At 40.8% G+C, this 144,179-nt stretch overlaps 2 protein-coding genes across 3 annotated transcripts; both read right to left on the bottom strand.

Annotated features, from left to right (window-relative positions):
* Positions 1–45,770: 45,770 nt before the first annotated feature.
* On the bottom strand, positions 45,771–112,377 carry RAB28 (RAB28, member RAS oncogene family). Of its 2 annotated transcripts, none has more exons than XM_009954484.1 (7): positions 112,300–112,377; positions 104,876–104,972; positions 99,512–99,600; positions 90,669–90,798; positions 56,141–56,244; positions 53,185–53,262; positions 45,771–45,863 (listed from the first exon to the last, which is right to left on the bottom strand). In XM_009954484.1, the coding sequence occupies exons 1-7, from the start codon at positions 112,375–112,377 to the stop codon at positions 45,771–45,773; spliced, it is 669 nt and encodes a 222-aa protein (XP_009952786.1). The 2 variants fall into 2 exon arrangements, with proteins under 2 accessions (XP_009952786.1, XP_086320594.1); XM_086464468.1 differs by lacking the exon at positions 45,771–45,863 and adding an exon at positions 46,797–46,892.
* A 26,705-nt stretch (positions 112,378–139,082) lies between these two features.
* NKX3-2 (NK3 homeobox 2) lies at positions 139,083–140,427 on the bottom strand. The gene is made up of 2 exons (XM_086464549.1): positions 140,019–140,427; positions 139,083–139,558 (listed from the first exon to the last, which is right to left on the bottom strand). The coding sequence occupies exons 1-2, from the start codon at positions 140,425–140,427 to the stop codon at positions 139,083–139,085; spliced, it is 885 nt and encodes a 294-aa protein (XP_086320675.1).
* Between the last annotated feature and the right edge of the window lie 3,752 nt (positions 140,428–144,179).

Here is a 144,179-nt window from a genome sequence, read left to right as displayed (position 1 = left end):
CCACTAATAACAAACAGATGTACTTAATGCTACTGAATGTAAATATTATTCTAACACACTTTTGCCTAGTTTTCCATGAGGCCCTATTTTGAACCGTACATGCTTGTGAATCCCCTTGCCCAAGGGTTCTGCAGGTGGCCTATCTCACAGTGCCATTAGAAAGTTAATTACCTACCAGGGAAGTTTAAACAAGTTGTTCCAAAAGCAGTGGAACTAATAAAGCCTGGTTTCCTACGGATTTGTGGCTTGCATCATCCTCCCCTCCGTACTGTGACAGCCCAAGCCCCTTTTCCATACTCCTTTGATAAATTCCCCTTCCTACAATCCACCCTGCCCCCCACCCCTCCCATATCCATCAGCTTCAGGTCAAGCAAGAGGCAGCACACACCGTGCTAGTTTCCAAACACTGTGTGTGCCGGTTGCTTGGCCAGGATACGTGTGCTGAAACTTTTCCTTCCATAAGTGTACTAATATCTTTCCTAGCTCTACTATTCTCACAATAAACAAGAACTTCGTAACTTTGAGAAAACAGTGGCACTTAAATTCAGTTAAAATTGGCAATGAGTTTAGAATTTTCTTTGGGAAAAAAATCTCTAATCATACTCAGTGAATGATTTTATCAGATACATTCATTTAGAAATTAGTCTAAAACATTCACTTTTCTCAGGAGATCTGTGTATATTTTCCCGTTTCTAACTAGTAACAAATCTTTGAGACCATTCCAATCCCTGTCTTCTTCATCTCAAAGGTAATTGGGGCTACAGAAATATAAAAGCATACCTTCCAAAATCTATCAACTATCATATAGCAGTAAAATTAAAATGAGAATTTTAATTTTTCGCTGCAACAGAGAATGAGTCTGAACCACTCTCAGATACTTGAACTCTTCAAGGACCGAAGTGGTTTACTTCCTTTAGATAAGCTTGTCCCACAGCTCTCATAGCATCTTTCCTTCACTAAGCAATGGCTTGAAAGTGTAATTTTCTTGGATTTTTCACTCAGTCCTCCTTAGGACTGTGAATGCCATAGGTCTGTAAGCTATGCAATGCAGGTTTCCTAGCCCCTCACTCACAGAGAGATTAGACTTTTACAAGAGACCTTTCTTAACAGCAAAAAATAATAAATGTAAAATAGCATCTGTGAGTCTGGCCCAACTCATCTACAGATATTTTTCTATCACCCAGTAACTATAATATGCATGCATATTACTATCCCTGAGCTCTCTGGGCCAGTTTTGATTAATCTTTCCCCAAGACACAGCGCCTTCCAAGCCATGAAACATTTAGCTTGATTTTGTCTGCACTTTTCCATGTCAGCAGTTTTTCTGCCCCACTGCATGATGACAAGAGCAGCATGCAACGTTTGTTGACTGCCAAGTGTTACACTAACTGTCACACAAGTAGAAAAGGCAGTGGAAACAGACTTGCTTTGTTTAAGGATGTGCAGTAATTTCATAGGCATATCCCTGCTCTCTAGCTCCATCTATAGAAATACCAAACCTCCCTTCCCAAAATAACCCCCAAGATTCCCCACAGAGTACAGGAACATTTGAGGCAAAATTGCTTTACCACAGGGTAGTATGATACAGCCTACAAAATCTTAAGTGGTGACTTCACGCTTACAACACCCTACTGTAATACCCATTTCTGTAGGCTGATTCCATCTGAAGAGCCTGACCCTGTGATATCAGAAATTCCCTATGACATACTTGACACCCCCAGCACACTTGCATCGCTCTCTTTATTAAACACACAACTGCTAACGCTCCTTCCAATGTCCATGAGCTCTGTATCAGCCTTGCCCTTTGAATCTCTCCCTTGGTTGTCCCTATTTTGATGCCTTGCTGACTCTGCAGCAAAGCTACACCCTTTTTTAGTGGACAGTATGTTAACTACTTTTTCATTACAATAGTCATTAAAGATCTATCATGAGTCAAGCCTTCAGTCGGGACATTGTTTATTCTGCATGAGAGCTTCAATGGAACTTGTTCCAACTGTACGCATTCATCTTACAGATGATGAGAGATGTAGGGAGAATTTTGTTTTGACCTTCCCAAAATAAACACTTTCAAGAAAAGAGATACAAAGTAAACAGTAAAAAGGCTGTAAAATATTAAGAGAAAACTTGGAATGCCTAAGAAGATTACATAGTGTCTTCCCATTTAATGAGTTTAATTTTTCAAACACCTCTTTAAATTATCAAATAAACATCTATTTCAATAATAACTTAGAAATTTAAAACCAGAATGATGAAATTAGTAGAGAGAAATATTAAATGAAAAGGCAGTTAAGGTTCTAATTGATTTTAAAATTGGTCTTAGCTGAAATCTCCAGTAGGATATTGTACAGAAACACATAGGCAGCAGCAAAGTAAACTAACTCAACAGCAAAGGGGTTGTCACTGCTCAGGGTCTAGAAGGAGAGGTCCTGGGGTGGGCTGCATGCCCCAGCCAAGGACACCATTACATGCTACAGTGTCCTGCTCTTCCCCCTGCTCAGGCAGTTCATCTGGTTTTGCCCCCACCAGCTTGTGATCCCGCAAGGAAAAAGAGTGAAAGTGGTTTTCCTTGCAGGTTTCCCCTTCCCCTGTCCCTTCCTGCTTCTTCAAGAAACAAAGGGACGTCTAGGAGAGGAGGAGGTGGGAAGAGAAATGAATGCCTAGTTGTTCTCTGCAAGGGCAGGGATGAAGAAATAAACAACTCCCTTTACTTACAGGAGGGGGTGAAAGGAAAGCAGAGGCAGTCTGGATGAGCTAGATTTTCCTGGCTCCAGCAAACCCCTCCTGGAGTAATATGTTGAGCCACCTCATACCCTTCACTCCTTTATCTGAAATGCACTGTCCACTTATAAGCAGCTGTTTGCCTACCCTTGCAGTCCTGCCCCTAGCTGCTTCTTGTAGGTAAAAGAACAGAGGAACCAAGAAGCCCAAGGCACAGGCAGAGACTAAGCAGAGGAGGAAAAAGCCACAGGAGTCACAAGGACCTGGAAACTCCAGTGCCATCCAGGAAAGAGATGGGAATAGCTTACGTTGTTTACAGAGAGGTGTCCTAGCTGTAAAGTTGCCAACTTTCCTTTTGACCTGCCACAGAGTTACTTATGTGGCTAAAACACAGCAGGCTGGTAAGCTGCACAGAGACTAAGGAAAGTAAAAATAACATTTCTATTTACTGCATCAGACTTGAGACTTGAATAGCAGAGCATCAAACCAGCAACACATAGGGCAGACTGGAGTAGTTTCTGCAGACACATAAATTGTTTGAATATGTTTAATCCAAAACACATTACCAATTTTGAGAGGAAGCTAATAGGGGCAAATTATGCGTGTTCTTGAAGGCTTACATTTTGAACACACAATTTCATACGCACAGAATATTCAGAACTCTAAATCTTTGCTTATCTTAAAGTAACTGAAAACCATAGGTTAGACAGCATCTACTCTAGAGCTCTGCTCTTTCAGGAAATATAAAAAACTTCCAATGTGTTTTACCTCCTGCACTCAGTATGACTTAATACTACCTTTTCAACTCTCCCATATTGTCAGAAAGACTACATACAGCCACTTACTTCTTTATGCTCCCCAGTAACTATGCAAGGTAACAACATGAGATCACAACCAATCTCAGTATTTTATAGAACCCCCCTCCAAAATTATGGAACATACTATGACTAGCTGAAACTTCTGGGAAACATTACTCTAATATGCAACCACCAGATGACTGTGCAACAGATTTATAACTGCATTAGGAGGGTAATTTGAAATCTGGAAATAAAAATTGTGATATATGATGATATTTGAGTTGTCTCGGAAGACAGCTTCCTCTTCCACTGGAGATACATCACAGGGGAAGGATTTATGGAATTCACTTTTCATTCAACCCTAGTTTTCCTTAAAGCAATCCAGAGAAAGTAATCCACAAACTCCAGGTCAGACCTGAAAAGACAGCAGCCCAATGGTAAATAGAGGGAACACAAACTGAACAGGGACAACATACAGGTATGAGTGTTGTGAGCAGTCTGCGTGGGCAGGGCACTGCCTGACCCACCTGCTCTCAGGTCACCTTGGCTTCATGAGTATCTCCAGAACCAGGCTGCTACACATAACTCATTAGGGACCTCCAAACTAGGAATCCCACATCCAAGTCTCAAGGAGGGACCAAACAGCAGCCTGGTAGGCAAATGGAAAATCTCTTCTCTCAGTCACCTTCTGCAAACCCATTCTTTGGCACCCTTATTCAGTGGCTTCTGGCACCTGCCTTGAATTTGAAAATTTCTCTTCCAAAAAGCGGAGCCCAGAAGTCAAGCACAGACAATGCACAGCAACACTGAATCACCTGTTTACTTTGCTTATCAGTAGACAGAAAACTTTGTTGTCCAGCTCCATTTTTTCAGACACAAATTAAGCATCAAGGACCCCAGGACACACCAATCTGCAACAAGGTTAGGTCTAAAAGCCACTGAGACTTTTAAAAACATGTTTTAAGTTCCTATATATCCGAGTTGACTTCTGTAAATTGTTTCCGTCAAACCATTTTGGAGGCAAGCACGCGTCAGAGGACCAAGCTGCATGAATTTGCATCAGTTGTGTGTCACTCTCTCTGCAGAGGCAGTATAAGGTAAACCCTCATTCTGTTAGAGACTCACAGATTTCAAATCCCTCCTACTCTATCCATTATCACTGCTAGTTTTGTTACAGCATTGCCAGAGATCCCAGTGTGGACTGAGGACCTCTGTTTAACATTAGGATCCCACACAGAAGATTCCCATTGGTTGGCCAAGATTTACAAGACAGCGCTTTGACCCAACTCAGCCTAATATAATCCACCGCACAGCAAATGTTCAGACTTTATTACTGGGCCCCTAGACTTTCATCAAAATGTTGGTGTGTTTCAACTAACAAGAGTCCATGCTAAGATCATCAATGATGTACTTTCCAGAAGAAAATTGCTTGGGAGTCATTTTGCAGTCTGGGGCCAGGATGAGTCAACTTGCAGTAGTAAAAAAGAAAAGCTTAAATGTAGCTCCACTAGAGCTGGCCAGTGACTGAAAGCTTGAACATTCACAGACAAAATCCTGGCCCTGTTAGAGGCAATGAGCAAAGTCTCACTGATTTCAGTGAGGTCTGGATTTCTCCCAGAGGTACTCAGAAAAACAGTCAAAAAATCACCCTAGAGGCAGAGCCAAGCATTCACGTTCCTGCTTCTGTAAAGAACTAAAATTCTCTCAACCCCCAGTACATGAAAACCACTCCCATATCTAATGTAATTGCTTTTATCTTCAAAAGCATGGCAACTGGTCCAGAAAAAGGATCAAGAGTCTTGTTAAATGTTAAACAAGTTACACTTTTCTGTCTCTCCCCTACGTTTCCTCCTGTTTATTTTAAAAGGGAGTTTTTTAATCCAAGAACCTAATTCCCATCCTGCAATGTTTCAAGTGAGTGAGTTATGGGCATTACTGGGCTGATAAAATACTTACAGGATTTCTGAATTAGCTTTACACTTTCTAAAATCATCAATTCTTAAAATGAAGCAAGAGGAACATCCGGTGGAAATGTGTTTTATCAAAAGGAAAAAGAGTGCACCTATATTTAGTCCCATTCAATACAGATAGTCTCAAAGCAAGACTGTAAGTAAAAGTCTTAGACAACACTATATAAACACATTATTTGAGCTACATTCTGGATCTGATTAATTATAACAGGAGATCAAATGTTAACAGCTTAAGAATCTTCACTCCCATCTACACATATGGAGTACTTTAAAAAGTACCATAATTTCAGAGTAATAAATAAGAGCTCTCACCTAAATTATACATTATCTTTTGGTTGCTTTAAAGGTGAATGCACAATATAGAGTTTTTATTGCAGGCTTATTTGATAAAAGTTGCCCATATTTGGCCTATGAGAGAACCAGAGAGGAAAATCGTCCTTTGTAAGAACATTTAATTCACATTCCTGTTCTGTTTTCTGTACAGCAGTTTTGCTTATGACAGGTATGCATTCCTGCACTACTTACAATGTGTTTTTATACAAAAAAGACATTCATATTCATTCTTAGCTGAGAACATGTCTTGCATTGCTGTGAGTGTTACAGTAATCCTCAGTTTCTTAAGAGAATAACGCAGGCCAACTTTCTCAGTATTCAAAGTCCAAATTCAATTTGTATCTTTACCATTTTGCTTCCAGTTATTTTCTCAAATACTGGAAAACATCCACAATGCTCTATGTCTTAAAAAAATATATTGAATGTTTATTGTCTGATAACAATTACAGCAATTTTCAGTATAATCAGAACTGCCACATCCTGTAGTCACCAATTTAAGAGAAAGGGAAAAACCATCTCCAGTCCAAACCATAACACAGATAGTCCAAGCTCATTCCAGATGAGAGAGAGCAAACACAAGAATGTGATCCCAAGCTACCAATACAGACTTTTATATGCCACATATCACCTTATAAAATTCAATAATGGAAGTGAATCCTCTATTAGAGGTTTCAGATATTTTCCTTTTTCCTTCTCTTTTCCAAAAGCAGATATACTGGGCCAGGGTTTCATTTTGAATTAATAGTTAAAGTCATCAACCTTAGGATGGGAGACTTACAAGGAAAGAAGCCCAGTATTTTTGAGAAATTACCGCTGTAAACCAGGGCTGAAATCTACTTCCATGAGTTTTCATGGTGCACAATCAGACTCTTGGGAGAAACACTTTTTGCTTAATACTTACGAGTCTGGCCTCACCAGTAACATACCCCCATTGCAAGGGCTCAGTAATACCCAGACCCTGAATTTGGGTGACTTCAGACTATGAAACATGGAGGGAGGAGGTGAAGAGACACACAACATTGTTCTTATTCTTGCTCCAGGGCCACATTTGAACCAGAAGTAGACAGGACTTATATCAGGTGTCACCATGGTATTCTGTTGACTCCAATGATATGTTATCTTTATTTTGCCACTGTATACACCCTCCATTTACAAATGGGCACCAGAAACCAAACTATGGTCTTAGGTATTCTGATAGCTGTAACAAAAAACAAAGGATATTCTGGAATTCAAAATGTCCATTCACCTGTAATTCCTGTCATGTCTCTATCCCATTCACAGCGGGTAATTCAAAGAAAAAGTTTAACTCTTTCATTTACTTTTCTTCAGGAAGCAACAAATATGTACAAAGTCAGGAGCTCTAAGCACAAATAAAACAGAACCTCTCTAAATAGTCATTGATCTTCTAAAAGTGCTCCACATTGACAACAAAATGACTAGCCAGTCTAAAATAGGATGAAAAGCCATGACATTGGAAATGTTAATAAACAAATAATAGCATACATGTCAATTGAACGGTTCATAGTGTTTGCTGTTTGGCCTGTTAAATATCTGGATTTTTTCCCCTCACAACTCAACTAACATTTCAAAACAAACCTACTTTGCATTAGAAGCAAAATAAAAAATCCCCTTTCTTTTGGAAAATGGTTAAACAGGGAAAAAAAGGGTTGTCTATTTGAATTGCACTACTCAAAGTAACCTTATTCTTTAGATAAGCTCATTTGCTTTCCATTCTATTCTATTGTTTTCCAACAATACATTTATAATCAGAATATATTTAACGAGCTGTAATTGTCATTTCCAGAACTCATAAGAGAAGAAGCTAGGTATTTGATTGGTGTCAGATCTCAACAGAGCAATGGCTTGCTTCAACCAACTGTTGCTCCTGAAATAAGCCTCAAGGCATCAGCCCTGCACTGTGCTCTCTCCCTCGTCTCTATCCTCCCCGAAACCATCCCATTGCACACTGACATCCGTCCCCCACAACATCCTTCTCTCTAATTGGTGAGATACAGATTTGACGAGTGGATTGTTTGGTGGATGAGGAATTGACTGGATGGTCACATCCAGAGGGTAGCAGTCAACGGCTCGAAGTCCAGATGGAGATCGATGATGAGTAGTGTCCCTCAGGGCTCTATACTGAGACCAGCGCTCTTTAATACCTTCATCAGTGACATAGACAGCGGGACTACATGCACCCTCAGCAAGTTTGAAGATAACACTAAGCCCAGTGGTGCGGTTAACACTCCTGAGGGACAGGATGCCATCCAGAGGGACCTGGACAAGCTTGAGAAGTGGGCCTGTGTGAGCCTCATCAAGTACAACAAGACCAAGTGTAAGCTTCTGCACCTGGGTCAGGGCAACCCCTGGTATTAAAACAGGCTGGAGGATGAAGGGATTGAGAGCAGCCCTGCTGAGAAGGACTTGAGGGTGTGAGTGGATGAAAAGCTGGACATGAGACAGCAATGTGCACTGGCAGCCCAGAAAGCTAACTGTATCCTGGGCTGCATCAAAAGCAGCGTGGCCAGCAGGTCGAGGGAGGTGACTCTCCCCCGCTACTCTGCTCTGGTAAGACCCCACCTGCAGTGCTGTGTTCAGCTCTGGAGTCCTCAGCACAAGACAGACATGGACTTGCGCAAGTGTGTCCAGAGGAGGGCCATGAAGATGATCAGGGGGCTGGAGCACCTCCCTTACGAGAACAGGCTGAGAGACTTGGGGCTGTTCAGCCTGGAGAAGAGAAGGCTCCAGGGAGATCTTATGGTGGCCTTTCAGTACTTAAAGGGGACCTATAAGAAAGATGGGGGCAATCTTTTTAGCAGGGCCTGCTGTAATAGAAGTAATGGCTTTAGACTAAAAGAGGTCAGACTTAGGCTAGATAGAAGGAAGAAATTTTTTACAATGAGGGTGGTGAAACACTGGAACAGGTTGCCCAGAGAGGTGGTAGAAGTCCCATCCCTGGAAACCTTCAAGGTCAAGCTGGACGGGGCTCTGAGCAACCTGATCTGGCTAAAGATGTCCCTGCTCACTGCAGGGGGATTGGACTAGATGACCTCTAAAAGTCTCTTCTAACCCAAACTATTCTATGATTCTATGATCACAAGACAGTTACCTCATCTGAAACATGACCTTTTGTTTCAGCACCTCCATTATCTTCTTTTCTTGCCGAAATTTACATTTCTCACCAATTTCCCTTGCATCCATGGGCATGACTCATGTTTTCTTTAGACATTAAACTCATGTTTGCACATGAACACGCAGTCCAGGGAAACCTTTGGAAAGAAAGGCAGAAGATGTGGTAAAACTCAAGAGTTTGGGGGGGCTCTTGCATGCTTTGTCTTGCTGCTAGGGAAAACAATTTGCTGTAGGTCTGATGAGACACCATATTATTCTTTGTCCTTGGCAAGCTAAGAGCATATAAATATTTCCGTAGAATATAATTTCTTTCTAGATTATGTCTGATATTTAAAATATAGATCACATGGTTCGGATAGTTTGTGTAGAAGACAGGTACAAAATGCTACAATGATAACAGCAGTATTAACTACTTGAAAAACTATCAGTAATTTTTTCTACATTAATTTTAATATTTTTCAGTACTGTGTCATAATGGCACAACTCTGAATCACCACTGCAAAACAGCAAGTGGATACTCCTGTGGATAACCACTTTTCAGATTTCAACTGAATGTTTTCCATAAGAAAAAGACCAGGCAATAAACCCTCCAAAATGTTAGGTAATGTTTCTAAAAACACCTTTGTTTCTAAGGAGCTTAAACATGTAACTTCTGAACTTGCGCTTAAGCAATTATGAAAAATGTTAATGCATATATGAAGAAAAGTGTTAGAATCTCACACTTGCAAGAATAAAAAAGTAGGAAGGGAGTAAAAATGTCTCTTTTTTTCTCTTTCATTCAGAGAATTGCAAAGTCACCAGTTGCAAAAGTACTTAAACTATCTGGTATAGGTCTTGTGTAATATGTCCACTCTCCTAAACTTAGCTCGGGATTAACAAGTAACGCTAGTCAGAGCAAGGGTGAAATATGGAGACTATCTTATTGGGAGATGAATGGAGAGTATAAGCTTACAGAAACAGGTCTGGACTTTTTGCTTATATAAGGGATGAACCAAAAAAAAGCTGTAGCTCTAGGTTAAAGGCACATACTTATGAAACAGGTGCCACCTTCCTCCTTTTCACCTGGTATCAGAGTATTTCTAACATACGATGTTTTTGTCTGCTGCTGGTTTTCACTGCCATGACACTGAAGTGGCTTGAAGGAGGATGGAGCCCTAACTCATTAACCTGATGCAGAAACCTCTGGAAAAAAAAAACAGCCCTCCAGCTGACTGCGTACATGATTCACAGCTAACAGCCCCCTGTTTTTTTCTTCCTTCTCCATATTCCTAAGAAAGAGAGCATATCCACTTTGCAGCTAAGCCCAGAAAAAAATTATAATCTCTTTGGCCTCCTTGAAAGCAGGATAAGGAAAGGAGTCTTTTAGCATCAAAAGTTCGTAAGTCCTTTCAAAAAGACAATTTTGCTTAGAAGCCGTAAGTAGCGGCACTCCCTCCACTGTGCAGTCTGTCCAGGCCTGGTGTGCCTAGAACCTAGACACCTGAGTACATGGCTGGTGCACAGTCTAGGACAGCTTTGGAGTGCTGGACTCAAAGGCTGGAAGCTCTTGTTCTGCCAGCTGCTGCACAGCCTCATCCTAGAAGGACATAGGCAAAGCAGGATCCCATCCACTGTCAGCAGAAATGGGCTCAGCCCTGTTCATTTCAGCTACAGCACATCATAAGTGGATCCCACGCACTATGTGCAGGTGACCAAGTGCCTCTGAATGCAGGACCTGCTGCAACCAGAAAGAAGTGCTCTGTAATTGGAAATGATGTCCCATGTGTTAGAACTCAACAATGCTGGGTACAAGGACCAATTGGATTAGGGGAGATGGCGAGTCTTCGTCATGGAGCGCTTGCTGCTGTTCAGTGATTTCTTGCAGGCCATATGTCAGCAGCAGTTGACAGGACCAAGCTCCTGGATGTAAGCAGGCTCAGGAGGAAGGGTGAATTCACTTTCTACATGCAAACAGATGTAGCCCATCGCCATAAGCACCTAGCAACATACAGGTACACTAGATGCCATTGAGTCATAGGGCACCAAACGCAACTTTAATAACTGGGTTTTTTTTCAATTTCTGAGGCACAAATAATGGTGTCTATGAGTCCCACTGGCCTAATCAGGCCTACTGACCATTGCTTGGCCTGTGCTAGCCCAGGAAATTACTTTGTCTTCTTTAGGATAAAGTTCTTCACTGAGAGGGTGATGAAGCACTGGAACAAGCTCACCAGGGAAGAGGTCAAGGCCCCAAGACAGTAAATGTTTATGAAGTGTTTGGGCAATGCTCTTAGACATATGGTTTAATTTTTAAGTTGCCCTGTGTGGAGACAGGATTTGGACTCGATGATCCTTGGGGTCACTTCCAACTCAGGATATTCTTAACTCAAGGAGCTGGGCCTGGGTGGCTTCATAGTTATAGAAGAGATCTCATTCATTGCTCTAGTCCAGTAAATGAGCTTCACATATCATAAATGATCCTTTCACAGCAGAGATGATTGACACAATTTCCGCAAGGTCTGTAATTTTTAAAGGCTGCTTTTGAAGGGAACAAACTGCTGAGAAGTAGAATCAGCTGGGGCAGTTGTGTCTCAATATAAATATTTTGCTATTATATATGGACTGTCATTAACTTTTATATGAATGAAAGTTTCACAAATGGAGGTTCCCCCTCCTTCAAAAAATAAAAATAAACAACTATCGGTGAGCCAGTGTAAAATTCACATTGCAAGGAACAGAGTTCAGTGTGTTAAAAACCATTAATCATGCTAAGGTCAACCAGTGCTTTACATATTTCCTCCCCAAACTCTGTCTTGTGGGTGATCTGTATCCTAACAGGTTTTGTATTGCTGAGTTGTAAAGCGTTCCTGATGAATTGTTTTTGGCACTCAGTCCAAAGCCTTGAAAGCCCGAGTCCTTGAAAATAAAAAGCAGAGCCTTCCTTTAACATTAGTGTTGGACACAACACTGGAACAAAGTCTGTATTGTATGCATAACAGGGGAAGAGCCTGTGGCCTGTGCATAGGTTTGTCTGTGACATCAGGAGAGTCAGGAGGCTATCAGCAGTGTTATAAAGCAAAGACATTAGAGAAATGAGAGCACATTTGAAGGGAAGGCTATTAACATTAAATTTATTCCTCCTTCACTCTGCTACAGCAACTGCGGGAGTTGTTACTACACCTCTAAATCCCACTGTCAGACCCAGTCCATCCTCCCTGCTGTCCTGTTACTCTCCCTGCCTTTCTTTAACCTCTCACTCTCATTAGTTTCCTCACACTTTTGACAGAAACATGCTTTAATCTCCTACACTGTGTGAAGAAGAAAGGCACAAAAATCCCTCTGGCTTCCATCTTTTTATCCCGCCTTTTTAACAGTTGCAATGAAGAGTCATACTGAATTCTTCCCCACTGACCTCATCCTACGCTCAGTCCAGTCTGGCTTCTCTCTCGAAATTACGTCCTTCCAGAAACATTTAAGCACATCTCCTACCTGAATCCAGATGTTCTTGCTCCACCTTCACTGTCCCTCAAATTTCATCTGCTTTTATGAACTCTTTGTCATGCTTCTCCTCCTAACATCCAGCCTTCCTTTGCTTTTCACCTTTTCATCAGGCAGTCAACATGCTATCCAACATCTCTCCTTCCTTTTCTTTCTCACTTTCAACAAAGGATCCGAAGACTGCATCTCTGCCTGTGCCTTTTCTTTTTCAGCTTCCATACCTGTTTTTATCTGTCACTTTTATCTCCACTTTCTCTCCAGTCTACAGCCCCATTGCCTTCAGCTGTCCAAAAATGCTTCTTGGATGGCTTTCCTCTGTGTGGGGAACCATAAGTTTAGCATAATCTATTATCTTTAGCAAGTGTCCATGTCCTCCGCTTGTTTGTAGGAGTAACTTTCACTGAGGCCAGGTTATGTATCTGATGTACGTGTCTAAAGTATTCCTCTTGCTTTCTTCTTACATCCTCAACATATTATTTGGTTTTTAATTCGTCAAGACTTTCTTCAAGTGTCCATCACTTCATGTCTTTGTTTTCTTGTCTTTGCTGTTTCGACTAATTTTCTGCCATTCGTCAAAGGGCTTCTGGTCAACACTTTACCTCAACTTCTCTCCTAGAGTTGGTGCAGTCTTCAGCATGAAAACAGCTCAGTTATGTATAAATTCTGCATTCTGCCAAATTGAACTTCAAGAGTTTTGTAGAGCAAAGAGGTATATGCAGGAAAATACTCTGTCTCCCAGCTAGAAATAAACATGTTTCAGAGAGATCAGCCAGAAAAAAAAAAAAAATGTTGCAAAAAACAATCACACCTCTTTCAGGAAACACAAGAATGCAACTAGACTCACATTTGCAATCCAGACAAAATTCTTGCTGTGTATGAAAGAGGCTAACTCATCAACATTCAAAATAAGTAATATTACATTCTGTAAGTAAGCAACACTCCTAGACTGCACAGAAGGACACAGACCGATTATTTTTTTTCTTTCCGTTCTTATTCTCTTATATCAAATTATCATCCGAGAACTGCTATAGTATTTTTAGGCAATAAGTAAAAAAAGCGATATGTAATTCAGTCATATGAAGCTGTTGTATGGTACGCCATACTGTTATACCTCGTCTACATGTACTTATACTCTGTCATGATTTATTTTGTCCATCATAAGACCACTCAAGTCTTCTTATATTACCCAAAATCAATAACATAAAAGGACAACTCTTCTATTCGCAGACAAATAAAACTGCTTTTCAACTCATAAGCCCTTTCAGGTCTAAAATTTATAGTACTATAGTGCCTCATGGCTGAGGGTCTATGTGGGTTTAACTATGTAGACTAATTTTTCATAAAGCTTGCAACTTGAATTAAAAGATCATTTCTCTGTTTGCTTTCACTACAGTCAATAGGAAACTATTCCTGGATTTCAGCAGAAGCTGGATCAGACACCTATTTTCTGTGATAACCCACTTAATTAATCATTGTTATCTACTATTTATTCTTCACCACTTGACTAGGTTTGTGATTAAAACACAGCTAAACTAAACAACTCAAGGAAAGTTAAAAGACATTAAAAATCACGGCTGCTTTAATGCAATGAGATAAGATGTGGTAAATAACTATTTTTAACATAAGACAAATATTGTCTGCATAAGAATTAAATTGTAATGAAGGAAATTTAATAAAATTCTGCAGAGTCTTGATTCTAACAGTGTTTTGTTTAAATACAAAGAATAGTCATTTTAAAAACCAACTCTGGATTGTTCATAGTAATTACAATTTCACCTATGATTGTGAAAAATAGTATTAACATAGGGCTGTGAGGATCATCTCCTTCATTCATATGATTTATTTCACTTAGTTATTCCACTTTTAGTTTTGTTATTCGTCCATGTCATGTCTTATACTTTTTTGCCATTAAACGCTCAGAAAGAATTTTCTATTTCATGTTTATAAATAACTTAGCACAACAGGACCTCAGTCCTGGTTGTGAGATTCAGAAATAATTCAACTTCTAATTATAGTGACTTCATCATTATTCATGGCCGGCCACAAGAACAGTCCCATTTAACTCTGAGTTAAATAAAACTGTAAACAGCATTGCTGTCAACCTCTTGGTTTTGTGATAGAACAAAATCTGACATTGCTGTCAGCCTCTTGTTTTTGTGGATTAAACGAATGCTTTAAGCATCATAATTTTCTCTCCTGTGTACAAGAGAACATGTTTTTATATAGCCTCTCATGTCAATAAACTGAATGTACCATTTAATTCTTCATGGAAACCGATGATCGATGTTCCACCTCAAAATTGCTAAGAAGCACTATGTTAGCCTCTAACCTCAGCTGCCCCAGTATCTGCTGGGGGTAAGTGGATGAAGCAAAAAATTTCTTGGTCCTTCAAGCTTGCCAATGGTCTGATTTAGAGCAGCCCACGTCACATCTGGCTAGCTGTGACCCCAGAGGGCTGCCTGCCAGCTGGGATTTGCCAGAACATCGTGTGCTTTGGACATTCCCCTGTTCCCACAGTAACGTTCTTGTCAGGGGCTGCAGGGAATGTGCTAAGCAATGAGAATACCCAGCTGAGGAGACGCGGCAATTTTCCAGTCATCTACAGTGCAGAATAAAGGAGCTCAGACTGACACACTCCAAAGCTGTTTGCGAGAGCAAACCCTCTTATTCCAGGACTGAAAGACCACACCACACTACACCAGTCCTGGCTCTGAAGGAGAGAAGGGGAAATGTTACCTATGAAGGCATTTCTATTTTAATTAATAGAATAGCTAAGATAAGCAGTGCTAAGGTGTGACTATATTTGGGTGGAGGGCACTAAGGTAAATCCAGATAACAAGACTTTGTGCTTATAGGGCACCGCTCTGTCTTGAAGCAGTACTATCCATCTTGTGCACAATTTTACGTGTGTATTTATCACTCTCCATCAGTGGAACATCATGTTTATAAATTCAGTGTATATAAATAAATGAGATTTTTTGTGATAATGAAATATTTTTGCACTTCACTTCTCTTTGCAAGGTAAAACACCTACTTGGGACAGGCCTGAACCAATACCCAACAGTGTGTTGAATTATGTTTTTCTCAAAAATAACGTCCTTTGAATGAGACTTAAAAGCAAGGCTCTAACTGCCAAGAGCACTTAAAAATCCCAATTGGTTTTAAACGAGGACCTAATCCACTACCTCAGATCATTATCTTCTGCTTGTTCACTTCCTGTCCCAAACCACTACCCAGGATTGCTCAACAGCATTGGGCGGTTATTGAATTCCTCTGCCATCGATCATGGTGCTCCAGTGCTGTGCTTCTGAAGCCGTGAATAGTTTTGCAAATCCCTGATGAAATGCATAAAGCACTTCGGGGGAAGGTTGATAAATGAAAACTCCATAGAACGTTTTTGTTTAGCACAAGAGCTTAATGGAGCGTGATCGTGGTGGGTGGTGTGCACCTTCAGTGGGGGGCGAGGGGGGGACCAGAAAACAATCTCACTGAGAAAAAAGAGGAGACAGAGACAGTAAACACAAAGCCATGGACTTTTTAAGAGATGATTTCTTAAACAAGAATATTCCAATATGCAGCACACATATTTTCTATTACTTTGAAATTGCATCTGCTTTTTATAAGAGTAGGGCGATTATTATATAAGAAAAGCCTATTTGCCTGAGTATGTGGTTACACATTTTCTACTGACTTCACAAATTGTTCAAATTTCAGTATTTGTTGGCTTCATTATAAACCAGTGTTATTATTGGCAGCTACTATAAGGTATTAAAAAGACTTTTTTTATTGTTACTATAGTGTGGCATTAAGGATCAGAAACTCATCTGAAATAAGTTAAAGCTGAAAGGACATGAGTCAATTAACTTCGTATTTCAATTTAAAATCTTACTAAAATAAATTGTATTTACTCACCAGGTCAAGGAAACAACAGATCCCCCAGATGTGTGATGTCTTCTAAGATCTCATCAATTAGAGGTCTCCAGTTCAAACAAAATCCTGTCTGATCACTCTGCTCAGTTGAAGAGCCTCACTTTGACTGGCCTTTGTGTTTTGGTTCACCTCCTACCCAAGGCACTTTCTGGACTCATTTATGGTTGATTTTTCCCCCATACTTTAATATTTTTTGCTGGTTTTGGTCTCATACTAAATGTAAACAAGTTTTCCACCACACTCACCCGTGAACATAAAGCACTAAGGAGGAATCATGAATACATAAGCTGAAGAGTTGGCACAGGTCAAGCCAACAATAAAAAGCCCGATTTTTGATAATTTGCCCACTGTTGGGTGAGATGTTTCAGTGTCACACTTCTGTCAGCGTGACACACTGATAGAGAGGAACCAAGAGATTTCAACAAATTGCTCGTCTAAGCCTTCATGGTACCCAGCACCAGGCAATCCTGTGACACGAACAGCGGCTCTTTTGTAGCATCAGAGAGGGAACACGTTGCTTTAGGTATTGTTTTCAAGGGAAACAGGCTTGGAAGGACCCTTCAGGTCATCAGATCCAGCCCTGGCTCTCACAAGCAGAAATTCAAGCAATTGTTCTTTTATAACTCGCCTCAAATAACCTGTGGCTTGCTTTGTTTTCATGGGTTTTGTTTCTCCTATTCATTTTATTAGAAGACTGTTTCAGAAATTCACTGCTCTGAGGGGTGGGAACCTTCTCATTTCCAGCTTGACTGCATTTTTATGACCAATCTATATCTGCCAGTTGTTCGTGTCACTGCAGTTCTTAGCTTTTAATTTCTCTTTCAGTGAAAACCCCAAAGGAAAGCAGAATTTTTTTCTCAGTGAAGCCCCTATTAAGTCATTAGTCCTCTCACTAACTGTAGCTAATTCAGTGCATCAGCATCATGGACAGAGGCAGGGGGCTGATTTTCAGGAGAGTAATCTTCCAGCTAGACTTCCGCCTGGAATCCTCATGGAAGCCAAAGGGCTGCCTGTTTTGCCACGTGTGTGTGACCAAACCTAAAATAAACCAAAATTAGTAACAATGGCGCCCTTCAAATGTCAGGTCATCCACATACAGACTCACATGCATCATTTTGAGGAAACTAGAAAATCACATAAAACTCCGTTACCAAAGGAGATAGGTTAATTATCTGTTCATTGCTTATGTTTTTACCCAGATTCATCAGTAAATTGAAACACAAAAAATTCAGTTTATAAAATCTACAATTACAGACCCAGGTAAATTGTTTTCCTTCACAATTCTAAACTACAAGCGTACAAGCACGCGAAGTTTTACAGCAGCAAACCTGTGCCTACATTCATCCTGGTAAACTGAGACCGCAGAGTGTACCCATATGTATTAACACGTAGGAACATTTCAGGCTGAAAAGAATAAACACATATGTAAATGTTATGCAAGCTGTTGAGTTTAAAGGCAGTACAAAAACGTCAATTATTTTTCTGTCTCCTAAACTGAAGTGCTCAAAGAACACAAGAATTATTCGTAATCCTCCCTAAGTACGTACAGGGGCTCCCTAACTTTTCAGTGAGACATCAAATGCAACGGCTGAACTATTTCACTTCATAGGGTCACATTGAGTGCTAAAGTCAGCAAGAGCCACCTTGCACCCCTGAGGGCAGAACTCATCTTGTTGGGTCTGCTCTCAGATACAAGATGTTCAGCAAAATCAGGTTTAAGGTCAGACGTGGTGGGACAAAAGGACTGAAAACGAAGCCAACAAGACCTGAAAAATGGAGTGTTCACCTCAATTTATGGCAGCACTACATACAGAGTATTAGAAAGCATATGTCCAGTTTGCTAAGTATTACTGGGGGAGAGGGAAAAGGGAGTAAAAGTGTATGGCTTTCCACAGTATTACTAGCCTGGGTGATCTTCCCGTATCTACTGGTTTCACTAGTTTTGAGACAGCATCTGTAATACTGTTATTTACAGCAGTGCCAAACTCTCAGTAAGTTGTCACAACATCAGATCTGTTCTTGGGTTAGGGCACAAGATACTCGCTGAGCCCGCTCTTCATAAACCCCAGACAAAAGATTATCACTTTCCCATCAGTAACACACTGCGGTTGTTCAAATGACAGGTTATTTTGACACCTACTGGCCAACTCAGAGTACAGCATTGTTAAATTTCCAGGTTGAGACAGTGCCAAGAGTAGGCAGATGTTTAAGCCAGCCACAGTAAAGTAAAAACCCTTTTTCTTTCTTTCTTTCTTCCCCCCCCCCCCCCCCCCTACTAGAAGCCTGTGCATGGTTGGAAACTGGAAAGGCAGGACAGACTGCTGAAGAACCCAGGCTAGTCTGAATTATAGTATGACTTTAAAATAATTTGAGGGAATACGGACAGGGAGAGGAGAGGAGGAAGAGGAATATGGAGACTGGGAATCAGGATGCTGCTTGGAGGGTGTAACGTTTATATTTGTAAGCACTGATGTGCTTAATGGCTCTAAAATAGTTCTTAGGCATTGATGCATGAAATCCATTGCCAGCTCCAGGTGTTGAAAAAGGACTTGACTGATAAGAAAAGACTGGTCAAAATTGAGAGCACTAGCAATGATATAAACAACTGCCATTTGTGGGGAAAAAAGGATTAATCATTACTGGAAGATAATCAGAACACCATTGCCCCTAAATACCGTTACAGGATTATAGTGTCAGGGTCCATACAGAGAGAAGGATGCTGTTATATTGCAAGTTGGCTAAAATATATCATGAAAGTAAAATCTATAGGTGGCGGATGAAAAGATTAATGAACCTTATGAGATTTTGGCACTAGAAGTCAAAAAGTATGGTTATCGTCAACGCTCCTGCCAGGCTGATGTAGGTACAGAATCAGTAGGTGCAGACACAAAATGATGATCCTGCCCAACTAGTTTGGTTTACAAAATGGAGAAATTATTAAGGTCCAGAAACAATAATTTTTTTGAGAGAACCGAGTGCATTCATTTAGGTCTTGCACCTGGATCTTCCGATCTTCTTTCCAAGAGCTTCCACACTCCACGTTTCCCTGGTTCTGCACCTGAACAGAAGAGGAGTCCTGCAATGCAAGGCAAAGCAAAGTTCAGGGAAAAGCTCAGCCAAAAGCAGAACAAATTTTCCAGTCTTCAGCTGTTTCCAACATGTCCTTTGGATTTAGCCACACAGTATACAGCATAAGCAACAAGTTGTAACAAAATTTTTGCAAGTAAGGAATACAAGAAACATATTTATTGCAGCAAAACAAGCAAGCAAGCAAGCAAAACCTACTTGCAATTTTTTTTTTTTTTTTTTAAAAATAGCACTAGAGTTGCCACATCATGTTATGCAATGAGGAGGAGTGAGAAATAGGCAAAAGAAATAGATTCTAAATAAGTGCTGAAAGCTGATAATATCCCACCTTAGCCAGTCAGACTTGGACATGCAGCAACTGCTCAGTTGGAACATTGAAGAAATAAAGAAAAATTTATGAGAAAAGATGGACAAATTTTCCCAAGCTGAAAAGTTTGTGAAATATTTTCCTGGTGAACACTGGTAGTAAGAGGGATCAAAGTTTTCAAAATTTTTCTTTCTTTCCTCTTTAAATCTTTTTTGTTATGTTAGGGGCAATTTATTTTTTTTAACTGTGCCATTAAATGAAAACCTGTTCTTCATGGATAAGGAAACTTTTCCAAACCCAACACAGTGACTGGCCCATAGAGTACAGAAAGTGCTGATATTTTCATTAAAATTTCTGCCCTTCCTAGTCCTGTTTCTTTATCTCTCTCAACATCCGTATTTGTTTCTCCATAGAGAAGCACTCTATTACCTTTTTTGTTTTATATTTTCACTGGGTTTTTTTCCCTGCCCCTTAACCACAATCTTGAAATGAAATATGAATGTAGTAATGTTCAAGCTTGACCTGAACCTTGAAAGCGATGATATCTGAATGGGTTTCAAGTTAGATAAAATGAGTTCTCCCTTCTTTGATTCAATTGCTCGGGAAAAGATGTCAACCTTTTTACAGAGATGTAGGGACTGACTTACATTTTCAAACAGCACAGAATGTTTTCACAAGCAATGTGTGCAGTATTCGGGATACTGAGTCATTGCAGAAGGAGTTTGTACCCTACTGCAGAGAAATTGTCCAGCGTTGAGAGGGCTCGTGCAGAGCTCATACTTCATCTAGGACTCTTGGAGAATGTAGCCATTTTTTAAGCAATCAGTCTACCAGCTAGTATCACCCCTGCATGGTGGTTATAAAAAAAAAGCGAAGCTGCAGACAAAATATGAGTACAATTTTTCCAGTTTGGCCTGATCTGTCAAAATGTGTCTCTTCAGGCTGTGCATACCACTGAGACAGGGAATATCTTTTTGCTTTCCTCTGAGAAGAACATAGTCTCCAGTCTCCAGTAATGTAAAGCATTGTGGTGAGACTGATATAAGCATAAATATGCATACAAGAGGAATTACACCGTGAGGATTTAGCCTGCACATGTAAGCAACAGCAATCATCGGCATCTGCAAAGTGAGAGTTGTTGACTGCAGTTCCTGACATGTTGTTAAACCCATTTTTGTTTGTATATGAATTAGCTGCAGGAATAACAAATGCTGGACATGGACATCAGTGTGTTAAGTGTAGCCTGACCCTGAGCAGAAGAACGACCCCTGAGACAGAAACATTGTGATTCTGGTATCAGAGAAGAAGGTACAGACAAATGCAGAGAAGCAGACGGGAAGTGTGAAGAAAACTGAACCAGTCATCTTGAAGGGCAGCAGTCTCAGCTTGCCAGGTACCTCCTACTCTTTTTGTAGGCTTTGTGGAAAAACAGAATTTTAAGAAGTGATACTTAAAATTCATCTGCATGTAAAGCTAGTGTCAGTCTCTTCTACCCAATAAAACAAGTAGAAAAATTCTTGAGTTCTTGCCCTCCAGCAAATTCAACTAAAGAACTAGAGGCAGCATCCACTGCATCTAAAATGTTAGCAGTGCAGAATCAAGGTTCTTGAAACTTTATACCATCAAATGATGAAGCTAAAAGTCCCTGGTAGCTATTGAGCCTGAGGTCAGATATTCCACAGCTGCACTCCAAACACAAAAACAATGTTTATCTTAAGCCTCCCATGATACTTCAGATGCCTTAAGCAAAATTCTCCTCTTTCACATGCACACTGGGTTTCATCTCTGTTGCTGTTTGCTCTCCTCCTGTTGGCAGAGCTGGTGGGATTCCCACTTGAGCACAGCAGGCAGAATAGCAGAGCTGAGATGTCTGTGACTCCTGAGGGGAAGAAGTTGGATTTTAACAAGGCTGCCCAGGAAGACCAGAATGGATGTTATCATTGAAGCATTCACCTCCCTCCAGCATCAAAAATGCAAGTAGTACTGTTCCAGTTATACACACGGAAGAACAAGAAAATCTTGTGAACACCTTTCATAGTTTGATTGTGCTACCTCACCAAGATTTTATCTGCTCATTTTATCATTAAAGAACAAACAAACAAACAACACATTTCTGTTGGATAAGGAAAGAAACTGTCCTGTGTCTTTCACTATATCTCAGGTATGTGTTAAGAACAGCACCCAAAAGCACTTAAAAATGGGTAAGGCTTTAGAAAAAGCCTTTACTTCCAGGCATGAAAGCTACATGCAGGTACTGAAGAGAACAAGCATAGGAATGACAGGGCCAGTGTAACACTAGCCTCAGTGTTGCATGCTACTTGCTCTACAGCTGTAGTTTGTATGAGTAGAAAGAAGCCATGTGTTGAGAGAGAGGAGAGAGAGGGAGGCAGTAGTTGGCCAAACTAAGACAACTTTGCAGCTGTATGGATTATGGATATGTATGGGTGAAACAAAGGAAACCCCAGAGCCCATTTTTCCTTCCACTAACTATATGGCCTCTGAACTCTGATCATCTGCTCCCCCTACAGCTATAGTTCTCCTGGCTTATTTGAGGATTCCATTTCAAATTATACATGTGCAAACCCAGTCTAAAATCCCATGTTACCACTGGTTTGATCACTACTGTCTGAACCATAATTCTAAAATACAGTGAGTGTAATGCAGTTATGTTTCTTGTCTGCTATTTGTAGTATAATAAGATACAGAAGCCAGGAACCCACTGTATCAAGTACAGGGATATGTTTGCACAGTGCAATTCTTCCTCCATGAGTTTACAATTTAAGTATACAAGGGTTGAACTATGTTAACACTACTGCTACTTCCTTTCTTTTTCTAGGCTCTGCAAGACCTAAACATCAAGTTGACTGTGTATGTTATAAATATTTTCTAAATATTATTTACCCAAGAGGCAGGATAACAGCTTTGAAAGTATAAGTACAATGTAGAAACACTTAAAACACACCCAACTTTCCCATGCCTCTCCCTTGCAATCCATTTAACATAAACACCCACTACTGTTTTTTCTTACCACCTTTATGTTAAGCATTTCCAACAAAAAACAGAGCTTGTCGTTACCTTCAAAGTACCACTTAACAATCGCCTCATTCCTTTGCCCAGATAGCAGTATCTTCTAGCTGCCCTATTTCTCACTGTGGCTTTTTTCCACACTACCATAAAGTTAATGGAACTTCCAACTAGACAGGGCAGAATCCCGTTAAAAATACTTCTGTCCCAAACTAATTCCTCGTTGCTACATGTAATTGCTAGCAGGTTTCTGTACTATGATAAATTGCCTTTTTTTGTCTCATAGTATACCAAAGATGGCAGGTCCTGTAGGGCTATAGCTCTGAAATGACTAGTCCAATGGACAGCTTGACACATTTCATAAAAGAGAAACAAAACTAGAGTTTATGATAAATATGATGCCACCTTCACTTCTGAATTAATTCCATCATCTTCTGTCTAAAAATATAACTTGAAAATGAATCCTTCCAGTGGGTTTCCCAGTGCATATTCTCTTTCCACCTTTAAGTGCTAAACTCAGTGAGCAAGGGACTGTTTCCATTTTGTGCCTCACACAGAATTGAGCAGTTCTGTAATCTGTGATGAATACGTGAAAGTGAACAAGGGAACGTACCACCTGAAGTTTCCTTTGCAGACCACTGAGTAAATTTGTACTGAGACATCAAATATGAATTTCTGTAGAATAGACAGGAATAGTTTCTCCTTTGTGACCGACTAACAGACCTTTTGTGACTTAACCTTTTTCTTTCAGGAATCATATTTAGACTGAAGGTTTAAGTCATTGATTAAAGTTGCATAAATTTATGATCTTGATGGAGATTCTTACTTGTTTTAGAAATTTATCTTTTCTTCCCCTATTAGAGAAACTATTACAGTCACAAATTTTTTAGAAGTCGTTACAATAAAAGAATACCTCAGAATCATCTGTCTGTCACATGCACATTGCTCAGGAAAACCTTCCACATTTTAACCAGTGGCAGGTTTACCCTTACTGCCATCAGTGGTTTCATCTCAATATACAGAATTTTAAATAATTCTTTCTGGTGATTAAAGAGATCCAGAAATTTATTTAATGGACATTTAATTGCTGAAGAGGCTACAATTTTAAAGCTATTCGTCATGCTTTAAGTAGTTTATTACATGTAACTAGCCCATTTAAACTCAAGGTGCTTTGATTTCACTATTATTAATATTTGTCCAAAGTTACTACTAATGATGGATACTAGTGTGAAACGATCCCTTTTCCTTTATATGTCCGGCCTGCAACCACCCAAGCTGTGAGCCTGCTGCAGATGCACCAGAGAATCCATCTTAAAGTTACAGTCATGTCTAGATTTTCCTCTTTGCTTTATAACTTATCAAAACAGCTGTAGGAGTTTGCAGGGAAACGAGCAGTTTTATATTATTGTGTATTCTAAATAGCTGACTACTCAGCCAAAACAAACTTTGGCCTTCTAGTAGCTTTAAGGCAGTATTGGCACATGTAAAACAAAACATATGACAATACATACCACGATGAGTGCCAGATGTTCATGGGAGAAAACACACAGCTGTTGGGCTTAGATCACCTGAACTCTTTTAAAAGCCAAAGACACCAGTCACCTTTGTTGAGCTGTCAGATTAGCAGACGGACTGCAAAGACTGGAAGCAGGGAAGGGTCGTCTCAGTTACACTGAAGAATGCCAATTTATGCTTCATCAGCCAGCTGTCATGTACAATTCCTTATGATAGACAGAACTAAAAATAACTAATTTGTCTTAAATGTACTGTTAGGCACACTGAAATAATCTAGTTAGAGTTACTCTTCTATTAGAAGCTGAGTGTTTCCCAAGTTTACTGTAAAAACCCAATTGACTCCAATTCTGTTCTTCTATCCAGAAATAGAGTTGAGCAGTTCAGCAAGACTAAATTTCACCATGCCATGAATTACAAGCAAGTGAACAGCAAAACCCTGAATTCTATACAATAATAAAATCATAGCTAGGAATTATGGTTATACTGCTTATGCAACCATAAGATAAATATTGGATGATACATATCCCTGATATGGAGTTTCAATAAAGATTAACTTTGCTCAAAAGATGAAGACAGATTATGACAAATCATTAAAACATTAAAGGTGGAGTTACCACAGTGCTGAAATAAACTCTGGCAAAACTAGCCCCTAAAAAAGCACTTCCCCTAAAAGGATATAGCTATAGGATTTTAAGTCATTTTGTGAAAACCAATTGTAAGACTAAACACCATATTCCACTCCCAGTGCTGAATTACAGTAAAAGCAATAAATATTTTCCTCAGTTTTCTGAGCATCCAAACAGCAGGATCATGTTTTCTTCTAGAAGGATGCAGGACTTACTGTGTTTGGATCAGTTATCTCAAATTCTGCTAGTATACAGTCAAAAACATAAGAATACTACTTTTAAATCACAATACCCAACTGAATAATCTACCGTTAATCTGGTTTTGTTGAACTCTTATGCTGTGCACGTATCCAGCTGAAGATACCTAACAATCTGTTGTGTTTGCACACTCTGTTTCAGCTCTTTCTCTGAAATTCAGTTGGGCCACATTCCACAGGGGGGTTTGTCTGCTCATATCCAAACTTATATGCTAATTCCACTAAAATTCAGAGATTAAATACTTCTAGATCCTTAGAAATCACTAGGTTCTGCTGAGCGCTCACAACTGCTCAAGACAATAGTTTTGTTTTCACTTTCTACAGACACCCAACAGAAACACCCAGATTTTGAATTAGCCATGTTTATGGTGAATCTAGAATTTTACAGCTAAAAATCTTAAAGGCATTTTTTCAATACAAGTTTATTGGGGGGGAAGCCAAAATAACCAACTTCAGAAGACAGAGAATATAGAATGGATATCTTTATTTTTCCTGTGTCTCATACAGCTGTAAAAGCATGGCAACAGAATAAATGAGCACAGCCACAATGTGCAGGCACACACTGCAGTACCGTAAGTAGCCTCACTGCAATTACTGAAACAATTCACATCCACGTATGAAGAAGTTAGGACAGTTATCATTGTACATTTTATTCTCTTCCCTTCTCACTATTCAACAGAATCACCTTTTATTCTCTCTTGACTACATTTATATATAAAATAAAACTCCTTTTGGCAAGATGTTCTTGCACATAGCAAGTAAATGTAAAGATGTGCTTCTGACTAGCACAAAGAAACAAAGTTTGAACAAAAGCATTCCTAACTCCTACCCATTGTACTACTTACGATGTGATAGCAGATCTGGGATATTTTCTCTTACTGAAGGCAAAAGTAAAATTCACACAGTGCTAGCTCATGAAAGACTTGGCTCCTTCAAGAGCCCACACGTTCAGTTCCTTGTTCTCAGTCCCCACACACCTACTACACTCCTATGCTTTAACACATCCATGCTGCACCCCCCCAGTACAACTCTGTAAATGGCAAAATTACACACATGCGTTTTTAGTCTTTGTGAATCTTACTTAAGAGGACTTACTCTGTCCTCACTTGGAACCAATATGCTCTAATATTTGTCTGATAAGCAAATTATGTCATGGTAGAAAACTCAGGATTTATTAAACATTTGCTGAGAAGCTTATATCAGTCTTTATGGAAAAACTTTATGCAAAGAGTCTGAGGCCCATCTGCTTTCCATAGGGTATGAGAGCCTATGAGATTCCTATAGTTTCGTATTCTGCTATTAGTTAAGGACTTTATTGCTTCCTAAATAAATACAGTAATTCAATCCACAAACTCACCACTGTATAACATATTTAGTACCACAGGTCTACATTACCCATCTAAACACATGATTACCAAAAACAGGTGAACAATTTTTTATTCAAAGCACTGTGCTTCTATACGCACTTAGAGAAACATAGAGAAAAAAGAAACTATCGTAATGAAATGTAACAAATATCTTAAATATTTTCGTTGCTGTAAAATCTCATGGGTGGTTTCATGGAAACACCTCCTTTTTATTAAGTCTAATAAATTCAATGTTTCCTTAAGGTGTTGCCTCAACTGAAGATTTTAATTCCTATAACAGCACAAACTTTTATTCATACATCTGGTTAGAATTCCTTTTCTTTGACAAATTTAATCAGTGTAATTATCTCTTTGACAGACACATAGTTAGACAACTAAAAACCTCAACAAGATGTAATTTACATACTTCAATTAATCTTTCTAAAACTTTGTACAATCTAACAGATGAATCAAACTCTATGTGAGTATTTGACCAAAGGCTATAAATCAATAGTGACATGTTTTCTTTCAGGCAGTAGCTTGAGAAATTAATATTGTTTCACAAACTTAGACAAAGGAGTTGTAAATCTTACACTTACAATAACTCCCTTCCTCATAAAACTATCTACTACACAGAGAATATTAATGATGTAGCATTCTTAACCATGACAAAGAAAGGATAAGTTTAAAATACATCTTATTCTTGTTAAATTCATTTTCTTTTATTCATGTAAAGAACTTCATAGCCCTGCACTACTGTAAATTAAATCACATTAACACGGACGAGAAAATAGTGAAATTCCCCAAAAGGCAGACATGACAGTCAACAATATCACAGCACACTGTCAAAGCAGAGACACTTTCCTGATTTCATATTTTCCATTAAAAAAAAAAAAAGTGCAAAAATCCGTGATATGAAAACAAAATCTGACCCAGGGGTGTGGTATTATTCTGGGAAAGGCTCCAACAGATTATTTGTGCTGTACAGGAGAGAGGACTATGTCACTACTGACCCTTCTGTTACAGATGGTGCCATGCTACTGCCTGCCCATGGAGGCAGCACCTGGCAGCCCTGGCCAGGGAGTCTGTGTTACTCTATGGTCTCTCGAGTGTTGATAGAACGATACCGGGGCTCGGCACGCCTACAGTTGGCTACCTGAAGACAGCTCTGGGTGTATCGGCTGAAAGTCTCTCAGTTTAGATCAGCCTGGACCTCCCAAGCTGCCCTCTGAAGGAAAAGTAAACTCACTGCTTCACACACACACACCCCGCCCCCAGTAACCAAAATACGCAGTAGCTGAAGTGCGATGGTCCGCAGCAGGTTGCTGTGCTACCACTGTCTTACCCTCAGCAGCACTTCATGCCCACTTGGTTCAAGCAGAGACTTTCAGAGCTGCAGCACCCACAGGAGCTCCCTGCCGTGGAGCTCCCTGTAGGCACGAGACACCTGACAAACTGCTGGTCTCACCAAGGAAGGGGGTCCTGTTGTAGCAGAGCTCCTGCAAGCCTCATAGAGATGGCCAGAGCTGCTGCCTTGTACAGAGATATTGCTGATCAGCTGAGTAATGGCATCTTCCTATAGACCAGCTTAAACGGCTTCAGCAAAAGGAAAGAATAGAACTTTCATCTCTCCCCTGCTATGAGAATGAGTGCCATGTCCAAATGGAATGCCTAATCCGTTCACTATTTAGGCAGTCTTTAAAATAAAACCTTATTCACTAGCAGAACATGATACCATGCTGATGTCACAGTATGCTTTAATATTAGGGACCTCTGAGTGACAAGTAATGCTTCTTTCTCTTTAAAACACCATGAGTGAGAAGCCATAGGAGAAAGTTTGTCTGGCATAAAAACATAGTCTCTTGGTTGTGACCTTCATCATTCTGCATTCTGAGAAGTAACAGGAACTTTGAGGACCATTAAGGAGCTGGCAACATGCAGAGCACTCTAGATTGTGCAGTGTAGAATTAGGTGGGAACAAGAATTTCATTTAAATCTTCCATTTGTTAAATATATCTTTCCAGCTGTCTCTGAGTCAGCAGCATCCCCCTCACGGCCGACACAAAGCTCAAGAGGAAACAGAACTGCTCCAAAACATTTTCAAACTTAACATATCAAGCCAATATTTAAAAACATCTGAGGTTGCCTCTGCTCTAAAAGGCGAGGGGTGGAGGGGGTGGATTCCTTTCTGAACCATGAGTGTACTTCAAAGGTACAGTCTTTTCACTTCAATGTGAAAAGCAGACCTAGTGCTCTAAAGCTGCAAAGCCCTAACGCCCTTGATGTCTTAAAGATTATTTAAAATCAAGTCAAATCAAAATTAATACCAGATGGGGAGGGGCAAGGAGGCCAGAGAAAGTGAAAAAAAATTAACATTCTGTTTTATCTGCAGTTATTTTTGGCATTTCATATTGGTACTTTAATTTTTTTACCCTTCAGTCTGCTATGACTAACTAATTCCAAGCTTAACTGGTAGTGACTATTGGCAATTTTGCTCTCTTGTCAGATAATCACCACAGTTAATTTTTCCAGATCTTTTATTTAATAGTCCTAGGCAAATACATCAAAATTGATTTGCAAATACTATTCCCTTGCTGATTATTTCTTCTGCTGATTCATTGCACTGGTATTTGCACCCTCCTTGTTTGCTTAGGCCTTGGATCCTGCTAGTGCTTAAGTTCACAACTTACTGCTCACAGGGAGCCAGCCAGTAGGACTATGCATGGATCGAAAGCTATCATCTCATGCAAACCATGGATACATGCAGTCAAGCTTTGCATTTATAGGAAAAAAAGCTCTTATTTCACAGCATGGAAATAACCATTACAAATCCTTAAGCAACTTGGAAACAGAGAACAAAATAACACATTTTTCAGTCTTAAGCTTTCCATAAGGAAACAAAAAGAATAACGTGCAAAACCAGTGAATGATCCTATGGCATGAATAACTTGCAGCAACTGGTATAAGAAAAAAACCCACAAACTAAAATGAATCTACACAGACTACTGATTGAACATTAAGAACATGAATGCATTTCCAACACAATCCATTAGTGGTAACTCGGAATAATCTTGAGAGATATATTTTAAGAAGCTGAAAAGGTCCCTTTTTACAATGTTGCTAGTTCAATCTAACCGAAAATCCAACTAAAATGTAAGATAATTTGCTTTAAGTCTACTAAACATCACAGGGCAGCCTTGGCTCCACCACAGGATATTTATTTATACATGTATATTATATTCAAAAAAGCCATATGGAGGAAGATTAAGGCTCCAAAGCCAAACACTGAAATGTTAGCAAAAAGCCGGACTCCAGGTTGCATGTTCCACTGTAGAGCTGCCTGCTCGTGCGTATACATTTTGACACAGTCTCCCATTACACAACCACTTACTCTTTTCCCTCCCCCAAATATTGCACGTTTACTCCCTCCATCACCCAGAAAGGTGGGGCACATTCTGTTATTTACTGCATGAAAGCCTTGCTGTGAGGGCAAGATTAATTTCCTCAGTGGTGAATGTGGTGTTGCACATCCCCATAGTAACCGAGAGCTTCAACCTCGCACTTATTTTCACAACATCCCTGTCTCCATCCTCCGTCACTCCGCTTGGTCCCAATCCCTTTGGCAGGCTGTTGCCTTCCACAGTTTCACGCCCCAGTCACCCAATTCCTCATGTAATCTTGGTCTCAGCCACACCTAGAGAATGAGGTTTCCATGCAAGTCATAACTCCAGCAAAAAAAAAAAAATGAAAAAGGTGCGGTTTAATCCTGACTTCCTTGAACCCCTTCTGATGAAGCTCTTCTCCAACTCTTGCAGACCCACTTGAGAGGAGAAACATCAGCCCAAACAGCCAAAGTTTAGCAAAGTTTTTACAAACTGAATGCAGAGAATTGGAAGGGATAATGTAATGTGGTAAATCTTTGCAGAAGTTGCGGCAGCTCTGACGATAGTTTTTATAGAAGCAGACACCAGCTTCTGGGAAAAAGGAATCTGAACTGAGAAAAAAAAAAAAAGCACATGGGCTTAAAAACACCCCCTGGAATAAAGAGGAGTACTCACTTGCACAGGCCACTTTGAAGGTTAGGGGTGCTTCATTTTGCACCAGTTTAAGGGCCAGTTTCCAGCAAAACGTGCCAATGAAAGAAGGGTAATTTTAGGGAAAGCGGGCCGTTAATAGTTGTAGTGAAAAGTGTGGGTTATGTGTATTTTCTAATCCAAAAAGCAAATTATATTACACATTAATTTTTGCTATCTTTGCAGATTACAGGGTTTTTTTAAATAACATTAATATGAAATTACACTTCAAGACTGTCGGGAGCAGGGCTTTAAGCTTAAAACACAATGTTAATACTTCTTGTCTCTACAGTAACTGGAAAAAATATTCTTGGAAATTTACTCCCATTAACACACACCTTGGTGGTCAAATCAACACACTCCTGCATGTCAAGGAACAACCTGTGTTGATGAGCTGGTCACTCACAAGCACAAAACCAGATTCCCTTTATACAGGCTGTGTTTCTCTGCATCCCTTGCTGCAGGTTCTCCTCAACCTGACAAACATAGCTGGATCACAGGACACAATCTAGATAATCCAGACAAATCAGCCAGGGGGTCTTGCCTTGGGTCAAATACATCTCTTCTGCAGTGCCTCTGAGCACAGGTTACACCATCTCCTAAGAGGAAACCATGGAGTGGTGTGGAGAATACTATGCTAAATTAAATCTTTACTGTCCTAAAACCTAGCAGTCTGTTGGTCTCTGAACAGATGCCTCTCAAACAGAGTCCCCAGAAGTTACTGTAAACCTCAGAGTCTGAAGAAAAATCTGGCACTACTTCTGCATCCTAGAGTTCACGGTCTGAGTGCAGACACTCAGGACCAAGACTGGCAGCCTTCAATCCAAATGCTTGAGCCTGGAGGCCTGTCTGCACTCCTTTGGTCACCGTTGTCCCCTTGAAGCTCCCCTTCTCAGGGCAGCAGTACAGCTGAGCACCTCGTAAGCACTCACATGAGCAGCAGCAAAGCAGTTTCATTTATGCAGACCAAACAGCGTAGAGGTACTGGCCTTCCACTGTGCGATATCAGCTCTGGTAGCAAACCTCTGTTAGAGGTGTGAGGCAAAATTATCTTTTTCTTTTATCAAATAATTTGTACAAGAATCACCCATGCAATATCAGCTTCTAAAGCTCCCGTAGCAACTAGGAGCACTCCATCTTCACAGGGAGCCTCCCCACCTCTTAACGTCAGAGAGCAAGGCAGATAAATTTTTCCTACTTGCAACTTTAAGACCAAGTAAAATGTCTCAAGTTAAAATAAATTTTAGCAGCACACTCACAAAAAAAATAATGGGCTTCGGTTTATTTCAGCTTTATCAAATCCCAGTGACTTTTTAGAACATTTATTCAGCTGGTCTGGATAAAAAGTAAGATCTAAGATATTTTGAAGTATCATCAGATGTAAGACTCTCTCATAAATTACAAATTGAAAGGTCAATGACTCCATGAATGTAAATGGTAACCAATTAACAACCAAAGGCAAGAGTCCAACTATTATGAAATCCATCTCCCGACTCTGTTAAGTAGGAAATAAAGTACTGTGTAGATGCATAGATAAACAGTTAGTCCTTTATGTGTCTATTATTTATTAAAATTTAGCAAATGTTTTGAAGGCCACACCAGCTTAGTGTAGAAACAACCTTGAATCAAGGAGCCTCTGGTGTTTTTGCCATAATTACTTGTGCTGATCATGGTTTTAACACTTTCTAAAATCAGCACTCTTCAGGTGAGGGCCATAAAGCCTCCTTGTTATGCTGCCAGCTATCTCCTCAGGTTGTGAAGAATTGATCTGAAGAAAAAGAAGCCTTGTGATCTCACCACACAACAGGTACAGATTTCCTGAGGTGTTGCTGCATGTCTACAACAGAAGAGGAAGTTCAGGTCTCCTGGCCCTGATCTGAGGTCTCCATCCATGGAAGCTGGCTCTTTTTTTAAATGCCTGGTCATAGCATTTAACCAGAATTGGGTATCTGCCTAGATGTCACTGTTTAGCGATGAAGTAGAAATTTTTCAGTCAATAACACAGAAGTTCCTGTAGAGTTAATGCATTCTCTGATCCTAGCAGTGATGGCTCAGGCAAACCTCAGCCTGGAGAAGAGAAGACTGAGAGGGGACCTTATCACCACTTACAACTATCTAAAGGGCAGATGTCAAGAGGACGGGGCCAGGCTCTTCTCAGTCGTGCCCAGTGAGAGGACAAGGGGCAACGGGCACAAACCGGAGCACGGGAAGTTCCGCCTGAACATGAGGAGGAACATCTTTACATTGAGGGTGGCAGAGCACTGGAACAGGCTGCCCAGAGAGGCTGTGGAGTCTCCTTCTCTGAGACATTCAAAACCTGCCTGGATACGTTCATGTGTGACCTGCTCTACGTGAACCTGCTTTAGCAGAGGGGTTGGACTAGATGATCTCCGGAGGTCTCTTCCAACCCCTACCACCCTGTGATTCTGTAATTCCATCAAATGTGCAAGTCATGTCCCCAGCTCTTGCCTCCTACTTGGAAGATGTCGCAACACCACCATGCAGCTTCTTCACATTGAACATACATTGTGGACATTACCATCTATAATACATACAAGTGTACCATTCTGAATAGCAGGAATTGGAAGACAGACTCCCTTTGGTCTCTGGGAATCCAGAAGGCCTCATTTGGCCTCCACCTTGAGTAGTGGAAACAGAAAGGCAGCTCAGCCTTTACCAGTCAGATGAGTAATTTTAATGAGCCAAATCATTATCACCAAGCATCACAGATCTTGCAGAAGAGTGGGCTGTTGCCTTTGTCAAAATCCAACATACAGAGCTTCTCATTTCCACCTCTAAAGGTGCACCTGTACCTCACTTTACCCTTACCTTTCCACATTCGGCTCCTGACTCCTACTTACAGCTCTTTGGGGCAAGGCCATTATTTATTTCTGCGTTTGAACAGCATCAAGCTTCAGGAATTCCAGATCACAGTCAGGCGTTTAGCACTTTTTGATAAAGACAACAAATAAATATTATTCCATGCTTCCCCTAGCAAACAAGTAAAAAACCCCAAGCCACACAGGGGAGAGAAATGCTTAGATTTGAATGATTTGACTAAATATATATCATTTACATGGCATAAGTATTTACATATGTAACATACTTATACTGCAAATACAAATTAACAGGCAATGCCGAGGGATTGTAGCTTCCATACAAGGGGGCAACTTCAAGTTTGATGCATGTAGAAACAATTACACTAGAGTCAATTGCAGCTGTGTGCTAAACACACACTTTTCTCACACAGAGAAGTTTTTGACCCAGGAGCAAAACTACACAAAAAAAGCTTCTAATCAGTATCGAGCCATCTTTGCCATTAAGTTACACTCCCTTCCTCAAGTCACTTAATTCACCATCAGATGGAAGAAGAGAAAAGCCAGGTACCTTCAAAACAGCAACTGCTCCTTTTGTGAAAAAAAATGCCAGAAAACCCAGGGAAGAATGTAAAGTATTTCTTTGCAACAGATTTCAGAGAGGCTGAAAGGGCACCCCTGTACATTTCCTCTCTCTTTCCTCTGCTGTTCAAGAAACCACTATAGAGGTACAGAAAAGGGGACAGGTCATTTTATACTTAAGGTAATAATCTTTCTTCATTTAATTTAAAAAAATATAAAAAACCCACTACCAACAACAAAAAAAAACACCACCAAACAATTTTATAGAGAAAGAAGTTAGATCAAATTTCAAGACTTGGGGTAACCCTAGCCCTGCAATCAGATGCTCATGTATTCAGTGTCTCCTTTTTTAGGCATCTCTGAAATATCCACTATATGGAAAAGAGTCATGTCTATCTTTTTGGTGCCAGATGTTTTTGATGAGGTAGCTAGCTTGGCAAAAAAAAAAAAAATAAAAGGAAGTTCTTGAAAATCATTATTATCTGCTGTCGTTTTGCCATTAATAGCAACATGCAAGGAAAACAATGTGAATTCAATATCTGGGAGCCCAGGGAAGGATATGTTTGCAGACTGACTTTCTGCAGGTGGAATTGATGTCAAGAGGAGGTCAGATAGTGGTGAGAAGGATGAGAAGAAGGTCACTGTTCTTTACAACTTTTGCACAGCCTGAGTAGTGCAGGTCATAGAGAGCTATATATTTTCCCAGTTCTGTGATTCCATGAGAAGTTGTCTTCACCTAAACCCTGACCAGTGGTGCTTCTGTGCCCCAGCTCACTGTCTTTAAGCTGTGCCAGGCCAAACCGATCCTGTCTTCTAATAAAAACTGATTCTCTTGTGCTCCGCCTTCACCTTTTTTAAGATGGATCATTTTCCCAGTCCAGATTATAACACGGCCATGTAAATAATTGTGCTGCCTTAGTAACAGTGGAGTGGAGAGAGGGTTTGACAACTCGTAGGTTGATACTACAGGGAACATCCAAGTGCTTTGATGAAATGACGAGAGCTGGTTTGTGTACCTACTCTCCAGTCACCTTCTCATTTCTCTGCTTCCCACTGCAGCTCTTATTGCACCATGTAATTAAGAGTAGAGGGTGAGCTCTGGGCAGGCATGTCACTTCTGCAGCACAGCAGTGCAAACAACAACATTCCAGTGCTCTGCAGCGCTCCTTGGACCTGCTTAATTTACTGTGTCAATGTAGTCAACACAACCTAGAGACAGCTATATTTAATATATACCATTAATAATTGTAGGTATGTCCAAGTTTTTGCTACGTGATCTAATACATGCTTCTAGCAGCATTGAAACATTTGGCTTAAAACAGTAAACAGAAAAAGGCGAGGAGAGAATCAAGCATCTACCTAAAACTTTGCTAACACCAACTACCAAGACATATATATGTGCAAAAGTAGATGCAGGCTTATATACATATTCATATATGCACAGACATTTGTGTGCATGAGCAACACAGTGTCCTACTAAAGAACACAGCAACAGTAGAATCAGTTATGCTCAGATTGGTTGCTGTTGAGGATGACTGCAGTTGACAAGTCTACAACAGAAACCACTGCTCTAATGAGCTGAACATTTAAAGAAAAAAATATAAAAAGGTGGTTTTGGTAACTTCCTGGGTTTTACTGGAATAATTAGGGAAAGGGATAGACCAGTAAAAAGACCAGTCTTTTTTTCATTACTTCAGAAGAATCCCAAGACTGACTTACGTGACCAGTCAGTCAGGCAAAGCACTCATCCACAACCAGAATACCTCAATGATCACTTGCATTAACCTTCAGCTCTCATTTGTGTGTCTTCTAAACAGAAATGGACAACACTTTTTAATGTTTATGGCTTGTATGATGTAAACAGTCAGCTAACCTTGCTGGTTATAACTTTTATAAACTTGAATCTATTTGTTACCCAAAATACACCTGGTCCAGGTCCGCCCCATGTATTTGCCTGTAAGAGGGACACCGTCAGACTGCTCAGTTGCACAATGGAAGCATTAACAAGAATTCTAGATAATATTGCTTGATGCCTCTCATGTCTGAACAAGGTATCAGTCAAAACTACAATTCTGCCACAGTGTGCAGGAACAGGACATTCCCACAAGCGTCCATGGCGGTCCTGCTGGGTGGAGCATTATGGTCACCCTGCAAAGAGTCCCCAGACACAGGCAGCTTAAGTGGTTTGTACAAAGGCACACAGGAAGCATTTTTACCTCCTCCAACTTGGAGCCAGAGATTCTGCCAATTTCTGTTGAAAACATCCATCTGCAATGTCCAGTTCCAAATAGTCTTAGCGACATTATCATTTTAATTTCTTGGTGAATAGGTGTCAAATAGACTAGTAAGGTCCTGTAAACAGGGATGGGGCTGACAACACCAAAAAAAAAGCAACAAAAAATCCACCAATATTCAGCCCAGCACTTCCACCATGCTGGGGTGGGGTGGAAGAATAGAGAAACAATCACAAAGATCAGAATTACCACCAGCTACTTATACCATCTTTTTTTTAATAGATATTGCAGCATCCTACTGGACGTTACTCAGAGCTGGCTGATGAGGTCGGTGCCTGCACAAGGATCTGGATTCAAACTTTCTCAAAGCTGAGTCAGATTCAGCGGTCATGATCAGAATACCTTTTATATTGGAGAATTCACTTCTTTATTGCAGAAAATCTTTAATGTCTGACAAACCTCCCATGGTAACAGATCTCTGGTTCTGTAAAATTCCAAAAAGAAATATAGGTAAGCTGCAAAATGCACTTTGCACACGTAAACTGATCTCTGACAAGCACCTTTACCCTCCTTCTTTCTTTCCAGCTAAGTTCCCTGCTGATGATTCAAACCAGGTACAGAACAGCTTTGATTAAGTTCATGCCCAGAAACTATTAATGATGCTTCTAAGAACTTAGCTTGCATGCAGCCCTCTGCAACCCGACAGGAAAGTTATTTTTCATATGCTGAATGACAAAGAGGATTTTTACCTGTAGCAGGTCATTGTTAATGATTTAGGGATCTTCATGGACCCTACAGTTGCCATAGTGGACCATATTTCTGTTGGCAGCATAAACGTTTTGCCAGAATAGGCAAATCCATGGTTGCAGATATCTGTGCCATGATTTAGCAGATTTATGCCTTTTATACTGGTTTCCAGTTAGTTGTCAGAAAATGCTAAAGTTGTATTTACTTGTTCAGACAAATATCTCAAAGCACACTTAGCATGCGGTACCACTATCTCCTCAGATAAACAACAGACATTGGAATCAACATTCTTTTACTGTTTTGGGGTGAGGTTTGGCCCCATCCTTGCTACTCCAGCCTAGGAAACTGGAAACACTAAGAATCTGGTTCAGAAAACCTGAACTATTGTTCGCAAAAGGCACAAAATGTGCCCTGAGAGAGAAACATCTACTGAATTACAGAGGTTCATATGCACAGAGGGCAGTAATAATTATGAGTAGTCACTTCAAAGTGTCTGGATACAAAAGAAGTTATAGGACTTCATCATATAATAAAATGCAGAGCCAACAGCCCAATTCTTGTGCTGATCCTGTCTAGCGTTCCTCTACCTTTCTAGATGGCCACTCCACAGATCACTGTAGTTCTTACACAATGCAGCAGACCCTCCACGGACCCTGGCCACAGCCTTCTTCCATATGCATAATTTATAGCTGCTGTGGAGGTGAGCACGTGTGACAAATCCACCTTTACTTCGAAATTGTTGCATTTTCCTTGAGTCTGTTTTGTCTCTGGAGGGCACGGATTTCCCACTCCAAAGTACCAACCACAGAGTTTTCCCCCTACGTTTATTTTAATGCAACTCTATTAACAGGACTAAACTATAGGAACTCAAATACATCCTTGTGCAGCACATATACCTAATGTTGACTGCTATTGTTGCTATCTGTGTAATACAACAGCACAGGTGTCGTGTAAATACCTGTATAACAGCTGCAAGGAACTGGATTTGCTCTGCACATAGAATGGGAATGTTCACCTGGTATTTCCAGCCTTCCACAACCTGGGTAGGGTCCAGCCTGAACCAGCATGGTTGGTGAGTCTGCACTGCAACAAGCTTCTCAACCAAAGAGAAAAAGACCATGCCCACACCCTGGACAATACAGAAACATCCAACCTGTTGTCACAACTAAACAACTACAGCAAACTTACACACGCCTAAAAAAAAAAAATAATAATTTTTAAAAAGTAAGCTTGCATCTTAGCCAAAAGATAATGGAAGAAATTTAACTTCTGGTGACATATGTACAAACCAAATTAATTGTATCTCAATCAATTAACTTGCACTTCTGTGACTGCAAAATCTGTCTGAACCTTCTCCAAGCATGCTCAGCTGTGCTTAAGCATCAGCCCTGGCTCTCAGCTCACTCCCTGCTGCAGGGGACCTGGCTGCCCACCAGTTGCTCTTGACAGAGGAGAGTGGAAAGCCATCTAAGCAACTCAGCTGTTGAACGTATGGAGACATGGCTTTCAAAGGTTGGCCATTTAATCAGAAAGATTAGCAGAACCATAGTGAAAAAAAAAGAGAGGGAGCACTCTCTTAAGACTTCCTTATTCTCAAGCTTAACTGGCACAAATACAAACCATTCTTTCAATTTGAGAATGTGTAACCTGTTGAGTACAGGCTTATTTGCATCCCTGAATTTCTGGGTGATAAAACCAGGACAGTGGTTCACCTCAAAGACTTCCATTTCCTTTCTTACATCAGTGTGTGGTTCCTGGGGGATATGATTAGCTTTCTTGTAGTTTATGCTAGGTTGTGAGCTCACTTGCTGTTATAAATGGGTTGTCTGTATAATTGTTACCAATTACATGCAAATTGCCACTAAATGGCACAGACAGCCCATTTGTGCCAAATGTTGGTTTACACTTTGCTCTCTTTCCAAGACAGTGGGGAGATAAAAAGGCAATTGGATTGATGAGTGGGATGTCAAAATTTCTCTCCAGTTTCCATTATGCAGTTAAACATTGCCTCACCATTCTTTGACAAACACTGGAATATATCCAGAAATCACACTTCATTTTTTCCAAGATGGTGATCAAATACCTCCCCAAATCTGAGCATGAAGTACTGGCTCTTGTTTATCCTCCACGTCAGATCTGCAATTCAGACACTACAAATGGGAGCCTGATATGTTTTCCTACACTATCAGTCAGTATTCAGTTTGCAATGAGACTTGTCAAGCGTCTCCAGACTCTTTTCTTTGTTTCTGATTCATTATGGATCTGAAGAGTATTTGTTCAAAAACAGCAACTCGCCCAATGTCAAGTAAATGCTCTGATCACACAACTGAATCACATTTCAACCTTTTTTTTTTTTCCCCCAACTTCTATACCATTCATGCTAGGCAACAGTATCAGAAAAACAACTGAATACATGAGAAATGCCTTTTTTTCATTTTTTCTCTTTAACTTGGGAGTGGCTTTAGTTTACACTCTTCACAATGGGTAGAAAATTTAAGAAACAACACTGAAATTCCTGAAAGAACTTTAGCCTCAAAGGCATTTATTTCAATGGAGCCAGAATTTGTGTGTCAGCAAAGTATGACAGAATGTATTTAGCTTCAAGTGTGTACTTAAATTGTGAAGACTTCAAGGGAACTTAAATACACGCTTAATTTTGAGCATATGCTTAAGTGCTTTTGGTGAATAGTATTGAACCACAGCATTCACCTCTTTGTAAAGGGGAGAATGCTTTCCAAAGCAACATTTACTTCTCAGGGCACGGTGTGTGTCTTTTAAATCCTCCTTTGATGTTTTGTGGTCTACTTTGTTTTTAAAAGCTCACCAGAAATCAAAAAGGATTAATAGGTCATGATCCTGCAAGCTACCTGGTATGGATCAGCCCAGGAAAGGACAGAAACAGAGTTTAACTAGCAAAGAAAAAATGTTTGCCTGGAGCAGTTTGAGGAACAGTTTTCTGAGGCACAAATTAGTTAAAAACAGTTTGGTATTTTATTTTGCATTTATAATAATTACCATTCTAAAGAATATCTTAAATAAGAAAAGTAGAAAGCAGAATATAGGATATTTAGCAGATAATAACAAGTAAAGATGATTATTAATGTCTATTAAACACCTTCAGCTATTCCAGTGATACCTCACACAACATAAGTCATTTTCTCCACTCAAAAACTTTCCTGAACCAAAGTAAAATTACCACATTTTGTTTTTCAAATGGGGACTCTGATTAATATTTTTATAAAAACATCAATTGCCAATATTATATTAGAGAGTAGAGGCAGAGAAAGTCTTGAAAGTGAAATTAAAAAAAAATCTGGATACCTAATTCCTCCAGAATTCAGTGCTCCAAATGTGGTATCTGAGCAAACACAAGCTCTTGACCTCAAATCTATATTCTTCTCCGAGGCTCATCCACTAGGATAAGGAACACTGTGTAGCGGTTAAATACAAAACAAACCTGAAATTGGTACCTTCTGAGGTTTGGTTCTGACCAGCCTTTGAAACAAGATTGCTTTTCAGTCAATTGGTTATTTCAGCACTTGACATCACCCCCACATAAAACAAGGCAAATGGCCAATTAGCTAACTGGAAGTCTTCCAGTTCAAAATGGTGCCAAAATGAACGAAGATGAAGTGGAGTAGAAAAAAAAAAAAAGTTTAAATTGGCTGAACAGTCAGCTCTCTATGGGAAGCTGAAAATAGAAATCAGTTTATGGAACTCAGGAGCTTCACTATCTTCTATTTGGGGAAGATCAAACTTCTGCATTTGCAAGTTAAACAGGGATCCCCAAGGCTTCTAGGGAGTGCTTTATAAAAAGAGGTTTTATATAGGACCTGTGTATTTTGCAAATAAAACTGTAGCACATTAAATTCTAATCACATCCTATTCATAGCATCTGAAATCAGAGTATAAATTTGCTTCCTACGGGTAATTATCTAGACTGGAGTTTTAATCTCGTACGTATGCCATTACCCCTATGCAAACATGGATAAACTTCGGCTTTTTCTTTTCAGCAGCATTCAGCTATTTTGACATTTTAAGTGGTTATGAGTTGGTTTTAAATATAGAGAGCCCAAAGAAATCAGATTATATGTTAAGCAGTAGTACTCGAACTGAGAAAGAAAAGAATACAACATTGTAGAATAACCTCTTTGCTTGGGAAATAATGCTCAAATTCCAGAAGGAAAAAGCGTTAATCACATCAGCTTTCTAAATATAATTTCTGTAAGTTTCTATAAAAGTCAATGCCGCTTTAAGTACATCTATCAGGCCGCTCTTAAGCTACACCAGAAATGAATGCAAGTATTTCTAAATAGGAAAAATTCCCTGGTAGAAAATTTCCCATTATTATTAAATTGTTAGTTATGTTAAAAACAGCACTTTAGTCTTCCATCAGTGACAAAATATAAACAGGACAGTAGAGTTCTAGTCAGATACACAAAGATTTACTTTGAAAGGGTTGAAGACAACAAGTTACAGGGGATTTTGTTTTGCTTTCAGTCAGTTACAGCTCTCGGGCCAGCTCAGAGCAGCGATCCAAGCACGGCACAGGTACACAGCAACAAGGCTTCAGTGCCACTTGCTCTTCCCAGTGACACCTAAATCTTTGGCCTTGGATCAATATATGAAGTAGGGACACTTTCTAAACAGAACTCTCTACTACAACTTGTATGAAAAGGACATGATCATAAAACAGAGATTACAAACCTTCCTTTGTGAAAAAGGAACCATATTCCTAACGTAAATGTTAAAAGGAACAATATGATTTTGACACCTAAATTGCCACCATCACCAAAAAGCAAATATTCTTTTGCCAACTTTTAATATTACTACGATATTTTTCATTCTAAAATTATTACAGAGTTTCGGCCATCACATGCATTATCAGGTGCACTTGCCAGTATTTACTACCACAAGCAAATTAGCTCTGCATTTAAAAAGAAGCTGCTTGATCCAAAAGCCCTTTAGTCCCAGTGAAACCCAAACAGTGCTTTACGGAGCAGGGTTTTTTGGTAAACAGATGCTTAGTGATGCAGATAGATAGCACCAACAATTTTCAAATTCCTCAAAAGAGCACACCTCACATAATTTTTCTAGTGACCTTGTATGTGTCCTTTAAAACTTTTTTTTTTAAAAAAAAAAAAAGTTATTTTGGTTAAAAAGCCTTGTGTGTTTTTGTAACTTCTATGAACTGTCAAAAGAACGATGTATTCAGAGAGAAGATCATGAACTCGTTGCAGGTTCTGGCACTCACAGCAGCTGGGAAAATACCTTCACACTGCTGTTTGTGGGAGAAAGTCAACGTGACCCCACCAAAGATAAGAAGCCGCACGAGTCTAATAACACTTCAAATACATGTTTTAAAAGCACTGGTAATCTAATATACAGGCAGACACAATGTACCTATTGGTATCCACCACATCACAGCAGACTGACCCTAGCAAGGAGCTGAACTTAAGAAACAATTTTTAGCTGCGGAGCCGTTACTGAAATGATTAGTTACAACAGCTCTGAGCACGCAGATCACTTCACCGGCGGGGATCTGTGTAAGATCAGGGCCTGAACACATTTCTTCCCTTCATCTGGCCTCAGCTTCAGGAAAAAACATGCTTCCCCCCGCCCCAGCCCAGTCCCCATGTCAACGGACATTAAGCATATGTTGCCTCACTTTTGGAAGGCGTTGCATGATTTAACTTCATTACTGTTTGTTGAATTGCTTTCAACCAGTTCTCACCTTACAAAAAACCTTTAAGTGCATTAATATGACACATGCTTAAACACCATATGTGAATCGTGTGGATCAGTAGTGGGACGCTACTTACGGAAGGAGACTGGGCACATAGCAGCGGGTCGCCTGCCTTCCCCACACACCCCCCCTGACTGAACTTGTTCCTATCCCTCCAGTCTCCGGAGAGCCCTCGCCTTCCCTGCAGGATAGTGTCTACTCCCTCTCTCCCTGTTTGCTTAATCCTCCAGAATTACCTCTGACCTTTCTGCTCAGCTTGGTGGAACCTAGGCCACAGCAATGCCAAAGGCACCCCTGAATCTTCGACCGCAGCTGCTGCAGCACTTCAAAGGCAGCTACCACAGCTAAGGGCTTAGACTGCAGCTGGAATCTGAAGCTCAAGGTGGGGTCCCCTGGGCTGAGCAAAAAGAGCAAAGCTCATTTGTAAGGATTAAAACATGGACAGGTAATGGATCTAAATGGGGCGGGAAGGGTACGGAAAGGCAGGGAGAGTGGAAGTCAGTATACAATACAGAAAATCTGAGGAGGTTAAGAGGGGCAGCAAAAGGAGGGGCTGGGGGAACAGAAGACAAGAGATTCCTGGTTAGCGTAAATAATATACATGTATGTTAGGAAGGAAGAATGAGAGCAGCTTGGAAATGTAAACAAAAATATCCTCAGAGGAGGTAGGGCTTTGACATAGAAAATGGTGAAAAGATCAACGGGAATAAAACACAAAAGGATGTACAAGTCAAAGACAGCTAGAAAATCAGGCACTGAAAATAAAAGATCGTCATGAGACAGAGACATAAAAATCCATCTGTAAAACAGCTTGGTCTGGGACATGTATCACAGCCTTCATGCTGCAGGACTACCCCAAATGTAAAAGCAAAAATTTTTATTATTCAGGATAATAATGGGCTTTGCATATTAAAAAGCATTTTTTTTTTTTCTGAGAAGTAAGATTACTTTTAAGAGAAAAGCACTGTTTGGTTTTTAAGACATATTACTTGGGAAGCAGGACTATGAAGTTGACTCACATGCACTAGAGAGAAAGACGGCTGTAGCCACCCTGCTGAGCCAGGTTGTGCTCAGCTCCTCAGGGAGGGGACAGTTCTCACACATATTTGAACATATGGGATGAGTTCAGGACATAAACACACCAAGAAATATGAGAGTTCAAAAAAAAAAAATCACCACGTGCTTTGGAGTGCATAAACTTGTAAACTTACCAGCTACTTCAGAAAAACTGTTTGAAGAGAAGTTCTCACCTGACGGCAGTGGAAGACAGTTCACCTTTCAGTTACACACAACATCAAGGTAAAGCTATGCCGTGGGGCCAAACTATATAGGACAGGAGCAAGAACACAGATTGTAACACTAGAATAAATAATTTACTGCAAATTCACACCTACCTTAGTGTAGAATAATTTCTCAATATCTGAGCTTGTTTCTTAGAATTTCCCACATTTGAATGATAAAATACTACACTAAGTCATTATCATATTGTTATAAAACTACATGTCAAGCTGCACGTTGAATGGTTTAAAAATTAACTTTGCTTTTCAACGAACTTGGAGTATACCAAAATAATAACAAATAGCACATTTTTGCCATCTGCAAAAATAGTTTAACTATTTTATTGAACTACTAATAGTTCAATAGTTCCAACTACTAAGCACTTGCTTGAACAATTTAATAGGAACACTCACTTAAAGGACCTGTCAGACATTGGAACAGGCTGCCCAGGAGGGTGGTTGAGTCACCATCCCTTACTGTGTTTAAAGGTCGCTTAGTGTGGTGCTTGGAGATATGGTTTAGGGGTGTACTTGGTAGAGCAGGGTTGATGGTTGGACCTGATGATCTCAAAGGTCTTTTCCAACCTGAATGATTCTATGACCTTATCATTTTCACTTGTGATACACAAGCTTCCTCAGCCTCATTGATTTTCTAAATCTCCAGATGTTTTGCTGTACCTTATAAGAAAATACAGTCTAGAGTTAAAACAGGAAAAGATTGCTAGTTTGGAATCAAGTTGGCTTAATTTTTTTTTCTTTCCTTAGCTTCCTATTTAGATGTACCAGCAGAGAACTGCATGTCTAAAAGACACTGCTAGAAAAGGAACAGAGGAGAAATGTGATGATCACAGAGCGGACAGCTTTTTATTTGTCGTTTACTCTGAACTAGAAAAGAAGAGTACCAGGCCAAAAGTCATTCAGTTAGTTATTAAAAATGACTGATCCTAATTGGTCTATCAACAGGTTCTAATGCACACTGAATATATCACTCAACATTTACAGCCCAAACTGTTGGCTGAGGTGCATCCATATTCATGAAGACATATGAGCATATCTACTACTGCAAGAAGCAATGCTGACTGCAGCATGTAATAAAACATAGAATGCAATAGAATGTAATAAAAATACACAAAACCCCTAGCATTCTTCAGGGCATCCACAGAGACAACTCGAGACTTCAGAAAAGTAACTATTTTTATATTACGCTTTATTCCAAGCACTGTTTCTTACTGGATACAATTTATACATTTTGTACTATGTATATATATTAATGGAATACTTTCCAAATCCTCCCTAGATAAAATATATTATGGGCTTAAAATTATTCCAGCAATAGCTTTTCCAAGTTACATTTTGCTAAGTGTTAGTTCAGATCACAGGAGAAACAAAAAACAGGAAAAAATTTTAAAATGCTTTGGCAAAACACCCTTCTACGGTGATGTCTTTAAAAGTATTTTGAATGCAGGACTTCTTCATTCATTACGCTCTGGTATCAGTCAAATAGATAGGAGGAAACATATAAACACGGTTATACTGCTTCATTTAAATACAATTTAAGAGAATATAGATCTCAGTTTTTCAAAGTGTGTGGTCTCATGTTTGAATTCTGGCCAGTCAAAAAGCTGCCTGCTGCTTCTCAACGTACAATGGTGCAACGTGTTTTTGAGACCTCTCATTGTATTGTTGCGATGGTCACGGTTAAAGTTCCTGGTAATCCCAGAGCCTGTGTCAGGATAGGAGGACTGCCAGAGGTATCGAAACAGAGGAGCAGCGTGGTCATTGAACTGCACACATTGAGCTTCTAGGAGGATTAACGGTTCTTGTCACAGGCTCCTGACTGTAGTTGACAATATCTGCCTTCACCACCCTCTGTCGTAAAAGAAAACACAGTAACAATCAGAAAATATAATCTCCAGGCCGTAAAGCTTTCAACAGATATTTTGCTATGAAATATGAATGGAAAAAAAAATAGGCAAAACAGACACCGTTTACTTTTTTTTCATTACCTTACAGAAAGTCCTATCAGGTGCTAATTCTCGTTCTAAACACCAGTTTCTCCACACTAAGCAGAAGGAAGTGCCTTGGTAGGTTTTCACAACACTACAAACGGAGCATGACTTTTTTTGTAAAAGCAATACTGTTTTACTTCCATGAAAATTGTTTTGCATGGAAATAATAAAACAGTACTTGTTTGCAAAGACTATGGTATGCATTCTTTAAGAACAATTGCCTAAATTGTAATTGGAAATTGTACCTAAGTTTATCTTTCTGTCTTTACTCCAAGCACTTCACAGGAAAATACGGACAGATCTCAATGCAAATTTCAAATACAATCATGTTTCAAAAAAGTTTTGACAGGCAGGCTGACTAAAGACTAAATTAACATAACAAGAACCCTGACATACCACAAATATTTATTTTCTAATACAGATCCAACAGATATTACCCATTCTGTTTACAAAGCATTTGATAAGACTGTTGGTCTTTCTTATATGAGAAGGAAATGAGATTCCAGTTTTGTGTCCATTTCCATCTGAGGCAGCTACATAACATTTTGAATATTCAGCACTGAAGGACCTTCCTAATACAGTAACATGAAGTATTTCAAAATTTTTATGAACTACCTGGTTATTAGAAACACCTTGTAATTGTACACAGAGTTCCAAATTAATGTGTTAAGTATTACAAGTGCCTACAGATACAAAATACATTTTTCTAACAGGACTTACTGTAACGGTTGTTACTTCATGTAAAAGCAATGCAGCATGAAAAAAAAACCCAAGTTTTCCATCAATACCTGAACTACTGCATTGAGCAGACTTTGCTCTGGCAGTTGGAAGTGTTGTGACGTTGGTTATCTTCTTCAGGATATTTCACTAGTTCTGCCCTGACAACATGCTGTTAATCATGTATCAACATAACGGATAGAGGGCAAGGAGAAGAATGTGAAAAGAAAAGAGAAGGGAAAAAAATGGAGAGACTGATCAGTAGTTGAAAAGAATGAATGAATGACATAAAAAGACTACAACAGAAGCAAAACAAAAGTGCATTTCTTTTCAGGCCTTATGCTGACACAAGAGCAACATGTGTAGCTGAAAGCATCACTATGAGCATTCAGGGCTGCTTCTCGAGCTTCTTCAAGGATGTGCCCTTTCAAAGCATACATGCAATCAACAGAAGTGTATTAAAGCAAGAGAAGGAACAGAACAAAAAGGAAGGCAATTCAGTGGAAGAAAAGATGACAAAGGCCTATTCCTTTAAGTCTAAGGTAGTTAATTATTACATTAGTTAGCTTCCTATCAACAACTGTAACAAGTGTATTAGATGTACACGTGCATCTTTTCCATTCCATAACTACCGCTTTATAGCTAAATATATATTCAAAAACAGTGACATAAATTAACAACCTCACATCCAGGTACTGCAAGCTTTGATTTTTCTTTAAAATAAAAGGCTCTCATTTTTCCCCTTAAAGACAAACAAAACTGTTGAATGTTTTCTCACTATTAATACAGTATTCATGCAAAAGGAAGAAAAAATTTACAGAACAATTTCAGCAAAGAAGTAACAGAGGAGGTAGATCTGCTATGAAAGAGACCCTAAACCAGTTTAATAACTTTTTCTTAAATACTTCAACTTTTACACAACATATTTTCAAGGTTAAAATGAATGGAGAATTTAATAAACACTACTATTTTAAAGGAAACAATATATAATCTAGAATATATGACTATAAAAACAGTATATATGTTAAAGATTACGTCTGTAAATAAAACCTATATGTCAAACAAGCAACAATAACTGAATTGGCTGGTAAGGGATCTGGATTTATTAGCTGCTGATGTACTCTTGAGTTTAATCGATCACACTCATATTATCTTATCTATGGACAACACTGATGATTTACTGGACTCCTGGCCTGATGTTATCAAGCGAAAGGTTGCCAAATCCCATGTAAGGCAATAGTAGGAGTTTTAGCATTAAACAGTGTTATCTGACCTCACAGAACCTAGTTTCTTCATACCAATCTTTTGACCAGAGCTGAGGAAGGAAAAAAAAAAAGCCTTGCAATCAGTGGGCAATTAATTGTTCCTCAAAACATTGGTCTAAATCCCATCCTGTAAACACAGGCAGGTTAGTGACCCATGCTTAGGCACGCTGTAGCAAGAAACTGACTATCATAAATGACTTGGATTTTCTCAAGGAATTTCATTAAATACAAGTAAAAAAAAATACCACTGCAACATTTCTTTTATTAACTTCATGGTAATTAAAAACTTGGGCTTCTTTGTATCAGTTTCAATGTCAGGCATATCATCACCATGGTTCAAACCACTGCCAATAATGAGAAATAATCTTTCTTGGCCCAGGTGCTCTGAATTCCAGATCTGACTTATCTGCCAACCATTTTATTGTACAAAGCTGGCACACACACCTTAGTCTGCTGAACTGGCATTTAAAGAGAAAACTACACATCACTTACAAAAATGCTAGCTCTCGCCAATGCCAAGGAACAAATCTGTACCCCATGCAGTTTTTACACTACAGTTGAAAGTAAAAAAATATAGAAAGAAAAACATTTGATTAGTGAAGGAGCTATTTCCTCAAATTTCATCAGACCCTTGCGATTTAAAAGGGAGAGTATTTTGAGGACTGAAAATAAGTCAGAATCTGCAATTTTCTTACTCTGGAACTGTTCCACTTCAAAAACATGCTCTACTTTGCAGTCACACATAAAGAGTAATCTAGTTCTTTGTTTCACCACAGTTTTGTCCAAATACAGGTTTGATTAACAGTCATCTCAGCGTGTTAACAGACAAGGTTTAGTAGCTCTAGCTGAGATAAGTTTAAAAACTTACCACCCCCAAATGTCTGTCCTATTCCTCTGCTGGAGATCACTGCTGCCAAAGGAGAGCTGGTGGAATGTAACGTGTACTTGCACCTCATCCGCTTCAGCACAAAGTCTGGCAGCTTCACTTAAAAACAACTTTCAGCAGCAGTTTAAGCTAAGCTGCTCAACTTCACCCTGATGTGGCCAAGACACACGATCACCCTCCATTTTCTGATTCTGCTGTGAGAGTGATAAATTCCAGCAAAAGGGCAGTAACAAATAGCTTGGGTTGCATTAATATCTTAAACTGCCGCAGATGTTTTCTAAAACAATGTGTGGTAAATAATTCAATTTCTAAGGCTTGTTCTTGCAGTTAATTAACAGAACTTGTGCTGCTAATTTGAAGGGGACCAAGAATTCCATCCGCTTTTCACAAGAGCTTCTGCCAGTCATCAAAGCTCAAAAGTCATGAGTCAAGCCCCACAAATTCATACAAGTTAAAATAATGTGTTTGGGATTCCTATTACTTATTTCTAACCACCTGTGAGTTACTTCTAAGATCTTCCTAGTGACTGTGACAATTACAAGTGATTTTAAACACAAGAAATACAATCTTCAGGCATAAAATCAAAAGTGCTAGAAATAATTTTTAAAGAGTATTCTCAATATTACACAACCAGTAATAATGAAGAAATACATAATAAAATATCATTCACATATAGCATTTCACTGTTGGCAGTTACACAAACTCATTATTTTGTCTTATATTTTGTTGTCACCTAGACTGAATGAAGACATCTGATGTTCTCTGACAAACATATTCAAGCAGCAACCTTCTAATTTTTCAAAATGAAGAAATCTTACATTACACAAAATATGGAAAATTCAAAGTTATAATCTAATGTGTAAATAGTGCACATTTGTAAAAACTAAAATGTATTTTACTCTTTAAACAAAGATTAAATCCCAGTCAACACTTGCATTCTTACTGATTTAAGGATGAGTCACACTTACTATTGTATTGGTTTTATTTGTTTCTTTACAGCATTTATCTAGCATCCACCTATCTATCTATCCACTTTTATAGTCCAACAGCTAGAGTATTAAACGCATAAAAATTTTACGGAACACATTCACATAACTGTTCCACAATTTCAGGAAGCCCTGTGCCCATTTTACAGATGGAAAGGAAAAAAAAAACCCCACCATCACACTAGGGGACTGTACCTGTCATAAAAAAAAAGTCTGTAGTAAAGCAGAAACCTAGTAATGGCAACACCATCTAACATCACCTCCTTCCAGCCAAGAGATCAGCTCCATGACTTGGGGAAACCATCGACACATTACTTCAGTTAGGCTTCTCCACTGCAGACTAACAAATTTCTCTCAAGAAACGTCCTTCTATTCATCTCCCTGAGGATATGAAGGTTAAAGTTTTCCTTCTTCAGTTTATGCATAGACTTTCCCTTTTCTGTCTTAGGAAGTGACCAGGGTATTTGGTTCCATACAACAACGAGCCTTAAGATACAGCTGACAGACAGACACTCCAACACAATTCCCATTGGTTTCTCACTGACTTAAATCTGGGCAATTCCTACAGCGCACTCAAAATAGCACTCTCAAAGGAAGCAAACGTTTTACTGGTAACAAAGAACCACTGCTTGTTCAGAGCAGATTGAAACTATGCTCGATTAGCAGAACTTTGCAAAGTCAGGCAGTTGCTTTCCAGCTCTCACTCTTCAGCCACACGCACAGCTCAGCACCATGTTGTAACTTCTGCTGTACCTGCATGGCGACAATGAAATTTCTTTTCTGTCCAACTCCATTTGCTGGCTTTGCTTCTCTGTTTCTTCTTCTGTTGTTTTTTGTTGATGTTCTTGGTTTTCATGGGGTTTTTTACCTTTTTTTTAATCACTACAGCTTGGCTTCACATTAACAGTAACGTCTGGGCCACAGTGAGTATTTAACTTATGCATATTAACTATTTATAGGGTACTGCTACTGCAATTTGAGTAGTATCAACTTTGTCTGATCCACATACTGCACATTTGATTGATCCGCTCAACAAAACTAAAAACTGTAACTACATTAGGGGAGGAGGAAGCCTACTTAAAGCTGATACTAATTTGAAACAGAAAGTTATGTACTCTTGAGTCATGGCTCTATAGAGGTTCTTACTTTAAAAACAACCTAAAAATAGACATTTTCTTTAGAAAGCTACAATTTTTATATAACCCCACTTATCTTATTCTTTTTTTAATTTAAGGTATTTGCATACCTATGTACAAGCTTACACTCAAGTTACTAGAACACAACACAGAGGGGTCTAAGACTGATGTTCCAGTGCTAGCTAAACATCCAAAGAAAGATTAAAGAACTCTATGTGATGAATTATTTACATACAAAGAATTGTAAAGCTCAGAACAATAGATGGATGGTGCCTTAGTAGGAAAAGATCATTGAAAAGACATACTCAATATTTCTCTACCTATAAATTACAGCTTTTTGAAGCTCCTTAGCTTTGTTTGTTAGGTATACACTGTAAGTATATTTTACCATTTTACTGTTTGCAATATAGTTTTCTAGTTTACCACTTCAACGCAGACTGTAAACACTACTGCCGCAAAACACTTTCAGAAATTAAATATTCATTGTATATTTCAAAAAGCAGGAGACCAAGCTGGATGTAAGAAATGTTTTGCCTTTTTTTTAAAATAAACTTTCTGACTTATTTTGTGGTACTTGTTTAATGTTGGTAGTCACTAGCAGTTCCAGATTATTACACCACTAGAACAGCCACCTTTTGGTTCAAGAAGTAAATTTAAAATAAACATATTGTAATCTCAAACATCATTATATAGTAAGGGTTTCCTCAGTAGTATCATCTTTGTTTTTGAGGTTTCTGAAACTCGGTTTGTATAAAACCTTTTTGGTTTAAATCTATGCACACAGTCTTACTGGCAGGAAAATCATTTCTAGAAGCAGGAATCAGGAAGGAGGAGGTGGTAAGGGAAAAGGGGTCATATTAGAAAACTTCTTGCTTTTTTATTTGAACAATTAACACAGTATTTGATCTCCTGACTTTCACTGATAAAAACTAAGTGGCTTCCAACTCTGGTAGGTACAGTTAAGAAAGTACTCATATTTTAATTAATACAGTTACAGTTCAAATTTCTAAAACCAGCAAAAACATCTTTTCCCAATTAATTTGTAAGGTTTTAAAACAATGTTCTCATTAGAGCCATTTTGCATAGAGCAATTACATGAACTGCAACAAAGCTCTGCTACAGTTCAGAGCAGGACACGAGCAGGATTTTGCCATGTGTTCACAGTTAAACCACTATATCCACATCCCTAACTCACTGCTAACGTAAGAGAACAGCGGACAGCCTTCTTGACAACCTTCCCACCTATTGCTAGGAAACATTCTCCCCTCTCTCAGCCCTTTCTTACTGCAGAGGAAATGGCAGAAAATCCCCAAGACAACACAACGCAAAGAACAAAACACAAAGCGCAAGGACAGAAACTATGCAGCTCCTTCAGGGTGAGATTATTTGGGACCAGTACAGTAAGAAAAAATAATTGCAGATGCTAGTGAGCCATAATAGCTACCCAAAGGCATCATTCCACAGGTCTGCCTGCTGTTGACCAGAATAGGATTCATTTCTCATTCGAACATCAGAATAACATGGGAAACAGTGACCTTACAAAATCAATATTCCTTCCCCGAGGCAGACAGTCACTACTGAGGTCCTGTATTATACAGGCCTATAATGAAGACTAAAATCTGAGATTAATCAAACACAGGATTTAACACAGTTAATTCCTGACTCTCTGACTGACAAATAATATTTTTCCCTGTATGACCACAGTGAAGACTGATTTAGAACATTTCCACTCGCAGAAGCTTATGCCTTCTATCAATTGAATTTCTACTGTTCTAAAATTAAATTTGTTTTTAAATATGCAAAGAATTATAAAAGAACAATTGTCATAAAAGCTGTATCTGACATCAATGAACATATTTAATGTATATATGAGTATCTTCCACGCTACCTGTATATGAATACATATAGAGAGGTCTAAACGAATTTTAAGTACTTCTTTTTAAAAAAAAAAAAAGCTCTCAAACTAAAGTTTTTCCTGATTTTTTGAACATACATTTTCTTGTTTCAGCAACTTTATCATGATGGATAAATAAAGAATTATTATATTAAAAAAAGCTGTTGTAAAAGTAAATAACTGCCTTCAGAACAACCGATGCAGCTTGCTTTAAAGGACAGTTCTTAATTTGCAATGACTTTTGGTTTTAATACTAAATCAAATGCTAATAAAAAACATATATTTGTGGAAAATCACCTGTGATTGTTCCAATTCTGCTTTGTTTAATTTGATGCCAAGTATGTCAGCAGCAATTCTCTGAAAACACAGGAAGACCTATGGAAAAAAATTAAATCGCACTTAAATGATTAAAAACAGACATCCTTGAGGTTCCTTCAAATATTTCAAACCATGCCTGAACTGTAAACAGTGAGATACACAAAATTATGACCTGTGCAAAACAGATCTGAAAATAACCTCATCTGGTACATTCAATTTTGTTTAAAAATCAGAGAATATAACTCAACAATGGTACAAGGAATGAACAGTACGCTGGATTGTTAAGCAACACTTCTACTCTGCCTCCAGAGACTTAAGTTTATACAACCCACCTCTCAAATACTACTCTCAGTGCTATAAAATATGAATAAGGGTATTCACTAATGTTTAGCACAAAAATATATTACCAGCGTATTGTGCAATAGAGATGTAGGTTTCTGAAATTGAGAACAACAGGACTCTGCAGCAACATCACCCAAATCTCTATCGCAAACGTTAAAAAAACCCCGAAACATTAGCAATATGAAAGCCAAGCAATGATACATTTGTTCTGAAGAGTCTTATGGGTGTTGCTCTGAACAGAACTATCTAGGAAACAAGTAAGATGCTGTACGGCACGCAGCAGCCTGGCAGAGTTAGATTTTGGACATGGTTTGACACATAACATTGGGCGGCAATGCTATCTTAAGTAACTCCGTAACTCTCAATCCAGCCCACCAATCTTGCTGTTTAGGCAGCTGCATTTTAAATGAGATTAAATAATACAACAGATGTTAAAGAGGAGCAGCTTAAGCTTGCACTGCTGCTGAACACCGTATTGTCAAGCTACACGTTATATTGGTTATTTGACTGAGCTCACAATCTAAACTAGTAACAAACATTGCTTTTCATCATGGAGATGCCACCCCCAACAGGTAAGGTCTGTGTAAGTGCTTTTAGTCATTTTCAATGAAAATTTAAAAAGACAATCATTTACACAATCTTTCCTACACCTGAGATGGAAATCAGAATGAATTAGTGGCACGACCAACAAACCACAGTAGCTTCCAAGATAACTTCTCCTTCTCTGAACTACTTGGTCTAGTACTGGTCTATTCTACTAGCATCCACACAGGAAGAAAGGATATCCTGAACAGGTTACCTTTTCCAGAGAACTACTTTGACCCACACCAGGCTCGCAGGTGTACTGAGCTAGATGACCTGCCGTGAGGATGCTTTGTGCACAAAACATCCGGCACAAGTTCAGTGCTTTAGTTATGCAATTTGATGGACAGTAAAACTGTTAGCTATACTAAATCTTTCATGAAGTTTTTTTCTCCCCGAGGAGACTTTCGGGCTTTTCTATCTACATGAAATTATCTTTTGCAAGTGAGTCTGTCGGAAAGATCCAAGGTAAACAAAACAAATCACTTCATTTATCTTAACTGAGTATTTAAGACTCCTCTAGTCTATATCCACAGTAGCAACAGATGGCCTCTTCTTAAATCACTATCTAGGGTAAACACCCTGTCTTTCCTGCACAACTACCCAATTGCATGAAGGTTCTGAAAGGCCAGTGTGCAGTAACAGTCAAAGGGTTAATTTGAATCTATACTGAAACTAAAAATCAAAGACTGTAAACTATACCTCATACCTTCTTTTGTTAGTAGATATTTAAACAGGCTTTTCTGGTTAATGCTTTCTACGTTGTTCAGATTTACTTTTGTTTTTAAACAGTAAGTTAAAAAAAGTACAATCTATACATATAGTAGGATGCTGATTAAATTCATGAATCAATCAAAAAGACATAATAAAGATTCCTTCATAATTTGTAACGTTAAATATATCAACCTTATAAAAAGAACTGATTTTTCTTCCTATTACCAAATCCCAGAAAAACGTTGTCTCCTTGAGAAAGTAATACATTTTATCAGATGTGCACTTCATTGAGTGAAGTATTATAAAATTTTCTTTTGTTTCTAGCATAAAAAGCTTGATTTTTTCACACTTTAAACAAAAAATTATGCCAAAGATTTAACACAAACTATAAGGAGAATCAGGACTCACTGCATTTCTAAAAGCAGTATTGTTAGACTTCACAGAAAAACTGTTATCTTATAAATTACAGTCCACTGTAGAAGTTTCATCACAGACTTTAAAAGAACAATTGATTCCATTTGTGTTACAGATTTATACTTCTATATAATTGAACATGGTCTTACCATTCAATAACAAAGTAAATTGTGCTGTCATAAGTAACATTTAGGAGACAGATATAGGACTGTTTTATGGGAATGACAAAGTCATTAGGCATGTGACAGAAATCAAGCAAAACAATACAACGTGATTTAACTTGACCGATACAGTCAACCAAGAAAGAACTTTTTCTTACATACGCTTCCAACTAAAACAAATAATCCAGTTAGCTCAGAGTCAAAAGATTGTTCAAAAACATGTTCTGCAAAGAATTACAAATACCAGAATGTTCAAATTTCAATGGACCTGCAGAGGGAGTGTCTCTCATGGCTCAGGACGCATATTAAAAACTTTAATTGCAACAGGGTCTTGTGACATTATCAACTGTTGAAAGTTTCTGTATTGATGGTCTATAGGTGGGACTCCGCCTGGAATGAAGGAATACATTTAACTACAGGCTGACTGCAAACAGAGATCCAGCTGGTCTCACTTCTCATGCTGATGTATAAGCTAGACCATTTCTATATTAAAGTCTATACTTCAAACTGTAAATCAGATGAGAAGCCACTGTAATGAATAAAGATACATACACTCACACAAAGATCTATTTCTCATGCAACCAGGCAAGCAAAAAGGACCTGAAGCAGCCAAAGTTCTCAATGGTTTGATATGTGAAGTACAATAAAACTGCTACATATTTAAAAAAAAAAAAAAAAAACAACCAAAATACTTCTAAAAGGATTTTATTTTTCTTACTTACCGAATCTCCTGTCTTGGCTGACACAAAATGGCTACTGAAATTGTTTTCCTGACAAAATCGCTGGTGCTTGTCAACTTTCACTGTGCGCATATGCTCCAAGTCAACTAAAAATAAGTTGAAGAAAGGAAAAATTACCACAACGGAGCCCATTTAGTTACCTGTCTTAGAAATTATTCATATTCATTGGAAACACATCAGATGCAATCTTTTTCTTTAAAGGTGTATGCAAATGCAAGTTTCTTTCTTTTTGTAACCATTTGCCAAAATAAAAATAATGAAATAAATCAGATTAATTTTATTTGCAAAACTAAAATGAAACCACAATTAAAATTGTACAGTCAAAAGCAACATATTCTTACCTGGAGGACAAATTTATTTCTGGATTCACACAAACAGTTTGTAACAACTTTACTGCTAACTACATACAAAAACCTGAGATAGAAATAAATTTTGCGTATTCTGTTTTCAGATGCGTATTGGAGATTCCAGTGTAATCTAAAGACTTTTACAAAACAGCGTTCAGCAAGCACATTTGAATCTACATATTTTTATTTACATTTTTTAATGTAAATGAGTTATAAAGTACTTTATTGCAGCACATGGTAGAGCAAAAACATTCACTATAATAAAAAATTAACTGATGCTAGTTACTTGTATATAAAGCTTTCAATTCCACAAAGGTATGGTTCAGAAAATTAAAAACAGTAAAATGCACATTTTGAGTCACACACATTTTCATTTTTATCGTTTTACAACCATTGGAAGCAGAGCAAAGCTTTCAAAACGTATTTTATGTTGAAAAGCACTGGTGCTTCCAAAACAACACAGAACTCAAGTCTTGCACAGGTTTTATTGTGTACATTCCAGTTTCTCCAAATCTGATCCTGAGGTAACTGGAAACTATATTGAACAGTTTCTCTTTTTATTGCATTACAGTTCCTATAAGGGTGTTGACTCAATGCCGTCAAATTATAAGGCAAATATATTCAGAAGGATTTAAGGACAACCAGGCTCTTTGAGTCAATACAGGAAAAAAAAACTTAAACTGATTTCCTGAGGAAGGGACCCAACTGACTTGTAAAAACTTGTAAATTTGCAAATCTAGTAAGCCTGCATAATAGTGTCATTTGATTATCAGCTGAAAAAATGCTCTCCTACTACATAAAAGGCTTTATTTTAAAATGATATTGGAGGTCTTTAATTTGTAGGCTCTGGAGATTTTCTCTTGGAGATTTTTAGTCTAACAGGGGATTCCTACACCCCATTTATACTGCTTACCTTGGTTAATGTGGAGTTTTTGCCACCTATTACTGTACCTTGCACATCAGTAAGGCCTTGTTTATAAGAACAGGCCTAAAATCATCCAGTTACCACAGGCATTAATTTGTGAAGGACTAAAATACTAAGCTATTAACACTAATGTTTGTAGTACACTTTTTCACAATATTAAATGTAGAATGTACAGTTTCATAAAAAATATGAAGAACAAATACATTTACTAAGATAAAACCCAAATTCGGTAATTTTTTTTAAAAACTCATGCAGTCTACCTAACAGCTACTTAACTTTTTTCTCTGAAAAATAACTACCAGAAGAAAGCCTCTGCTGAAACACTTTTAAGAATAAAATACAGCATACTGCCTAAACCATATCATTATTAACTATTATTTTTACTCTTCACATATTAGCTTTAAGTGCAGCTTAGAAAACACAATGAGACTACTCTTTTGTGAAAAATAAATATTTTTTTCTTTACTTTTATTTGATGAGCTCTTAAAGGAACCTTAACCCCCCCCTCCAAATTTCACTCACTGTATTTCTTCAGCTATACCCATATGCCAAAAACCTACACACAATTACAATAAAAATAAATAAATAGACAGCATTGACATTGTATCCCCCTAAAACACCATGACATGCTTATGTAAGTCCACAGAGACAAGCTCACAAGTTACAATCTCTCCCAAACTCTCTTTCCCAGGAAGGAAAAATAGGGAAAGGAAGAACACAACAGCATGCCAAAAGGTTGATGAATTTTCATGAAGAAAATGCCACTGCCATACTGGAAATCGTATCCTCAAATGCCTCCTATTTTCTAGCTGAAGAAAAATCAAGAATAGTATCTGGCCAGCGGAGCAAATACTTTATTGCAGTAGAGAAAATAAAAGCACACAAGATCCTAGAATCTAACAGACTGGAAGTGAAAATCAAGGTGAAATTATGTTTCTGAACGTTGTGTAATTCTCAGTCCCTCTCCCCACTTAGTATTTCACCTTGTGCCTGCTGAATTATGGGCAGTCTGCTGTGAACTGTACAGTTACTGTTATGCTAGATAACTGCCAGGTAACTGTCCATGCGCACACTCTCAGCCCGCAGTAAATGCAAGGCAATTCATGTTACATTAGCTCTCAATGAAAGAGGGCACAGTTTTAGTACAAGAAAAGGGTTTCAAGTGTTAATAAATATTTAACTATACAAAGCTGCAGTTTGCAGTCAATGAAAGAGGACTATGCTAACTCAAACTACTTTGCATCGCCACAGGCTAAGGGCACAATCAGAGACCGTTACTGAAGATCAGCTAAAATACAGCGAATAGTTACCCTCCAGTCCTTTCTGGTTTTGAACATCTAACGTTGGTCAGCTCAACAGGCAGAATTCTTAGCACACCAGGAGGTAAGTCTTGTCCAGCTTTTATTTAGACATCACAGCAAAAAGACTTTAAGGAGGGTTTTGGAAGAGAAAAATGATTTTCTAGAAAGATGTTTATAAGGAATGCAGGGACTTTATAGAAAGAAAACTAACAGCTGGCCAATGTGGGCTCCTATGATGAGCCAATTAACAGCAGGAATAGATATCTTGGGATGAAGGATGATACTAAAATGCACTTAAGCCGTGAAAAGTTTAAAGGCAAAGACAAATAAGTTTTGGACAGAAAGACAGAGAATCAGATACATAAATATAGTTTGATTTTACAAACCAGGAAAATATTTTGCAGAATATTCTAAATGACTAGATAACATTGCATTGGCCAAGAAAAAGGAATTATTGAAATTAAGATGCAAAATAAGAACATTTTAACTGTGATAATGGTTATGATAGGCCATATCTAACAAAGGTCTCAAAGAAAGAATCTGCAAGATTTGGATACACGTTAAACACAAACATTTAGAGAAAGGCCCAAAGTGAAGTTTACATGCCAGATGGTACAGTCATCCTCCTCATCTGAAGTGAATGAGAAAGAAGACAAGGGCAGTGGAAAAGGGAAAATTAATAGCTCCATTTTTACCAAGCAGAACATAAACTGATTGCTAGACATTCACAAAGAGATGTCTAAAGGAGACATAACGATTTTACTTTGAAGAGTGAAAAGAGATTTAACTATTTTCAAACAGTGAGTCCCTAAGGCACACAAACATTACAAACCAGTACTTTGGGTTAAGTGCTTGAATACAAACTCTGCTATCTACATTAATAAATTATGTTTTCTGATCATGAAAACTAAAAGCAACCCCAAGATGTGTAAATTTTACAGAATGAAGTGAGAGTATTTCTTTTGATCTATTATTTCTAAAAGTCTAAAGGTCTTAAAAATGGGACCAACAGGGAAGAATGACAGTTAAAAGTATAAGTTCGCAAAGTAATAGTTAAAATGTCAAAGGAGTACATTGCTAATTCTTTGACTATACAGGAATCACGTAGTATATTTGCATTAAATGGAATACTTAAATAACACATATGAAAACTGACATCACGAGAAGCAGAAGGACATCACAAGCAATGGGGGAGAGAGAGACAGGTCATAGTATTGTTTCCTTGATTGTCCTGATGAGGACAGAAAGAGGGACTCATCAGCCTCCAAAATCATTTTGAAGTCCACAATACGGGCTGCTGCAGCTTGCTCACATTTTACGCCTGAAATACATACTAAAAAGCTTGTGCAAACAACTACAAAAAAAACACCCACGGTTGCCAGATATTCTCCAAAAGTTATCCCCATTGCCTTACTTTTCCTCTCTTAAAAAACCTATTTCTAACTAAATAGTCAAGAGCCCAACATTTTGTTTCCCTGGAATAAAACTAAACATTCACCTTTAAGCTTGTCTAGTGTGAAGAGTCATTTCAATTAAAGCTAGCAAAATAAATTGCTGCTCCATAACCAACAGATCTATACATGTTTGTATGTAGAGGTATCCCATAAAGATACTGGCACAATAAAAACAGAATTTCAGGAACTTCAGTAATTCAGACATGACTTCTACCAAGCCAGACAGATCCAAGTGAAATCTCCCCTCGAAGAGGACACTAGCATAGATCAGTGTCTGCTCTAGCAAAAGTAGGTAAGACTTACCAAAATACTTGCTTCTCATGAACTCTGGAGAGTTCAATTTTGATTTGTAGATAAGACTAAACAGAGACCTACTGAGATGAAAAAAGAAAACAGAATCTAGAGAGAAGAACGGAACTCCCACAGAAATCCCAAGCATACGCCCTTTAAGGCATTCCTGAAGATGTGAGAAGAAAAACAGGTAAGAAGAACACTGAAGAATCCAGGTAAGGAAGAAGATGTAAACATCATCATGCTCACCTCTGTGGAAAGCAAGTGACATTTCAAAGACGATAAGGACAAAATAGTCGTTTTAAGTTAGGACCAGAGAGATTTGATTAGGTCACATTTTCAGGTGATTTATACAAACAACGTTTTCATTATCCTTTGAATTGCTCCGATACATCACTTATCTGCAGTGAAAAGCTGACAGTGCTAACTCAAAATGGAAAAGGAAACCATATTTTAAATTACTTTTTGCAAGGCTAGATAAAAAAGTGACAGAAAAATTCTGAGCAAACTTGAGACAGTATAAGTAGGTATTCAAAGTCAAATCTCTATATAACTTTACTCGAGAAGTTAAGAGTATGTCACTGAGATTTTAGTTTATTGGGTAGTAGCGAGGGAATAGAAAAACACTAGAAAGTGCTAGATAAAACACAACGTGCGCTTTACAATCTATCTACACACAACCATTCAACAGCAATTGTTTTGATTGAATAATTCCACTACTTTTGACTTGAGAGTCTGAAACCACTAACGGTAAATAAATTAATGTCAAATTTGCTTCTCTTATGCTATTTAGATATATGTACCATTCCATGGGATAAAAGAAACACTGCAACAAGCCACGCAGCACCACTGTGCAGGGACAAATGATCACTTCCATTCCTTTACATCATATATATGTGAAAACCAACACTCAAGCAGCCTAGATACTACTTTAGCTAACCTGCTTCACTGAAATGAACTAGAACAAATATAATTACTTCACCAGAATTTTCTTCAAGGAATAAAGTGTGACATTGAATCCCACAGCTGTATTGTCTTAAAATTAAGGCAATAATAAAATACCTGTAACAATTTACCAGAGTAATACAACTGGTACAAACACGAAGCCACCAAGTATTTTAAAATATGTATCATCAGTTAGAAGAATGATTAATTTTCTGGTTTTATAATCTTTCAAAATGATGAAAATGTAATAATAGTATATTTTGATTTAAATATTGTCACAGAAGCAAATAACTGCACATACTCTAAAAAGACAATAGAACATAATTTATGCAGAATGTAAAGGCATTCTAAAGGCAATGTAAATAGCACTCATGCTATTTATCTCCCTTTCCCACAGGACTGCCAGTCTGGTCTTTCATAACATCAGTGGAGAAAAACTCTGTGTGAAAACAACAGGGTTTTTTTACGTCGGAAAACATCCATTTTGCATGAATCTTCCTTTCAGGTAACTCTGGAAGAAACACAAATATAGAACTTGTGCAGGTACTTCCAAGCAGCTGAAAAAATAGTGACAGTACTTGTCCAGAACGGCATAAACAGCTGAACGGTATGCATAATGCATGTTAAGCAAGTCTGACTGTTTAATAGTTTGTTGGCATTTCTCCTGGATCATGAGATTACACTTGCAAACTACAAGGCACTATACAGTCATTTTAGATTATTATAGAAGTGATAACTGATCTAACCACTTTCTAAACCATATGTATGAAAAGAAACATGAAAGAGACAGTTCAGAGAATTTCAGTAAAGGGACACCTCTCCACCCGTATCTGACTGTCTTTCACTTTCAGAGCTTGCAATTGTAATAACTTCAGCAGAGTCTGTTACAAAGGTGCAGTTCTTCTGTTTAAGATGCACTTTTTAAATAGATAATTACACAGTATTTTCCATTTAAACTAGCACTAACGCATAAATAAATTTACAACTACCTAGTTTTGTAGTTATCATGCACTATCTGTATTAATCTATGGTACCATACAAAAATTATTCTTTTATAGTATGCTGTGAAAAATGAAATATATATCTTTCTGCAAAGTATTTGCAGCTGTTCACACAAGGTATACAATTACATAATGTTTAAATAATGAGCTATCATGATTAGCCCACACAGACATGACAAGTAAAATGCTTTAATAATTTATTAATTTGATTTACATGTGCTTAAAATTATGTACGTATTTTCTCTTCTGAAAATACTCCAGGGTCATAAAAAAGGGGGCTGTATATGACGATCCCTTTTTCATCCTATTTTTTTTATAATTTCAGACTGATTTCTTAAAAACAAACCTAGGTTGAGCACCTGAAAACCTAACAGACTGAAGACGACAATAGTGTTATACAGTATTACCCTCATGCAGTATACACTGCTCACCAAGTGCAGTCAGTTTAGTTTCAGAGTGTGAAGGTTCTGCTTCTCCCTTGCATAAGTAAACGTGCATGAAAAAGGGAATAAAAGAGGGATTTCTCTATGACGTGCCAAATACCCACTATTCTAAAGAATAAAACAGGAATCATGTTGAACATTCGGAGCAGCATTCTGGACAACTGGGTTTACTGCCCAGTTTACAAGACCTCTGCCCCATAGCACCTCAGCACAGAGCACAGCTTAGCAGCTCCCACTGGTCTGGCCAGAAGGAACCCCTCTCAGGCCTCTTCTGCCATACCCAGTTTTAATTTTAATTCTGCCATCATTCCAAAGAAAATGGAAGGAAAAAAAAAAACAGCAACACATAAACCTCCCCAGCTCTTTATTGCTCAGCTTACTAGTAATCTACTGCTTTCCCACTAAAAGATGGAGCTGTTTCATTATGCCTTAGTTTTTAAAGAATATTTGAATGGGACACTTAGAACTTCAAGCAAGTGCACTTTTGTTTTCTAATTAGACACAAAGGTTCTTTCTGTGTAAATAAAAAAAAAAATCAATTGATACAACAAATATCTGATGTTATTAGTAATAATTATTATCCAATATAATAACAGAAGTGTAACCAGAATTATGGAGAAATAATAATAAATTAATTTGACAACAACTTGCACCGAGTCCGCAGCACCATCAGACTTTGTGTATTACGTAGCTTTTTAAAAATCAATTTTGATTTGGTAGTTTTAAATTACTACAGCACACACTTCTCAAATATTCAAACCTAGATGTCAGAGTGCAAACGGCAGCTTTTTGTAGTTAAATTCTTATTAATACTTTCAATCTTTTTCTCACACTAAAATTGTATAACTGCCAAGAAAAGAAAACTCTTTCACGGAAGTCTCTGAAAACTATGCCACTACACTGATTTAAGGAAGCTCAAAACGAAATATAAATATAGTTCCAGTACAGATTTTCTCAGTAATTTTTTTAGGTTATCAAGAAAAAAAATCTAGAGTGTTGATCTGGTTATACTCATGTCAGACAAACTACATGTCACATTAACTACCTCCAGGAAGTTATTCCAAACACAAAATAAACTGTTTATGCCCCTTCTCAGATAGATAGCATGACAGATTGTTATTAGTTGAAGACAGATGAAATACATTAATTTGATTGCAAGCATGTGTTTACTTTCTCACTGTCATGTACACTCTACTGGTGATGCTTCCCTATGAGGACATAGTAACAAATCAAACATTGTATTAGAAGACTTGCTAAGGCAGAATAATAATAGCTGGTGCTGTACTTTAATACTTAAAAAAATATACTTAACATTTCCAGCTACAACAGGAAATTACTGGTTTCAGAAAGAAAAAAAAAATTTGATAGCTTAAAAATTCTGGTAATTTACACAAAACATTGTAACACTTCCTCCTCTAAAAAAAAAAAAAAAAAAACCAAAATAGAATTATCAGCAAATACGCTTCTCAATTATTAAAGAAAATAAAATTTTCTAAATGCCAAATCTGTGATCTGAGCTCCTTCTAAACCGAAAGACAAATTCCCACAGATACAAGACAAGAAAATGTATGGGAAAGGACAGGTGAGCAATGCCTAGGTCTCTGATTAAAAGCAGAAAGGCATCTTCCCTGTGAAGTGAGGTTTACCTGGTTTTATGTATACCTCTCTTATGGACCTCCACTTATTTGTACAAAGCCTATGTGGAATTCTCTTTCATCTCAAAAAATGACACACAGACACAAAATAAGCGATGAACTTCTTAGAATAAGGGTACTTCACACAATGAAATCAGGCTGATGATGCTAATAGTCTGTTCTAACACAGGAAATAATAAGAAAAAACGCGTTTAGCATGACAAGCTCTCTTTGATTTTTACTTATGGAAGTAGCTGTAGTCTTTGTCTTTATTTTCTACATAAAAACATCCCATATTAAATGAGACCTTCACATAAACAATAATGGATTACAGCATTTTTTTTAAAGTTATAAAACATTGGTTAACGAGGTTAACATTTCCAAGATTTAAAACAGGTTTCAAGAAAAACCAAGAAGAGCAGCCAGAAGCAAACGTCTCCATCTCAGCACACCAAGTGCAGCTAACTACAGAGGATACAAGGTGACAGGATTCTTGCCTTGTAACAAACATGTATAATGTCTGGTAGATGACAGGTAGTTTTTAAGAAGATATGTTAACCTTTGCAAACAAACAGCAGGCATGTTTTTGTATCAGAGTAAAATTTCCTATGAAGAAAAAAATAATACACTCAGGTTGCTTTTCAAAACTAAGATGACAGCTAACTAAGCTTATGCAGCTTGAAGGGACACCTAAAGAGAAAATTAGAATATTTTTCTCAGCTAAACATTTCCCTTTTTCATTTTTTAATAAATTCTTGGCAGAAATTCTTGCAACCATTTATCATTTGACTCAACAGACTAAGATTACACTGATAGTTAGAATCTGATCCCTTCTTTTAGGTACCCATACTCCTTATTGCTACCCCTAATGCAGACATTTTTGGAAATGAGTATTTTAAAAAAGATTATATTATTAAACCAATACACAATTGAGTCACTTTGTAGTATTATTTTAGGATTAAAACATAACTGAACTACTCTGTCTTTTTTTGCCTTTTTAAAAAGGTATCATAAGGACACAGAAAGCAAGAGAGGAGGATGAAAGGCATACACTGACCACCACCTCCCCATCCTGCAACTCAAGTGACTGAGTACATTGAAGGTCTATTTAAACAACAGTCAGTGTCACAGCAAAGAGACGGCCAAGTTAACTGGAAATGCATTAACCTGGGCATGAGGCGTTTAGATGTGGCAGCACAGACCTCTGTGCAGATGATTTTACCACATATCTCTGTTTACTGTCTGCAGCGAACAGACCTAAATAAACACACCCTTAGGGTAAGCTTAACAAATCAAATGGGGATGTGAATGAAAGAACATGGAACACTTTTGTGGTATGGAGAATGAACAGCCCAGCTTCAGCAAATTAATGCCACTCCCTCTCAAAAGCATCATCTCACAGGACTTTAATGTTCTCTAATTTCACACCTTTGGTTAATTAGATTTACTTCCCACAGAGAAATGTGTCCTAAGATTACAAGCTCCTTCCTGGAAAGGAGACAGTTTGTTCACTGTGGCTTTTTATCCAGTCAGTCAGATTCTTACAAGGCCCTTATCGCCAGTTTATAAGCACTCTGCAATTACTAATGGATCATTGACTGACTAATTCTCTTCCCAGTAAATTAGGCAAATACTATTCTTATTTTTACAAATGGAAAAATGACACGTGAGAAGAGAAATTTAAAGCCTTGCCTAAGATCACATGAAGTTTCACTGAACCACCAATTTATTGCTTTGTGCACTAAATAATCTTTCATTATCTTTAACACTTGTGTTCAGGCTTCCTAATCTTTGTGCCAATGAAAATTTGATAGCAATTAGTTCTACTTCCTTACTAAGCTAAAGCTGTTAATTTGGACTCAAACATCTTTATAAATAGCTGTTTCCTGGAGAGAAGAAGAAATGAGAAAGTATTTGGGACAGGAGAACACCACCCAGATGGATTTTTCCACCTATATTAATTCAATTATAAAAATCACTGGGCAGTCACAGGACCAGCACAGCATACAAACACAGTTGAACATGTTTATTGAAAAACACTGAGAAAGCAAAACAAAACAAACTAACCTGTACTCACACAAACCATAATCAAGGATGCCCAACAACTGGAATTCCAGTCCCCACAGGCACACTCTAACAAACTGGCATTAAACAATGAAATGTCCAATGAAACTATAAATGATACCATAATAGCATTAGGGTGACCTTCTCGGAGAAATGGCAATTCTGTTAATTAAGTACAACTCAAATACAGTGGATCATAAAAATATGTAATAATTATTTGGTATCTCAGAAACTCTATCTGCAGCATTTCTTCTCACATTCTTAAAAGTTTCTACAAGTAATAAATACAGTATTTCACTTTTTGGATCCAGCACCCTTCACAAACACAGTACTTAAACATACACATTGAAAAAAACAAGCTTCAAGTGATATGTCATTTTCCAATTGCCCATTCTTTAGCTACACTAACAAGAAAAAAGTTACACCATTTAGAATCTAACCTTTCCAGAGCAACATATGAGAAACGCACAATTACTTGAATCATAATCTTGTAAGAATAGTTTTAACACTACAATGACTGCAATACATATTTTAAAATTTTCATATGAACTCCTCTGGAAAAATTAATTTCTATGGGCCTAACTTCAAAAAAACCACATTTCTCTTTAGATTACACCTTACCATTTTTGATAGTAGTTTCCAAACTTCCCTATACCAAACTTTAATGACTGCCCAAGACTTGCTGACAAAAAACTAGTAACAGATCCTTCTCTGATTCAACATGAAATTATTTTTATCAGGATTACTGAAACTTTTAAAAAACTGCTTACATTGATTTAGCTGAGCTATTAGTGACAAACTGCAGCACTTCAGTAGCCTTTTTCACAAAATAATTCCCCTCCTTGTAATATTAAATCTACTTTTTAGGATAGAGGTAAAAAAGTGCAAAAAAAAATTCTCAGTTTCTCAGATTCAACTATAGCTATCCTTTGTTTTGGTTTAATTTAACAATTTCATAAACTCAATAGAGTGTAAAAAAGATATTACAGTACTGTAATTACTGAAATTCAGAGTGAATCTTTCTTTCAAATGTTCGCAACAGCTCAGCTAATTATTACTAAGGCTGTAATGTACGAAACATTCAGAAGATGGTGCTAGTCCAATGTATCTGCAAGCCATGGATGGATCAGCTTTTCTTCACCTCTCTCAAATATTTTCTCTAATTTTGATTTATCTACTACATCATCACTGAATTTATCAATCCCAGGACAAGGTACAGTCACTTTCAGTTAAATACTAAGAACACCATCAAATGATTTATCATTCTAAAATTCACAAAGATTGACAGCTGTAACATATAAAGCTCACAATAATTTCATAATCTCAAGGTCTTGGGATCTTAACGAAAACTCATACAACATTTCTTAGATCCTACCTTCAGTCACTCACGTCTGTCTCCTTTTGCAGTCAACAGCAAGAGTTTCCAGCCACAGTTTCAAGACCTACCAATGCCAACACCAAAGCTTGGAAAATCTCACCAACCTGTCCCACTTCTGGTTGTTCATTCCTGTTCTCATGTCACAGCGCATCGCTCTTTCCTCACCTACTTAGGAGGCCATGCAACGTGTCTGAGCTTATGAAGCTCAATGAGCTGATCCATACTAAAAATAGCAACTTCTTTTTGCAATGTTCTGTTTAACCCAGATCAAGTCACAGATCCGATTTCCCATGGAGCAGCTGGCTTCACCGCAAAACCAACTGATTGTGGAACTGAGCCTCTGTGAGCTCAGAAGGGCTGAATTCCTTGTCAGCCCTGAAAAGGGCAGGCAAGTTAACAAGGTTGATCTCACCATGGCATATGAGAAACTAAATGTTTCATGTTACTAAAGGCAGATACCTCCTTATAAAGATATTAGATGCAGCCCATAACTATACACAGAATACAAAAAAAAAAACCACCTACCTTCCCCCCCATCCCCAAAAAAATGTTAAACACATTTACAGTTCTGCCTACAGTGCCTTGCAAGCTAGGTACAGTTGTACAAGTAATTTCTTCCAAAAATAGTAAATCCGGACATACTATAACATCAAAGAACGCTTTATTCTTACATAGCAGTTCCTAAAACAGTGTTCTCAAAACAATGCACAGGAACATATCTCACAAGTAACATATTTCATGAAGCCATGGAAATGAACTATTAATACAAAACTTCTACCTGTAAAAAGCATTTACCTAATAAATAACAAATCCTCACAGGACCCACTCCAGCATTCTTGGTGACTGCTCCTGCATCCATCTACACAGATCATTTCCACAGTTATACTTCTGTTGACTTCATACCAAAAGCCATGTTAAAAATCTGCCTGCCCTCTCAAGTGTGATGCTTTTATCCAATACTCGGAATTACCTGCTCCTAACAGAGCCAACCCAGGTCAGCTCCAGGGCCCTTCCATGCCTGATTCCATTGTTGCTTCCAGCAGATGTAATAAAGAGTTGGAGACACTTAGTGCTTCTCCTACATACCCATCTGGGAGCTCTCCCACAACAAAAATTATAAATGAACATGAAATCATTCACTGGGATATAAAAACAAGCCTTAAATGTTCAAAGATCAGGCCAAGTCAGTATTATTGTTATTACAATAAACCTCCAGCATTAAGCAATTTCAAACATCAGTTCTTCTTCCAAATTTTTTTCAATGTAGAGACAAGATTGGCACATATCTGAGTGAAATTACTGTTACTAGGCAATTTATTACTGCTTAACTGTTCCATGTGTATCAAATCCTGTTTGACAGCAGCCCAGTTTTTCTTCCAATTGGAAGCTTTGTAACTAATTATTACCAAGCCAAACTGTTTTCAACTGGCAGTTAAAAAATCAATAATACAACTCAGCTTTATATTAAATTACTTTTAACAAGAAAAAAGTAAGACTGCTTAGTAAAGAAATACAACATACTCCAAATAACTATAAAAAAAGTGAATACCAAATATATTCAGATCACTGATAGTAAATATATCAGTTATTTCTTAAACTGAGCCATAGCGTTCCAAAGACTACAAAGAACTAAATTCAAACTATTTATATTTCAATAATATGATGATTTCAAACCAGACAGTAGAAGCGCTACTGTACAAACCTCTTTCATGTTGGCCACCTCATATATTTCATTATCACTAACTAGTCACCCTGGCAAAAAACAAACAAACAAACACCACTAAATTTTAATCCACACAGCAATCATTGGTTCATCATTGTATTGAAGAAATGTTCTTGTCTTTAAGTAGAAAGAGCCTATAGCTTGTTTCCTCCTGACATAAATTTCTATGACAATGTGACTACTTTGGTCCAAAACTTCGTTAACTTAATAGAAGGTTATAATTGAGTCAGATACAGAGGAAAACCTCTAAAAGCTCTTTGACAGTATTCACATCTACAATTTTTCCAAACAAATTGAAAACATTGAATAGTGGACACATTAAGACAGAATATACTGATATTGAGACTTTACAGTATTAACTAGTCTCAGATGAGCAAGAGGAACCAACTCATCAGTCTAGCAACAAGGAACTTAACAAAAATTGTTAACACCTTTATCCAAAACTCAAAAAGCTATATAATGGATAAAGGACACAAAGGATTAAGAAAAGTACTTTGTCGTAATTTGATTGTTAGAGATCTAACAAAGCAGGGTCCATAGTCTTCTGAGAGTTAACATGGCCATCAGTCTGTGCAGAGCAATCCAATTCCCTGTCTCTCACACACACACACACGCATACACACACACAAAAAAAAAAAACCCACACACACAAAATTCACACCAAAAAAAACTTTTATCAAGAAAGCAGATGGTTCAGTGGAAGGGGCTGGCCTGAAATTAGAGTGGGAAAAGTCACAGTTTCTTTAGCAGCTTAAGCTACCATAATTGCAAATGAAATGGATGGTCCTGGCTTTCCCCGTGCTGCTGGCCAAGCACTTCCAAACCTTCTCATGTGATAGTACTGCTGAAGAATAAGAGGAATCCATGAGTTCATTCAAACAAGAACTCCTCCCATTGTTCTGTGCAGTTTAGGCTGGATCAATGAACTGAACCAACTCTCTGTGCAATGCTACTGTGACTATAGTTGACAAAAGTGAAACTGGGTTAAGTCAATTGCAAACCACCTCCTCACACTGGGTTGAGTGTTATGGGGAATAAAACACTGAGAATAGCTGAATTTGGACACACATATGCACTCTTAAAAAATTTTGTCAGGATTCACTTTAATTTGAAAATATTAAGCAAGCAAGTTAAGGTTCAGCTGGGACTTCTTTTTGTAAACTTTTGAACACTTTTTCTTCTAAAACTTCCTAAAACCAAAGATGATTTTAAAAGTTTTGGCTTCGTTCAATTTTTATTGAAGTTAGAGAAATCAGCTACATCTGACTTACAGCAGAATTTAGATGCTGAAAGTGTATTTTCCCAGATCATTTGGTCAGTCAAACAAACCCACTCTACTTTTTATAGTTAGGAGTCCTCAAGGATAAGCAGCACTTCCTTTGCCAGGTTTGAAAGGGAAAGCGAGAATAAGAGTCAAGAAGTTCACAAGTCCCTCATAAATAACCCCAAGATATTATCTACTAAAATTTTAGCATGGTCCTGATGATGACTTGGTTTCTTTCTGACTTAGTACACCCCTCCTCCTCTAAAATACATTAAGAGCGCATGGAGTTTCCAGAGGCATAATTTCCATGAGTGAAGTTTTCAGAATTAGGATAGTAAAGAGGCATTAGTTAATGGTTAAATGTTAGTTTAGGCCATCATAGCGTACTCTTTGAAAAACTGTGTTGCCATCAGGCTTCCATTTGAAACATATTTATAAAAATATTTTAAACAACATGTTAGATTTTTAGAACTTTTCAGCAAAACAAACTTCTTTAACATACTCTAGGCAAGAAGTGGGGTTTTCAGAAGAGTCTGTGTGACTAACACGGCTGAATTTGTTAAGAGCGGATACTGTAAAGACCATGACAGCCTAGAATTAATCACTAGGGATTACTCAGATACTCAGTGCCCCTCTCTATCTCACAGACGTCTTAATTACTTTATCCAAAGACTGTTGTATTAAAAAATAAATGAGACTGTGCAACAACCACCAGAAGCCAGGTCACATTCTCTCACCTGTATGTTCCAACCAACCAGCTACAAATACACATAAATAGAGCTACACAACCTAAGGCACTGACAGCAAAATGGCAAGGGGCGTGTGTTTTGTTCACTGTTCTGTTTTTTGGAGGGTGGTGTGGGGGAGCAGGAGTTGTAACAGCTCAAGGTCTGGAATTTGTTTTTTGAAAATTTGATATTTGAAGGTCTGATATAACCCATGTCAGTATCCCGCCTCAAGGAGCAGTCAACAACAGGAATTGAGGCAGGAAAATAAGAAACAGTGCAACTATAATGATCATTCCTTGATAGACACCTCACTTTCAGGCAGTCTGCATTCCTCAGCTTGGACACTACATCTCCAGGTTGCTAGGAATACAGCTGAAACATTTTATAGCCACTGGTGGACTAGCACTTTACAAACCTCTGCGGTTCCTTTCTGAACCCATGTGCACTTTTGGCTTCTACAACAGACAATGAACAGGACTTCCACAGTTTAATTATTCACAATGTGAAAAAGTAATTTCATCTGTTTATTTTAAGCTGCCATTTAATAAAAGGCATGAGTTTTCCTCAGGTTTGTATTGAAAAGATGCTATATAATTGTTCTCTAGTCTCTTCTCATGGTTTTATAAACCTGTTTGTCTTTTTTCCTACTGCTAAGGAACTCAATCTATTTCATCCCTCCTCATATAAAAGCTTTTTCATTCCTTTGATCTTTATTGCCCTCCTATACATGCTGTATATAGGACCACCTAAACTTCTTGCAATTCTTGAGGATAATTCTGTGATTTATTCCCAAAATTCTAACCTCTACATAGACAGAGTGCTCTGAGAGCTTTACAGTTTGGCACCAGGGATACTCACTGTGACACAAGGAAATTACTAACTTGGCATTTAGTTCATCCTACTTGTTTCTTCTTTTCTTTTCAGAAATGATAGTGGGAAGTTTTTAGGGAATTCTAACTAAACAACAAAAAAATAAGACATCCAAGAAATTGGAAGTAATTAACAAGCTTTTTGATTCTTGCTTGCTAATAATATGAAGTCATAACATACCTACACATGTAAGTAGAAAACAATAACAAAATCACTTTAAAAGAATTTACATTGCTACCCAACTCATCTTCACTAGCTGTCCATGCAAAGAAAACATGGGTATATTGCAAAGACAGATGTGTCAAATGGCCAAACCTTCAAACCCAGAACATTAGGCTACACTGTTGGGGGCGTAAGTGATACGGAAGGTATAACGCAAGTACAGAAACCCCAACAAAGCAGTTAGAAGTGTAACAAAAGCAACAAATATCAAGACAGACCATTTCAGTGATGGCACCTATTAACACAGACTGTAGTTTGCTAAGAATAAAACAGACACCTCAACAACCTCAACTTAAAAAAGAAAAAAATTGCAGCTTTGAAGAAACTTCAAAAGCATTTATGATTATTATCATTCTGCTGCCCCAAGAAAATGTCAAATGACTTAATTAGAAAGTGTGGCTCATGGGACATCTTGCCTCAGTGGATCAGCACAATTTACCATGCAAAGCTTGTTCTGTTGTACTGTCTTCGTTTAGTCAGCTGTTCTATCACCCAGTGGCCCCACCCACACCTCCCCAAGAAGGGGAATCGGGAAAAGGAAACCTATGGGTGGAAATAGAAACAGATTTCATAAAAAAAAACTAATATTAATACAAAGTACACAAAGTTATACTCGTTCCATGTAGTGGTGGTGAGCTGTGCGCTCCCAGCAGTGGATGCTAGATGTTGAGCGCTGCGAGCCCCACAGCTCCAGCAAAAGCACGATGGTCACAACAAACAGGACAGGCCTGGGGAGCAGAGCGATGGGCGAGACTCTCCAGGGATGGCAACCACTGAGGAAAAGAGACCGTCCCCAGTAAACTTTCCAATTTATAGTGGCATGACTATAGTTTATGGTGTGGAATACTTCTGTTGGCCAGTTTGGGTCAAGACGCTGCCCTGGCTTGCACTCCTCCTAGCTTTAGAGCTTGCTAGCTCAAACCGCTACCGTGGTTGGCCATGAACAAAAAAAAAGTGTCTTATCAACTTTGTTCTCACCAAATTGGGTGCTCCAGTCTTCTCAAAAAAGCAGCTTTCCTGGACAGAAAATTGATTCTATTATTCTATCCCAGCAAAACCAGGACATGCACTCACACATACAAGATTATATCTACATGCCACGTGTAGCCCAGGCCTGTGCTACCGCCATATCTCTGCCAGGCTTCTAAACTGTATGAAGACAATTCCACACCCAGATGCATGCTTTGAATGAGTACTAGTGCACACAGACACAGCAAGCTTTAGCTAAGCGAATTCATTGTCCCCCTACCACAGGGGAACCTGGTGGGAGAGGTCACGCCTATTCAGACAGACTACCACCATACATCTGGGAAAGAACTGCAGCAATGACATCTCACTTACGGAATGGAGCAACTAGGACAGAGCCAAAGAAAATTGCCCAAACAAATTCCAGAGATACATATACATAGTTATTAGGTCACAGAGCATTTTATACTCTGGCTCCACCCGCCTCCAGTAAAGACAGTATGTTCTTGAAGGAACTTTTTTTTTTTTCCCTCTGAAAGCTCCTTACAGTACAGAAGGTGGATTGAACAAGGAACAGTCTAAATCTTTTCTCTTACTTTTAAATATTTAACATCTGATAAATTCCCTGCATATTTCTGTCTAACTGACTAGTCAGATTCAGTAACTCAGACTCAAAAAAGAAATCCTATTATTACCTCAAAATGCTGAAGTCATGAGCAGGACTATAATGCCTGCAAAATATGGCACAAGGGAAGTATTACCTTCTATGCTTAGTCTCGGAACTCAGGAATTTCAACGAACAAGATCCCTCATTAGAATCAGATGGGAACAGATGTACCTACATGGTGGGTGGGCACGGGTGGACAACAGCCCCTCCAACCGCTCTAATGAGCAATTTCCCCAGATTCAAAGAAAATTTTCATAAAAAGTTGAAGAGAAATGGCAAGTTGCCTCCTATTACCACTGGCCTTACTGCCTGGGCTGCTGCTTCTATAAAACACAGGGTTTTTTTCAAAGAAAATTATTGTTAAAACCATTTGGCTGAAAGCGAAGAGCTATTGAAAAGTACAAACTGGCAGCTTGCTCTTAAAATTCCCCCCACCACTTTTATACGTATCGTTTTGCTTGTGGCTTTTAACAGCTGTTCACACACGCCTAATCTAGATGTGAACTTTTATTTTCCCAAAACTAAATGGGAAGCTTTAAACAGCATCTGATTTAATTTTTTTTTAATTAAAAGTGGAGGTTAAAAGGACTGTGGAAATGGACGATGCAGCTGTGCTGATGGTAGGGAAAAAATTCCAGAACAAGAAGTGAGGTAGAGTAAACACACAAAATAAGTTTTACAAAACTAAGTGAGCACCACACTTGAGTGATTTTATTAGCTAATGGGAAATTAACTCTGTTTCTTCAGAAATGTTTTCCAAAATTAAATTAAATTGTATTTTGCTAGTATATAGAATTTGGCTATCTACTATGTTCTTCCCCCAGAGCAATCCTAAAATTAATTCCAGAATGAAGTGGCTTCACAGGTTCCAATAATATCTCCAAACACACTTAGGAACTCAGAAAACTCAGACATACAACTCAGAACTAGCTCACTAATACGCCATACATTTACTGGTTTGGTTCCAAAAGAATTTAACTTCCCCTCCATTTAGATGTCTTCTTGGAATAATTAAACATTATTCCAATTATAAACTGCAAATCAGATTTGCAATGATACTGAGATACTGAAAGATGCAAGCAGGCACTCCTAGGGGGACTTTTTAAAGTACCAAAGCTACTACTGGGCAGTTAGGCAATGGTTTAACCATATTTGGAAACGCCACCAGTCACCAGTCTACATTTTCAAGCACCAGCATACTCACAAAAATTCTGCCCTCTTGGCCTAATTACTCAATACATGGCACTAGATACTAAATTCAAACAAACAAAAAACCCACAGAAAGAAAGGAGAATAAAAATGCCACATTTTATTTCTACTTGTACACCTTAAGTACAAAAGCACACAATGACAATATAATAATTCTAGATACTGCCACATATTTAAAGGGTCTTTTCTACTAAAACTCTTAGGAAAAACATAAAAGATTTTTAAGGCAGAAAATTCATAGGATTATGAAGGAAATGCCACATTAATCCACATGGATTATATACCCTGCAGACTGCAACAGCTCCAAAAAAATCTTTTCCAGTGCACTAGTACAGCTACTATTTAAACCAAAATATAGTAATAGTTCATCCATCAAGTTTATTCAGCCAGAGAAGCTTCTAGAATTTTCAGTAGATGTCTAATATACTAAAAAAGTATGCAAAGTAAACCACACTCCTCAAAACATAACTATTTGAAAAAAAAAAGAACAAAAATCTGGTGTCCACACCAGGCTGATGAAGCAGCACTCCCAGAAGATGTATGAACAAAAAAAGAAAACCAACATCATTGAGAATATTTGCTTTGTACCAAGCACAAGGGACTAGGTGTAAAGAGAATGAAGAGGATAAAAAAGTGCAAGAGAGGCATGTGATCCAGCCTGGACAACAGAGCCTAATAGAGGTGGGCAAGTGGAAAATTTTAGAGCTGCAGTCATTTGTTTGCCTCCCTTGCCCGCCCACATACAAGAGACTCAAGGATGAGAAATAAAGTACTCATAACAAATATGAAAATCTGAGCTAATCAAAACCAAGAATATTCTAGTCAGGTCCAATAAAAAAACACAACAACCTGGATGCCTGCCTAGCATTCCTCTGGGACATAACTTAGTATTATCTTTGATGATATGAAGCCTTGATTTCTGTTGGGTTAGTTCCTTGCTGAATCCAAGTCACAGTTTGACAAATGAAACCCAGGTCACAAGTAAAACATTTTATGCAGGTGCATATAAATTACATTCGTGCACTTTAACACATCAAACGTAACAAAAAAAAGTTCACCAGGTAAACACACTCATAAAGCAAATACAGCATTAAGGTATCTGAACGTTCTACAAATAAAACCATGCTTTAAGAAATGAGATTAATATCCTGTACACCACTGACAGGTAAAATGTTTCTTAGTGCACCAATTAATAAAACATGTTTCATATTAGACTGAGCAGAAAGAAAATTCAACTTCCATAACTATGAAGCGGTTATAAGTCACTTTTTCTTTATGTGCCTAATAGTACTGCCCTCAGCACTACAAATATACATAAATCAATTATAAAAGTAACACTCAATGAAAAGACAAAAGGACTATCAATGACCAACGTACATTTGGCAGAAACACAGTTCCTTAACATTCCACAAGTTAGCTTGGCCAAGGAACCTCAGAAATGGATACACGCTACAAAGAAGACCACAGAGATGCGTCCGCACTATAAAATGCTCAAGAAATAGATGGCATGGAAACAGAACACGTCTTGTTCCCATAAGGTATTTCTTTGTCCAAAGGATACCAGAAATCCTCTTTCTTTCCCCTGCTATCAATCAGTATAGTCCCAAATGTATGAGAAGCTAGCTCCCAAAAGGAGCGCTGAGATTTTCCTGTCTTGAGGCTTCTTAGCTCGAAGTGTTCTCCTCAGGTTAAACTATAAAAGCATGTAGTTCTGAAACCTAATAAAAAGATATAACACAGTGAAACTAATCGAATTCAGATGTAAAGAAAGCATAACAATTTTCATCCATAAAGCAACATATTTTGCTCAGGACAAAGAAAGTGGTTTTATTGCAGGTTTGCTCAGTGTTCCCTTTGCACCTCTGTTTCCTAATCTCTGACTTTGTTGAAAGACTAACTTTGTCTCTTAATGGCAGCAGGGCTTGGGATGTTAGTAGAGTCTACACTGCTTGCTAGAAAAACTGATAGCCTTTCACAGTGATCTATTCTAGTTCAGTCAGAATTATTAGACATGAAGCAAGAGTTAGAAAGCAAAATATTATGATCTGTGCCATGCAGATCAAGCCTGATTACAAAACAGGGCTTGTGGTTAAAACCACCGACACAAATCTTGGTCACACCAACATCAAAGACAAATCAGCACCCTGACAGTGGAACTAGAACTCAGTTTTAAATTTATGATTTTTCAGTTCCCTCTCAAAGCAGATCAAGAATATACTAAAGCTTATGATCACATACCTGTCAATATGACAAAAAGTGTAGGGTATCATCCAGTGTAAACATTGCAATTAAAATAATCATTCTATGATAATTTATTTCAAAATTCAGAGATGAGGCGAGTTAACAGTTGTTTTCGTGACTCTTAAAGAGCAAAACAGCAGATTTGTAAGTATGCTTCAATTTCAGACGTACAAGACATGTTTCTGTCCATTTTGCTCTCTAGTGACCTACTTTCAGTATTAGTTCACTGCCACACTTGAAGTTTAAATACATGAAGTAAACTTCGGTGCTCTTTCACTGCTTTTGAAGGCAAAGAGACTGCTTGGAACAAGTGAGGATAAGCATATACAGAGGGATCGTGATGTTGCTGTAGTACTTACTCTTTCATGAATAGTAATTACTCTAGCAAGTGTGTAAAGCAGACAGGCCCAGTTGCATAAGGCTCAATGCAAGTTTTATGAACTGCAGAAAAGCATGATTAGTATGGGGGGGAAACATGTTTCACACTTTTATTGTAAAGAACACGAGAATCTCACAGAAACTGCCAGAACAGATGTTCATAAATTGGGCCCTTAATCTGCAGCACTTTCCAGGTTTTAAGCTATATTCACTAGTGTGTAGAACATATTCCTCTCTTTTTAATATAATTCTTCTGTTTAGTTTTTTTAATAAATAAGTTTATGACTTTAGTAGTGTTGCCAGCTGTTCAATTTTGATTTACTGTCAGAGCCTGCTTTAATATATAGTGGCTTTTGTGGCTTACCCATATAGATTACATTTTAAGCTTCAAGATATCACTATAAAGCAGCTGGAAAAAGCACTGGTTGTGCTCAGAAACCAGCATTATTGCCCTAGTGATCAACCACTTAAATACGCAACTACACCAGTAACTATTCTCTAAAAACCTTTTGGATACACTGTTCCCAAAATAAAACTTCAAAACTTATGGTGTAAGAGGAGTTTATCTTAACATACGTACTTTAAAAAGCCAGCCCAAGAAAACGGTTCATTACTAATTAGGTGATGTATTAGCTTGCAATAGAGATCTTTACAATGAGTGTGCTTTATTCTTTCATTGCATTGTTTCTTTTAATTCTACCACGTAGCCTGAGACAACTTAAGAAATAGAAACCCTTCACATTAAAAAAAAAAAACAACCCATAGAAAACATGTAAATTCAAACATTAATAACTCCAGACATTTTCAGTAATTGTTCCTGATAAGACATCAGTAGTGTTGTAGAAAGTTACTGTTACTGTAGTATGACAAGAACTGAGTAAAGAACGCAATAAGTAACTTCTAGGAAAAACCCAGAACCTTTCTACAGCCTGAACTTCTATTCCATATTTCAAAACTGCTTTATACAGTGCTTTCTAGAAAATGTCTTTACAGTATCATTTACTGAATATTGGTGTGACAGAACTGTCAATACTCTTCATACAGAACCATTTTTAACCTCACAGAATTGCAACATAACCAGACTAGGCTTTTTTCCCCCTCTATTATCTGCAAGTACACTGTAATGTTATTAAAATCAACTACCACAACAGTATTCTTAGGATGGATCAATATCAAAAACTCTGGAAACTCTCTATGGTTGGACTAGTCCCGAAACATCAGTCAGAACTACTAGCATTTGTTTTTTGGGGGGTTTGGTGTGTTTTCTTTTTTTTCCACATTGAAAACTGCTTGTTCTGCACAAAAAGGTTCCTTTTTCAATATAAAACTAACTCCCTAAAAATAATCCAATCAAGACAACAGAACAGCTTGATTCAGGAAGATCAGAAAGCCTAATGAGAGAGACTTTTGGTTTGTCTTACATTGTTATTGTCTCCCAAGTTCAGATTTGCTAGTTGGACAGTATCCATAATGCCTTACTCTCACAAAGTCCTATCATACCTAAGAGGATGTGATACATCATGGAAGACATAAAGGGAAAAATAAAACAAAACCAAAACCAGCCTTTATAACCACAGAAACAGAAGCATTGCCTGTAGGAGAATGGGAAGAGAAACATCAGCACTACACTTCCCATGAGACACAGCAACGGCATCTCCAAACAAAAATACTTCAAGATTTTCCATAATTGTTTTGAAGGGGGACTGAGAAGTAGACTCCAAAATGCCATCATTTTCTATGTGGGTAACAGAACATAAAAGTATCTTTGAAACAGTGCAACTTAGCAGCCTGACCAACAACTCCTATACACCGCTTTCTTCCTCCTGCACGCCTACAGCAAATTACTTTTCACACTTCTGTAAATGTATAAAGTAAGTTTTTAGCAACTGACATTCCCTTCTTCCCCAGTATCAAAGGTGTGCTATCTGTACAAATGTTATTTTTTCCAGACTTCATTTTAAATTATCTACCACAAAAAAGTGCTTAAGGTTGCAAAATCCAGCATTTTAAAGTTAAAGTTGCCCTCAATATATATAATTATTATATCCCAGTATTTTTCAAAAGCAAGCCTTTCGTAAGACATTTTACTATTCTGTGTGTTCCATTCAACTATTAAGTCTGTAGCTTTTTTGAATTTGTGTTTGTTAGCATCTGAAACAAAAGAGCAATGATCCTGATTGCAGTTTTCAAATGCTATTACATAGGAATGCTTAGGAATGAGGTCTCTAGTGAAAGTCAGAAAAAGGTAATGTTATTCCTCTTTCTATATACATATTTCAAAACTTTAATGAACTCTACCATCATACACTAGTATTATACTAGTATGATATATTCCTATTATCACACATTATTAAGTAAATATATTGGCCAATACTTACCACAAAAGAAAGACCACATGGTGTATATATATAAAAAAAGTAATACAAAAGAATACTATAATGTAGGGGCAAGTCATGAAAACACCAGAGTGAATGTGGAACAGCTCACCTGAAGTCTAAATGTGCTCCAAATTTACACCTATATAAACAACCAAAATTTTTACCCTAAGGTCAGCGATTCCCTACACTGAACAAAAGAATGCAGCAAATGTGATATGGCTCATTTTAGAGTTGTAAATATTTTTAAATGTTAAAAATACTGATCTGGATGAGATGGGATGGTTCCTCCTGGTGTTCAGAGCATCAAAGGACGAATGAATGGAACTAAATTAAACCTTCTCAAAAGGTTCGGCAGAAGTTACATATTTACAATTCCCTTGTCATATTCAGAAAATATCCTGTTGCACCGTTAAACAAGGGAGATAAAATTTTGAAAGTACTACTTCTGAAAAAAGATTGAGTTAAAAAAGCTGAAATATATAATGAATATTTCACAGGGAACTCAGTATTTTTTAAATAGAAACTATATACAATGTGCATGAAGCCCTCCTCTTTTAAGACCTTATTTTAAATAAACAAACTAGATCTCTAATCTACCATTCATCATCACTGTACTCCACCTCCTCAATCAACACGTTTCAGCAAATTTTAATTGATTTTTAATACTGATTTTTTGTGGCACTATAGATTCTTAAATCTCTCCTTTGAAAACAACAAACATATTTTGAGGTTATCGTCCATACCATGAGGGCTGGAAGCATAAAGTGTTAATAACAACATGCTGTCTGCATTTAAACTACCTGGCTTATCTCAGTGAACTATTAAGATCAAACAAAGTTTGGTACTGGCTTAATAGTTACTCCCATGGCAACACCTTCACAGTCTCCTATCACACAAACAAATACTTAAATATCTTTTTTCCCTCAAGAAAAAAATTACCTATAAAATAAACCAAAGTAGATAACAGAAAGAAATTGCAGATGATTCAGAACCTCCATCAAGACATACCATCTCAAATACTGGAACAGTGAAGAATTCATAACCACATGTGCTAATGTCACTAATATGCTTGAAGATCTGTCAAAAAAGCTACACATTTAGCAGACTATACGTGCTCCTATACCGAAATGGGCATCAAACTCAAAACACCTCATTATATCAAGCATACGGAGGTATAACTATGGACTGAACTTGAAATAGTACCCTTAACTACCTTTTCTTCTCTGGCAAATCCCAAATAAATACGGTAATGTCCTGACAATTATACAATTTTTAAATATACATATAATGCATTCCCCATAATTTTTCTTCTTCATTCTTTAATCTGCATGCACGTAGTTCTTAACGTACCACTAAGAGAGGCTGATTTGAACACTCATTTATCCATCTTCTATTGTATTTTGCTCCTAAAGGATTTGACAGCAAATTATTTTGAAAAACAGCAACATAGCAAGATAGTCCTACAGTATTATCCTAACTTCATCTCCGTAAGAGCTTTAAATTTTCTAAATATATTTTCAGGACAATGTTTCAAAATTGCATTTTTCATACTACAAATTCCTATTAATCATATTAATGAAGGTTATCCATTATGATCATTCCCATATTATCAAAGGCTATCCTTCAGCCTCAAAATTGAGCTGAAATAATTACTGGTTACTTCCAATAAAAATATTAAATTTCTATGGTTCATTGAAATAAACAGAAAAAGCTTATGTTTTCCCTGCTGATTAGAAAGAAACTTCTCTTCCACACTTTCTGCCTATACAGAGCAGTAAACATATTCAATTACTATATGCATTACAGTTGAAGTTGCAGTGTACATATAAATACCGTGCAACTGTTACTGTATTTATTATTCTGACTCTGAAACAGTGAAGCATTACAAAAAGTCTAGTTTACCAACTTATCTAGCTTTTAAATGGAAAATAATGCTACAATAGCACTTGTCTTTTTTCCCCACTTTGTCTAAAACCCTAATACTGATGCCCTATTCACACTCAAAACTTGGTTATCCTCTCTCATCAACTTCCTTCAGTAATAATATATGAGAATATATTTCCACAGTAGCTAATGGAGACATTCCTACAAATCAATGTGCTGCAGTGATACAGAAATAAAAGCTTATTTCACTGTAATGATGCTTCCAGACTTCCCTCAAGTCAGGTGGTTACTTGCAGTTAATGATCTGTGACATACCACACAAGTAGTCCTAAAAAGACTTATTATCCACTGCATGTGCAACAATATTTGCTTTATGGATGGCTAAATGAATGAAGACATTCAATGTAACTGTAAAAGTAAAATCAAAAGAAAACTTACAAGTAACATGTTTTCTTAGAGTAAAAGAGCTGTGAACATTTTCCATTAATACTTAACCTTTTGCTGGAGCAGTGCAACCACATATAATGCTCGAATCCATAAAGCCCAAGAGCTGCTAAGGGTTAACACTGATTAACTGCCCCCAATCAAATGTTATAACTTTTAAAAATTTCAGACAGCTTCACTTGAACTAATGAAATCAAACTGCATTTATGTCATATGGCAAAGGTGGGAGCAGGAAAACTTGCAAAGAAAAGAAATTCTGTCCTGTCTTTAAAATGGGTATTTTTTTCAATCCAATATAACAGACATGAAATTGACTGGTTTTCAAAACTACGCATTTTATGCTGCATTGAATTCCATTAATAGAGTAATAGAAAAGAATAGCAAATTAACTTAAAATAAGCTACAATCCAACAGTACAGTGTCTCCTATGACTCTCAGACTGTGCAGACATTCACACATTTTCTGTTTATAGTTTTTTTTTCATTTACTAGACTCAGCTTTTGTCCACCATATGTCCACCGTAGATTAACTATTCCCTTAGGTACAATTAAGGGCTTTCCATTTGTTGTAAGAAGACCTAAGTATGAAGGACGTAGCCAGAAAAAACATTTCTACCTAAACCAAAAACAGAAGCACATTCAGCCTGGACGATGGTTTATGCAGCATCTTTTTTATTAGACATGTGTCTACATTGCCAAATAAACTACAGACAAAATCCATGGAAACAGTAAGAGATCTCTCAGCATTTCATTTGTGTATTATTATAAAAATAGGATACATATACTGTTCTAACCTTTGTATTTAAACCGTTTACTTCTATTCCCATTTTTCAATGACATCTTTAAAGATTTTTCTGAATTTAAGAATAACTGTTAGTGAATGAGAATATACTATTTACTGGCACTTCGGTCACACTGGCGTTTGAGTTCCAGCTACACTAACAACATTCTACCAGGTCCTTGAACTCGGTCTTAAGTTCTTGGTTTGTCTTAACAAGAAAAACTTGCGTGTGCAAATAAAAAAACCGAAGGACAGCCTCCAGATTTTAAGTGCAGGAAGAAGAAACCAGGTTACTCACAGTCACTAAAATAAAAAAAAAACATAAGAACTGTCTATCAGTTGGACTAGTTCATTACTATGCCCACTTAAAGCACTGAATGAGAAAACATTAATTTCAGCACACAGTTTGTACAACATCTAATCTGTCCTGGTTCAAATAAAGCAAATTCATTGATTTTTCACAGAATTACACCTGTTTATATCAGGGCTCTCTCTAGCTGTATAAATCTCAAACTCAGACAGGCAGCATAACAGTAATATATCTTCCGTGTGCAAGATGTATATATAATTCTGAAACATTATTATACTATTATATTACTACCAAAAGAGTGGTTAGGCATTAGAACAGGCTGTCCAGGGAGGTGGTGGAGTCACCATCCTGGAGGTGTTCAAAAGACATGTAGGCGTGGTGCTTAGGGACATGATTTAGTGGTGGGCTTGGTAGTGTTAGGGTAATGGTTGGACCTGATGATCTTAAAGGTCTTTTCCAATCAAAATGATTCTATGATTCTATTCGGCTTCATCCCTGTACGGAACCCATACTGCAGCAGAACACAAATCAAAAAGCAAGCTTACTACTGACTAATACTTTCCATGTTGAACATCAGAAACTGGTTTTAGACAGGCAGGGCAGAAAATTATGATAAAGATTATTAATCATCTTTTGAGCAGCATGACAGAAAAGATTTCCCCTTTCCACTCTGTGGGGGGTTTTTTTGTTAGTACTCTGGCACAGGTCACTTGGCTTTTGAGAGCTACCATCAAAACCTATCCTGTATACATCTCCAGTAATGACTGCAGCACTGGAAGAAAGTCCAGAAGTCTAAAAATCTGCCTTTAACCAGGTGATTTACCAGCTGCTGTGTCCACTGTGACTTCCCATCCAAGAAATCATGTTATGAATGATTCTGAAAGAAGGGTCCAAGTAAAACATGGGCTGATTTGCAACCCGATGCAACAGATACATTTATCACAGCAGATTACATGAAGATTTGGGCTAGAATGGAGTACCTATGCTCAGGCCCTTGTGATCTATCCTGCCAGGTCTTTTCCCTTCTCAGCCAATGGAATATGTCTAAGTAAACACTACACAACAGCCACAAATCTTCCTTCTTTTGTTCTGTATAATTTTCTGTGAGCTCAGCTACTTTCTAAAGAATGACACTTGAGGCTCGGGCTCCGTTTATGTATCTCTTCTGTGTGGCATATGTCACAGTTTAGTAGACTTGCCCACATGGCAATTTAACAGACACAATTAAATAGACCACTTAGGCAGTGATGGTAGCCAGCACCATTAATATAAAGCCAAACATGACTTAGGACCAAAATCCCGCAAGACAGATGCTTTCCTCAGACAAGCAAGGTAATTTTATCCACTCAAAAGCGTGCATATTTTTAGGTTGTTCCTATTCCTAAAGTAATACAAAGCACATTCAGACACTGGGTTGGAAATATATTATCATGGTGAATAAAAGATCATTTTCACCTGTGATTTTTCCTTTCATTAATTTAAGCTTCTTGTTAAAAATAATTTTTAAAAAAGTTACCCTACCATTGAAACAAACAAATCCATAAGACTGCAATTTGCTATTAATCTTCCGAGTTTGTCGACACAAACATTCTATACATATTTTAAAACAGGGCAGCTTTCTACATTTATTCAAATAAGTTGGTAAACTGACCATAGCACAGGACAAGGTTTTCTTTTTAAGGGAGTCTCTACATGTAAGTAGTTTACCCTCTAATCCCAGAAGCATGTGTGAGGCTCAGGTGACTAGACCTGCTGTGAGGTATACAGGAACTTTAGTTTAATCAGGCATAAGACTCAAAAGAAGACAGGTCTTTGCATTTGCTGCGCAACACTTGTCTTAATTGCAGGTGAAGGACCTAACAAGTGCAAGCCCACAGGAAACAAGAACAGAAAACATCTGGGGGAGGTTGGGAGGGACAAGAGAATGAATGCACAGTTCTGAATTTTAATAAGGCAGAATCTCAAAATGAGTATTAATGAAGAAATTTTCTGAGTACAACAGGGAAGACTAAGTATATAAGGCAGCAACAGAGTCCAAAAGCAACTGGGTATGTCCTGTTAACAGCCAGATTCACATTAGTACACAGTACACCAAACATTCATTCATATCTTGGCTGGAAAATGTTTCTTTCTGTGCTCAGATAAGATAGGTAAAAACATTTTACATTGTATGTAAATGCAAGTTAAAGGGTACACTAAGACGTAACCTTTAAACTTCGCAATGTAACAGCATACCACTTCCTGTTCACAGATAGCACTCCAAGATCAATTAATCATGGCTAAGACGAACAAACGGTCAACATTCTTAATTAGTCTTGATGCATTCTCCTCTGTGCCCTCATCTGTCATGAAGACTGTTTAAAAATCTGAGTTATTAGTTATTGAAGAGTGGATCTGGTTAATATCTCTAAGAACAGAAATCATTCATCCATCCACTATACGCTGGTACCCGATAATTCCTACCCCCTATATACGCTACAGATAACCACCACCCTAAGACCATCTTGGTAGCTATAAATCAAAGTGAGTGTAGCTCCCATGCAAGCTGGGTTAATTTTTGTTTACAGCATATCCACTGAAAATGTTGGTACGACACTTGAGGAGACTGCTTATAAATTAGTGTCAAGGAAAATATATAAAATAGTCAAGGTAGAAAGGAAAGAAACACATCAGTGATACAAAACACTGTAAAAGCTCTCTAACTCACACTAACGACAGAAGATCCATTGCAATTACTGAGGTTTGTCAATACCAAATTTAAGCAAAGATCCTAAGTGCACAAAAAACAATTCATTCACTTGATAACTATAGTTTAATTTATACTACACAATGTAACACAAAGTATTTGACAGCAACATAGCTATAAAAGTTTTAAGTTACTGCATTGAAACTCAAAAGTATTTGCCAATCTTAACAATAAGGTTTACTCCCTGATGTCTGGTGCAAATGTGCTATTAGCAACGCAGAAGTAAGCACACGTCAAATATACTTTGCATTAAATAAGATTAAAACACCACAAAGGAAGCTACAAGGAAAGTTGAATTTAAGATTCAATACCAGCTGTAAATTTGGGGATTATGAAGATTTTATGACTTAAAACTAGTACGAAAAAAAAAAAAAGCTACATTAAATTTTACAATTCCTTTTGTTGTTTACCAAACACGCAGACAAAAATCTATGGAAAGACAGAGAATTAACTGATAATCAGACATAAGTGCAGGACATAAGTCTGGAGAGTATCATGACTCGAATCAGTTTTCTACTCTGACTAAATGTGTAGCTCCAGTTATAGAAAAAAAATGTATGGGAAGGAAGAAAGAATGAAAAATAAAACAATGCACCCAGGAGGAAGACAGTCACCTTAAATAAAATACTGCTTTCACAAAAGAGGACTGCATCTCTGAAGCACTTTTTCTCCCAATTATTTTTAATAAACTAGTGGGCAATGTCATTCCTTCATTTTATCTAGTCCTGAAGAAAAAAAAGAAAAAAAGCGGGGTGAAAAAAAAAAAAATAAAAAAGAGGGGTGCAAAGGTCCAGAATTTATAAGATCTCAGTTCATACTACTCTATTATTTTCAAATAAATTTCTGATGGATGAGAAACTGGACACTGATTGGAGCTTTGTATGTAGAAATCACCTTTCCAATGTTTCATGAGTAAATCTTAATCTCTTACAATCATGACATTTTAATAAACTGTTACCACTCTGAAGTTAATTATCATGCTTTAAACAGACACAGTAGCTTAATGTGTTCATGCTTCCAATCTTCTGCAATGTCCAATAAAATAGTCAAAACTAGCACTGATTTACTTAAATCAGCACTGAACAATTTCTTCAAGTTTGGTGGAAAACTGAAGAAATCACTGGAAACTTAACACATTTAACAGAATGACTACAAACTGATACAAAAATCCACTAATAAATCATGCAGTTTTATAGATAATTCAACAGCTAGTACACAATATACTGCTATACCAAAGTAATCTGCTTTCAATGACAAAAATACTTAAGGAAATTATTTTCATCTAATAGAATTCACATGTACAGTTTTCTATATTGCATTGTGAAGAAAATTTGTTTTCATTGTTTTCTTACAAGTTGGTTTTTTTTTTAAAACTATAGCTTTATTCCTCTTTCTGAAGCACTACAGCAGAGATCCCAGGTGTATTTACCCCAAAATGGAAAAATACGCTCTTCTTTCAGACAGTATTAGTCAGCAAAAACGGTCAAATGAGAGCCTAAGCCCAAGCTAAGTATACTTAAACGAGTAGCACCAAATTTAAACCAAGGTTTCAAAATGGATGGTTTCAGATGGGCTTCCAAATTCTTATGTCAGTATCTAAATACTGACCCAATGCTTTTCAGTTGCTATGAATGACAATAACTGCATTCTTAGCAATTTTTAAAATTTTTTATCAAAAAGAAAGTTAAGTGTTAGAATAACTTGCCCGTTGATACAGACGTTTCTAGTCTTCAGGTGAACATACCTGGATATTTTCCTAAAAAACATGTATAGCCCAAAAACCAAGTACAATGCTGAGACAGAAACAACTGGCTGAAAGTATTTCTCCTGTATGATACGTGAGTCAAATAAGTTCATCAATTCATCAAATGGCTTTTCTGGGGTTTAAACCTATTATTGCTTTTGTATTATGTATCAGTGTCTTATTGCTTACTGAGCAAAGAAGTTGAGCTATCCTGAACACAGTGATTTCACCTGAAGAACTTGTTAGGACTGGTAGCTTTGTCCTTTCAGAATAAGCAAGAGTCAACACCATGCTTCTACACAAAGACTTCCCTTGTTTTCTATTCATGTAACAACAGAAGCCTGACTACAGTTACCCCTCTCAGGCTATTAAAGTCTTGGGGTGGAAGCCCTCTTAGATATTCTTCTCCTATTACAGAATTCAGAAAAGCATGACACTTCTAAAAGCTTATTTTTTATCATGCTGAAATAAAAATAAAGCAAAAAAATTACCTCTTCAAATAGCATCCCCTGCCTGCTCAACATATGCAACAACTAACACGCTTAGGACAACTTGAAAGCAACAGTTTGCTTTTGTTCTTTACACACAGCTTCTGAAGGAAAACAAGGTAGCAAGCACACTGTTCCTTCAGCTGCTATTTTCATAAGATGAAAGCCCTTTTGCTAGTCAGCGTTTCCTTTATCTGGAAACTCATCTATGAAACCATATTCTATTTGCCAATGCTCCCTAGGAAATACTTGGATTTTAAAGAATTGCAGGCATTTATACGAGAAAAATACATACACGTAAGGTATATATCAGAAATAAAACTCCTTCAAATGGAAACCAGTGTATGATTTTCTACCTCTATGGTGTCATTCTGGCAAAAGAACTTTATCCTATGTTACAGTGTATCTTACTGTAAATACTTCATACAATTTGCAGAACTCCAGCTAGGAAGTCCAATCTGGGGGCAAAATATAAATCAGTGAAAAATATTTTTCATTTTATTTTCAACAGAATCTGTATTATTGACTCTGGTCTGCTAGAGTACAACACTGTCTATGTTATACTTTCAGAAGTGCTATTTATATATTGTAACTCTAAGAGCTTCTCTGTTTTCTTCCCAGAAAATAAGTATTCTTTCATTATTAATATCATAAAATGTTACAGCATCACAGTAGCAACACTACAGTTAACGTTTCTGAAGGAAAGTGTTGTCTCTACATTGTTTTCAAATGTTTTTAAACAATATTGACTTGCTGGATGACGTCTTTTTTACAGGTTTGTTCATAATAGGGACATTGTGATACGGACACAAATTACCTGGAAAGTAAAAAAAATCAAATCTGGTTTTTGTTGTTCAAATAAATATATTCACATTATTTTAAAATTATGTATCTGCTTCTACCACTTTGTTTCTAAAAGTTTTATGTTGCTTTTATCATCTTCAATAGGAAATAGGTAAGAGAGCCAGGATCAAGACCTCAAATATGCTAATAAGGATGCTTCTATAAGATTTCTTAGCTGGAAATGGGGAAATCTGGAATCCATCTAATTAGGAAACTAACCAGGTGACGGTTATTTAAAGTGGCATATTTTGGTGATCAGAAGAAAACTGTTATATCATGCTTACAGGATCAAAAGGAGGACAGGTTAAAAGAATCCCAAAACAACAGGACATGAGTAACCTCATGTGCAAAACTACAGATAGCATGCAAGAAAAGCCTAATAAGCAACTCATAAATACTATACCTAGTGTACAGTGTAGTTATTTTAAATAATATATACTGGTACTTAATTTAGCAGTCTCTTGACATACAGAACCATGGAATATACCTGTCATTAGATTCAGGAATGCTTCCCAGTTCTCCGTTCTAGATGCATGCCATGGCTAAATCCTGCAGCCCTATCAAATTCAAACATGGGTGAGACCTCTCTGCTCCTGTGTGCTGCTCTCCAAGTAAAGAGCACACAGGCAGTGAGGCTGCAGGCTAGGCAAAACATGATGCAGCAAGTCTCTCAACCTAGCTGCCCAGAATCCTGAGGTACACCCAAATATGTCATCTGTACACAGCAACAACACATGAGACAGTACTTAGTTTCATTTTACTAAAGATATGTCCTGTGTCATTTCTTCAATAGAGAGCACATCCAGAGTATTTCAATTAATATTTAAGTATGAATAACTTACCTTTATTTCCAACCAAGGCCACAAGTGGCTGTGTTTCTGATTCTTCATTCACTTTTTTTACCACATTATACCAGTCTTCTAAATTTTCAAAACTCTGGCCATTGGTAATATCATAAACCAAGAGAATACCCTAAATAAAAAGATACATTTAAAATGCTACAGTTTAACATAGTAAAATTTGCATCAGTCTAGCATTAACATAAAATAGCGCATTAACAAATAATGGCATTGTATCTTTTGAGGAATAATTAAAGGAATTGTAAGTTTCTGTAATAAACACATTCAATTACAGTATTTCTCCTGCATTCCATGTGTTCCAAATTTAGATGCTAATTGAACTACAAGGGCAGAAAAAAAAATGGCAATTCAGTAAAGAGCGTAATTAGTTGTACTAGAAATATTACAAACTTCATTTGCTGTATGAAAACCCCAAAAAGCACTTCACACTAAAAGTAAGATAAAAATCACACTGGAGAAGGACTTTTATTTTCGTTAATATTATTTGCAGTTTCATTGTTCCCTTTTTGAAAAAAATGAAAAATAAAAGCAGTTCACTCGTACATTCCTGTACATTGTCTGACTGTCATATCTCTGCTCTCCTTTGGGGAGAAAGGACAGATCCTTCACTTCTGTAGGAGAAAAGCAAGAAGTACTGGCAAGCTTTAAGCTTTCAAAGGAGAAACTAAAGATGTGGTCAGAAGTCAAGAAGGGAGTCCCATGTATTTCAGAGGTTTTGGGCCAGCCTACAAGTAACAAATACCCAAAGCAGGCATTACTGAGGATTCTTCAGAGCTAAAATCCAGTATTATAAAGCACAGCCTGTTCACAGCCCAAATGTCCACCTTCAGCCCTCCATAATTCTAAGATCAGCTCTCACAAATCACTCTCTCCTCTCAACTATTGAGTCTTCTGCCCTTGCGTTCCACTATACCCTAATAAAGTGTATTGTAAATGAGGAGTAAAGTCAGAATTGGCTTCTGTTGCACTTGTTCTCGTGGAGTACACACGTGGAAAAAAAAATCCCTGCAACTGCATGCTGTTCCTCACATGAAATTTTCACAAATATTCAAAAAAAACAATACAATGCATACAAAATTAGCTGGTTCAACAACTCATTGTCAATAGAAAAAATTTTTCAAGTCAAGTTTTTTCAGGCATTTGTCTGGGCCCAGATTTACTTGACAGTTTCACGACTGTCTCAGATCACAAAATAGAGTGCACACTTATTAAATTAATTTCACAGATGACAAAGAAGTGGTAGAGACTGCAAGATTATTTGAGGAGAGTTTAGATTATATGATGAGAAACAATCTAAAAATAATAGGATGCAATTCAGTAAGTACCAAGACAAGTTCAAAGGAAGCAATAATCAAATGCACAATAGGAAATATCTGGCTTTGTAGCAGGTTCTATACAATAGGATCAAGGAGTTATAGTAGATCACAGTTGAATATGTCAAGCTTATTTTGTAGCAAAAAGGCAAATATCACACTGGCATGAAACATTCCACGTTAAATAACGCGTCCAGCTTTGGACGCTGAATGTCAAGAGAAGGGCAAACTAAAAGACCAGTAATGACATCAGAGGTTTAGAAGCCACAACTGATTCGGAAAACTGAAAAAAATGGACTGTTTCAGCAAACACAAGACTGATGGCAGGCAGGACAATGCTAGTAAAGTTTCAGGAGAAGATAACAGGAATTCTCTTTTTATATAATCTTATACATAGTTTGCAGATGACACCAAATTGGGAAAACCAGCCAATACCCCTGAGAGCAGCAGGGCTACCATTCAGAGGTATGTAGACACGCTCAAGGAATGGGAGAACATGAACCTTTCAGCATTCAACAAGGACAAGTGCAAAGCCCTGCAGCTGGGGAGGAATAAAAAATACAGGCTGGGGGGACTGACTGGCTGGAGAGCAACTGAAAATGACCTGCAGGTCTTTGTAGACAGCAAGCCAAATATCAGCCAGCAATGTTCCCTGTCAGCAAGGATGGCCAGGGCTGTATTAGCAGAAGCACAGCCACTAGACCAAGGGATCTATTTCGTCCTACTCAGCACTTGTTAGATCTTATCTAAAGTAATATACCCAGTCTTAGGCCCCTCAAGACATCAGTAAGGTGGAATAAGTTCAGCAGAGGGCCACCAAGATGATCAGAGGCTGGACCACCTGTCCTGTAAGGAAAAGATCAGGGAACCAGAATTCTTCAGCATGGAGAGGAGGTGGACCTGTGAGGACCTAAAAGCAGCCTTCCCATACCCATGAGGAAGCTACGAAGGAGATGAAGCCAGGCTCTTAACAGTAGCACATGGCAAGATGAAACACAATGCACATAAGCTGAGACAAGAGAAACTCAAACTAGATATAAGGAAAAGCTTTTTCACCATGAGGAGAATCAAGCTGTGGAACAGGTGGCCCAAACAGGTTGCTCAGTCTCTATCCTTAGAGGTTTACAAGGAGGAACTGGATAAAGCCTTGAGCAACCTAGTTCCATCTCACAGCTGACCCTAGTTTGAGCAGCAGGTTTGACTAGAGACCTCCTGAGATCCCTTCCATCCTGAACTTTCTTACAATTCTGTGATCAGTACAACATGTAGCAATAGGTTTAACTTACAGCAAGATTATAGCAAGGGTACATACTAGGAAAAAAAAAAAAAACAAAAACCACACCACACCACCACATTTAGACAATAAGAATAGCAAAGCTCTGAAACACACTGCCTTCAGGGATAGCAGAGTCACTAACACTGGAGGATTTTTGAAGGTTGAGAAAAATGAAATAGACATTATACAGTACCGCTCTGGAGGAGGGCAACAGATCCTACTGAGATCTCTTCAATTCTTATTTCACTATGACAGCAATACAAATCTACCTCTTTTCGTTCAGTGCCATCAACTTCTTGGCAACATGAGCTCCTGTTCCTTACATTTATACGGCTGCTATTAACTTCTGAGGAACAGCTTTCACCAGATCCTTCAAGGAAATTAAGAATTATGACACCCACCTTCTCCCTTGCTATCTTTCCTCCTTTACTCTACTAATCAAATCGAATATTAAACATTCGCTTCCCTCTTCCAACTTTCGTACAATTTATTCCTTAATATCTCACATCTCAGTTAATTTCTCCTGACTCCTTTTATAACTACTCAAATGCCTGTGCATGTGTATATTTGTCTTTCATAATACAAGCCTTGTTCTAGGAGGGACATACTGATGTTATTAAATGCAGTGGAAAAGAAGAAACTCCAGCTGAAGGACAGGTACTGTAAAGCCTAAAAAAACCCCAGACATAAGGCCGAAAGCTGTAAATGAGAAACAGCACATGGTAGACTTCTTTCACCAGCAGTCAAGTTCTCTCACCACCCTGCAGAAAGGCAGAGCTGACTATCTAAACCATCTTCATCACTGAAGAGTTTAGTCAGAGTTAGATGTAAGATAAAGTTAATAGAATCTGAGCATTCAAGGTTGGCCAACTCTGTTTCTAACTAATTCTTCACCAAAATACTACTCTGCTACATGTCCTATAGCCAACTGCAGCCTACCTACACCTTTGGGAGAAAGAGTATTCACAGTGGATTTACCATGAAAGAAATCATCGAACAAAGTTCACAGCTAGCTCACATAACTTCCTTTTGGTCCCTTTCTCCATGATCTAAAACACTGCCTCTAAAGCATACTCTTTTCTTCACCATTCTTTTTTTGAATCTTGTCAGTATTGCTATACTGAAAAAACAAAGATGGCAGGTATGACATCTCAGAGATGCAAAAAAGGCAGCACAGCATCCAGGTCATAAAGAATACTTCTTGCTTAAATTTTTGCCACAACAGCACTATATAAGCAACCTAGTATTATATAGATAATTAATGAAGGACTAGTCATAATTTCATAGCTAAAATTTATTTCACCTTTTTTTATTCAACGTAGAAACTCCATCATTGCTTTCACAAAAATAAACATACTTTCCACAAACTTGCAGTATATGGAGTACAGAATGAGTAAACAGTATAAAAGCTGTTGCTTCCCTATTATGCATGAGGAATTAAGGTGGAAAATTAACACTAGCCTTTTTACACAAAAGTAGTGCATTTCCCTGCCATGAAAAAGGTTTGAAACACATGGCAGACAACATGCCAAGAACAGCACGTTAATTCTCTAGTCTCCAGCAACGTGGCAAATAGTCCCTGCTTGCATAATTGCACTCTAGTAAGAGAGACATTTTGCCTACATTAGTGCATATGTGAGTGCTTTTTGTTTTGGAATTATAGAGTATTTTCAAAAATAGGTCACTGGAAACTGAGAATACTGCAGAAATTATTTGCTGGTCTCTGGAGAAGGTAGAGTCTGCAGTACTCTTATTCTATTAACAAGCCAATTTATGAGGTAGTGTATGCCAGCTCTTAGGGATACTTTAAACTTGATATGTGGGTAGGGACAGCAATTACAGGTAAGAGATGGGAGTGGTTCTGAAATATTTATCATGCAAACAGCAGCAGTGCTATTATACAGCAGAACTGCTATCATAGAAGTGTTGTAACCAGCCAATATATTCACATTAGACAATGAACATTTAAAAGGTGTCAAGATTTGTCACAATAAAAGAAAGCTACAGAAAACACTAATTAAAACAATGTTTTCTTCTTCAGGTTTATCCTCAGCTGCCCTTATCCTATGACTGACTTTAGTATGAAGGAACTAAATAAATTTTCAAATTTAATTAATACTCATGAAATATGTCAGACCAAAATTCTAAGTGTTTTTTCTAGTCACAGAATATTCATTTTAGCAAAGAGTAACTTCATTATGGTATTTTGCACGTCTGCAGAAATGCTATTTTTACAAGTGAAAACAGTTTACAGTCTACATACACTTAACCACTGTTGTCTTTGCTGATACTGAAGATATGGCCACTCAAATACACACGTTGAGTCGCCATAACTGAATGAACTACTGTCTATCAGTTCAGCTGTGGTAACTGACTATACGATTACTCTTTGCCACTCTCAATTCTGAGATCTCTGTTTTAATCAACACTGACAGAAAGCTGTCTGTTTGCACCTTTGATGGGTCAGTTGTTCTGACCCACCAGTAAAATTCAGCTACCAAGATGGGATGTAGCAACTGTATTGTTCTGGATGAGCAACAGCAGAGAAAAAACATGGACGGGGGGGAAAGCCACTGCTTCAAGACAGCAAGTGAATTGCAATTTCTCCAACTGCAACCATGCAAGCAAATTAAGAAGGTTCTCATCCTCCTATCTGGCACTCTTATTTTAAAGCAAGGCACAATAAATGAGGGATCTCGGTCAAGAAAATGACACCTTAACAGTAACTTAACCAAAAGATCTAGCCTAAAGAATTGATTCAGCTCTCACTCAAAGAGAAGGAAACCTCCAGTAGCAAGGTTTGCAGCAAAGTACAGATGGATGCTCCACTTACTCCTCCTGGTATCCTCATCAAATTTCAACGGAAATCAAGTGAACTGTAGAGTGCAGATAACCCTTTCAGTTGCTGTAGAATTTCAAAACTTCCATTTCCAGCTGGTCATAGTATTTTATACTAGGTCTATCACACATTTGGATTTCTGAGCAGAAAACCAATAATTCAGCCCTTGTGATTTCCAGATCTCAGGATGATCACGCAGATGAAGACTATACAAGGTTATGGGCATCTGCAAATACTGGATAAAAGCATGATGCGTACTGTAGGCATGCCACAAGCTATTCTACACACGTACTTTAAATCTGAATTATTTAGGTTTGGAGAACACAGGCAGATGAACACAATTTATGCAACAGATCCAAATCTTCTACTCTATGTGTACGAGCACAGCTTGTGTACTTTACAAACAAGATGTTTAAAATCCCAGTTGCACCACACATGCTGACCAAGTGCAACACACCATAAGTACACGTACTTCTTTTGTAGCAACCATCACTAGAGTTACTCCAATATTTTAAAGGCTTTCTTGTGCTGGGGATCCCAAAACCGAACACAATACTCCAAAGGTAGCCTCAAAAACGTCAGAGTGGCTGATAATCACTTTCTGAGATTTGCCTACTTCATTCTTACTAATGCAGCCCAGTATTCAGGTAGCTTTTACTGTTGCAATGGTGCACTGCTGACTCCCATTTAACTGTTTTCTTTCCAGCAGATCCCCTGCCTTTTCTCCAAAGCCATCTCACAGAACGACTGAAGTTGGAAGGGACCTCTAGAGGTTGTTTGGTCCAATGCCCCTGTTCAAGCAGTGTCACTCAAAACCAGATGCCCAAGACCATGTCCAGATGGCTTCGGAGCATCTCTGAGGATGGAGGCTCTACAACTTCTCTGGGCAACCTGCGCGAGTCCTTGGTTACCCTCACAATAAAAAAGTGTTTCCTGATGTTCAGAGGGAACCTCCTGTGTTTCAGTTTGTGCCTGTTGCCTCTTATCTTGTCACTGGGCACCACTGAAAAGATCCTGGCTCCATCTTCTTCGCACACTCTCTTCAGGTATTTATATACATTGATAAGATCCTCCTGAGCCTTCTCTTCTCCAGGTTGAACAGTCCAAGTTCTCTCAGACTTTCCTCATATAGGAGAGATGCTCCAGTCCATTAATCAGCTCTAGATGATTCCTCAGCAATTGATTCCCAGTCTGCATAAGGTTATTCTGTCCCAGGTGTAGGACTTCGCATTTGTCTTCAATGAACTTCACAAGGTTTCTGTTAGTCCATTCCTTCAGTTAGTAAGTCTCTCTCAATAGCACCCCTATCCTCCAGCATATTGACCATTCTTCCCCATTCTGTTGTCATTTGCAAACTTAGAATGTTTTGTTTCATTATTCAAAGAATTAATAAAAGATATGGCCAACGCCTAAGGAATACAACTTATAATCAGGCACCAGTAAGACACTGAGCTATGGGCCAGACCTCCCTTTAAGTCCAGCTGTCCATTCAGTTTTTCAGTCACCTTATGGTCCACCTGTCCAATCTGTATCTCTACAGTTTTGTCTGTAATAATATTATGGGAGATTATGTCACAAGCCTTGCCGATGTCAAGGTAAATGGTATTCACTGCTCTCCTCCCCACATAGCCAATCATCTAACCACAGAAGGCAATCAAGTTGGCTGGGCACAATTTACCCTTGCTACTTCCATGCTAGCTCTTCCCAATTACTTTCTTGCCACTTTGCTGTCCATTCACAGGAATCTTTATATACATTTAGAAGGATTTTTCTTTCTAAATACTCCTACCTGTTCTATCTTATCTTTCCTCTTTTTCTTCTATGAAGTTACAGATGTTAAACATGAAATAAGCTTCTGCCTAGGAACAAGCTGAAAGCAGTGCCTTTCTGACTTGTCCATGGTGTTTCATGAATAGATGACAATAAAGATAGTTTTATGTGTCTTGAACAGGTGCTTCTACAAAGCTAATAGAAAAGTGTGTTACAAGTCAGCTGTGATGATAAGAAGCCTTTACAGACATTGACAATACATGCCAACAATGGGAGAGAACAGCCACTAGTTCATTAAAAAAATTACGGTTACAATGAGGGTTGGGGGAGAACTGAAGGAGAAGAGCTTGGATGTAGAGTTCTTTTGTTCATGTGCTCAGAATGACAAAAATCAAACTTTTGTAACTTTAGGCTTATTGATAGCAACTCTTTCTCTACTTTAGGGCACTGGTGCTTGCTGATAAGAAACTCCTAAGAAGTTTATCACCAAATTCAATACGGAAAAAGTTAATAGCCTTTTATTTCCTTCATTGAGTTTACTTTGGGCATATGGCAACAATTTGCGATTAATCAAATTCTCTCTGTCATGGAAGCCACTTTCTCCTGTTGCTTGGTTTAACTTTAACAAGGCAGCAAAATGTTTTTTATTAAAAAATAAGGAAATGCTATAAACCAGATGCAACAGCTAAAAACATTTAGACATTTTTTGAAAGTGACAAAACGTTAGATTGACAAGTTTGTCTTTATCTTATTAAGTTCTAATCTTCTTAACTAGCCACTCCCATGCTGTACTTATTAGTTCAAAGTTTCTGTCCAATAAAAGTTTTAGGACTCCATGTTCCTATTGCTTAAAGTATTAGGGGAAAAAAAATAAGTTCATTTGTTGTCTTTTCAGATAAATAAAATATTATATAACAAAACACGTTACACGTACTGTTCTCATTACAAACTCCAAATTAAAGCACAGAGTACATTTTAGGTTCACTCCAGTTAAGAAGTCTGGCGTACAGTACGTCCTCCTAAATCACCTCATAACTCAAGATACTGTTATAATATTTAGCTCTTACTTAATCCTACCATTCACTTTAAGTTGCTTAGTTAACCTCAAGATAAAATTAATTTTCATTGGATAGAAGTTCTGCAAAAATATTTAGCTACCTGGTTGCCTCCTTTTGTTTGCCCTTTTATAACCCCAGTTGCATGTATGAGTTTAATGGTGTAGGATTGCTCTTAATTTCCTCCTTCTACTTCTTCCCCCCAGGAGGCATCTGTTCTAAAAGCAGCCACTATATCTACCACGTGGATATCCAAATAGCCTTTACTATTTACTATGATTGCTTTCCTTAACAAAAGACACAAAGCATGGAAACATACATCTGTTCTTGGGACTTATTCGGATCTACAAATGCACACTCCCTTGCACTGCTTTTTAAGCAGCTCTAAAAAATTAACTACATACCAAAATTAACTTGCACATTAATATCAATTAAGTTTATGTTAAGCAGAGATTCAACATTTTTAAGAGCTACAAAACAACAACTTGTAAGATACGTACAATTTTAAGAATAAAGTTTCAATGACTTTTATATAATTTTTATTTATACAATTATCATCACTTATACTGTACCTGAGCTCCATAAATATATTTATCCAGCATTTTGCCTCCTATCGTTTGCCCCCCTACATCCCACACTTGAAGAGTAACATTCAAATTTCCTGAAAAAGAAAATGATACAGATACTGTGTAACCTGGAAAAATTTAGACACAAACAAAATCAAAGATATATTATCACGGCAGGTAATGCAGCTCTAGCATATCAACAGCAATAGCTTTTTACAAATATACAATAAATAGTAACTAAATTTCAACCCAAAGATGACTATCATTTGGAAAAAAGTCACCTGTGTCCAGCTAAGTCATTAACATGCAGTACAACCATAGCTAAATATTACCATATTTAATATTAACAGAAAATAATTGGAAGTGCATAAAGTATAACATTCCTGACTAGAAATTATATAACACACTTCACTGAAGAAACACGTAAAACTTTACAGAGAAAGTTCTATAGTGCGGTACTTGGATTTGAAATGTAATCCAATTAATGCCAACTTAACCCCATTATTTCATAGTCTGTGTCCCTCTCCCCACCCCCTCCAATTTTTCTTTACAAATCTAGAAGCGGGCAAAAACCTGCACAGTAACTGTATGTTGGTAGTGATGGTTTCAGTACTATACACTTAAAGAATTACATAGGTGACATTAAAAAAATGGAAATACTGACACATACCTAAGTTGAGGATGCAAACCATTATTATTTCCTCCACCCACCACCCCAAAGCAAGCAACTAAAATGGACATGATTTACATAATTTCATCTTTAAAGAATTCACACCAAGAATAGTTCTCCCTTTCTACTCTGAACAGTCTCCAAGCTATGTTGAAACTGTTAACAGCTTTTCAAAAAGAAAGTAACAAAAAAAATCAGTGTAAATACAGAATATTTAGTATCCTACAAGTCATACATATTCTGCAAGCTAACAACTCAGAAACCCAAAGACTAAACTTACACACACAGCAATATATGTCACCAGATGCATACAAACATATTAAAGTATAATTTGCCTCATTTTGCATGGTGAGAACTGTTCAGAACTGAACTGATTACCTGGAAGCACCAAACTCTAATACAGTCTGATAAAATTTTTTTCTAATCAACATACAACTCACATGACTTACACATTAATAACGATTCTACATACTCACAAATAATCAGAACTGCCTATTGATTTTATTCCTGGATTTAAAAAAAAATTGCAACAAATTCCACATCACAATTGAGAGTCAAGTGAAAAAAAAACCACAATATTTTGGGCTGCTAAGAAGGATATACTCTTAATTCAACTATCTTACATTATTAACAACCTTACACAATGTGATCTATTCAGCCATCAATCTATAATTAAGACACTCACATTAGTTATGCAAGTGAGCGTGCTCCATGGAAATATATGCCAGCACTCAGTGAATATAAACAGCAAATTAGAACTATACGACTGACTATACACTACTTGTGGTATTAAATATACCACATTATATTTTTATGATGCAACTTGCTTTAATCTGGTTAAAAGCGCAGATTTCCTAAACTGCTGCTTTGGTCTCAAATACGTAAAGACAAATGTGAGACAGTCTATTCATAGTACTTTTAAGCTACACTGAGGTTTACCTAATACAAAGATAAAGAATTTCTACATGAAGCTTAGTAAATGCATCATAAACACTCCAGTTCAAAAAAGGCAACATTTCACAGAATTAAAAAAAAAAATATTTGTTTGAAGTGCATATACTATGTATTAACTAACTATTTTAAAGCTTACAACATACGTGACTGCAAACAATGCAGGAAAGTCTTCCATAAAGCATCTGGCATGGATATACTGATCAATCCGTAGTCTGAAATGACTACGCATCCTCAGCAGGTAAACAAACTAAACATGCTCAAAAGCTCACCATGCTGCAGTTTTCCACTTCTAACTTGGTCGTATGTATTCTACTGAAAATTCACCATGTCATTCATACCAGCTATTTGAAAAAAAAAAAAAGCTTTATAAATATTATCACTTTCAAACTCAACAATTTTCAGATGCCTAATTTTGTGTTCAAATGCTTTAAAAAGTTTCTAACTTCATTTTTCCTCCTAAGAGTAGTAATCATACACAGCACACTGGGCTTAGTATCTGGATAACTGTATGAAATCATCTCTGAAACTTTAATACAGGAAGTTAAATTAAATGGTCTAACAGTGACTGTTTAACTTAAAAATCTACTATTACAAATTATTTACTTTCCTTCATTAAAAATAGAAAAAAAAAGAAACTGAGGAAAAAAGGTTGGAATGTTCATGTAGGTGAAGTGGTTCTTAATTAAGACCTCACTAACTACTGAAATTCATACTGATCATCTCCAATGCAAAATGCTTCATTTTCCCTTTTCTTCAGTTAGGTCCTGTGATATTTGCTTTGTGCTTAGATTGAGGGAGAAAGAAGGGTGTTAGGATTATTCTTAGAGAAGGAAAAACTCTGGACAATTTGCTTAACAAATATTTAATTAACAACTATGAATGACAGTAGCACATGAAGTTTTCTGCAGAGTTTGAAATCTTCTATTTTTTCATAGATTTAAGAAGAACATACAAACTGGAGAATGACAACAAAACAAAAATAAACCACATATAATAAGACAGTTCTTAGAAACCATTTTAACATACCAACAAGAACAACTGAAGAATCCCATAAAAATAATACGTAATACACTGATTGGAATAAGAAAACACTAGCACTTCTTTACTCTGTAGAAAATGCACATAAGTGCAAGGTTAAAATACCTGCACTGTGTTACCTTGGTTATCTAGACTGTTTCTGGCATGAACTGAAGCCACCGGGCTGATTCAGTAGTGATCCTGCAGAAGTATACTGTGTGCATTGGTTAACCTTAATTAAAGTGCTGCATAGTCAAGATAGAACTAAAAATGTGAATCTGCCCACTTTTTGTACTAATGACCTAAAAAAAATAATCCTTTTAACAGAAGAATCCTGTTTACTGGACTGCATCCACAACCCTCCTAAAAGTATTTGACTATAGCTCTTAAGAATCTCTATCAGCAGACCCTCTGACTAACAGATAAACTATTTAAGCAGTAAAATCTACACCATGGTTGCACCCAGACTATACAAGATACTACATCAATAAATACACTGAAAGTGATTTGCATTTGAAAAAAATATTTTGAACAAATTGCATGAAGAGAATTTGCCAACAGTAGAACACTATCATATTATTCAAACTTAATCAAAATTACTATTTGTATTAAACCATATTGTTTTACCAAGTAATTTTTTTTTTTCACTGCAAAACTGCATCAGTTAATAACACTAGGGACAAATACAGCTTTTATTTTAAAAAGGCCAAAAAAACAGGAAAACGGTACTTTATTTTACAAGCTAAAATGCATTTCTAATGTGACCTAATGTAAACTTCTGCGTAATTCTAGAAATGAGTAATTTTAACTTCTGAAATCTTTGCTTACATTTAAAGAAGAAAATAAAATTCAAATACTGAACCAGTTATTCATCAATTCTCCTTCTAAATAAGAGAAATTGAGGCTTTTTTCCTACTGATATACACATCATAATTTCTGTGCAGCAGTATGAATTAACATTTAAAGTAAACATAGCAGCTCTGCAAAACCAGAACTAATCAAGAAATTGGAAAAATCCGCTTACTTAAGCAACGTTTCCCACTCCAGTATTTAGAAATTTTACCTCTCTCCCTCTCTCTTCCTTCCCTCTCACTCCCCACCACCAGCTCAGCTTACCTACAAAACGCAGAAATCCATATATACCTAAACACATATACAGGCAAAACCAGAATGACAATCTACAGAAAAATGCTTCTTCCTGAATATGAATACATTCCATGAATGCTACTATTTTCTAATGATAAATGAGGAAAATAGATGTACAGACTTTGTTGCTGGTTTGGTGCTATTTTCATCTACATCTGATTTTATCATAAAATAAACTAGAAGAACGCAAAACATGAATGAATCGATAGCTGATAATTTTCCAAATTTTCTACTCAACAAGAATATTTAGAACCCCAGTAATGTACTATTAGCTTCTGTACGCTTAACAGCTGGAAAAAAACTTGCAAAATACAAGTTCTCAGCATGCACACTGCATGATTTGTGTACATATTCCACTTGCAAGTACTGCTGTTAAGTATTATGCACACTGGTAATTTTAGAGGCATGAGTAGGACAATAAAAAAATTACTCTGTTGATTTTATGGAGAAATAAGCACTGAAATTTGGTACTTTATCACTCACCAGATAATAAAAAAAGTACAGCAAAATGGCCAAATCAAAATAGTGAATGCAGGAATAGACTAAAAATATTATTCTGTTTCACTTAAGAAAATATATAAACACAATCAAGAAATTATAGGCAATATAATTTTATTAAAATAAGTTCAAGAACTGTATATATTTCTCTATAACTTCAGGTCATAGCTAAAATGCTTTATTTCTGGGTTTGCTTCCCTCACCGCCCCCCCACCCCCAAGGAAAAAAAAGACAGAGCTACAGAACTTGCATCAACTTTATCAAATCTCACTACAACTTCTAATACTTACACACACTTTTTCTAATATCTTCTGATTTCTGATGCCTGAAGAAAATGCATTTAATGAAATACTTTCATACTTAGAAACTGAGCAACCACAAATCAATGAAAACACTTATTTCTAGCCCCCAGCTGCTGGGACACAAACTATCAGCAACTATTCTTTTTTAATTATTTCTTTGCATTTTCCATGCAGTGTGCTGCAACTGGCATCTAAATAGTTTCTTTGCCATCGTGAAGTGAAACATCTTGAATGCTCAAACTGTATTTTTATGAGTGCCGAGGGACCCTAAATTTTAGTGGTCTATTAAATGCCAGCAATTTCATGCTGCCTTGCATAAAACAGCATTCACATATTAGAGCACTGCGATTCCATAGCTGCATTATCCTCCTCTCACACAACTCAAATACAAGTTGTATATTTCATTAAAAAAATAAAATCTATTTCTTTCAAAACATCCTTATTTTCTCAATGAATATACTTAAAGTTACATTTCATTGTTGTATGTTACACTACCCACATGAACAACAGCGAGTACACTCAAGTAGAGATAATAAAAATCCTGAAAATAGATAGCATTCCTTTCACTTGAATTCTGTGTTCTACTTAAAGATATAGGTTGCAAATGCATAATCCTTTGTTACCTGGCGAGAACATAAAAACAAAGTTTGCTCTGAATAATCTACCTTACTTTGCCACAAAAAGCACTGTACTAAGCTTATTTAGTATATGTTACTTTGAAGAATCTGTTTCTGCAAGTCTTACTGCTGCCCAACCTTCCAGTGTTAGTTTTTAGTCTCTTACCTGGCAATATTATCCTTTTCAAGAAGAAGTCCAGTCCTATGGTTTGTTTGTACTGTTTTCCAAATGTTTCTTGGGCAAAACGTGTGGCTAAGGATGTCTGAAACAGAACAATATCAAGTTAAGTTGTCATTTTAAACAGAAAAAACCTTGACGTTAAACCAGAGGTATGAAATACAATTAAGCATTTTTTAAATCAATGCATGCTGACAGCGTTCATAGATTTGGGTTGACAAGCACTCCAGCCAACTTCAACATATTAAGAGGAGGTGGCAAAGGCTACTAATTTATGCAAGAAGCAGCAAGGCATGTATTTCCTTTGTATTTCAAAGATACTGTGATCTTCATACTACAAATTACACAGATTTGAACAAGATATCATTAGTACACTCAAACTGACACTAATCTAAGTGACACTATCCATACCTGAAGAACTTACTATTTTTAAAAACCATTCATTTCCAAAACAAGGGTCTTACCCCAGTACAGAACACCATGATCCCAAAACAGCTTAGGGGGAGGGAACAGAGATCAGCACAGTGAGAAGTCCCATGGGGGCTCCAAAGCATGGCAAGATTCCTGCCACTGTACATCAAAGTTTCAGGATCAGGGATACATGAGGTCTAAGATAGGAAGAATTCTTTCATTTACACAGAAAAAAACTAAATTTGTGTTAAGAACGCACATTCGCAGAATCATTCCTTCAAGTAGAACTTTGGAAACTTATTCCTTTAATTTATATTTTGTGGATTTATGAAAGTAGACCAATATACTGTTGACCTAAGAATCAGCTTTTACTACACACTGCTAAAAGGATACACCACTAACCTACATAAAATAATGAAGCAAGGCGTTTACATTCTTTCCCTAGCAATTTAAGTTCTCCATGCGAGGAGAAAAAAAAAAAAAAAGAAAAGAAAAGGGAAAGAAAAAAAAATTTTTAAAGCCCCACAATCCAAGGTTAAGAAAAAGGAAAGGAGAAAAGCGAGGTGCAATTATAAAGAATACAAAAGTATGTATTGTTGAAAAAACAAAACACTATTAAAAACGAATGTCACATTGATAAAACACATCCTACATCAAAATGGTGGCACACACAAATCTCTTGTTGACATGACATCTGAAAATATAAAAACAAAGTAATTGTAGGGGAAAAAAAAAATCTAAATATGCATTTACATATATAGGGGGAAAAAGGGCTAACAGCCTCACAAAACCCTTATGCTGTCAGAGAAAACTCAAAATTGGCAAGGAATTTTTCTTGCCAGGTTTCCATTTATCAAGACCTGAAGAGACGAGTCACATCACTTGTTATTGGAAAGCGCTGTTAGAACACATTTAGTTAAAAATGCAACAGCAAAATAATGCAAATAGTTCTGAAAAATGAATCATAGAATGGCTTGGGATGGAAGGGACCTCAAAGATCATCTAGTTCCAACCCCCCTGAGAACAGGCAAGTTCTGTTAATAGAATGGTTTTAACAAAGCCTGAAATTATAATAATAATGTCAAATGTTCACAGGAAGAAAAGGTAACTTACACTTTTTTTGCATGAAAACATGACCACTAGAGCTCCAGCATTAAAGCTCTAGTATGAATAGGCAAACATTTATTCAACTATTAAATTACCTATTTTTTTATATCAGAAGTTTAGGAAGTAACCCAAAAAATCAATTAAAGACTATGGCAACATTTTCATTTACTTCACTGAATTCAAGCCCCAAAAGGCTTAAAAATAAATAAATAAATAGGAAAAAAACCCAAGCAAACTAGAAATAGCATGAGTATGCTTATATATTTATATCACTGTGGAAAGGGTGGAAGACCACAGAGGATGAATCGTGAGAAGATTCCTCTGCCTACAACCATGTAACAGTCATACTAACAACATGCAGAAGATAAAATTCAATACAAATTTAAACTATAGTATTGAAAAAGTCAGTAGAACTAATTCTTTTATTCATAATAGTTACCATATCAAGATTAAAAAGACATTATTTTTAATCTGTCATGACCCTAAAGATGCGGATAAGATTAAGAACATAGCAGGAATACAACATACAGTCTTCTCCTTGAAACTTTCCCTTTTGGAAAAGTAACCAGTACCCAGAGTACAGTTTAAAATATCATCTGACTATATCATAATATTCTATATTCTCCAACACACTAATTTAGATCCCCATTAAGTAAGGAACTACTCCCTTCTTGTTTTAAGGGCTCAGTAAATATTAGCTTTATCACTCTGTGACACTCAATATTCCCTGAGGGCTTCCAGGGGTGTTAGTAAAAATAAACAACATACATACATTCAATTAACAACCAACCAATAAGAGCAGCAAGTAATCAACAGCATGGCAAAGTTCTCTTAAACAGTTTTCCTCTACAGCGCTCTTGAATGCAAAGGAATTTATAGCAGAAAATCATTGACTAACTCCTTTTTAATTTTTCTAATAAATGTTAAAGCTCAAGAAAGGTGTTGGATTACCAGACTAGAGTCCTCTATTTATTCACAGAAGAAGAATTCATCCACAAAATACTAAGTGTAATCATTCAAACTTCTCCACAACAGTGAACAAAGAAGCTATGTCAATGAATATTCAAGTACCTCCACAATGCAAATACTCCCTTCAACCCTAAAATTGTTCTGTCATCCTTGCCATAAAAGATTCTGCATGACAGTTTTGCCTGTAAGGATATGTTGGGTACAGCCTATGTAAAAAATAACCAAAGTTAAATAATGGTTCAGTAGAACCGTAACTGTAAAAATGAACAAGTGATCAGTGACCATTTTAAAAACAAAGATTACGCTCCATTCATAAAATTTCAGCCATTAATGCAGAGATCAGAAGACAGCATGACATCAAGAAGGCCTTGTTCCTCCACATCTCTACTAAGACAACCAGGCCACCAGCTTTCATAGAAAACTTCCCATTAGACCTAGTTTGGCAGGTTCACACGTTTGTTTTAAATACTTCAAAGCAAATGTTTATATGCTGTTCTGAACAGCGATACACTATTGAAGGATGGCATTACAAACTCTTTCCTTTTAGACAAAAAAACGTCTTTGGGTCCTAATACACAGCAATCAAGACAGCAGTAATACATAAAAATTACAGTATTCCAAGTGCAAAATACAATGGGCTATTTGGGAAGGTTTTTTGGAAAAAAAAAATGAAGATGCAATTAAACCTCAAAGGCGAGGCAAGACAATTTCTTGCTTCTATTTTTCAATGTCAACAGCTCACAGTACAAACTGCTGACAAGCTATTCCTAAATACATATTTATTAAATAAATTGAAAAGTCAACAAATTGAAAGTCAAACAGAACAAGCAATGGCAGCCAGCTCTGACTGACTACTCATAAGGACAACACGGAAACTTGTAGAGAAAACCCTGCCAATGACAATTTTTTTGAGTACAATCCTACAGAAGAAAGCTTTCAGAAAGCAATGCCAAAGTATAGTATCGTAGTTGTAAGAAAGAAAAACTAAAACAAAAATTCAGTGGGATGCAAGCAAATAGTTCTGAAGCTATTTCCATTCACATACCAACTTTACCAGCCAATCGAGAAGCCACTTTCCAAAAGGCAACACGTACCCATCCCTTCCCTCACTCCCTTCTAGAACGTCAATGCCCTTCTCCAAGCACAGCAACATTCACTCCTCAGTCACGTCCTATCCCTACTGGCAAGAATTTTTAAGACTGACAAAATTAAGAGAAACACTAGGTTAAATGATTAAATGCTTTAACCAGCATGAAAACTAACTGTCCAACACAAAGAATTTCTCACCATCCAGCTTGGGGTGGGGGAAGTATTCTGTAAACAAAGGAAGTAGTTCTGTCATCTGAAGCTGATGTCTTTTGATCCCACTCCTAACTACTGATGAAACTTTGTTCACTCAAAAAGGGAAAATTATTAAGACTTCTGGACATTAGACATGGATCTACAAACTAGGCCAATCCGCACAGGATACTTGATGCAGTTTTACATTTACAAGACTGAACACCAACAACGTTTTAGTCAGCATTGATGAAGTTTTTGAGCCCATGGGTAACAAGATCCAGAATCGGCCAATGCTTAAAAATCTGGCATCCTAAAAAATCCTAAAGCAAGCAGGACACCACTCTGTATTCCAGCCTACGTTTTCGCTCCTGCAAATGGACACACCAGGTCAAGCATTCACTGTTTCATTTTCATCATCTGTCGTTAAGAGGAAAAGGAAAAGGTTGGATGTTTCTGCTACCATACTTAGTCGTTGCTGCAACAGGTGGCAGAAAGACAGAATCTCATCAGCTTTGCTCCTCCTGCACACCTACTTTTCAGGACCTCCCTTCCCACGAATAGCTCCAAGATTTGCTTCCAGAGGCCCAAAGCCTTTTTCAACAGTAGCAAATCAGAGTAGTTCTAGCTCGAACCAGCATCATCATATACTTCAATGTTAAGCCAATCTGTGCACAGCAAGAGTAGAAATATCTGGATCACAATGTCATTTTTATCAATTCATACTAATACTGCCAATAATTTTAATGGAAAATCATTTTGCCTTGGGAAGAGTTGGTTGATTTAAAACCTAGATGCGTAAGGCTGCTGTATGTATATGTGTTCCTTCCTGTAAACAAAATCAAAAAGCCAACTGCTATTAATAATTGTTTATTTTCATCTAACATTGTCCCCACTTCCGATTTTCAGATCTTTTTCCTAGTTTGTCTAGTTCATTAAAATGATTCTCCAGTATCATCTTCTTACTAACCAATCTTGCCTTCCTCAACTTTTCAACAATTTACCATTTTCTTACCATCTCTATTTTACCCTAATACTTTTTCATATTCTACTCTGTCTCACTTTCATTCCTTCTTCCCTTTTTACTCTTTCTCCTTAGAGCTTGCTCCAGCAGTGCTTATTCCTACCCTTAAAATTCTAAGTATCCAATTATTCATTCAACCACCACAGAACAAATGAATAGACATGCAACATTCCTCCCTTGCCTCATGGATAGAGCATTTCCTAGCTAGTGGAAACATAAACGTTACCCTTAGCTTGAACTGACACCGATTTGGTTTTAAATTGCTACCCACCCTAGCACAGAACCTGAATCATATTGCTTCTAAACAACAGATGAGGAAAAAGAAAGCAAGTCACCTTCAGCCAGTTGACTCACAAAGATGTAATTTTTTTTTGCTGGAAAACTGAAGACCAAACAGCCCCAAATGGCCAAGAGGGAGGAAATAAAACTTTTTTTTTTTTTTTCTCTTTTTTTTTTTTCTTTTTTGGCAGGAGGGGGAGCAATGGAAAGAAGTCAGATGCGAACATCTCGCACTAAACACAAAATGCAATACTTCGAAGATATATTCCATTACTTCTTACACTCCTCCTGCCTGATGATCCTAGCAACAGAGGAATTAAAAAAAAACCAAGGTCTTGCACAGTAAATGAGAGGCTAAGTATGTATGTGTGTAAAGACCAGCTGTGAACCAGATGTGAGAAGCAGGCTATTTAGAGTTGAAAACATATAGACATACACACGTTTCAACAAGCGGAACAAGTAGCCAACAAAGGAGAGGAACCTCAACAATTTAGTCTTCTGAGGTGCTTGAAATAGCACTAGGTACATTTTATCCTTCCATTCCATGACTCAATCACTTCTTTATTTTTACAAGATCTTACAATAAATCTATTATTGCAAATAATTTGCTGCTAGGCCATCAGGATAGCTGGAAGAAGCCTCTATTACAGCATCATCTAGGGGGGACAGGAGGAAAAGCAACCCACCACAGCATAGCTGCTGCTCATGCAAAATAAACCGCGCTTCATTGAAGCACAGGATTCCTAGAGTCAGCAGGAGATTCAGTGAGTGGGAGCTCCCGTGTGAGAGGTAGGAACCAGCAGAAATATACATCGAAACTCAAGAACACTTGAAAATCCATGTTTGGCGAGAGGTCTTGCCACAAGGTGCTGAACAGCAGTAGTGAAAGGATTCCTCAAGTTGAATGGAAAACTCCTGGGGAAGGCTACTAGTGAAACAGCACTTCAGCTGTCAATCCTGTGCATTTATTACACTCTCATCACATAGTCACTTGGAATTGCCCCTCTACTGACTCAGATGAATACAACACCACTTCAGACTGGGTTTAGAATTGCTGAAAACAAACAAAAAAAATGTTTTATTTCTCCACAGAGCACTGCATAAGTAAGTGAGCAAAACCATGCACGTACTTTCATTAAGAGCTTATTTCTGTTAATGGCAGGCAGTTCATTTAAACCACCTCCAAGAATATTTCTACTTTTCATATGAACTGTGAGGCAGGCAGACTTGCAGGAAGACTTTCTCCCTCCTTGCCCTTTCAAAAGTTAATGATAGAGGAAAAACTGTATTCTTCAAACATACAATAAAATGACTACTTTCAGGTGTATCTCACAAAAGGGTCCAGGCTACATACGGCAACAGGTATGTTCACACATGTATAGGAAAGATCACTGCCTATTTTAACAGTTAAGAAAACAGCCTCTCTTTTGCCATATTTGGTCTCTTTGGCAAAATTTCTCTTTTAAAAAGACAAGTATAATTTGTTTATAAACAGGCTTTTAAAAATAGTACTTAATTATGTTTATAATAGGAAAAAAAAAACCAATTGTTAAGTCACAAACAAAAACTAAATTGACCCAGAAGTCTTTCCAAACTCTGGAACAGTAACTCAAACAGATGCAAACTGCTCTATCCACCTCAGGAGGTTATCGGCCCTGAAGCTGAAGTGGGGAGAACCTGCAGACCCTGCTAACCAACCATCCCCACTCCCCGTTTCGGCGGAAACCGCGAATTCACGTGCTCGGCCCCGACCCCGGCCCCTCCCGGGCACTGCCAACCACCGAGAACAGCTTCGGGCCATTCCAGCAACTCCAGACGAGCCGTTACCCGCCACCGGTGCGCGGTCAGCAGCGCACGGGGATCAATGGGAAACTCCATACCAGGCAGCACCGTAGTAATGACGTATATTAGCCGCTCCTTTTATTAAGGCTCAAGAAAATTGGGTTAAAGCCGCATACGTTTGTAGACCAAGCCTCTTCGGGTGCCGCAAGGGTACGGAAACCCCGTCAGGGGGTCTCGCTGCCGAGCAGGGAGCGGACACCGGCGTCGCAGAGCCCGCCTCTGCCGGCCAGCCGGGGAGCGCCGGGGCCCCGTCCCGGCTCTCCGCTACGTCCCCGCCCCACAGACGCGGGGGAGACAAGGGAGAACGAGAAGAGCCGGGCCGCGAGTGAAGGGGGAGCAGCCAGCCGGCGTCACGCCGCCGCGTATCGCGACAAACGCAGCGCGATAGACTGGAAGCCGCCGCGGGCTGCTCCCTCCTCACCGGGGGAAGGCCAGGAAGGGGGCTCGGGGCACCGCGGCGACAGAGAAGAGCGGGGCGCTGCCGGCGGGGGCCGGCACTGACCTTGCCAGTGGTGCCGTCCCCCAGCACCACTAGCTTGAGCTGGCGGTCCGGACTCTCCTCCTCCTCCGAGTCCGACATGGTCCCTACGCCCCTGGCGGGGAAGAAGAGACGGAGGGCTGCCGGGGAGGATGGGGTTCAGGAGCGAGGAGGGGAAGTGGGAAAGGAGCGAGCGCCCCGCTCACGGAGCCGGCAGCGGTCCAGAGGCCGGAGCCGCCATCTTCCCTCAACGCGCCCGCCGTCGCTATGGCCCGCACCGGGCGAAACCAACGGGAGAGCGGAGGGAAGGGGGAGAGGGTAGCTCGCGGGCGGGAGCTACAGCAACGAGTCTCAGAGCCGCTGCGGGCGCAAGCAGGGGGCACCCGCGACGGCTTCACTTCCGTGTGTCTTGTGTCCCCCCCCAGGAGCCGGGCGAATGGTTCCGCCCGGCTCGCCGCTGCGCGCAGCGGTGGTTCATCCCCGCAGTGCCGCCCCGCGCGGTAACTAAGGCTGCGGCGGCCGCCGGGCGGGCGGCGTGGGGCGCACCAAGGGTAGCTGGAAACTGGGGCGTTCCCGGAGGGAGGCCCTCGGGGAGCGGGGAACCGGTTGGCCGCGGTGGTTCCTGGCAGTGGTGACCCGTTTCAGCCAGGGGACTGCACGGCCATGCTGGCTGCAGCCGCCTCCAGGGCCGAGGCCCTTTCTTGGCTGGGCTTCCGCACAGCGACGAGATACACGAGTGTTTCGGAAGAAACGTGCGAACACGGCAGGCAGGTGCGGTAGCAGGCGCGGCGCGGAGCCCAGCCTGGTGTCCCCAGGTCGCGGCTCAGCCGCTCTCGACAGCCCTTTGCCTGACCGCCTCCTCACCCCCACAGGCAGAGGCTCGGAACTTTTCTATCGATACAGGCTGTTAGTGAGAAAACTTGTCGACATTGCCCTAACTGAATCTTAAATCTGCTACTTTATTACGCACAATGACCACCGAGAACAGTTTATAACCTCCTCTTTTGCAGCAGCCTTTCACGTAGTTAAAAACTTAGTATGTTTTTGGTCTGTCGTCTTTTCTGTAGACTAAACACCTCCTCTTCGTTCAGTCTTTCCCCAGGTTGGCTTTTCTAGACTTCTGATTATTCGTGTTGCTTTCCTTTGGCCTCCCTCCACGCTCTCGAAGTGTTATGCCAGCAGCTGGATGCAGTACTCCGGTTGAGGCTGCCTGAGTACTGAGTAGAATGGAGGTATTACCTCATGCGTCTTACATACGAGACTGCTGTTTACATATCCTGATATGATGTTTGCTTTCTTCACGATATAACATGGCTGACTTGTACTGTTCCTAATTTACTAAAAAACCTTTGAATGCACTCCTATTATCAGAATTTCATACACTTCTAAGGTTTTATCTCTGTTTAACCGTAGTGCATTCTGCTTGTCCCCATTGAATTTCATCCTGTATTTCAGGCTACTTGCACTATTTGTCAATATAATTTTATTTATAATCTTGTCCTCCAAAACACATGCTATCCCTTCCAACTTGGTTGTATCAGCAACTTTAAGAATCATATTATGTATTCCAGAGTCATTAATAAACATATGCAATACTACCAGATCTCTGCAAGCCCCTGTTAGACGTATCCTTCCGGTATGACAGGTGATAGCCATTCTTTGGGCATAGTTTACACAACAATTTGAACAAAAGACAGCTAAAACTGTTTAAAGTATAGAGGTACTTTAATGGATTCGATATCAAGCTAAGAATGTTTAGAACAACTTTGTGTAATGCCTGACTAGAAATCATTCCTCTTTCAGTCTCTTTCGGGTTTTCTTTTTGACACGTATGTCAGAAATTTCCAAAATGACAAGTACACTGTTCTACTGTTTTGCTCAAACCTCAGCAGGATCAAGAAAATTCCTTATTACTCATGTATTCAAGTGTTCACAGAATTGAGGCCAAATGCTTTCCCAATGACATTCTGAAAAAAGGGGAAAAAAAGCAGAAAAGACCTTAATTTCTAATGGAAAACCAGACACAAATCTTTGTCACTTTCTTCATACTTAAAAACAAACTTATTACTCATCAACTGTTTTCCACTTCAAATCATCTTTCTGCCTAATTATACAGCAAGTTCTCTTAACTGGGAACTTCAGCAAGACCAGTGTCAGGGCTCAGCTGAACAGTATTTCTTGGAAGGAAGAGCAACAAGGACGAACATGGAATTTTCCTTTATGGTTTCTGACATACTGGACAGTTGTACAATTGGCATTAGACATTTAAAAGCTCCACATTTCGCATCAGGGCAGACACATGATTGATAAAGCACTGTTGATGAAACTGTTCATATTCCTGCCAATTTTGCCTCAATTAATCACATTAAGAAAGAACATAAAAGATTAATTCAAAGCTTCCCAGTGCTTTTAGGGAAAAGCAGGGTTCTATTCAACCCCCAAGATGAGGATTAGCAGGGTTTGGGCTATGTGTGCAAAAGCAGGGTTATCAGAGAGGAAGGTGCTCCAGGTCTCCAGGCTACACATATTCTCATTTGAAACATGGCAAAATGCATGTGTTGTAATACACATCCCCAAACTTAATTTTCTTCTTACATTACATTCATTTACCCTCCACAAATCACCCAAGCTTATTAAAAATTAGTGTGATCATCTAAGTGAGCGAACAATACAGAAAGAACTGTTTCGTCTTGAATATGGCATTCACAGGCTTAAAGTTGTCTTGAGATTCTGTGTCTGATCTATGTAAATAAGAGCTTCTATGTCAAGGCATAATTTTGGAGATACAAAGAATGCTTGATATCGATAAACATGTATGTTTGCTATTTTGCTACCAAGAAAGACGAATGGAAACTACCCCGGGAGACTGCATAGTAATGTAACTCAGCCCCCAAGAACCCCCTTGGAGCTGTTAAGCATATGGGTGACAGGGATGTGCTAAAATCCTTTTTTACTACATAAAAAAAAAACCCAGTGTACAAGATTAAAGCTGCCCAGTGGAGTTAATGCTTTAATTAACAATAAAACTACAAAATTTTTACCATTATTTCACTTTATACTAGCATAACGGAGCAAACAATCAGACTACAAATCTTTATACGTCTTATTTGTTGATGCCCAGCAAGCACATTAACAGTGCGGTGTGGTTATTTTATGTGGAGTGTTACGGATGGTTGGTATCAGCACATCTCCTCTAGGAAGACTTTCAAATTGAAATGTTTTTGTCATTGCACTTTTAACTAGGTTGAATATGAACAACATTTTATAGATGAAAGGAAGCTAGTCTTGGACTGCTTGATACATTACAGGTAAAGGGAATATATGAAGCATGTTGAAAAGCACAGGAATTAAACAGAACACACTGCAGTCAATTTTTTTTCGTTGATGGCAGTATGCAAATAATTTGAAACTTTTCTGTATATTTAGAATACTAAGAAAAAAAATCCTTGAGCAGTGCCTTTGAATAAAGCTTTCACTGAAAATTGCCTGGGTCGCCCAGTGACACAGAAAATAAATATATATTGTCTAGTGGGCATTCAGTCAGTATTTTAGCATTTGCTCCTTTGTTTTTCATTACACTTGCTATATATTTTATTTCTTTATGAAGAAATTTCACTTGTAACCTACTAGTAACTGAGAATATTGTCAATAAGTGAGATGGCAACAATTTTAAAATTCCCATATTTCATTTAGGCTCCAAATAAGAAATGGATTATATCCCCATTCTCTGACAAGTTTTGGCCTATTGCCTTGACCACATTCTGCTGAATTAAATCAACTCCTTAATAAGGCAAACAAAATGGCATAGACAGTTTCCTTTCTCTGTATTTCAGAAAAAAAAAAAAAAAAGGAGGAAAAGAGCTATATGACTTCATTTGAATTCCCTAAACCAACAGCTCTTGATTGGTGGAGCCTTGGGTGTTTGAAAACCTCGCAGGAGTCCATGGAAGGTTGCTGAGGAAAGCAAACCCAGAAGGCTTAGATTCAGCCTATGAAGATTTTCACTTTCAGTTGAGAACTTAAAAGAGTCTGTAGGACTGATTGTTGCTGCTGCTTGATGCCACTACTGAGTCTTCCACCTTTATCAGCCAGGCAGCGAGTTTAAGAAATATTTTCATTTGGTTTGTTTCTTCTTCAGATTATCGCTGAAGTTGTTCCAGTTCAGTTTTAGCTAAAAAGACAAGTATTTGAAGGCTTAGCAGCTCTCCCAAAATGGGATCACTACAACTGCTGACTGAGTTTTGGGATGACAGAGAAGTTTAGGAGAGGAGACAGGCAGCAGTGGAGGAATCAGAGATTTTATGTAGGCAGGGAAGTGGGGCTGGAAGGGTTGAGCGAGCATTGTAGGAAGCTGGTGCTGGGAAAGATCCATGGGAATTTCTGAGGGTCAGAGACAAATACAGGAATCATCTTATTCGCTCCCTGCAGTCCACTCCTCCTGCACAACATCTTTCCCTACAACCTCCTGGTCACATTTTTCAGTGCAAGACATTGCTTTTCACTTCTGCACCTGTTTTGAACTAACAATCAGAATACTCTTTTCACCACCATTTTGTTCCAGTTTATTTGTTAGATGAAGAAAGCACAGTTCCAATTTTGGTTCCTTTGCCCCCTTGTTCTTAGGTTACCCTGACTGAGTAACTGTGACATACACAGTTCACAGTGTTTGCAAATGCAAATTGTAAAAATGCAAACTAGACCTTTGTGAATTTGTTAGAATATAGCATAAGGTTGCATTTCCTACATGCAAGTATCTACAAAAGAACCCAAAATCACCACCTACATAGGAAATAGCTGTGTGCTTCTTCCCAGCTCTGAGAAATGGTGCAAGTCAAGCTGAATGAGGTGGGATTCTGGGCTGACAGAAAAAGGAACAGCATGTGTGAGAGCCTACAACCTTTTTGCCATCCTCATCAGGAATGCAGGGTCGTTAGCCAGCGAGTCGTCTGTTCTGTCCTCTTCAGCACTTGATGGAAACAACACATTTCTGAGAGTGATTGACAGGAGCTATGTCCTCTGTTACCAATACAAAAGATTCTTTTAGCTGTTGTTCTGCTGTTTCTTCCTGTGCTTATGCAAACACACACATTTCCTTTTCTGTTTCATTCATATCATTTTTTCTGTTTTAAGTTGCTGTAGCTGGGATCCATAGATGCTGCTCTTAAAGGTGGAAATTGTCATCACATCTCTGAACGAGGGAAAGAAAACGAAAATTATTGCAAAAAAAGTGGAATGTGCATTAAAAAAAATGTAGGATTTACTTGAGTTGATGTTGATTTTGCCACTCAGCTCTGGAGCAGAATAGAAAGCAGCTGTTACTTTTAATTGCTTTAGAGGGTTTGCAAATAAAAAATGAACTGTTTCTTCATCAGCAACGTCTCTAATGTCTTTACCAGATAGTCTTTTCTTCTGCACTGCTTGGATTACTGTGCCTTGAATCAGACTCAGTGATTAATGCAGCTGAGTAGACTGACAACTGAATGGGAAATGGTAAATTATCACTTGTTTTTATACATGTAAAAACCAGGTCCTACTCAAGTTGGAAATCCTCGCTTTTGGAAGGGCATTCTTCCATCTTGCTTCCTGCTAACCAGAGGTCATTTAAGGAATAAATGCTTTAAGTACTTGTTGATTACAGTGATGTAAACGTCTCTGGCCCAGACACTGCAGTGAACAAGACTTTCCACACAGGAATATGGTTAAACTGAAGGCCGCAACTTTTATGCACTACATTGCCTAATAAAACAGGGAAGAACCGCTAGCCAGCTGCTCCCCACAAACTGCCCAGTAAAACAGGACCAGTGAGGTTCACCAAGCACAAGAGTATGGAGGCCAAGCTAAATGTTTAAGAGAAGGCTAACCGCATCCTCCCTCCTGCAAGAGTGACCAAGGCATGTGGTCCCAAACAAAGTATCTCCTTCTACACTGTCTGTGCTGGTGAGAGAAGAGTAAAGTAGTATCTTTTTATCTTTGTGTAAGGTGCTAAATTCTCCCTGCATTGTGGAAAGGGAAATAGCTAACTGACACGTGGCTAGTATTTAAGACATGAACAGTAATTCTGGCCACAGCTAGCATGAAAACCCACATTGGAAACTTGCTCTCCAGTTGTGTGAATGCACAAGTTCTCTGGTCTTTCCACTAGCTGAGTTTACTAGCAAAGCCACACCACATTTTCAGTCTGGTAAACACTTTCTCACTGTTGAAGGAAAGCGCACTAGCCAACTAAAAGGAGAAAATCCAGCAACAGCCAGGCTAAATAACAACTGTTAGAGAAAGAGAACGGGTAAAAAAGACCTTCAGAATAAGAACTAATTTATAGAAGGGACAACTATAATTCACAAGAAGTACATTTAACTTCTACTGAGAGGGTCACTCAGATTTGAAGTTTCCCACCTGAACACAAAGGATCACCGGGAGCTCCTGTTCTTTGTCTTCAAACCACAACGGTTGTTAGAATAATGGGGAAAGCTATCTTGCTCAGTGTTGAGCTGTCACCAGTCCAATAAAAAGCCATTCATTTTCTTCCTTTTACTATAACATGGAAAATAATTCTGGGATTATTTTCTAGCATCTAGAACTGCAGGTTTAGAAGAACCCATCTGAATTACTGGTGTCCTGTTGTTGAATTCCTGAAGGAAACCTTCAGGTTCCATTACAGAAGCAGGAAAGTCATTTCCCCCACTGCTCTTGCTGGAAGCTTGTTCTAGAGCTTTGTGGTTTGACTCAATGTGGTGAGTTGACCCCACCTGGCAGATAACTTCCCACCCAGTCACTTGCTTACTCTCTCTCAGCAAGATGGTGGAAGAGAATCAGAAGGACAAAAGCAAGAAATGAAGGTTTGAGATAATGACAGTTTAATAAGTGAAACAAAGCAACACACACAAACAAAGCAAGAAAGAGAATTCATTCACCACTTCTGTCTACGTTTAGCCTGTGCCCAAGGCTAAACTATAACAGTTGCGCTGTCACCTGACAACCCCTCACCAGCCAGGAAGGGGAATCAGGAAAAGGAGAGGAGACCCATGGGTTGAAGTGAAAACAGATTTAATGAAATAGCACCAATATCAACAAAGTCATACTCAGCCAAATGAATATGCAAGTAGCCCTCAGGAGCAAGGAGAAGCCGGAGGGACCATAACAGGAACCCCACAGGAGCTCCCCTTCCTCAGCAAACCTTCCCCCTTTATAACAACCATGACATGATGGGATGGGCTACCCCTGTAGCTAACTCAGGTCAGCTGCCCTGGCTGACTCAAAACTGCTATCAGCCTGCCTAGTATGGCTGGGCTCTGATTCTACCCCAGCCAAACCAGGACAACTTCCCATCAGCAGGCAGGTGTTTAGATGCTTCTTGGAAGGCAGAGCCTCAGCATGTGTAACAGTTACTTGGGAAAAAAAATGCCATAACCTCAAATGTCCCCCTTCCTCATACTTTTCCCCCAGCTTTTATTACTGAGCACAACAGTTGCATTTGCTTTTTTTCACAAATAAATCACATTTCCAGTATATCTAGTAGCCATCTCATTCTGCTCTTAAATTGTTCGCTATAATGCCTTATCTTCTTCTATAGATTTAGTTACTAATTTCCAAGTGTGTCACCTTGCACTTTATATGCCTGAATTTTATCCCACATCAAAGGTTTCAGACCACAGAATTATCCAGTTCTTTCGGCCCAGTATCTTGAGCCTCCTTTATAGCTTTCCAACACACTCTTAGTCGTTAATCAGCCCAATCCTAGTTTTTGTGAGCAGGTCATTAAGAAATGCATTACACAAGATTGTATCCGAAGCTTGTCTTTGAGGTAGCCCATCCTCTGCAACCTGATACTTCTTTCAGTAATATCCATCGTTTTCTCTTTAGCTAGTTCTCCCATCTTCACTTTATCTACTGATTTCCACCTTTCTGACTTAGTGAGTAGCTACTCTCTATCAAAGCCCACATAGGTGATAGCTACCTGTGGTGGGTTGACCCTGCCTGTTTGCGAGGTGCCCACCAAAGCTGCTCTGTCACTCCCCCTCCTCCTCGGCTGGACAGAGGAGAGAAAATAAAATTAAAGGCTTATGGGTCGAGATAAGGACAGGGAGAGATCATTTACCAACTACTGTCATGGGCAAAACAGACTCGACTTGGGGAAATTAGTTTAATTTATTACCAATCAAATCAGAGAAGGATAATGAGAAATAAAACATCTTAAAAACACCTTCCCCCCACCCCTCCCTTCTTCCCAGGGTGGGGGAAGGTGTTTTTAAGATGTTTTATTTCTCCCGAGTTCTTTACCTCCTCCCCACTCAGTGACTCAGGAGGACAGGGAATGGGGGTTGCGGTCAGTTCATCACGTGTTATATCTGCCGCTCCTTTCTCCTCAGCAGGAGGACTTCACACTCTTCCTTTGCTCCAGCGCGGCATCCCTCCCACAGGAGACAGTCCTCCACAAACTTCTCCAACATGAGTCCTTCCCACAGGCTGTGGTTCTTCACGAACTCCTCCAGCGTGGGTCGTTTCCACAGGTGCAGTCCTTCAGGAACAGGCTGCTCCAGTGTGGGTCCCCCGTGGGGTCACAAGTACTGCCAGCAAACTTGCTCCAGCGTGGGCTCCTTTCTCCATGGGTCCACAGGTCCTGGCAGGAGCCTGCTTCAACGTGGGCTTCCTACGGGGTCACAGACTCCTTCAGGCATCCACCTGCTCTGGATGTGGGGTCCTCCACAGAGTGCAGGTGGATATCTGCTCCACTGTGGACCTCCATGGGCTGCAGGAGGACAGCCTGTCTCACCATGGTCTTCACCCCGGGCTGCAAGGGAATCTCTGCTCTGGCTCCTGGAGCATCTCCTCCCCCTCCTTCTTCACTGACCTTGGTGTCTGCAGAGTTGTTTCTCACATATTCTCACTCCTCTCTCCAGCTGCAGTTGTGCAGGTTTTTTTCCCCTTTCTTAAATATGTTATCACAGAGGCACTACCACCATTGATGATGGGCTCAGCCTTGGCCAGTGGCGGGTCTGTCTTGGAGCCACCTGGCACTGGCTCTATTGGATATAGGGGAAGCTTCTAGCAGCTTCTCACAGAAGATACCCCTGTAGCCCCCCCACTACTAAAACCTTGTCACACAAACCCATTACATTACCATATCACCTTGTCTAAAAAATCTTTCAGCAAAGAAAACTGTCACATTAATCTGACACGTGAAGTAAACCTGTGTTGCAATGTATCCTATTTTCCATTTGCCCTGGAGGTCCTTGTTAATATTCTTTTCCACACCGAACTTTATGCCAAGGGTAGTCCCTTAGAAGTACATCAGTAAATGCCTTTATATAATCTATCAGTCTGTGAAGATATGATCTACTTGTGAACAATTCATGAGAAGACAAACTCAATTTTCGGAGCAAATTATTAACTGCAAATTATTTTTAAGAATCCCATGATAGTGAATATATCCCTTTCAGCATTTTTATGATCAGCCTCTCGAACAGTAATCATTCACTATTGATCTCCATCCAAGGAACTGCACATACATGAGTTGAATGGATCTTGACGTGGGAAACCCACTGCAATCGCCTTTCCACCAAGTTCAACTGACCTGCTAAAAGTCATATATGATGTCAAAGGCAAGACTAGAGCTCAGGATTTCCTACCTCAACTTCTCCAAAAGTACATTTATCTCCAATACTAAACTGCAGATGTTGTAGTCATGACTGTTATACCTAAACATGCAGGTCTGTGTTCACTGCAGCACATACCAACCATGCTTTCAGTGTGCTCAAACCTAATTAGTTCCCCAGACTCCTAGGCTTTATTTAACTAGTGTCTGTATAGAATAGAAAAATATTCTGGGATGTGATCCATGTGGCAAAACTTGAATCCCTGTTCCAGGAGCTTTTTTCCAGAAAGAGATCTCTCTAGACTTCAATTATTTTGGTTGTGCATCTGCATAGCTCTTCAAAAAGCTCCCATGCTGTATGGGAAAAAACATTACCAGTCCAATTACACAGGGACTCAGATGTGAAGAGATGAGAGCCTACCCCTCCGCCTCTCCACTGCTCAGCCTCCTTGCCTATAAGTATCTTGGCATCTGGAAGATACTGATGATCCAGTACAGTTGTCTGTCGTATTGAATAAAATTGTCTCATTGTTTCTTGGTTCTTCCCATGACTGTGGCAAATTTCTCTTTCTTTCTTTATCCCTAGATTGCAATTTGCAATTTTTAAGGAACAGATGTGATCTGTTGGCTATACCCGTGTACATCACCTAGTGAACTGGGATTCTCACACCTCACTACGGATTTTAGCTACTGTGAATATATGAGCAGTACAGTCAGGAGTACACCTCAGTCTGGAATTACTCATCTGGATGCACACCTTCCTGTGAAACTTTCATGGGACAGGTAGGTTTGCACTGACTGCAGACACCTGAGCCTGATTTTCTTGAGTAGGCAACTATTCCAGTCCAAAATGAATTTGAAATGTCTGTAAAGTGTCATTTAGTAGCCTCCTACTCAGCTATGATGTTAGAGACTATATAAGATACAGAACAGGAGAGGATGAAGCCTGGCATTACCTCCACAAACCATCCAGCCGCTTATCAGCTGTGCCATTTCACTGCAACATGTCAGCAAATGAAGGCAAAGATGACTGAAGCACTAACTACCCCAGTGTACTTTGCCAGAAAATGATCCCCATTTGCATAACTAAATGTAACATGTCTTAATCAGCTTTGAAATGTCTGTTGTGCCCGACAGGCATTCATGTCACTACCCAGAATGGCAGAGGGCTCTGACTCATGTTCGGAGAGCAAACAACTGCAGCACGATGGTGTCATCCCAACCCTCTTCATGATTTGCTACCACACCTCTGCCCACGGTTGCCACCACAGCAAGAGATTTGGCAACAATGGACATATGCCCACACCTCACCCGCACCACAGCCTCATGCCTTCATGGGAACTCATCTTCATCAGTGACTTAAGCCATGACATGAGCAGTGAGACTGGGCACAAATCCCTGCAGCTACTGTGACATCCAGCAAGCTGGAGAGCTGATGTCCTGGCTGGGCAGCTGGGCATCACAGTCCGATTCAGCAGCTGGAGTGCCGTAGCTCTAATAAACATACTCTTGGATAGTATCGGTATCATTTAGCACAGTAAAGCTCACAGCTCAGTGAAAATGTGTCTCAGCTGGAATGACAAAGGGCTAAAATTTTAGATGCTTTTCCTGTCCATCTTTCTTATTGCACATGACAAACTAAAATCAGAACTAACTGCCAATAGTCTGTAAGTGGTATGACCAGCAGAATTACATATCTAGAATAACTGATTTTCAAAATCCTACTTTGTATTGATTTCCTTCTGATGTGGTATCAAAAATTGTGACTCACCCAAAATGCTTTTGCTCAGCCGATGTTCTCCCAAACTCATTTCCTCCCAGAAAATTTTACATCTTTGAGGGGTGTTCATTTACCATGGCCAAAACTTGACGAAACTGGAGTAGCTTTATGGCAAGATTATCTCAGAGCTGTGTTTAGCCAAACTATAGAGAGGTATTAGCAACCGGGTAAATACAGAAAATAGTGAGGAAGAGATAGTTAGAAGAAGCACACAAGGAAAAATTAAAAGCAACAACTGTGACAGAATTTGCATGTCTAATGCTGTACTCAAGTAGACCAGGATGAAACCTTGCAATTAGGGTTTTGAGAATATGCAGCTGTTGTTAATGAGAGATTAGGTATTGTTTTCCATGTCTTGAGAATCCCACCACATATCCTTTTAGCATCTAACAGTGGATCAGATCCTGTTGGGTTTGTTTTACTCAGGCAAAATTCTTGCTGGCTAATAACAGACTAAAATTAGTGTTCAGTTTGGTAATATATTGAATGAATTGAGAGCTTGCACAGCTGATTGCATGGACCTGATGAAGTACTATGAAAATACACATCTAGAGTACTATGAGAACCAATTCAGACTCACAATTAGATGTGCTGGCTCTTTAACCTTTCTCACCATGCAACACAATTTGAAATGTTTGGTGTAATTTACTATGGTTAACTATGGTTACTTACTCTATGGTAATTAGAGTACACATTTTTAGAAGAAAATATGATATTCGAGTTGATAGTGTTCCTTTTAAATGGACGAATGTGCACTCGCACCCCCAGTCATGCACGCTGATGTACGCATCTGTGACTGCTAGAACACATCAAGTGAAGCGGCTGGGTTTTAGATCCCCACTGGCAAACACAAACCTGTTGGATGCTGTGCAATTCTGTCACTTCACTTGGGTGCTTCCGTGGCAACTGTAATCTTCTGAAAAAAAATCGGTCTCATAAATGTCTGAGCTGTTTGGCCAAGTTCCTGCGTTCCTTTGCCTACACAAAATTGCCTTCTCCTCAAACTCTGTTATCCATTAAAATGTTACCAAAGATCTCCACTGATCTCATGTTGTCATGTAAGAACTTTTCCAAAATATTCCCTGCTAGATTTCAGCTTTAACTGGTAGATGTTAGTATGTTTTCACTTGTCCTGAATCATTCAATGTCTGTCTCAAGTACAAAACAAAGATCCTTGAGCCAGACTTTTGCCATGCACATGCAAAGACATTTTTTGGAGATCAAAGGAGAAAATCTGACTGGTCTGAAGGGTGATATCACTGCTGACCCTGTTTTATTTTCTGCCTGGTGAGAATGAAGAGAAGAAAGCTTTATACAACATACGATATAAACACAACAGAGGGCATGAGCCTGTCAGCTTATCATTGACAAGAGACATGCATACCTGGATCCTGACGAAGACATTTTGTGCGGAAAGGCAATAATGAGGTTTTGAAAAGCACACATTTAAGAATGGTGAATGCTTTAGAGCTGTGCTTGTACAAGTTGTGATTTAAAAGGCTGGAGTCTTCAATCTGAGCCACTATAATTCAAAATGACAGAAATTTACAAAATGTTATTGCTCTGCATTTAATAAAATTTACATTTACAAGCTGTCATTTTGAAATGCTGAATAACTCATAGTTTAGAACAGTGAACACTGACTGGTTCGTTCCTTCCTACTTAAATCTTTCTCAGATACCCAGGATAGTCCTTCAATCCACACACTTTTCTTATGTCTTTTAATTCAGCTTTGGCCCAAAAAAATATATTGTCTTTGCAGGAAGATCAAGAAACAGGAAAAGACAAGTATCTTGTAGCCATAAAAAAAAAAAAAAAATGAAACAAACAAACAACAACAACAAAAAAAAAAAAAACAGGCATAATTAAAAGCTCCCTTTCTGCTTGTTTAGTGTGCTACTATGAGAATGTTAAGGCCAATGTACCATCTACTGCTTGGTTGCTCCAGCTGTCTGGATTTTTTTTTAATTTACGGACTCAATTATGTAGACTCTTAAATCCACAGCATTGGTGGGTGGTAAGGTAGATGGATAATGAAGAAACATAGAGCAGGAAACTCCTTTAATGCCTGTTTTATATGTATCTTGGGCATCATTTTTAGGAGAACAAGGATCAAAGATTGTAACTTTAAGAAACTCTCAAGACAGGAATAAATGTATATGGTTTTAAGGCACCCCTAAAAAATTATGAGATGGCTAATAACCCCACGATTCTGTGGTCTGTTCTAAAAAAAAAAAAAAAAAAAAAAAAAATATTAAGCCAAATGTTTGGCTCTGTATAATAAAAACAGATTATCTAATAGTTTCCAGTGGGAAATATGAGAAAGACCATTCATAAAGACTGTAATAGTTATGAATTATAAAGACTTCCTCATTTTCAGTATAAACTGAGACCCCAATAGAAACTGTTAGATATTTATCCACATGCCCTCAAAAGGACTGCACATGGACATTTTTAATTAACATTATTTGCAACACCTTACTCAAGTTGTTCGTTATTAATTTGACATGGTTTGAAGTCCTGACCAGAAAGTTTTCATCACTTACTCTAATTACACCATTCTTACATGACTTTAATACTTTTAAAAGGGTACAGTGATTTGCAATCTGTACTGATTTTAATTAAAAAAGAAAACTGTGTTTAAGTAATCTAGGTCATAACGTAAAAAAAAAAAAAAAAAAAAAAGTCAGGAAACATTAAATATACTTTGGGTCATTACCTTTAACATGCCACTAGCCTTCCCTGTAAGGAAAAAAAATACATAATTTAAAAGTAAAGACACGGTTGGACAGCCCTTCTACATTTCCAGAGATGCCTCTGTTGTCCCCATTTTACCCTTCCCTTTCCAGCTCCCCAAAATGTTCTAATGTTTATCAGTGATTATAAAACTGGTAAACCACCCTCAGTTCACCTCCATCTGTCCTCACTGTCCAGATGTCTGTGCCAGTCAGTTCAGATGATTAAGCTGGGGTAAGACTTTGTTGTCTTGCCTCGTTTGAATTATTTCCTTTAGCTTTTCTCTTTCACACAGTTCTACCTATAGAAACCATTCACCAAAACTGCATGGTGAGTCTGCAGAGATTTGTCTGAGGTTACAGTGGTGGGAGCAAAGGCAGAAAATATGCATAAAACTATTGACATGACCTTCATGTTTGTGTCTACAAAGGATAAATAAACTCTGCTAGTTTCTTCCTAGAGAATGGTAAACACAACTAAAAGAAAAGTGCCACTGGAGAGACCTGAGAGATCAGCAAAGCCTGAGTTGTACCATGACAGACAGAAAAACCTGCTTATCCTTCAAGAAGATCCAACAGGCTCAATTATGCTTAAACTTTGCTGTTTAGCTAGAAGCAAAAATGTTGAAATTTAGCAACTTAAATAAAACGGGCATTTGGCAGCTCCCTTTGAGAGCACGTGTTAAACTGTCTGCAGACTCAGCCACACCTTTTCCTTTGCAAATTACACCTTTCATTGGAACTTAGTGACAGAGACTCTGGTTTTGTAAATAATAGCTGAAACTCTAGAACACAAGATGGCAGTGTCAGACACCGCGTACGCAGCCGGCGGGGGACTGCAGGCTGGTCCAGCTGGATCTCCTGGGAGCAGGGACAGGAGCAAGCAGCACTGAGGTCTCCGTGCTTTCCTTGATACCCCTGTGGAACTCTTGATGGGAAGCTAAGAGACATTTCTGTTTCCGCAATACCTAGAAAATACCCTGCAGAAGGAATAAAGAAACAATACTCTGTGGAACAGGTCTTGCTCCTACACAGATCTATGAGATCTCCAGGTTTAAGATGGTGTGTTAAGACATAAAATAATAAGTATCTTGCAAAGTTATCAAGGAAAACGGACCTTCTGTCGCTGGAACATAGCTTTTCTTTCCCTGGGGTTATCCTAGCAGAGAATGGAGATACAAGTTAGTTTATTTTTTTTCCAAATCCATATATCACCAGTCTTTGTAGCTGGCTAGAGCAACACATGTAGTAAGAGCACAATCTTTGTCAAAGACATACAGGAAATTTTATTTATTAGTTCTTAAATGCCATGTTTAGTCTTGTTGCTTGTTTTAGGAAGTCCACTATAATCATTGTGGGTAAGTATAGGAAGGTGCAAACGTGATCTAAAACGTGGCAAAAGCCCAAATCAAACCTGGCAGAAACTGAACTGTCGAGTCCAGACACCTGGAAGGGTCTCGGTGGGGAAATAAACTTTAAAGATGCTTTAGTCACACCAGTGTGTCCAAACCCGGTGAAGGTCAATAACAATTATTGTTCTTCTGAGTTTTGAGGATTCTTGTTGGGATGTCCTTGATGACTTCCCTAGCACTACCAAGCGCCTAGGCCGCAGTCCTGCTCCCGCTGAGGGACGTGGGTCTATTATTTTGCATGAGGCAGTCCTGGGCCACCCAACCTCCCAGGTGCAACCAGGCAAAACTTCACCATGTGTCAGCACTTGAGCAAGAACGCTCAAGTCGAGCGGTTCTCCCCTTGACCTAAAATCAGGCACATCCCTTGGGGGTGAGGGGAGGAAGGGTGAGAAGGTGTTTGAGGATTCAGGTGGTGCAGACACAGGTGGGAGAGCTCAGCGGTACTCGGGGCCCTGCAGAAATCAGGGCCGGTGTGATAAAGCACCCGGGGAGGGGGTTGGAGAGGACATGCCGAGGAGGCGAACGAGGATCCAGAGGAGGGACCCGGTTTCCAGACTCCCTGTCCGCCCCGTCGCCTTCCCCTGCGTTGTGTGTAGGTCCGCCTGAGGACCGAGGCGTCTCAGACCAGCCTTCCTTTCCCAGGCGAGAAGCCCTCGCTCCTGGTAGTCAGCCGGTACTAGCTGATTCTCAGTGCCCTCATTTTTAACATGTACTGGGCTGGTGTTTTTTTTCCATTGTCGTTACTTTGAAATCGAGGGCTGAGAAAGTATTTGGGGAAACTGCAATAACACTTCGGACATGCCGTGGCAGTTTGACTAGAAATAAACTTCCAAATCAAAATACCTCTCCGGGAACGGAGAAACCTCAGACAAGCAATCCCTCTAGTCCTTATTTTAAAGCATACTGATAGAAAAATCCTTCCACCTTCTCCGTTAAAAAGACTGTGAGAACCACATTTCCTCTCCTCCAGCTGTCCGAAGCGGGATTCGGTGTGATTGCTCTTTGCGGGGCCGTTTCTCTGCGGTTACGGTGGAAGGGACCGAAGGGGGGTAGAGGGGGGCGGTGAGACTTCAGAGAGGTCCTTCTTCCCCGCAGAGGAGCGGGACCCGGGCGGGGCGGCGGTCAGGCCAAATTCAGCACTTTCCCGCCGATGACAGTTCCCTCTCGCCGCCCGGAGCCGGGGTCCGGCGGCGGCGGCTGGCCCGGCGGCTCCCCCCGCCTGCATCCCGGCAGCGTCTTCCCGGCCGTCTCGCCTCCGGAGAGCACGGTGGTCCCCTCGCCCGGCCGCCGCCGGCAGCATTGTCGCGGGTGCCCAGCGAAGAAACAGCAGGGGAGGAAAAAAAAAAAAAAAAAAAAAGTTAAAAAACTATATTAAGCCGGAACTGTCGGGATTAGGTGGGTTTTAAGCTTTTGCGATGAAGGGAAGCGATGTCCAAAGCAGCGGGGAAGGGCTGTGTGCGGGGAGGCTTGAGTTCACCAGTGGGTTTTGTAGAGGCGCTCAGGAGGGCCAACAAGGGGATGAGAAGCCCCGGGTAATGCCCCGACATGCTCGGACGTGTGACCTTCACACCGCTGATCACCAGCCCTCGAACAATTCTCTCTGGACCACTGGAAACACGCGTGTCTTTGAGTGACCCCGTCTGTGCTGCTCTGACGCTGTAACTACGCCTTGGGCTGCGTCGGTGAACATCGCACTGCCGGGGAGAGCAGCGCATCGTCAGGACCTGACCCTGCTTGCTCCCTCGCTCCCCTTCCTTGCAGTTGTGACTGGGATACCCACAGACAAGTATTCCTGCTGGAGGAAATGTTTCATATGACTCTTTAAATGGTAGTGCAGCAGAAATATTTAGGTCTTAAAATGCATGCGATGCCCGCCGATCTATAGAAACGCGGGGCTTCTGGCCTCGCAGCGCTCGGCAGGGACGTCGTGTCGTGGACGTCGTGTCGGGACAGTTGCGGCGGCTCTTCCGTCGTGCTGGGATTAAAACCGAACCCTACGGCTTCGTTCGTGCGTTCCTCCATTAGAAATAAATAAATCAACAAACAAAAAGAGTCACTCCGGGTAGATGCTCATCCCGTTGCTTTTGGCAAAACGTGTCCCGGGCGGAGGGGCCGGGGGCACCGGGGCGCGTCTGCCCGTGAAGCCGCTGGGTGCCCGATGGCCGGGCCGGGCCGGCGAGAGGGGCTGGGGCGGTGGCGGCAGCGGAGACGCGGAGCTACCGGTCCTGCCTCCATCGGGTGCATCGGTTCCCCAGAGTGACCTTCCATGGGGATTTCCAGGGGAACTGTGGAGGTAAATGCCCCAGGAAAGCTGATGGAAAGGCACTGCGCGCCCTCTTTACAGCTGAACCTCCTCGCCACCCTTTTCTGTCTCCCCCATATAGGACAGTTCAAGGCCATATGTCCCCACGGGCCATATGTCCCCACGTCGAGGCGGATCAGGGCTTTTCGCCCGCACGGATAAACGCACGGGTTTCCCTGGCCGCGTTGGCGGTAGGGGCAGCGGGGCGGGAGCAGCCCGCAGGGACTGACTCCCGGACCAAGCTGCTTTCCCAGACGGGGCTTTCTCCGGGGGTCTTTAACCGCCCCGAGGCCGAGCCCCTCTCATTGCCCCGGGAGAGCGGCGGGGAGGGGAGCGGCGGGGGTGGCCTCTCCGCTGCGCTCCGCTCAGCGCCCGCCTCGCCTCTGTCCCCCCGGCGTGCCCCACGCCCACCTGCGGCCGCGGAGCTACCACCCGCGGGCTTGCGAGGGCATACGGCCTGGGGAAGGGCCGGGGGTTCCGGGGGGGTGGGTGTCATCCCAGGTGCCCCCTCTCAGAGGAGAGGGGCTTGCTGCAAATGTCATCAGGGCCTCGCCGCCGAGCGCGGCGCGTTTCAGCCACATATGGTGGGTGGATTTAGGTGTCAAAAGCCGACGAATTAGAAATGGTAATTGTCCGTCATTATGGGTGAAACGCGATCTATCACAACAACTGGAACATGTCTGGGCGCTAGCAAAAATAATTTGAATGATTAGCGATCATTATGGATGTCAAGCCGCGTCCATTAAGTTGTATGAAGAAATTATCCTTGACGTGCGAAATCAAACTACAAATACACAGGCCTGGCATTGAGGAGACCCTCCCTGCTGGGCCGCGGGAGGCCGGGAGCAGCCCGGCGGGGCGCTGGCAGGGCCCGGAGAGGCGGCGGGGCGACCGCGCTGCCGGGGCCGGACAGCCGGGCGCTCCTGCCCCGCTGCCCGCCGTGGCGAGAGGCCCTGCCCCGAGTCTGCGTGGCCCTGCTCACGGGGGAGGGGGAGAGGGAGCAGGGGAGAGGCGCTCCGTGGGTCAGAGAAGGTTTTGCAAGGAGAGGGGGGCGAGAGGCAGGGAGCCAGGCGGGATGCGGCGGCGATGGGCAGCCAGCAGACACCTCCTGGAGGAGAGAGGGCAGGAGAGAAGTGATGGGGAGAGCTTCTGGAATATGTCCTCTCCAAGGCACACGTCCGCATCTCCCGCAGTTACACCAGTCCTTGGCAGGAGGAGACACTCCTACGGGTGGGGGGGAGCAGTGCGCCCCGGCCCTGCCGCGCTCCCCAGCTCGCAGCCGGCGCCGCCGAACCCCGCTCACCTCCGCCGCGCCTGCCTGGCAGAAGGGCTTTGCCACCGCTCTGAAAACGAGACTCTTCCCGAGGAGAGATCGGTTTGCAAGTACTTTCCACGTTGCAAAGGCTGCAAACATTTTTCTAAGATAAAATACCGTTTTTTCCTTTTAAAGTTAGCCTCCTACAGCGAGGGCTTGCCATAGTTGTGTTGCTTTTTTTTCTTTTACATCCTCTCCCTTCGTTTCTGGTCCTTCTTCAGCGCAATCATTTGTTTTCAAAAACGAAGCGGGTATTTCAGTATCTTTTGGAGGTATTTTTGGTAAAATTATGCCGTTGTGATCCCCCGTGCCATAGCCTGAAACGGACATCCAAGCACAATTTCCCAGGGTCGGCGAATTCACGGCGCAGACCGCGCTTTTTAAAGCAACAAGCAAAAACCTTTCTCCTTAAGAGCGAGGAAAATCGTCTGTTTCTCCCAGGCATTTTATTTTTTTTTATCCGATAAATTATTAACTTTTCAGACAAATTAAAAGAACCTTCAGAGTCACTTGACAAAATGACAGTCTGCGCCCCTGCAGAGCGGTGTTTATAAACACAGAACGATCGCATACGTTATTTTCTAGTTGCGGTCGCTGGGAAAATGTAATATGTCCGTAGACGTTCCCCGTTTGCAATTATTTTTTTTTTATTATTATTCTTAACTAAATAAAGGGAGCGGCGAATCGTCTTTCTTTTTTTCTTTTAATTAAGTAAACCTTGTTTGTTTGCTGTGTTCGCTTAGAAGTACTGTGCCACCGTGCAAAACAGAGCGGCAACGCCGCCATCTCGGCAAATCCGCTCACGACATCCCCCACGGAAGGAAAGGGCCCCGCGGTTTCTCGGCGGAGCCTTTCGGGCTGGGCACCCGCCGCCCGTACACACACACCCCCAGCACCCCGCGGCCGCCTCCGGTACCGCACACAAGTGCCAAAAGGCAAATCCTGGGCGCGACCCGTCCCTCGTTTTCGCCGTCCCGAGCAGAAGAGCCCGGCACAAACCTCGCCATCAAGCCCGAGTGCTGCCGGCAGCCAGCAGAACTGCCTCCCCTCCCTTCCCAGCCTACCCAGCTTTATTCGTACAGTTTGCAAATCTGTATTATTCCCGCACAAGCCAAAAATAATATTAGTCCTCTCCACGCGCATTTCATCCCTAATTATCACTCGAGTCCTTTGCGACACGAAGAGTTTCCTCGGTCGGTTTAAGCGCAACGCTGTGCAGATCCATTGGGCAAAGCATTTTAACCCTACCCGGGAGAAAAACAGGGGGTGGTCTCGCCGTCGGGCGGCTTTAACGAGAAGAGATCACCGGGGCCGAGCAGGGTCCTCAAACCTCCAGAGCCGAAAGGCAGGGTCGGACTCTGTAGCAACGGGCAGGGGAGACAGCGTCTTTCAGAGCCATCACCGCTTGTAGGATTTGTTTCCCCCTGCCCAAGCAATTTAGGAAACAAAGCAGTAACCCGAGCCCCCCTCCCCGGGCAGCCGGCTCCTGCCCCCGGGCGCTCGCCCCGGCCCCGGCCCGCCGGGCAGCTCCCCGCCCGCCGCCCCTCTGCCCCGGCCCGCCGGCGCCCCTGCTCGCACGCTGATGCCGCCCAGCCCCGGGAAGGTGAAAATCAGACCCTTCTTTGCCTTTGCACCCTTTTTATGGTTTTCTGGCCATTCTGGCTCGGTGCGGAAGCACTGTTTTTGTTGTCAGTCGGCCATGCACAAAAAGCCTGCGTGTAGCCTTTTTAGCTCCCATGGGGGGGGGGGGCGTCTTTTTTTTTTTTTTTGAGAAAGAAAAAAAAAATTGTTTGAGATACCTACGAGCACTATTACCTAGATATATATTTTTATTAATAGCTGTGTCCCTACTCTGGTGGGAAGGACATCAGTCATCAGTCCTGGTGGCAACTCGCACCCCTTTGGAGACAGCAGGTAGTCCCTGCAGGTCGCCTTCCGCCCGCGGCCAGCAGCGGGGCAGCTCCCCTCGCTTGCCGCTCCCAGAGCCAAGCTACTGCCGCGAGAGAGGAGAGGCTTCCCTGGCTCAGGTGCGTTTCTGTTGCAGCGGAGGATCCGCTGCTGGCTGCCAGAAGTGTCATTTGGGAGCCCAAGCGCCGGCCTCTTTACTGTCAAGTCAGATTTTGGGCAAAAAGCCACAGACGCATCTGAGAGCCCCGAAACGGCGTAACCTACGGCTCTGCAGCCACCGTTACCCTCTATTATTTTTTCAAAAAGCGCACTGACAATTGTATCCATCGCCAGCATCACTTGGGACCAGCCTTGTAGCTAACACCCCTGCCAGCTCCGGTACAGAGCTGGAGAAACAGCCGGAGAAAGAGGCGGGGATGGTTCTTCAGCCCCTCGCGAGGGCTCCGGGCAGCGCAGTCAAAGCCCTCAAACTCTGGCCAGGGCTTTCCCCTCGGGGCTATGGGACCCGGCTAGGACCTGGCAGGGAGGTGTCTGCGGTAGCGGGGGGGAGGAGTGGGGCAGCCCTCTCCCCTGGCCTGCCCTCGCCGGGCACAGCGACATCCCCATCCTGGGCGTGAACTCGCCCTCTCGCTCCGCTCCAGCCCTTCGGAGAGAGCGAGGGTTTGCGTGAGGATTGCCGAAATCCTCTGCCTCCCTTGGAAATAAAAAAATAAAAAATAAAAAAAAAAAAAAAAAAATCCTGTTTCAAAAACAGGACAAGTCCCACCTGCGGGAGAGATTCTGCCCGCTCCCGTGGTCCCTCGGCAGGCACCGGCCAGCCGCCGTGCGGAGCTGCCGCCGTGCGGGGGGAAGCGCGGCTCCCGGGGCAGGGCCGTGCGCGGGGCCCCGCAGGCGGCAGTCCCCGCAGGGCCGGGGATCTCCGGGCGGAGCCTCCTCGCCCACCGGCGTCTCTGCTCGCCTGTGGAGGAGGGAGCGCTGCCCCGGCCCGGAGCGGTGCGGCGTCCCGGCGTTGACCGCCTTGCGACTTGGATGGGAAAAGTCTCACTTGCTCCCTGGTTCCCGTCGCTCCCCGGTTAACCGCGGTGTTCCCCGCAGCAGCGAACAACGCCAAGGAAGAGTCCACTTTTGGGAGGCTTTCAGACAGGCTAGGAGCGGTAGCATCCCCGAGGATGTGGCCGGGACAGAAAGACCTGCCCTTTATTTTACCCATCACCTTGTGAAAAAAACAGGCTCCTCACTGGAACCACCACTGCCATGGCCTTAGGGCTCCCGTGGCCGCGGGGGTCCGGCTTTTGTGCCGGCGGGGCTCCCAGCGCTCCCGACCGCCTGCGGGCAGGAGCGTCCCTGCCGTGGGCTCCGCCGCCGTCGGAGGGGAGCTGCTTGCTCGGGCTGTTCGGTGCTGCGGACCCGGGGGAGCCGCCGAGAGGGCAGCTGGGCTTCTCCCGGCCCGCCGTCGAGGCGCGTCGCCTTCCCACTGACAGGAGAAGCGAGGCGGAAAAGTGCCTGCCAAAGCCCCGGGCCTGCCGGGGAGAGGCCCTTAACCTCGGGGCCACCTTTGCCCCCTGCTCCCGGGAGCCCCTGGGAGGCCGAGCAGGTGCTGCGCTGCCAGGGGGACTGCCTGTGCTCCGGCATCTGCTGCTGCTTCTCCTCCTCCCGGGGAAGAGCCGCTGGTTTCTACCTGACAAGTGTGTGTGTTGCGGGGGGAGGCTGCAAAGAAATCTGCGTGGTTTCCTGTTTTTTTTTATTACCCTGCGAGCGAGCGGGAGGTATCTAAATATAGGCAGCCTCCCCATCGCAGGGTCGTTCTCTGCGCCTGTGCGAGTGTTTGATACACAAACAAGCGCCTATGGAGACATATGCAAAGATATACACAATTTACATTACTTTTCAACAATCGAATTTCTTGTAGCTGCGGTAGTTCCTCTCTCTCGCTCTCTCCCCCTCTTTCTATTGCGACGGTTTTCTCTTCTTTAATACTGGAACTTGTCCACGGCCGGATGGAAAACGATTCCCACGGCTCCTGTACGGATTCGGGGTTTGGGAGAGAGACCGAAGTTGGGACATATCGTTAGAGAGATTATTTTCATGTTGCAGTCGTGAATGTGCCGATGAGCTCAGTGTTCGGGGGTGGGGGGATGAAGAGAGCCCTCTGTTTGCTGATAACTTAAATGAAGAAAATCCAGACTAATTCCTTTGGCCTTGGTACAGTTAGGCGGGGGTTACTAGGGATTTTGTCATTAAGAAAAGACAAAAAGACTCAGAATATTTGCTTTATATTTCAAAACTATCAAAAAAAAAAAAAAAGGAATAGAAACGCCTCCAAATTCTGGTAAAATTCCAATAAAATATCGATTAAATCTTCGCGATGCAAAACACTGACGGTTCTCAAATACCGGATTTTGTCAACGTCAAACGAAGACACTCTCGATGCGTAAGTATTCGATATTAAACACAATCGCAACATTCCAACTCACTTTACTCGGATCATCTTTTTCAGCAATTTCTGTCTCGAGTAATATGCATCTTAGTTTTACCAGATTCAAAGAAAAATAGTTCGACGCTTTCTTCTGCGTGTGTTACCCAGTGTTACAACCCGGGGAAGCTCTAATGACCGACGATTTCTTTTCGGATCGGGCAGTTCCCTACAGCGCTACATCCGCCAGCCAGCACGAAGCAAAATAATAAAACACGGTGACCTACGGGAAAAAGGCGGCTTCGAAATAACCCTCCCTCTCCAACAGGGAACCCGATAGGAATCATAACTAGCTTCGCCGAAAGCCACCCGCGCCGCCTTGCTTCCCCATCCCCACCGGGGCCAAACCCTCCGCTGGTGTAAATTGTCCCACCGAAGCTGGGATGGGAGTCAGCAGGGCTGTCTTCTGTGGGGTTGCAGGCCTGACACGGAGCTGCAGGCAGAGAAACATCCCCAGGGACAAGAAAAAGAGCAAACTGAGCTGTCTGCGGGGCAGCAGGGGCTCCTTTTCACTTTCCAAGTGCACGGGGGCCCTGCTCCTGCCATCCAAAACTTTCATTTTCCCAGGAGGGAAAGGCGGAAGGAAACAGGGAAAAAAAAAAAAAAAAAAAAAAAAAGTAAAAGAAAGAAAGAAAAAATGGGCTTTCGGGATCGGGCCTAATAAATGTCAGTCCTCCCGAGCGCCCTTCTCGCCAGGACCGCTACAGCCGGAGCGCTCCTTTCCCCGGCAGGATCTCCGACCCGCCCGGCGGAACAAACCCAAACGCAAATCGTTCCCCCCTGTGCCACGACGACTGACGGCTTTAGGAGCAGGGAGCTCCCCTCCGAGGAGCCGCCGCCGCCGCTCCTCTCCCCCCCCCCCCCCCGCCGACGGCAGCCGGAGCTGCCAGCCCGGGGCCAGCTCACCTGCAGGGCTAACTAGCCACCCCGCAGCGCTGGTTGCCCGAGCCTGGGGAGGGCGAAGCAACAACCGGGGAGGGCCGGGGCGAGGAAACAACTCGGCCGCCTCCTGGGGCGGCTCGCAAGGACGGCGGCCGAGGGGCGATGGGGCAGCAGGGTCTTCTTCCGTGCTCGGGAGTCAGAGGGAAACCCGTGCGACCCAGTGGGGAAGGAAAGAAACCGACGGCGATGGAGAATCGGCGGCTCCCAGGCAAAGCGGCCGCCCGTGAGGGAGGCCCGGGCGGGGCTCCATCGGCGTGGAGAAACTACCGCAGCCACCACCGGGTCCGGTCCCTCTGAGCGCCGTTGCCCGGCCCCGGCCCCCCAGGTGGAGCTGCCCACCCCAGCGCAGGCTGCCCGCCCCGTCTGGCAGCGCCGGCCCCGGCGGGGACGGCCTAAGGACGGCAGCCGGCAGCGGGGATGCGCTGCCAGCACCATGCCGAGGGCCCGGGCTCGACCGCGGAGGCTTGGAGGGGATTCAGTCCAAGGCGAGAGGCTGCCCCAAGCGGCTATCGCGGTTGTGTCGGGATACAAACGGCCTCGGCCCTTTCGCCGAGGACTGCGAAGCCCCATCCTGCAGCCCGAGACAGAGCCTCGTCCGCCACGGCCCCCTCCACCAGGCTCCAGCAGAGAGAAAACAATCCCCCTACCCACGCACTTTCCCCGGGAGATGCCTAGGTTTTAAACAGACACGGCCCGTGGAAGCGGGCAACGGCCGGGCCGCCCGCCCCAGCCCGCACGGCGAGACCGCCCTCGCCCGGGAGAACCGGCTGGGTGTCCCTGCGGCCGCCCCGGCCGCACGGCACCCTCGCCGTCACGCAGGCAGCCGGCAGCTAAACCAGAGATCCCGGCTCCCCGCAGAAGGGGGGATCGCTCCACCCCGGGCACGCGTTAGCAAGTAGCCCCTGAAGGCGCCCGGGCCGAGCCCCTTCGCCCTCTCCACTTCCCCCGGAGGTTCGGAACCGGCACCGGTACTTGCACGGGACACGTGGGCAGAGCAGCCCTGGGGACCGGGGGGCGAGATCTCCGCCAGCCCCCGCCATCCCTGGCGCCGGGGCTGCCAGTTCCCACGGGAGTCCCTGCCAGCCTCCGTGCGAGTGGGAAAAGGAGAGACGTGGTCTGAGCTACGGCCTGAAGCCAGAGCGGGAAAATGTCGCTGAGGAAATCCGTGTCCGCTCTCAGAAATGACACAAGCGGCAGAGCTAAGTGTTAAACTAAAGTTTATAAATTAAAAAAAAAAAAAAAAAAGTACAGCGGGTAGCTTACAAACATTCACAATTCTTTTGAAGTAAATAATCTAGTTGAGTGCACAGTGCCATTAAAAGAGAAAGGAAGGGAGGGAAAAAAAAGCAGAAAAAAAGCGCAATGAGTTACCTTGAAAGAAAGAGACTGTAATTACATTGCTGAGCAGATCAGAAATCCCCACCCCTGAAGGAGAGGTCTGCAGAAGAACTGTAAAAGGCACTGATGGTATTAAAATTTCCCGTTACATCGATTTCTTAAAAAGCCTGACTAGAAATATTCACATTGAATATAAAAATAATAATAACAACTTTAATACAACTGGAAAGTGCGAAAAATCCACGACTCCTCCCGCCCCGAACATGGAAAGATCTCAGGAAAAAAGGAAAAGAAGAAGTCTGGAGTTTCGATATAAGTCTCACCCTTTTGTGACATATTTATCCTTTGCCAGGGATCATGGAGTACGGGAATAACATGGGCAACAAGAACAGGGGGGGATCTGAAAGAGGCTTCCTTACATTCAGCACCATACAAGGCACACTCAGTTTGCAATGAGTTGGAAGACCAAGGACTCAGACAGACGTCAAAAATAATCTTCCTTACAATCCACCGAGGGAGTCCTTGATCTCCTCTTTTGAGCTGCATTTAGATTTGCGGGTCGGGTTTTTGTTTCATTTTTTTTTTCCTCTCCTCCTTTTCTCTCTCTTTCTTTCTCCCACACAAGATCGAGTCTCTACTAATCCGAAGCGAAATAAACCAACCAAACAAAAAGTCTACACCAAATACACTGACAACATGGATACCATGAACTAGTCGTGCCGAATCGCGAGAGTCCTCGGCTGGCGGGGTGGGGACGGGGTGAGGGTTGGGGTGGCCGAGAAGTCCTACGTTGGAAGAAGAAAGGGTGAGGAACCATCCAAATAATATTAATAATAAAAATAACAATAAAATAATAATAAATACTGTCCAAGGCACTGAGAGCTGCAGCAGGGGCTCTGGATTTGAGAAGATGGATGGATGGGGGGTGGCAGAGGGGAGATGGGTTTCCTGGTTGCCAGTGGGGGGGGGGGGGGGGGGGGGGCGAGGGGGGGTGTATGTATGTGTGCCCCTCACTGGGTGCCGGCGGCTGCGGCGCAGGTGGACAGAGCCCAGCCGGGCAGGCAGTAGTAGGGGTAGTAGTAGGAGGGCTGGAGGGAGAGCAGCGAGGGCGGCCGCAGCACCTCGCCGGGGTGGTACTGTCTCTGGTCGTCGCGCACCAGCACCTTGACGGCCACCTTCTTGGCGGCGGGGGCGGCGGCAAGGAGGTCGGCGGCCATCTGCCGCCGCTTGGTCTTGTAGCGCCGGTTCTGGAACCAGATCTTCACCTGCGTCTCGGTGAGCTTCAGCGAGGCGGCCAGGTCGGCCCGCTCGGGCCCCGACAGGTACCGCTGGTGGTTGAAGCGCCGCTCCAGCTCGAAGACCTGCGCGTGGGAAAAGGCTGCGCGGGAGCGCTTCTTCCGCGGCTTCGGCGGCGCCGCCTCCTCCTCCCCCGGCAGCAGATTCCCGCACTTGCCCGCTCCGTCCTCCTCCTCCGGGGGGCTGCGATCTGCGGGCAGGGCGAGAGCAGAGCTGTCAGGGCGGGCAGGCATCGGGATACCCACACCCCCGCGCCCCGCTCCTTGAGGGCCCCGCACCCGCGCAGGCAGGCGGCCGGCCGCGCTCCTCGCCGCCAGCCTGCAGCGACGGGGCGGGCGGAGACCCCGCCGAGCCGCTGCCCACCGCGCCGCCGGCAGCCGGGGTTTCTCGCTCTCCTCTCAGCGCCGGGCGCCCTCCCGGGCTGCGGGCTCAGCCTGGTGAAGGGCTCTCCTCGGCCCGCCCTCCCTCGCCCCGCGGGGCGAGCGGCGGGAGCTTCTCCCCCCCGGCACGGCCCGGGCCCGTTGCACAACCCCGCGGGGCCGGCGGAAAGCCCCGATCTTCTCCCGTTCTCGGCCCTCCCCCGGGACCCTCCCGCCCCCCCCCCTCCTCCCCGCCAGTGCGGAAGGAGCCGCCGCCGGGGCTGCCCCTACCTGAGACGGCGGCCGACATCTCGCTGTCACTGAGGCCGACGGCGTCCCGCTCCGCCGCCTCCGGGAGCTGCGCCTCCTCTGCCGTCGCTGCCGGCCGTCCCCCGCCCGCGGCTTCGGCGGGGCGGGCGCTGCCACCGGCGCCCTCCTCCTCGGAGCGCCGCTCGCCCTCGGGGTCCTCGCTGAGCGCAGAGTCCGACTCCCAGCCCGCCGGCGTCCGCGGCACTGGGGCGCGGGCGGCGGCGGCCGGCGAGGGGAGCGGCGGGCCCTCGGCGGCGCCGCACAGCCGCCATCCGCCGGCCGCCCCCGGGGGCGGCGGCCGCCCCGCCGCGTGGCGGGCGCGCTCCTCCTTCTTGTTGAGGATGGCCTGGATGGAGAAAGGCGTCAGGGCGTTGCCGCCGCGGACGGCCATGGCCCGGCGGCGGGCGGCCCCGCGGGCGAGCAGCGGACCGCGCCGCGCCCTCAGCTAGGCGACCGCATCGCCGGCCGCGGCCGCGCCGGTGCCGGGCCCTTCTCTGCCGCTGGGAGGGCGGGCGCCAGCGGGGGCAGCCTCTCTGCGCCGCTCCCGGCCCGCCCGCCCATAGGGCCGGGGCCGCCGCGCCGCGCTCCGCCGGGCGCCGCCGCGGGTCCCTGGCGGCGCGGGCGCTGCCTCCGCCCCGCTCTGTCCCGCCCCGCGCCCGCCCTCTCCTTTTTCTCCCGGCGGCGCTGTCATCCCTCACCGCCGCCTGACAGCGCCGGCCCCGCGCCTTCCCATTGGGCAGCCCCCGCGCAGCCCGCCCGGCGATTGGCTCCCCGCCGCGGGCCGATGCGGCTCCGCGGGGCGCGCGGCGGGGCGCGCCGCGCCTTAACCCCTTGCGGCCCGAGGAGCTCCCCCCCCCCCAACCCCGCCGTCCGGCCCGGGCGCCGCGCTGCCGGCCGGTGCCGCCCGGGGCGAAGGCAACCGTCGGAGGGAGGATCCCTCTCCCTGGCGGAGAGCGAGGGGTAATAGTTTCAGGGTGCTTCACCCTCGCCGCGCCTCAGCCGAGCCGGGCAATGAGCGCCGAAGCCCGGCGGCAGGGAAGGGTTCGGTCACGGCGGGAAACGTCGCAGGGGGACGGGGACAACGCCGCAGCGTCCGATGCGTACTGCCCGGGGAAGAGCCTTGGGAAAGCGCTGATTCCAGGGGCGACGCCGCGCCGGGATGGGGGCCGTGTGCGCGGGGGGAGACACCCGGACCTCCGGCCGCTCGCCTCGTGGGTGTCGGTACGGACCAGCCTCCGAGAACGGGCTGTTCACCGTTCCGTTTGGTTGAAAACGTGGCCGGATTTATGTTAGGGACGGCCTTCGGGGCTTTCAAAGACCGTTTGAGGAGGGCACTTGCTCGCAGATTAAAGCCTGCTTTCCTCGAAAAGATTTTCCCTGAAAGCCAACGGCCCTAAGCAAGAAGCTTTCGGAAGCTGCTACACGCACGTGAACCGTACGAATGCGACTCGTTGCCAAAACAACAGTGTGCCCCCAAGCATCACCCTTGTCCTTGTTTCAGGCATTTTTGGCATTCTCAGAGCTAACAGAAAAATCCCGGCTAGGGTATCGAGCAGGTACATGAGGAATGAAATGTCAGCGCTTCAGGACCGTGTTTTTTTTTGGTGCTGGGGAGACGCGGCAATGTAAGGAGCTCGAGCATATAAAATAAGAATGATGTCCCCAAAGCCGGCTTTGCTTCGTGACCCGAGTTCCCAGGGTGGTAACCCGCTTCTTCACAGGCGTGCGTCCACCTCCGATTTTCCTTACTTGATCCCGCAGGGGTGAGCGCCTGTTCGCAGTAGACCACGAAGCCACGATAATTGATTATCAACGACTCTGGCACGAATTAAACGTTTTCAATCATCGTTCTGACCCGGAAAATAAATTAATAAAATCAATAATCCCGCTTTCGTATGCGGCATGAAGCCAGAGAGCACCTTTGCGTCGCTGAACGAGAACAGGTTTTACCCTTCTGAACAAATTCAGCCCGTTTTAATAACCTTGCTTGGACTCACTCATTATCCCTTTTTCCCACCCAGGTATTTCCTGGGAAAGCCATCGCTTCTGCCACCCAAGACTTCGGTGCCAAGATACACTCAGAAAATACCCAAAGGGCATTTTTTTTTTAAGAGCTGGAGGGAAATGAGAGGCGTCTGGGGAACCTGCGAGAAATCCACTGACGAGGAGATGTGTAGGAGGTGTAGGAAGGGTGCCCTGTGCGGGCGTTTTCAGGGGTGCTAAACACCCGAAAGGTGCAATGTGGGGTGTCAGAGGAGATGCATGGACGGAGATGCGGGGAGAGAGGAGTTTCTAAGGGGAAAGGCTGGAGGTGCGGGTCGCGGGAGCCGCGGTTTGGCTTGACGGCCGGAGAGGGGCTCCGCGCACGGCGGAGACGGGGAACTCCGGGCCGGACTGGCCGGGGCGGCTGTCCGGCGTGCGCTTCTGCTTTCGGGCTCTGTTCAGGTGCGGCGGAGCGCCGAGCCGGAGGCAGAGCGGGCGGCTGCGTTGGGGCTGGGGCAGCGGCGGGGAGGGGGAAGAGGCGCTCTCCCCGCCGCAACCTCCCTCCGAGCTCCGGCGCAGGCAGCTTCCAGCCCGCGAAGTCCCTGGTTTACAAGGTTTCGCGTCCAAGCTCTTGGAAATACATGTGGTTAGTTTACAATGGCTGTAATTCTTTGCTAATTTACCCAGCTCGCTCCCTGCCACCTCCTTTTTTTTTATTATTTTTTTCTTTTTTTATCTTCTTTATTCCCAGCTCTCCCGCCTCCCGGGGCCATCTCTGCGTTCTCTTCCCGACCAGAAAACTGCTGTTTGGAGGAGGAAACGCCCGTGGAGGAGGCCGGGAGGAGAGCGAGCAGCAGCGGGGGTAAGGCGCAGGGGAGCGGCGGAGGGAGGCCGGGCAGGGCCGGCGGTCCCGGGGCTGCGGCGGCCGGGGGCCAGCTGGGTGGTCCCGCCGCGCCCGCCCTCCAGCCCCGCCGGGGGAGAGGGGCAGCGGGAGGGAGGGATGGGGCGAAGGGAGGAGGGCGGGGGGAAAGCGGCGGCCCGGCATTGCTCCACACTGGCCGCCCGGGTGGAGGGCTCGCTGCCGGCCGCCCGCAGCTGGGGCAGCACCGGAGGGCGAGGGCTCGGGGTGCGGCGGGCACGGGGCCCCCTCCGAGCGTGTGTGGGGAAAAGGGGGCGCAAACCCTCCTTGCAGGCAAAGGCTCGGGGGGGTGGGGGGGTGGCTGGGAGGAGGCAGCGGGGTGGGCGGCCGAGCGGGCAGGGCAGCGAGGGCACGATTTCCACCTTGCCCCCATCCCTGATAAGGGCTCCGCAGCCCCCCGCTCCCCGCGGTTTGGAAGGAGCCAAAACCCGTGTCTCGTGTGGGATCCGCCGTTTCACAGACGCGCATTACCTTGCAGCGGGGAAAACCCAAACCCCGCCGTGCCCCCTAACCGCCTCTCCCCGCGCCCACCGGAGACCCCCCGGCTCTTCATCCGCCCCGCCGCGGAGGAGCCCAGCTCGCCGCCTCCCGCCCTCCCGCCGCCGGCCCGGCGCTGCGGCAGACGGGCTGCCCCACCTAGAGGCGTCCCCGCCGCACTGCCCGGCCCCGGCCGCCCCGCGGGTCCGCGGGGACATCGGGGGCCAGGGTGGGCCAGGGCGAGGCCGCCCCAGGTGGGGACAGCGGTGCCAGGGCATAGCCCCGGTGCCCTGTCCCAGTGTCCGGTGACAAGCCGTGGTGCGGGCCGGGAAAGCGGGAGCGGAGCCTGCCTGGCTGCAGCGGGAGGTGGCTTCTTGCGGTCACCTGAGACAGTTTTCTCTCCAGGCGTGGGGATGCTCGCTCACAGAGCACTGCGTGTAGTCACAGGGCGATGAAACAGGGAAGGATCTGTCCTGCTCAGGGGCATCTTGTGAAAGGATTGGATAAACACGTGAAAGACAGCGCACACATACACGAAGGCGGCTGCAAAACCTCAAAAAAAGCCTTTGTAAAGAGCATACAATTTTTATACAGTATATAATGTTGCATAAAAAGACCCAGATGGTCCCCTGGGTGGGAGTGGCTTGCACTGGGGAAAGGAAATGTTACAACCTTTCCTGCAGGGTAGAATTTGCCCAGTATGGGAAATTCATTAGTGATGTAGCCTCTGTGCGCCAGCGCTCAGGCAGAGCCAGGCTAGCTCA

Source organism: Leptosomus discolor, chromosome 4 (assembly GCF_034619465.1).
Source record: "Leptosomus discolor isolate bLepDis1 chromosome 4, bLepDis1.hap2, whole genome shotgun sequence".
NCBI classification, from domain to species: Eukaryota; Metazoa; Chordata; class Aves; order Leptosomiformes; family Leptosomidae; genus Leptosomus; species Leptosomus discolor.
This window is presented reverse-complemented; position numbering and strand designations above follow the sequence as displayed.

Bases quoted from the DNA above. Each gene is read 5' to 3' on its own strand.
- RAB28 (XM_086464468.1), bottom strand. From the start codon at position 112,377: ATGTCGGACTCGGAGGAGGAGGAGAGTCCGGACCGCCAGCTCAAGCTA. The intron at 104,973-112,299 runs GTCAGTGCCGGC...GTTCTGTTTCAG, and splicing joins GGGACGGCACCACTGGCAAG to ACATCCTTAGCCACACGTTT. The intron at 53,263-56,140 runs GTAAGTAAGAAA...TTTTTTCCATAG, and splicing joins CAGCCAAGACAGGAGATTCG to GTCTTCCTGTGTTTTCAGAG.
- NKX3-2 (XM_086464549.1), bottom strand. From the start codon at position 140,427: ATGGCCGTCCGCGGCGGCAACGCCCTGACGCCTTTCTCCATCCAGGCC. The intron at 139,559-140,018 runs GTAGGGGCAGCC...CCCTGCCCGCAG, and splicing joins GATGTCGGCCGCCGTCTCAG to ATCGCAGCCCCCCGGAGGAG.